This window comes from Leptonotus elevatus, chromosome 13 (genome assembly GCF_054856555.1).
Source record: "Leptonotus elevatus isolate MCC_2025b chromosome 13, RoL_Lele_1.0, whole genome shotgun sequence".
Lineage (NCBI taxonomy): Eukaryota > Metazoa > Chordata > Actinopteri > Syngnathiformes > Syngnathidae > Leptonotus > Leptonotus elevatus.
The window spans coordinates 7,724,404-7,826,750 of NC_141251.1; the positions used below are offsets into that span (position 1 = coordinate 7,724,404).

The 102,347-nt window shown below is 38.2% G+C and overlaps 4 protein-coding genes across 8 annotated transcripts; 2 read left to right on the top strand and 2 right to left on the bottom strand.

Annotated features, from left to right (window-relative positions):
* Positions 1-553: 553 nt before the first annotated feature.
* LOC147163684 (uncharacterized) lies at positions 554-9,504 on the bottom strand. The gene is made up of 4 exons (XM_086092144.1): positions 9,436-9,504; positions 2,475-2,594; positions 2,294-2,399; positions 554-1,285 (listed from the first exon to the last, which is right to left on the bottom strand). The coding sequence occupies exons 2-4, from the start codon at positions 2,478-2,480 to the stop codon at positions 1,071-1,073; spliced, it is 327 nt and encodes a 108-aa protein (XP_085948270.1). The 5' UTR covers positions 2,481-2,594; positions 9,436-9,504; the 3' UTR covers positions 554-1,070.
* Positions 9,505-9,515: 11 nt separating this feature from the next.
* On the top strand, positions 9,516-16,146 carry macroh2a2 (macroH2A.2 histone). Of its 2 annotated transcripts, none has more exons than XM_086092149.1 (9): positions 9,516-9,784; positions 11,197-11,374; positions 11,613-11,719; positions 12,481-12,687; positions 13,159-13,263; positions 13,355-13,454; positions 13,541-13,630; positions 13,727-13,901; positions 15,069-16,146. In XM_086092149.1, exons 2-9 carry the CDS (start codon positions 11,203-11,205, stop codon positions 15,232-15,234), a joined length of 1,122 nt encoding a protein of 373 aa, XP_085948275.1. In that variant the 5' UTR covers positions 9,516-9,784; positions 11,197-11,202; the 3' UTR covers positions 15,235-16,146. The 2 variants fall into 2 exon arrangements, with proteins under 2 accessions (XP_085948275.1, XP_085948276.1); XM_086092150.1 differs by lacking the exon at positions 9,516-9,784 and adding an exon at positions 10,344-10,470.
* Positions 16,147-16,895: 749 nt separating this feature from the next.
* Positions 16,896-70,109, bottom strand: gbf1 (golgi brefeldin A resistant guanine nucleotide exchange factor 1). Of its 4 annotated transcripts, none has more exons than XM_086092146.1 (41): positions 69,811-70,109; positions 67,508-67,611; positions 64,846-64,912; positions 48,062-48,193; positions 46,892-47,010; positions 46,465-46,573; positions 46,294-46,354; positions 44,496-44,550; positions 40,597-40,632; positions 38,970-39,117; positions 38,636-38,841; positions 38,390-38,549; positions 37,409-37,620; positions 36,870-36,968; positions 36,570-36,764; positions 36,297-36,489; positions 35,629-35,766; positions 35,459-35,547; positions 35,165-35,367; positions 34,879-35,002; positions 33,618-33,743; positions 31,464-31,546; positions 30,729-30,965; positions 30,193-30,286; positions 29,505-29,681; positions 29,054-29,118; positions 28,764-28,887; positions 27,851-27,922; positions 27,634-27,728; positions 27,401-27,554; positions 26,322-26,547; positions 24,856-25,013; positions 24,535-24,784; positions 23,599-23,807; positions 22,629-22,779; positions 21,251-21,381; positions 21,063-21,164; positions 20,732-20,845; positions 20,475-20,652; positions 19,030-19,212; positions 16,896-18,952 (listed from the first exon to the last, which is right to left on the bottom strand). In XM_086092146.1, the coding sequence occupies exons 2-41, from the start codon at positions 67,601-67,603 to the stop codon at positions 18,705-18,707; spliced, it is 5,619 nt and encodes a 1,872-aa protein (XP_085948272.1). In that variant the 5' UTR covers positions 67,604-67,611; positions 69,811-70,109; the 3' UTR covers positions 16,896-18,704. The 4 variants fall into 4 exon arrangements, with proteins under 4 accessions (XP_085948272.1, XP_085948271.1, XP_085948274.1 ...); XM_086092145.1 differs by having other exon boundaries at positions 23,587-23,807; XM_086092148.1 differs by lacking the exon at positions 40,597-40,632.
* A 4,113-nt stretch (positions 70,110-74,222) lies between these two features.
* On the top strand, positions 74,223-92,803 carry pitx3 (paired-like homeodomain 3). Its single transcript, XM_086092856.1, has 4 exons — positions 74,223-74,504; positions 80,653-80,770; positions 86,016-86,221; positions 91,106-92,803. Exons 2-4 carry the CDS (start codon positions 80,662-80,664, stop codon positions 91,664-91,666), a joined length of 876 nt encoding a protein of 291 aa, XP_085948982.1. The 5' UTR covers positions 74,223-74,504; positions 80,653-80,661; the 3' UTR covers positions 91,667-92,803.
* The last annotated feature ends 9,544 nt before the right edge of the window (positions 92,804-102,347 follow it).

The following is a 102,347-nucleotide window of genomic DNA, read 5'->3' on the forward strand; positions in this document are numbered from 1 at the left end:
TAGCCCTGTGTTTCCTTTCATCCTCACAGCAATGAAACCTCCTTGTAGCTGATCCTCATATCTCTCAAAATGCGCTTGTGAGCTTTGTGTGAAGTATAATTAGGAAAAAAAAAAAAGCATACTAACTCAAAAAGTGCATTGCCAGTATTATTGTAAATTGTATACTATGAATTATGTTTTACATTTTGTGCTCCAGTAGCAACATTTATTATTTAAGGCACAGAGGTGGAAAAGGCTTTAAAAAAAGAAGAAGATAATAATAATAATAAAATGACAGTACTGTAAAGGATCTGCAAGACTAATGGCAGATAAACGCCATGTCTGACGTTAAAGACTGTTTTGATTTCAAAGGTGCCTCTCCCTTAGGTCAGTACTGGGAAAAAAAAAAAAAGGTGATAGGCAACCACAGTGGGCATTCACCAAAATATGTTTATAGACCAACATAAAATCTGTCATGAACTTTTGAGGAGGAAAAAAGGCAACTCTAATCAAAGTAAGAGATGTTTTTTTAATATCTTCAATCTGACTACCAATCCATGTATATCCACGGCAATATCACACTTTGATAGTACTGTATATAAAATCGTTTTAAAGTGCAAGGCAGATATATATACGATGATCGTGTGCATATAGACTGCACACGATCATCTCGCAGTGATTACTATTTTGGGTTAAACCTTTTTTGAGATATGATTTTAAAATGATATAGGAAAGACATTCCATTCTACTGCAGCTGTTACTATCCTTAAATTATCTGTGCAGATGCGACACATCTGCACAGTATCTTTGACTGCTGTAGCTTTGCGTTCAACTTAAAATAAGTCCTAAATGACTTCCTGAAATGCGCGAGGAGTTTAAGTTATGCGTCAAGTCAGTTATCTCTCGCTTAAAATGGCGCTTTGATAATTCTCTGGAGTAATTCCCGACACGATTAAATGGCGACAGCCGCGACCATGAAGACAAGCGCTATAGAAAATATCTCAAACTGAATACAGTTGAATGTACTTTGCATACATGAGAACGTGGACGGAGGATATAGTAAACGGTCTGATCGATATCCCAGCTGCTACTTAATGGTGCCACCTGAGTGTGGCTTGGAAGATGACTTTTCCACTGCTGGGAAACAAGTCTCCTCTTGTCCCACATGCTGCTGCTGCTGCTGCTGCTGCTGCTGCTGCTGCTGCTGCTGCTGATGATGTACTTGTCACACGGGCCGGGTTAACCCGTGCTGGACTATAAATGAGCGTCATCTGCCTGCAATTGTGGCAAGTGTTGTAAAAAACCACTGGATGTTGGGAAGATCAAAACACAGAAAAATCTTATGGGGTTGGGGACATACTTGAATTATGCCAATAAATCATATAACAGCCTGAAATGCAAGGGTTTGGTGATAATTGTAGTTTTGGCTCATTTTTTTTTTTTTTCAAAGATAGTAACGTGTATTAGTAATTACAGGCAGTTGTGATCTCTGGAGGATTTAACTTTCCCTGAAGGGATGTTAGTCCGCTTTCCGAGCACTGCCAAGATGCCGTACGGCAGCAAATTCTTTTTTTTTTTTACGACAAGTCTACTAAATATGGTTTTCTGGTTAACATGTGTTAAGCAGCAAAATCCAGCCGTTTCGATCCATCTCAGGGGGCGGCCATTTTGCCACTTGGTGTAGACTAAAGATGACATCAATATTGCTCAGGTCTCAGGTAACAACAACCAGAAAACAGGTGAGCTGTGATTGGTTGTTGCCTGAGCTTTGAGCAACATTGATGTCATCTTCAGTTGACAGCAAGTGACAAAATTGCCGCCCTGTGAGATGGATAACATTTTTTTAATTGCTTGGGAATGCTGGAAGCTGAATGCTAATAGCTGAATGCTAAGATGAATGCTTATGAAGGAAATTGAAATAAAAATTATGTGAAAATTACAAAATGTGAATTGCGGTTAAATGGCAAATGAATAAAAAGAAAACTTGAACTGCAATCTGTCTAAGGTGGGATTTAATCATTTCAGTGAAATTATAACCAATTTCCTGATATGATAGTCAGTTGTTATCGAACCATGGAATGTACTCAAATGTGGTTTGAACCCACCAGCCAATGAGCTAAATAGGCTTCTTAAAAATTTGGACTAATGGCGTATTCATATTTAAAATATTTGTACAAAGTTGGCATTAAGAAAGTGTAATTTAAAAATAAAAATTTGTCGTTCGACAAAATGTGAAGCCCAGAGGTCAAAGTTGAGCTACAAATGCGCTTATATCTGAGCAGGAAATAACAAGCATCGGAATGTTATACGTCACCATTGCTCACTCTAATCTGGGATAAGTGGTCATTGTTGTGCAAAGTGTCGAGATCCTCCAACGACCGAACCTCCCGTAGGATGAACTCCATCACCTTCTCCCTGTCCTGCAGATCACAGGTCACTCAACAAAGCACAAAGACCCTAAAATAAACCACCGTGACCTGGAAAGCTGTCATTACCTCCATCCATAAACAGCAAAGAGGAAAGGCTGGGTTTCCCTCTTCAACTTGTGTAACTGAGATAGGCTGGGCAGAAGGATGGTCGGAAATTGAACCTGGCTGACGAGCAAGGTCATTTTCCTAGGATGAAATAAACAACGTTGTGGGGAAGAGGATCAGACAAACTAGAATTTATAATTGAGACCAATTAACCAATATGTTGATATGATGTTTTGGATTTTTGCAAAGATTTTTGTTACTCAATAGTGGGTGTGGTTTATCAGAAATCTATTGATTCTATTGGCTGATTTCTACCGTCAGTTACCGGTAAATGAATTTAGACAGAAGATCATTTGATGCCACTTCTGAGACACGTGCGGATGTTGTAGAGTACATTTTACTCTAAAAAGAGTCTATTTGGTCCCACTCTAGATAGAGTAAAATTTACACTTGGAAAAGAGAGTAAAATATTCAGAGTACATCTTACTCAAAGTATTTTTACTATGTACGAGAGAATTGGCTTAATTTTGAGAACATGTTACTAGTTTATAAATAAATAAATAAACTCACAACCTTCAGCTTGGGAGATGACCACTCTACCACCTGAGCTATGCCACTCGTACAGTTTGCTAATATCCGAAAAGGAGACCAAAAACAAAGTTTCTGGTCTCTTGGAGGTACAAAGAATCCAGCTGACACGAGCGGCATACTAGTAAACAGTAGCAGCGGCATGGCTCAGGTTGTAGATTGGCTGTGTCTCCCAAGCTGAAGTTGTGGGTTTGTTCCTCAACCCTTTAGAAATAAATAAATAAATAAAATGTAGCCAAAATCTCTCTTTACAAAATATACTTTAATCTTAAAAATACAAATAAAAATTCGCTGGATAGGCAAATTCTAAAATTTGCTCTGAATATTTTACTCTGTTCTAAGTGTAAATTTTACTGTTTAGAGTGGGTCCAAATAGACTCTTTTTTAAATTATTTTTTTTACAGTAAAATTTACTCATTTACTGGACTTGACCAGCAAATTGTTTGATTTCACTCCCTAAATCTACACCTTGATTGTAGGGCTAGGAATCTTTGACTGTCTCTCGATTTGATTCCGATTTTTGGGCCTGCGATTCGATTCCGAATCGATTATAGATTCAGAACGATTTTAGAAAGAAAAACTATTTGATTGACAATGATTTCTGCTTCAATTTATAGATATGCAAAGAATCGTCATGATCTACTCCAGTCTGACTCGCTAATGCTAATTAGCGCGCTACTCGTTGCACTTTTATTACTCAAAAGAACGACTATTCATACAAAACGCTTCAGGAATGTATACAGAGAAGCATCTTAACATCCTACACTGCAAAAAAAAAAAAAACTTTTATTGGAATAACGTGATCATGACTTTTTGCATCTATGTGGCTACAACTTAACAGTGTATCAGAACGAGCGGAACCACACTACCCCATAAGTGGCCAAATCGTGTACAAGATGAACAGTGCTCCCAATAAAGGCACACACAAACAAGGGCAAGATAGTATAAAATAATTGAAATAAAATCGATTTCGGGACATTTTAAATCAATTCTGAATCATACTAAACGAGAATCGCCATTCTTATGAGAATAGATTTTTTGGGCACACCCCTACTTGATTGGTCTAAGTTGTACCAGGTAAACTTCCATATTTACATCACAGAAGCTATTCCACTTTTATGCATATGGCTCATTTTCCGAGGTTATGCCATGATAAGGTTTAAACTTAAACCACATGCATGCTTACCAAGAGCAAAAGCAATGATTTATCCCTGGTACCCTGCTTCATTTAACTTTTAGTGATATGAATATGGTTTTTGTGTTATGAATGAAAAGTATTTTATTATTACTCCGATATATATTGTGACTGAGCACGATTTGATCGTTAGACTTTGCACTTGTTTGACATTTAGTGGGGACACGACTTGACTTTTTGGGTTTTTGTGGCAGTGACTTGGGACTTGCTTGAAACTTGAAGGTTCGGACTTGAGACTTCCTTGATGATTTGCACATATGTGATTCACTCCCACCTCTGCCCTGTGCTAACTGTTGCCAAAGAAATTGCTCATGCGGTGATCTGTAGGCTTCCTTTAATGTAAAATGAGTGTGGTCCTATCTATCTATTTTAAAAATTGGCCCTATTTATTTTGAAACGGGTGTTTTAAATCATTCAAGAAACAGTTGTTTGTACTACTTTTGGTTGTCCAGGTGTTTTCTCCATTCAAAAGCTAATGCTGACTATGGGTGTCTATGCCCATTTAGCTATATGGCTTCAGGCTGGAAAAGCCATCTGCTGGGCCACTTTGAAGCATCCAGCATCTGCTCGAGTACTAACTTCAGCTGTCCTACCCAAGATCAACACGAGACTACGATCACATTCTGGAAGTTACACTTATTAAAGTGGATTCCGCATTCTTTCGTGATACTTTTTTGATATGCCTCTCACTGCCTTATTCACGGTTTAACATGTTCTCACCAAGAACGTTACAGCATGCATGTCTATCTATCCTTGTCTTACTTGAAGGAAAGTAATAAAATAAAAAAATTAAAGAGCAGTTCTTGATTGGTGCATAAAAGTGTCTGCAATATTTTGGACATTTCAACACATGCTGTATAGCTTTTGTATTTGAAAGTAGAAACAGACCCCAAAATTGAATTGAATTGAAGCTGAGTGGTAAATTATGCTCGTCACAAGTCATTTCCCATGAAATTGAACAGCCTTCCCGCTAATGAATGCTGTACAGCAAACCTGAGCAAATAACGACGCGCGGGCGACGTCCGGCCCGTCCGCTGTAATTGACCGGCTTCTGTTTTGAAAGTAGATCTATTATTTTGCACGGATGTTGGCAGCTCCAGCAAGAAGGGACATCATGTAACTTCAGTATTACCAATTAAGCGAAAATACTTTGTTGCTAAATTAGTCGTTTGAGGACTTTTTTCCCCCTCAAGTGAATACTGACAGTTACAAGCTAGCACTACAGTAGCAAAATAAAATAATAAAATAAATTGATTGATAATTTGTGCTCATAATGTAAGCAGACTTTAAAAAATATAGGAAGAAAACCACACACTGTAGACATTTTTGGGTGAATTAAATCATGATGTTAATCTATCTACAAAAGTAGTATCTTATTTAAACAATAGAGCTTAATTTCTTTATACATTAAATTGATACGGAACGCAATTGATTAGCATGCTGGTGTGGCCCTTGACAACCTTTTCCGTTTCTTACGCGTCCCAAGGAAAATGAATTCCTCTCCACTACATTCTACTCCAGCTGTAGTGTTGACACATGTGGATAACTTCAGTCAACACTGTACTGACCTCTTCTGGTAAAGGAAAATATGGCAACTGTGCAGTATCGAATTGTGATTCAAAACACACACTATTACACTACACACACACACGATAGAGTGGCACCACGTGACACTTGCTCCTGATGACGTATACTGCAGCAGCACTCATGCTGCCAAAGGATGCTCGTTCGTGAGCCTGAAGCATGTTTTGGACACAATCGGCTCGCGGCAGAAACAAGCAAGCAGGCGTCATTCCACAATTGGAGGACGTTTTGCATCTAACCTATCACATTTGTAATGATCCACATAGAAAATATTAAAGCATGCAGTTTCTGTGGAAATGTACATGTCCTGAAACCAAATCTAAAAAAAGAAAGAAAGAAAAAAGAAAAGAATGCTTGTACGGAAGGGTATTTCATTCGCTTGAAAAAAAAAGGCCTGTTTTTCTGACTAATTTTTGGGGGGAGCTTTGTTTTTTTGAGTATTTTTCTTTTCTGTTTTATTTAATATTTGTTCCCTGTTTTTTTGAGTACTTTTTTTCTGTTTAAAAAAAATATTTCCCTGTTTTTCAGAATATTTTCGCCTGTTTTATATATTTTAAAAAAAGTTTTTCTGAATATTTTTTTCCTGTTTTTCTGAATATTTCAGAGATTAGAGCACAAACCACAATACAGTATACACATTGATTCCTTTATTGAGAGCCAGTATGTAAACATGACCATCTAATTGCATATAGAGGTATGCGGGAAAGACTCTATTCTGCTGTTATCAAGTCTGAAACAAGTCACTTGGAGTTCAGAGGTAAAAAAAATATATACTTTTTTCCCCTGATTTTTTAAATATTTTTTTTCAGTTTTTTAAAATATTTTTTAAATATTCAGAAAAAAACAGAAAAATTAAAAAATACTCAAAAAAACAAAGCTCCCCCCAAAATTAGTCAGAAAAACAGGAATTGTTTTTTTTTTTCAAGTGAATGCAATACGCTTCCGTATGCTTGAAAATAGTTTAAAAAAACAAAACAAGTCTGGACAACCTGCTAAAATGCAATTTTTCTCTTGTCCCACCCTCATACTGACCAAATTGAATCTCATATAAGGCAGTTAAAATGAGATAGAAATTTATTTTCTTTTTCTGTATTATTTGTTTCATTGCTGTCTCTTGTAACTGTGGGAACATTTGTTTTAATAAACATAATATTTCAAATGATAATTATTCATGGAACGTGTGTCCCACAACATGCACGCAAACCTGTTACCATGACCTTTTTTAGCATGGTAGAAGAAATCTGTTAATCTGATGATATGATGCATTTCATCAGAAGGTTCATACTTTTATAAAAATTAGCCTTTATTGAATGCCTCACTACCTCATGCAACCCTGTTATGCATATGATTAGAATGAGTCTTTTTTTTTCTTTCTTTACTTAGTTACATAAGCAAATTTCTCCTCTTGGTCTTCGTCCAGATTTGCAAACCTGTGTGTTACACTGTGAATAGAGTGACATGGTTGCACTACATTAACTAGGTTGTAATAAAAATTTTACTATTTATCTGTAAGCTGAGCTAATGAAGCCTCTGATAGTTTATTACTCATTATAGAGGAATATGTAGCAGGAAAAACAGGTTTATTTTTCAAGAATGTCAAAGCCCAAATGTCCTCCAATTCTGGAATGACCCTATTGTCTGTCATCCAAACACGCATGTAAATGCCTGGCAATGACACGTGGTGAGGTTCACGACTGACTGGTGAGGTACTGACGCCTCTGATATCGGATACAAAAATAGGAACCCAAAATAGAAGACTACACTATATTTAAATTTAACCTTCATTCAAATGGTCAGAATAGAATTTTTGAATACCAGTATTTGTTTTCAAAGCTTATAATCCAGGTCTAGAAAGTAAAAACCCTGCCACAGTCTGTCTTTAGCCCCTGGTGTTAGCTAGATAGCTAGCTCCCGAGCAGGTAAACGAGCACCATGGGAGCTAGCTTGGTGGCTAGATTTTTCTAAAATCTCCCCAATGTTTCTAGAGGGAAAAAAATGTGCTGCTCAGCATAAATACAATTTTAAGTATAAAAAGAAAAAGTTATTATGTTTTTGGGGGGGGAGAAAGTTAGCCATTCATTATTAAAAGTGTGTTAGCTAGCTAGCTAGCTCCCTAGCAGGTAAACGAGCACCATGGGAGCTAGCTTGGTGGCTAGATTTGTCTAAAATATCACCAATGTTTCTAGAGGAAAATATTGTGCTGCTCAGCACAGATAACATTTTAAGTAAAAAAAGAAAAAGTTAATTATGTATTTTTTTTTTTAGAAAGTTAGCCATTCATTATTAACTCATTCACTGCCATTGACGGCTATAGACGTCAAAAATTCATATGAACTATTTTTATTAGTTTCAAAATTTTTCCCCACTTTTTTAACAAGAGTATGAAAACCTAGAAAAAAATTATTGTATGTTTAGAACAGATATAAAATTTGTATATAAAAGTAATGCGATTAATTACAATTAAAAAATGTAATCGTCTGACGCCCCTATTTTTTAAATTATATTTTCTTTTTTGTTTAATTACTTAATTATTTAAACTCAAGATCAAAATTTTTATGTCTGTTCTATATGTACAATAAAAAAATGTCTAGGTTTTCATACTCTTGTTAACAAAAGTGGGGAAAAAATGTGAAACTAATAGAAATAGTTCAAATGAATTTTTGACGTCTATAGCCGTCAATGGCAGTGAATGAGTTAAAAGTGTGTTGTGGAATTTGTCCCTTTTTAATGCGTGTCTGCCACCTCTGGCCTAAAGCGTAACAACATCCTCTGTGTCAAACACGCTCGAATAAATAAAGTATTTGTTTTTCTAGTCTCAGATGGAGTTTCCGAAATACCAACATATTTGATAGCTGCCAGCAGCCCCTACTATGATGTGTGTTTGTGTGTTTTTTGAATGAAAATTTTATTTGAATGCCACTCACTGAAGTTAACGCAAATGGTGAATGGAGATTTTTGGTCCAAGTCCTTTTTTTTTTTTTTTTTTACAATGGATGGCATGATAAACAATACCTTCTCAGCCATGTTGTTTGCTTGCAGTGCATGGTTTGGAAATAATGAATATAAAATAATTTTAAAGAATCAAATCTTCTACTCTAAAGACATATTCTTATAAAACTTCAAACATGGCTCCTGATGCGCTACCTCACATATAGCTCTGCCACTGATGTTGATTGGCTCAGTTTGCTGTCAATATTATACTGTAAATAGATTAATGGGCTGCTCCCTCTAAATTGTGAGCTGGTATGTTGGGGTAAAATAGAGGGGGAAAAAAATAATACTTAAATAGAAACACGTCAGCTCCAAAAGATGACCAGATGACCATTCCAGCCCTGAATAGTCTGATGGAGCCTCATTACGGCGTTGCAAAACACACACACGTTCGCATATATACAGTATATTGACATTATGTCGCCTGTGTATAAAAATTCACGTCATTGAAAAATATCAGGTAACAAACTTTAAATGTATATTATTTACCGACGTACATATGTTTTTTAAAACTATGCCTGGTTACCGTCGTTATAACATTAGTTGATAGTTGTGATATATTACTAGGCTCAAATAAGTGGATATATATATATATTTTTTTTTTCTCCATTTTAAATAATTTACCTGACTTTCAAGTCAAATCGCCATTCTTTCAAACATTTCTTTTGGAGTCTCGTTCCGGGGGGGGGGGGGGGGGGGGCGTTATCATCGACTTTTTCCTGGTATTGAATTTTTCCCCTTTCCAGCATCAGTAGCACAGAGCCAGCCTCCATACAGCCTGCGCTTGTCCTTCTTGCTGTGTTTTTAAGAGGGGTTGAAGAAGAAAAAAAAACAACCTAAGGTAGTAGACACGATCGGCGAATTCAAATTGAGACAGCTTGGGCACGAGTGTTGTTGAGGATTCATCTGGCGTGTTCTCTTCACGAGCGGCGAGGGCGCGCTTGTCTCGCGTGACAGGAGGACAGAAAAACAGGTAGAAAACTTGGGAGCGTTTGTCTTATTTACACGCATCGGCGCCTTATGTTTGGCAGGCGGGGACACTGCTTCTTCCTAGTCTCCATGTCTGGCGCTGTACATGACAAAATAAGTGGGCGGGAAGGGCCATGTTGAAGTGTGTTATTGAGGAAAATGTATCCGAATAACAGTAGAAGCTCGCGAGATGTGCGGAGTAATTTGACACGACCGACTCGCTAGTTTTAGTGCACAATTATAGGCACTATATTACGTTGATTGCTTAGTGTTTGCAGGTTTTGCACGAGTCGCTTAAGCTATTGGTGCTGAGGATAGCATTTGTACAACGCGAATGGCAGAAATGTTCAATACTAGCGGTCTGCGTAGCTACGTTGAGTTGTGCTTAGCCCCGTCTTTTCCGGTGCTTGTATCCCTCCACCGAAATGCCAACCCAGAGAATCCCCGCGAGTTAGTGCGGACACGAACATTATAATGATCCAATGGCGTCCACATACTTCGTAATGTTACTAAGTAAGGCAATGCCGAGGTCCAATAACCTTTTATGCACTGCAAACGCCATTAATTGGTCCCTAAAAACACATGGGGAAAAAAAACTAGATCCAATATTAATGCTTCCTAGTCGCGGTGGACGTGACGTTTTGGGACACAAATATTGTGTCACCTGACCATATACGTGCCACCCTGAAGGTACGGAAATGCAAAAATATTGATCATTTCCTTCTTCCTTTGCAGATGGACAGCTGACCGTTATTATGACAATGCTTTCCAAGACAGTTAATTTTTAATTTTTTTTAAAACAAGTTAATTTTTCCGGTGTTTGACAGGCTTAGGTAAGGTCACAAAACAGACCTTACCCAAATTGCCCCTGCAAAAGTTTAACTCTGATTAGTTAATTAACTGATTAAGACATATGTTACAAGTAGTATTTATGGTTTCACAGTTGAAACGCCTTTCATTTTTAAGAAGCGTGTACGTCATGCGTCCGAATCAACATTTTACATGTCGACAAAGACGACAACAAATAATTGAGGGACATTACATGTTGGTATCCCCTTGTACTGTACTAGAAAAATAGCATTGTTGCGGGTGAGCTGTGAGTGCATAAACAAAATAAATGAAATCACAATTAACTGTTATCCCCACACGCTCATACACTCAAAAAATATACGGTACAAACTGAAAGCTTAAAAACCTTTAAAGCCACATACACTACACTACACGTAAATTATTATTATTTGCCTGCTCAAAATAAATAAACTAGAAACACCTCTCTCAGTGCAGTTGTCCGCCCACAATAATAAATGCAGTGTTACCTGACTGTCCAATATCTCTGTAAAGGCTGAATTAACGGATACAGTTTATGTCCTTTGGCTTTCTCTTAACTCTTGTCTCTTACCAAATTTGGTACTCCAGAAGAAGATGTCTGCCAGAGGGGGGAAAAAGAAGGTCACCAAGATGTCCCGCTCAGCCCGGGCAGGGGTCATCTTCCCTGTTGGCCGAATGATGAGGTATCTGCGCACTGGCACGCATAAATACCGCATCAGCATGGGGGCACCCGTCTACATGGCAGCAGTCATCGAATACTTGGCAGGTAGGATGACGGCACAAATTCTCTGGTAATGTGTTTCTCCAGTTCCCATTTATGCGTTACTACCAAAATCCGATTTTTTTGTCTTTACGTTTTCGTCTGATGTTGCTGTTTATAGCCCCTAAACACATGAAAGCAGAGTCCAACATTTACAGTGGCTTGATCACGAAGTGAAGCGCACATGAATGAAAATCAAAACGAACGACATATTGTATGTCTGTCTCTGTCTTCTCCCTTGCAGCTGAGATTTTGGAGTTGGCCGGAAACGCTGCGCGCGACAACAAGAAGGGCAGAATCACTCCGAGACATATTAAGTTGGCCGTGGCTAATGATGAGGAGCTTAACCAGGTAGCTCCAACATCATATGAGCAGCTGCTAGTTCTAGTTACTTCGCAATATGGATGATGTTTGAGTCAAATTAACATATTATTTTAAACTCAAAAATACTTTGTTGTATTGAGACTGGGGGGGGGGTGAATTGCCTGGTTCCTGGCGATTCGATTCGTATCACGATTCATAGGTCCCGATTCGATTCGATACCGATTAATCCCGATTTGAATCTATAAATTGATTATTGCGATTTTTTTTAAACTCAAATTTGGAAATTACTTATCAGTAAACTTGTACATGTACACTGTAAGATTTGTAAGAGCATTTATTTATTTATCTGAAAATTCAGGCTTATAAGTGAGCCACTGCATTTAGCAAACGGGTTGCAATCCGTTTCATGTTTGAACCGCACTGAAATCAAATATGAAGGCTTAATGTTCCATTAATATAACATTCTTCCATGCTTAATGTGTGAATCCTAACCCTAAGTAATCCGTTTTGTTGAATATTCCCATAAAAAAATTGATGTTTAAAAATCGATTCGGCCGCATATCGAATTGATTCGAGAATATCGCGATATATTGCCGAATCGATTTTTTCTAACACCCCTAATTGAAATGCAGTCATTTCCATGTGCAAGAAGTGTACGTATGTAAACTCAAGTGCAAGTGGCTTCTCTGCCCATCATTACAAAGAGGGCTGTTTCTAACAGAATGCACAACTCCAACCTCAGAAATACCTTTCAGTATCAGCGGATTCTCAAAGTTCATGTTTTCCAGCTTCTTCGCGGTGTGACCATATCAAACGGAGGAGTTCTGCCTCGCATTCACCCGGAGCTTCTCTCCAAGAAGAGAGGAAGCCGGGTCAAAGCGGACAGCCAGCCGCCCGTCGTCGTCCCTGACAAGCAGGAATTACGCTCCAAAAGCGCCAAACCCGTCAAACCCTCCAAAAAGGTTAAAGGCAAGCGAGGGCGAAAGCCAAAGGTGGTGAGTGTGTACCTTTTCAACGAGTGCACCAGATACAGCAGACGTACCTCGGATAAGTTTGACTTCATTCGTAGCGCTCTGTAAGGACTGAACAAAATAATTAAATTCAAATTGACATCGCATTGTAGTAGAAAGCAATTTTGTAATCTGGAGAAAAAAAAAAGCTTTACTTTGGTCGTCTTTTAGGCTTAATTTTTTTTATTTTTATGAATGTATATTTTATAGATTTATTTATGTAGTGACTAAATAGATTCAGTTCCACATTAGTGTCCACTGGAGTGGCATAAAGATTCATTTATATAGGAGAAAACAACGTTTTAATTGCTGTCCACTGTAGCAACCACTATCCGTGAAAGGGTTCAATTGAAATCACAATATTGAGGGGGGGAAAAAAATCGGATAATTTTTCAAAATGTTGTGCATTTCGCTTTGAGTTTCATAGTCCCATTCTTGTTTGTCCATGTGGTAAAGAGAACAGACAACGACAAAGAATCTGTACCAAACTCCACAGCGGAAGACGGTCCAGGAGATGGATTTACCGTCCTCTCAGCCAAGAGCCTGTTCCTTGGTCAAAAGGTAATTTTGTATAATAACGGCCAAATATATATATATATTTTTTTCACTAAGTTGTACTCACATATGCTGGCGATGGCGCGGGCAATCGCAGCTTTCTCTCACAGTGACTGAAATTGGCAAGATTGGAACAATCAAGGTGGATGCCATAATTAACCCCACAAATGCAGAGATGGACCTCAAAGATGGCGTAGGTGAGAAAGAAGCGCTTTGGAGACACTTTTGGGCTTTTTTTCTTTTTTCTTTTTTTTTGCGCTCACCTGATCTGTGTTGTTTGCAGGCAACGCCTTGGAGAAAGCAGGAGGCCAAGAATTCCTGGAGGGAGTGAAGGAGCTACGGAAAGCACAGGGACCTTTGGAGGTGGCGTCAGGTACGTCTTTTCTTTTGCTCCCGAGCTCTGCCGACAATGAACAAAGTGCAACATCTGAACTTGAAATGACCCCCCCCCCCCCCCCCCCCCATGCAGTGGCAGTGAGCCAGGCCAGTGGAATGACAGCCCGCGTCGTCATCCACTGCAACGTTCCTCAGTGGGGCTCAGACAAGTGCGAGGAGCATCTCGAAAAGACGGTGGAGAACTGCCTCTCGGCTGCTGAGGAGAAGAAATTCAAGTCACTGGCTTTCCCGTCGCTCCCTGCTGGGCGGTGAGGACACACCCACTTTTATGCAAATAACTGACTTGTGCTTCAGCTATTTGAAGTAGGGCTGGGCGATTAATTTTTTTTTTCTGTCATTCAGGAAGATTTTAATACATTTTAATCTAACAACTCACATTTTTAAAATTAATTTATTCAAAAATAATTCCTGTGCAAAATGTTCAGACAATAATGTATACTGACTCCAAATCAGTTTCAACTAAGGTCAGGCGATTACATTTTTTAATCGTAATTAATCGCATGACTTCAATAATTAAATCATGATTAACCACAAATTTTATATCTGTTCTAAATATAGAATAAAATATTTTTTCTAAGTTATCATACTCTTGCATAAACATAAAAGTGGGGAAAAAAACGTTAAACTAATAGAAATATTGCTGCATCTTTTCGTCATTGATGCAGTAATTTCACAAAAATTCCTAAAAATTAGTTTAAAAAAAATACTGCATTGTAAAAAACGAGTGATATTGATTTGTGTCGGTCATTTTTCTGCCACTAGATGGCATAATTGCATTTGTAAGACGTCGGTGACAGCTCAGTGCATTTTTATTTTCATATTAAGAGCTGTCTAATGTTTAACATGAAGTAACTTATGAATTTCTGCACATGTTTAAACTTGCAAAATACAATTTAAACACAGTCTCCACAAATATATGCATTATTATTACATTTATGATTGCTCAATTTTGACGTGGACGTATCTGCTGCGTTGCAACTGGAATTCCCCCAGTACAGGCTTTCCAAGTAAGGGGCGGTCATTAATGAAGCGTAAAACAAATTAGTGGCGTTAAAGGAAATTTAAATTAACTCAAAATTAAATTTTGACATGCCTAGTTTTAACATAAACTTAACATTCAGTTTGTGCTTAATTGCGACAATTAAGTAGTCTTGTAAACCACCCATCCGGCATTCTGTATATAAAATAAAATAATAATAATAACAATAAATAAAATAATAAAGCAAACAGATTATAGTTAAATATCCTATCTTAAATGAACAAACCAAAGCGCTTAAAGTCACTTTTAAGAGATGGCTTCACATTCAGTCGCAAAATCAAATTGGTCGTGTTCATTGTGATCGATTGAATGCGAGAGTCTTCGTTGTTTGTCCTGACTTGAACCTCCTCCCCCCCCCCCCCCCCCCCCCCCACAGGAATGGCTTCCCAAAGCCAACGGCTGCCCAGCTCATCCTCAAGGCCATCTCCAACCACTTTGTGTCATCAACCAACTCCTCTCTGAAAAACATCTACTTTGTCGTGTTTGACAGCGAGAGCATCGGAATATACCTTCAGGAAATGGCCAAGTTGGACTCCAAGTGAGGAATCCGAGTTGGTGACTTTTGATCGGTTTGTCATGTTTCCTTCACATGTTCATTTTTGTGCGTGTGTTTTTTCCCATAGTTTCCCCACTTTAAGATCATCAAACAAATGTAAATATCAGACAAAGGGGGAACCAAGTAAACGTAACATATTTTTTATTTATTAAGGATATAAAAGTATTTAGCGCTACATTTCACAGAGAGCTAAGTAGCGTAGCTTTGAGTATTTTTTTCCCCTTTAATAAATGAAACGGGTGAGGCTGTCAAATATTTTGGTATTCGGCTATTCGATAAATAATTGAATAATTGAGTATTTGGATAAAAATTTAATATATATAATAACATTTATTTTGCTTGGTTAAAGAACATTTGTGAATACAGAAGAGAAAATAACACATTTCGCTTAATAAATGACCTACTAGTTTTTTTTAGATAATCATTTTTTCTTACATTTAAATTGTACATGGCAGCAACATAAAAAAAATATATATAATAACTTGAGGACTCATTTTACCATGAAATCACCATAACTGCATTTCATGTTTACTTCCCTCCGCTAATATTTACATTTGTTTGATGATGGGGTTGCTAAAAAAAAAAAAATAATAAATAAGAATTTGAGAAGAAAACATGCTTTTTCCACAGCACTGTAGCTGATAACAGTAGTGGATCTGAGTGAAATTAAGAAGGAAATGTGAGTGGAAAGCTGTTGACATACTGTATGTTGCTGTCCCGTAGAGATTAGATAATTTAAGGCCCTTAAGTTTGCCATTATGTTGCTGTGTCAGATGTTTTTACATTCCATGTACAAATTAGAAGTTATTTCTTGGCTTCTGTAGTTTGATACACTAGTTACAAAAAAAAAAAAAAAATGTGGTCCTCATTCTGCTCTGAAATAAAATGTTTTACATCATTTGGTTTTTTTGAGCGTCTTTACAGTTAGAGGTCCTAAACTAAGTCCTTAGTTGGAAGAATGGTCAACAATGCTCATTGGATGATGTCTTGCGCCAATTGCCACAATGCGTACCCTATTATTCAATTACAACTCTGTTTACGAAACAAGTACGCCAACAATGCTCAATGTTCAAATGCCCAGATTTTGTGAGTTCAAGTAAACCCCTTGAAGGCTAATTTTGAACACAGCCAAATGCCAATTACAGTTTTGAGGGTGGGCACATTTGTGTAACCACATGATTTCCCTATTTATTTATTTTTGACCTCCATTTAAAAAATGTTTAAATACTATTTTATTTTATTTTAAATTGAGATTTACAGGTTACAAGCCACATTAATGGTGGAAAATGTTTTTAGAATTTTTCTTGGTCTTATTTTTTTAAATACCACAAAAGCCTGACATTTGAACAGGCCCAGGGGTGTGTAGACTTTTAACATTCACTATAAAGTGAGTTAACAAAGAGTAATTGGCACTTTTGGTGGGCTTTCCCCTCAGTGGAAAACAATTACGGTACATGATCATCTACACTAAATTGATAATCCATAAACAAGTGTCTGACTTTTGATGCCATATAAATGAAAATATACTGCGTTATTGAAGATGTTCTGTTATATATATTTTTTTGCCCTATGAAAAAAAAAAAACCTCAGAAAAACGTGACAAATTTGATGTTGTGTAAAACTTGTGTATATGACTGACAACAAACCTTATTTACATTATATTTATTACATTGTAAAAAGTACATCACCTTTCATTTATATATTATGTACATTTTCATTTTTTTTTTTCCATTTCCTGTTTACGCAAAACATCAGCTCCAGATTCACAACAAAATAAACATACATTTTTTGTTTAAAAAAAATCTCTTAAGCTGTTGGTGGTACGAGACAAATTTTCCATGTCCGGATCAACTCAATAAATAACATAAAACATCACGAAGAGAACCTCAGTCGCCCAACGTGAAGGTGCCCCTGTCCTGTCTAAGTGACATAATTGGCATTCAAGTAGATCATTTTAGCCATAATGATGCAAAAACAAAATCATTTCAAATCCATTATGCGTCATGTGTCCGTTGCTCACCACAACGGAATATATATCAATTTGAATTGAATACGCTTGAGAAATGTCATTAAGAATATCATGAACTGACAGGATTCTCTATGCTGACATAAAACACATCAGTAAGCCAGCCATTGAAAGTCATGAGTGACTTTCTGAACAAATGTGATCTCTCCTTATTCATTCAGCGTTCGAGGCCTTTCTGAAAAGGAACGCTCCGGACAACTTTGCTTTTTGCCTTGAACCGCATTCGCTCAGATCCATGTTTGTCATTCATTGTGTGCAGGCCTCGGGTTTTAACCATGCGTGCTACATAGCACGCTGTGACGAGCTCTACAAAGCACGAGCGAAACACGACAAAATAATACTGCACTCTATAGAATTCATCGACACATTGGAATGTTCATCTGTTGATTATTATTTTTTTTTTTTGAAGGGCTGCACATGCACACTAACCCTTTAAAAAGTGTTTTTAAACTGTTAGTTTTTTTGTATGGGGTTTAAAAATATACATAAGGAGGGGTAGGGGGGAGCACGGAGCAGTATTAGTCCAATATAGTGTAAATGTTTTGTTTTTCTGCAGTCCGAGCTGATCCCTCATTTGAGTGATTACAAGGTTGCTAAGAACATGAAGCAACCCGATTGAGCTGACATGCGGAACTTATAATGCTTAACTCAACCCCCCCCCCTCCCCCTCCTGCAATCTCAGCATTTACATGCCCCAAAGAGGCACAAAGCAAAGCTGAAAGTATTTTATCTTTTCTCAGGAGGTTAAAAAAAAAAAAAATAAGTGGACTTTGCTCCGGTACGTACATGCGCTGTCACTCAGAATCGGACAAACTACGTGAGCTAAAGTTGAGTATTTAAGGAATATGTAAGCGCAACATCGCTTCTTGGAATTGTTATAATCACAACAGTGTCCAACAGAAGAGATGCCCCACCCCAAAAAATAATAAAAATAAATAAAAATGTCAGAAAGCTACGGAAGAAGATTAGGGCCAGTGAAGGGAGAAAAAAAAAAAGGTTGGGAGGATTCTGACTTTATTCTCACAATTCTGACTTAAAAGTCAAAAGTCAGAATTTGGAGAATAAAGTCAGAATGCTCACTTTAAAGTCAGAATTATGAGATTAAAGTCAATAGAATAAAGTGAGAATCATGCCATCTTTTTTTTTTTCCTCCACACTGACCCTAATCTGCTTCCATAGAAAGCAAACTATGACTTTTGAGTATAATTCAACTCGTCAATGAGCACTGAGTGAACCCAAGGTAACCCTGACCCTTCGCAGAAAATGTTCTAAAATGGGAATGTGATGACATAATTCTTCTCTCATATACTTTTATATCTCGACTATGAAATGAGTCAAAATAAACTTGAATCTGCCAGAATTATGATTAGTAACGACATCGTCCAGCAGAGCCGAAAGCGACTGGCTCCGACTTCCCGAGCGCACGTGTCCTACTGGACCTCGTTAGAGGGGCTTGTCGGTCTGGGAACAGGAAGCAGCGGTACCGGGGATGTGGCCTCAATGAGGGCGGGGTTGAGGATGATTGGCAGGGACATGGGCGGGACACCCACCTGCAGCGGAGAGGCAAGCGGTTGGATGATGAGAGGGGACTGGCTCAAGGGTGGGGACACTTGAACGTGGGGGGGTTGCGCTGCCACCGGCATCGGGGGCAACGCTGGGGAAGACGATCGCTCCGGTCCTGAAAGACACAACAGCAAAAAGGTTTGGGTTTTTTTCTCCCCGTGAGATCACACTTGAACCTTTTGAATGCGGTACCGTTGACCAAAGCTGCTTGAGCCTCCTGGGGCGATGCTGGCCTGCTTGGAGCGCGAGGCTCTGCGGGAGTTATGGGCACATACGCGGGGGAGGGCGCTTGTTGGAGTGCGGGAACCTGTGGCGAGGGAGGCTGGCCTGATGCGGATGGGGGCTGCCCCTCGGATGGCGGACTGGGTCCTGGTTCTGAAGGATGAGGTCATTTCAGTGGCTTGTTTTTAATGTGACAATTTGCACATAAAACAAACAAACATAAATCGCACTGGAGTAAAAGTCGCCTCACTCATTCAAACCATAAAACGTGTAAATACGTTTTTTTTAATACTTTGTCCTTCACTCCCAAAAACGTGTTTATACGCTTTTTGTTTTGTTTTTTATGCAAGAGGGTACAGTAGGCTATGATGCAGATTCTGACCTGAAGAGGTCGCTTAAAGTAATGGTAGCTATTAAAAAAAATGCCCAGAAGAGTATAAGAGATCAGCCAGGGCCATGTTGCAACAAGCTCTTTTTGCCAGTGTTTTCAACAGGTTTTTTGAATAATGATGAAACTTAGCTATATTCTAATGCTATTTGCAGCAATACGGAAACAGATACAAATTACTGTATACTTTTTTTTCCTGATGAAAGAAGAGACTCTAATCCATGTTTTTATAGCAATAGAACACAATATTCTGTGGGACTTGCAAAATCTGTCAAAATCTAGTAAAACAGCTGGGAGCAAAGGGGGTTGCTTCAGTGAAAATGGCTGGGAGTGAATGAGTTAAGTGTATATAGTATATTATAGTACAGTGGTACCTCGGAGTTTGAAACATAATTCGTTCCTGTGAAGTGTTTAAAGTTCGATTTGTTCAACTTTTGAAAAAAAAAAAATTCCCCATAGGAAATAATGTAAATGCAATGAATCCGTCCCCAAGCTCCAAAAACTAAAAAAATTATATTTTATTTATTTCAAATTTAATTGAATTTCTATTTATGTAAAACGGAAAATAAAATAGAAAATAAATAAATAGAAAATAAATAAATAGAAAATAAAATGTTAATGCTTGCTTTAGTTCAGTGCTGAGTTTGTGTATTTTACATTGGGCATATTGCTAGACTACGAATGGGTCCTTGCGTGTAGTCGCGATAGATACAACAGCACGATCATCTCCTTCCTTAAATCCACTCTGGTTCCTTCTGTTTTTCTTTACTGCCACCGGCACTGCTGTCTTTTTTTGTCCCATGGCAAAAAACGAGTTCCGAGACATTTGAACTCAGAGGTTCCATTGTATACGTCTGGAGTGCTCTCTTGTGGCTGACTGTGAAATTACATTCCCCCCCTCAATTTTTTTTCATGTATAAATCGCAGAAACAGCCAAACCATTAAAAAAAAGTGTGACTTATCGTCCAGAAAATGCGGTAATTGAGTCGAGCAAAGTTGTGTGAAAGCACATGAGATAAACATGCACCTGGTAAAACAGTCTGTTTAAAGAGCTCCTCTCTCAGGTGAGGCAGGAAACAGTCGATCCGTTCCCACGTTATTTCCCATAAATCGGAGTATCTTGTCGTGGAATCTGGGCTGCGGAAGATTTCTGCTGTGTCCATCACCAGCAGCATGTTCTTCAGAGACTCCGGGATGGCCTCCAACTAGAAACAACCAACACATTGACATCTGTTGAGTCCCACATTTACTCGTTGACATCACTTTTGCTGACAAAGCGCTTACCAATAAGTCACTTGATCCCGCATGCATGTACTTGTCCATGAAATCCAGAATGGTGAGCCACAGGGCAGCAAAGGTAGGCAGGGATAAAAGCGGGAGGAGGTGCTGCAGAAACACCTGCCGTACATTGCAGAATAAAAAATATAAATAAATATTAAAAAATAATAATAATAATAATTACCCACTAATTTATAAATCTTCCCACAAGCCTAAAAGTCAAATCAGCTCAGCTCACTTCAACATAGTTCCTGGGTACCAAGATGACATTATGAAACACCAATGCCAATAAAAAGTCATGTTAAATGTATCCACTGCTTGTGTGCGAAGTGCAAACCTTTGATAAAATAGTGCAGGCTCTCATTCTCGTCTCCTCCATTCCACCAACATCAGCTGGACTGACGTTACTAAGCAGCTTGGTCAGTAATGGAAATAGCACCTGCAAAGGAGATTATTGGTTGTCCATGTTAATGTTGTTGTTGTTGTTGTTGTTGTTTACAAAGTCTGGAGCAAATGAAGAATCACCTTATTGAAGCAAGACTCCCACTCTGTAGCTTTGAGCGTCTGCAGATCGTGGACAAGCAGAGCCCGCTGGAGGTAGTTCAGAGCCTGCATGCGCACTTGACGTCTGGCGTCACAGCACAGCCAAGCGATGCCTTGAGACGGAAACGGCGCAGAAACAAAAGAGGTGATGCAATTGCGTTGATAAAAATAGGTTTTGGTTAGAGCTTAGAACAAAGGTCAACGATTGATGGTAAATTAATGTATTTATGTAAAGCTATAAATTGTACATATTTAATTAGGGGTGTTCTATACCACTTTTTTTAGACCGATACCATTAGTACTTATGATACATAAAATAAAAAAACAATGACAGATGAAAAAAATTTAAATGGTGCCAAGTTCCCAAAAATAGAATTTTATAGGGCTTCAAGTAATTTAGTAATATCGACCATGTTAAGGATTCGTCAAGCTGTTTAGTGTGTGATGTTTAATTATATCTTGTTTTGAAATCCATGCTTTTAATTTGGAAGGCTGCTCTGTATTTCCGTTTCCTGTTTCACATTGTCTGTTCATTACAAATATAATGTGGTATGCATAAGAGCTACAATTAGCGTCTGCGGGGGCCGTAAATGGCACACACGCTCCAAGATGTTAACGAGGCCATTAACTCATTCACTGCCATTGACGGCTATAGACGTCAAAAATTCATTTGAACTATTTCTATTCGTTTTCCCACTTTTGTTAACAAGAGTATGAAAACCTAGAATTTTTTTTTATTGTACATTTAGAACAATGTAATCGTCTGACGCCCCTACTTTTTAATCATCTTTTATTCTTTCTTTTTTTAATTAGAGGCATCAGGCGATTAATTTTTTTAATTGTAATTAATCGCATGACTTCAATAGTTAACTCGATTAATCACGAATTTTATATCTGTTCTAAATGTACACAAAAAAAAATCCAGGTTTTCACACTCTTGTTAACAAAAGTGGAAAAAATGTAAAACTAATAGAAATAGTTCAAATGAACAAGTGTTACCTCATAAGGAGACACACAGGAAACGAACGAGACGCAACAAAACTTTCGTCCCCCCAGTCTTTCTGACAGTTCCTGACCGAAAAATGACCACAAGAGCGGGGGCCGATACCAGTATACATGTTATAATTTGGAAATAGACACGTTAGGCAATGTCAAATTACATGCAAATAACATATTGTAAAAAAAAAATAAAAAAAACAGTCACAAAAATGAGTGACATATTTTAAGGGACTAAAAATGAAAAGTAACGTTCAGCCCTCCTTTATCATAACCTAATACTGTATATCTAGCACAGCACATCCTCTAAAAAGAAAACATGATGTGAGATGATTCTAATGTGTACATTGTGATAAAAGCAGACCTTGCAGCAGTGGGCACCAGCAGCTGCTCCACAGTGTCTGCGAGTCCGCTTCAATCTTTTTACCAGCAGCCTCCAGATGGCGCTGTTCTTCTGCCCAAGAGCTGTAGATGCTGGCAGCCCGAGTGTGCAGCGTGTGCATCAAATCTAAAAGCTGAACCATCAAAGACACACCGACATCAGTAAGAATTTTTATTATTATTATTATTATTATTATTTTTACAAATGAGTGACGAATCTAAAGCGTTGAAAATGGCTTGCTCTCTTTTGATGATGCAATGTTAATGGTTGACCAAACATGACATTTTTGGGTTCTCTTAAAACGTGATGATTTTGGAGATACACGGTTTTGGCTGAACGGCAGCGAAGGGCCCGTTTCCAATGTAATGCGTACAGCGCTTACTCAAAAGGATTCACAGTGTTTCTCTTGCACCCCGAACTGGTCGCCAGCCAATCGCACGGCCCAAATACCCAAATAGACATCCACACACACATTCACACCTAAAGACAACTTAAAATGTCCAATTCACCTACCCGTGCATATTTTTGGAACATATTTTCAACAAAACTTTAACAAAAAGATTTGTTCTGCCACGTACTTTTGAATTAAATACTCACAGCCCAACAAACAAACACTTTAAAGGAGGGGTGTAAAAGCCTTTTTTTATTCTAGGCGACATTGTGCTCAACATGACGGCTTTAAGGAGCAGCATTGCTATTAATAGACTAGCTATTACGTGAAATTACACCCATCCTTTGGGAACAAAAGTTTTGGTTCCCTTCTGTTAATTTTTTTTTACTGAAACAACTGAAAATTGACAAAAGTAATGAATAAAAATGTACTGCACATAAGTGAATCAAAACCAGGCATTACTTTATTTCAGTGGCCAAACCGAAAAATTTAAATTAAAATGAGAGCGAAACCATTTGAGAGAATGAAAAAGAAAGCTCCTGTACTTACATCCCGACTAACCTGTAATGACACCGTATGGTAACCTGCAGGAACACCCTCGTCCTCCTCATCGTCACTATGGGAACGCGACGGACGTTGGCTGGAAGCCCGGCTTCCGCCTCGTCTTGTGCCGTTCCCATTCTCTTTCTCCTTTCCCCCAGCCTTCTTCCTCAAACGGGACTTGGCAGAATCATACTTATGACTCCTTCTCTTGTCATGGTTGCGGTAACCTGAGGAATGGATCATGCCGAAACATCTTTGCAGTACGACTTGTAACATTTTGTTAATTTGGAGGGGGGGAAAAAGTTCCTTGCTACATCTTGAATGATTTATTTTGTTCAAATGCTTTGTTGCCTTTGTTTTTAAACTAAGCGTCAATTAGCGTCATTCGCTCCCAAAAACATTCTATTTTAAATATTGCCAGTGTCCCAAAAACATAGTTTTTTTAAATGCAGCCTCTGACCTGAAGAGGTGGCTTAAAGCAATGGTAGTTATTACCAAAAAACGGCCAGCAGGTGGCAGCAGAGTATAAGAGATCAGCTAGGGCCGTGTTGCAACAAGCTCTTTTTGCCAGTGTTTTCAACAGGTTTGTGAATAATGATGAAACTTAGATATATTATAATGCTAATTGCTGCAAACGGAAACAGATACAAATATACTTTTTTTTCCTGATGAAAAAAGAGATTCTAATCTTTCTTTTGGTAGGTTCCATGTTTTTATAGCACTCTGTGGGCCTTGCAAAAGTCAAATTCCAGTAAAGGGGGTTGCTTCAGTGAAAATGGCTCGGAGCGAATAAGGTCATAACATCGCAGGGACTACAAACCGATATATTAACATTATATTGAAGTAAGTGAAATGTGCTATATACTCTCCTTAATACCTTCAGAGATTCTGCCCATTTGCTCGGAATCATCTACCAATGTGAAAATCTCATTTCTGTTCATTTGAGTAACTAACCTCCATTGAGACTCGCCTCCACGAATACCCGGATGGCTCGAACACACAACTCGAAGTTGTCCGGTGTGACGTGGGCAGCGTCGCGGACAATGAATGACAATGTTTCGACACACTTGATGAGAGACTTTGTGTCGTGCTGGCCGAGGTCCTGACCCAGTGTCAGACTGTACTGGTTGACCAAAGGGTGATTGAGTTGAGATTTGGAGCTCAATGCTGGGTTTTTATTGGTCTCCAAATCCTCTTTTCCGACCTAAAACACACAAAGTAGTGGTTAAATTGGTGATTTACAGAAAAAGAATGAAATCATGTGTGAGAACTGACCACCAGCCATCCGCTGCCTGCTACGTCCACATCTGTTGTGGAGCGAGGGATTCGGGCCTTGCTGTGTTCAGTGTAGACCTCCGAGTCAGACGTGTAGCCGCGATCTAAACTCACGTCACTCGGATGATGGGATGGCAACTCACTATCTGACTGAGCACCTGGAAACGCATAGATAACAGACTGAATGCTTAATGTCAAAAGACGAATATGAGACAAGAGATCAACGGTTCTGCATTTATTTGCCACATCTGGGTCTGATAAACAAATTTGGACGATAGCATTATTTAAACAAACAACCGCATTTTAAGTGTGCAAAAGTATTGGAACAGAATTAGACTCAAAATAGATTCCGCTCACGGGGAGTAAGAAATATAACGCTAACTGTACTGCCCCCTGGTGGAGACAGTGGTGTTTGCGCCTTTGTATGTTTTTTTTTTTTTACCCTCAAGTGCTACCGTAGCACATTGTACTCCAAGCAATGCTCCTACACGGCTACACACTAGCTAATCCAGAGTTTTAAAGCCTAGAGTGTAATTTTGGCTCCAGAAATATCTGTCTGTAAGTATATTATTTTGAGGAGTGCTGGCTTGCACTCGGTTATTGAATCGGATGTTTAAATTCCAATGTGACATAAGTTACTAGGCTCTACTTAGCGTAGCATTTCGATGATAGCGCCCACGTAAACCAGCATTATGCTAACGGCTAATTTTATAGGGTTTGCAGCTAATTTTGGTAAATTGACAAAACAGCAAGAGGCTTCCTGGTTGTTATTGGAGAAGCTGTTAGCTATCTGTATAGCTAGTTCCTAGTTCCGCTAGCTGACAGAAAAAAAAAATCCCACATTAACCAATCAGTGAATTCACCACGCCTTCCTGACCTTGTATTTGGAGGCTGACGGCAAACGGTTGCACGAATAGCAAGTTGAAAAATATAAAAATATACACGATGCCATGAATTAGTCAACGTCAATTCGATTATCATCACCTTAGCGTTGATGGCAAAGAATCTGGAATCGTTCAATCTGTATTCTCAGCCCAACAGTATTTCAAAAGCACCTGTTAGATTTGTCAGTCACGTTCCAGTACTTTGGTCACATGAAAAATGCTTGCTATCTTCTAATTTCTGTATCAAATCCAGATCAGTTACCAGTTACATACCTGGTAATGAGAGAGAAATGTAAATTTCTTGTCTCATGTTTATTGGAATTCCTTATTAATTTTATTATTTTCTACATTTTTAATTTAATTGATTTGTTAAATAAATATCCATACTTCGTTCTAACCTAAATATTTTCAGTTTCAGCAAAATGATCGCTTTTGATCAGTTAGGAAGTTAGGAGGTACAGTGCAAAGTAGGACAAATCTAAAAATGTATTGAATCAAAATAGCAGACATTTATTAACAGTTAATAGCCATAAAATGTGTGCCCTACATCTGTGGAAATCTGAAGTAAAAGAAATATTGCACCTGTTTCAATGTCCGCGCTGGGAGAGGTAAACTGAAAGGAGGCAGGAGGTTTGACTCCAGCACCGACGCATTCAAGCAGCGAGAAGAGTGTGTACCAATGGTCTGTGCTGTGGATGTTAGCCGCATTGGTCTTGAGCAGCTCATGAAGGCCAAAAGCCACCTCTCTGCTTACCCGGGACAAAACATGTGGTTTCATCATAAGCAGGAGACGCAGGGAAAGAAGCACCTGTACGGAAAAAAAAAACACAACAGAAAAACAAAGATCAGAGGTATTGAGATCTCGTGATTGCACAATGATTATACTGTACATGCAGCTCGTGTTAGCTACATTCACTCCCAGCCATTTTCATAGAAGCAACCCCCTTCGCTCACGGCTGTTTTCCTGGATTTTGACTGATTGTGCAAAGCCCACAGAATATTGTGTTCTATTGCGATAAAAACACAGAACCTACCAAAAGAAAGATTAGAGTATTTTTTTTCATCAGGAAAAAAATATATTTGTATCAGTTTCCGTTTTGTAGTTTCATCATTATTCACAAACCTGTTGAAAACACTGGCAAAAAGAGCTTGTTGCAACATGGCCCTGGCTGATCGCATACTCTGCTGCCACCTGCTGGTCATTGCTTTAAGCTACCTCTTCATGTCAGAAGCTACATCAAAGCCTACAGTATGCTTTTGCATATAAAAACATAAAAACGTATAAATACGTTTTTTGGGAAGTGAATGACAGCGTATTTAAAAAACTGTGTTCACACGTTTTTGGGTTTGAATGAGTTAATAGGTTTTTCATGGCAAAGGCAAATTCTTTTGTAAAAAATACTCGGAGCAAAATTTACTCTGAATATTTTACTCTCTTCCAAGTTCAAATTTTACTCTGTTTAGAGTGGGACCAAATAGACGACTCTGCTTAGAGTGAAATTTACTGTACAGAATTTACTGTGTAGCCAACAAGAAAATGGCCATAACCAATATATGTTAATTCATCAATAAAAAGAGAGAGGGAAAAAGGTAGCTCTGAAATTCTGGTGACATACTGCATGTGTGATACGTGAACATATCGAAGAAAGTGACTGCTATACCTGGGAACTAATATCTTCTCGTCGTAGCAGGCGAATGGCAAGTCGAATGAGTCCCACGACGCCCCTCTCAACCAAAAAGCAGCTCTCGTTAGCGTGGACGCAGAGCTGACAGAGGTGGTCACGCACGGTTTGCCACACACACGACACGCGGTCTCTGAAGGCAGAAACTTATTTTTAGTGTATGAAAACGTCAAAACAAGTGTGGTACCACTTTGCTCTGCGTCAGCACCTACCGATTTTCCATTACAATACGCAGTAACATCTCTAAGCAGAAGGCGGCATCCTCTTCATCATAAGTCTCTTCATCGGGGGTTACTGATATCAACGCCTGTGGAACGTAAAATGGTTATTCTTTAAATTGTAAGCAAATAAGTTCATGAGACTAAAGAGCAACAACACAAAAAAAGATAACTGATTAACATTTACAGCTAAATGTAATGTAACAATTACCTTCATTAGTTCCTGTAAAGACTCAAGCTGGAGGAACTTGCTCTCTGTGATCATCTTCTCTGGATCACATTGCTGAAGATAAAGACATAAATACATTCCAGTATACAGTGGACCCGCACGTATTTGCAGTTCGGCATTTGTATTTGTGAACACTGAAATGTATTAAAAGATAAAATGGTCAACACTTTGTTCAAGCACTATTTTTTTTAATCACCTGAGTCTGCTGTTATTCTGGAGCTCAACTCATCCATCTTGTTGTCAAGAGACTGGACGTTAAGTAGCAAAGGGCTATTTAGAAATGGTTATGTACCTGTATTAATCGATGGGCTTTAGCTTAGCATTTAAGCTACCTCTCTTGCTGCATTTCCATTGCCGTTTTTTTTTCTTCTTCTTCCTTTCGGACATGTTTATTAGAATAGACTTCACCAACCACATCTCATTTGCAACATCAACAACATCCGAAAAGGAAAAAAGGTTGACTGGTTGAAGCCATGGCTTATTAAAACCCCGTTTTTTATATTTTATTTGATTATGTCGCCCAACGTCTACTTTGTCTACTCAGGTTCAGTTCTTGAGTAGCCTGCCGGATAATCCTCAGAAGCGCTGATCAAGATAAGGTTATGTTTGCATGTTTGTCAAAAGAAACTGAAAGTAACTGGGTTACAGTAGAAAGCTACAGTCCGGTAGGTCCATTTCATAACCACAGTTTATCTACTGTTTATGTTTAATAATATAGGCTATTAAAATAAATTTTAGAGCATCATTTATTTGCAGAAATTTGCTATTTATAGTCAGGCGAATAGCAGGAGTCCATTGTATAACACATCCTGATGCATAATGGCTATTAGGCGGTTATATTTTAGATGGATATATTGATATCAGAGTTATGTATTGTAAATTCTATAATGAGCACCTTTATGCAGAGGATGGCGGCCTGTTTGGCTTCCTGATTTTCCATAGATGGCCCTCTAAGTCCAGACTGCTCAGCGCCACTCAGGGTCAGCCAGTTGACAAAGCTCAACACTGCTGACTCACCACTGAAATGATATTGCAAAAGAAAAAGAAAAATGCCGTTTTGTTTTATCGCTCTTTGTGTCATTAAAAGCTCTCATTGCAGTTAGAGAAACCTTTTTACATTGTACAAAATAGTGCAAGTGACAACATTAAAAATACATTATTCACAGTACCAAACAATGTACATACCGATTAGAAGGAGTTTCCTCTCTTTGAAGAGAGATTTTTCCATTTGGTTCAAGAAAATCCTCCACCTGATTTAAAACAAAACAACAAAAAACAATAATGAAGAACTATCAGTAGGTGGCAGCAGAGAGCTCTAAAAAAAATCAGCTCTGCGCTAACACAAACAAGGAATAACTGAAATTGTAATACAGTAATAAATGCAGTTTAAGTCTCGACTTTCAGCTGCAATTCAAAAAGGTTCCTCAAAACAATTATACTAACATTTTAGAAAATAAAAATAACATGATGACTTTCATCATTACCTCATTGGAATGCATGAGTAGCTCTATTGAAAATCAACTATATACTGTCAAAAAATATATTAAATTAATAATTGTTTTAAATAAAATGATACAAATTTAAGTCCCAGCCTTAATACAGACTAAAAAGTACTATTTAAGCACTTTAAACTGACCTCAACCATGGCTTTGGGTAGAAGCTCAGCCCTGAACAGTTGTAGCATAGAGTCCATGATGTTTTTCCAACCCTCTCTCAGGATGTTGCCATGCTGATGGGCGAGATCAAACACTGTCTTGGCGGCTGTTTGCGCCTTTGCGTTGCTCCCGAACACAGATGGAAGGTTTTCCACTGACTATAAGGATGGATAGAAGGGAGAACAACCACTCAGTGACCAATACCAACTTTTCCGTTGTCTGTCCATCTGTCAATGCAGCATCGTTTTGCAAATTTAATTAGTCTGAAGTTAAGATTTAGCTAAAAAAAACATAAAAGTTGTCTGATGCCGCCTCATAATCACAGAATGTCTTTTAAAATGCCCTTTCATCTAAATTTTGTTAAAGGAACATCCAAAAACAATATATTTACATTATACAGAGTTTCATAACAAATTGTATTGTGAAAAAGTATTAAATAACTAAAACATAACTGCCATGTGTATCTACCTTGTTTGGTGTACTATAGTGTACTGTAAATATATTACAGATATGGGCTGATGTCAAACCACAAATTCCAAAAAATATGTGCCCTCTTCAAGCACCCTGTTTTTGTATTTCATGAGTAAAATTATTAGGATAGTATCAAATAAAACATCTTGGCATATCATTGTGAACAATTAATAAGAGACAAATACAAAGTGTCCTCACCTCACTGCTCAGAGTTGTAAACTTGCACAGCGAGATGATCAAATTGTCAAAAACATCGTTAAATCCATAGTGAGCTGCTATTTTGGCACATTTCCTGCACAGAGGCAAACGCGCGCACATTAGTACACAATTTCAGAGTGACCACAACTTTTCACATTGCTGTACTTGCAAAGTTGCATAATCTACAATAATATTATCCTTACAACTATAATGTATACAAACCCGGCAGAAGATTAGTCATGCTACATTTCAAAAGCCACAATGAAAATGTTCGGGAAAGCCTTTATTTAAAAAAAATAAAAATAAAAAAAAGGGGGGGGGGTTAACATTTGTAAAAGCATATATTGCTGAATCTCTATATTTGTATGTTTTTATATGCTTTATGCTGTATCCAGTTTGTCTGTGCCTTGACCTCAAGTCTGTAAATAAAGTTAATTGAGTTCATGATCATTTTCATATTGTGGGGAATTTGTCTTCAAAACATATCTCACTAAGCATCTTCCAGTTTAACCAAATTGTCAACATACGTACAGTACCTAAAGCCAGTAATGGCCTTTTGGAGTATGTTGTCATCCAGACTCTTGTCAAAGACATAGGAGAGAGCTGCAATAGTAGGACCCCAGGTCATGGTGAATAAGTCATGGTCATAGCTGCCAGGTGGCAGGTGAAGAAAAATCCCCTCTGGTGTAGCACCGCGGTGTAGCAGGACACTCCACACATAGTTCTCCTTCACTAAACCAGTCTGCTCATCTGGCATCACAATCTCGTCAGTCCTGCAAAAGGAAGATGAATGTTCCAATATTAGATGGGAACACATATAGTGAAATCACTATGACTATTAATGATGCAAAATAAAGTGTTTGACACAATTCTGTCTCCAGAACTGTTTCCTGCTTAATGCATAGTGCAGTGTTGGTCAAGTAAGGCTTCTGCAGATCCATTTCCATCAGTCCTGTTGAAGTATACTCAAGCAATATACAGACTCTAGAATAGCTCATGATTCTGCAACACTGGTTGGTAAATACAATTTCCCTTTAATGGCAGCATATACCATTTTGTGATTGAAAGATATAAGTGTGCCATGTTGCTATTTACATATACCACGAGGCCATAAAATATCAACTATCCCACAAAACCAGTTTTCTCTAATAAACTGGGCTTGCTTTACATCATAATCTGAAAAGCCACACAACTGCCAGAGGTGTGCTAGATTTTTTTTTTTTTTTTTTTAAAGGTTAGAATTTTTTTTAAACTGGTGTACTCAATCTTACTTGATGGCATTGTAGATATCCTCTAGCATGTCCTGGTTAAAGTCTTGGTTTCCATTAACTCCCTTCAGATTCTTCTTGAATTGCTGTTGAAAACAAAAACAAGTTGGGCATCTTATTAAACAAAACGTCCTTTAGGACTTCCTCTTCTACAGCAAAAACTTTTATCAATTAAAGTTAAGTCCTTGTCTTTAAATTTCAGATAATGTTACAAACTCTCATGCTTTTACTTGAACTGAGCATCCACCGAACAATTAAAAGGGTTCCGGATGGGACGCTCATTATGTGTCACTTAATATGGTTAAGGCTCCTAAACAGGGATTAGGGCAAAGAGCCTCCTGTAAATAAACACAAGCAGTGAGTGATAACTGACAGCCTCAAGTCTCAGCTTGGTAGGATTTGCTAAATGGTCAATGCATCAATTAATACTCTACGGCATCAATAGCTACTCCACAATATTACTAGGGGTGGGAATCTTTGTCTGTCTCACAATTCAATTCGATTCAGATTTTTAGGTCTGCGATTCGATTCAGAATCGATTTTAGATTCAAACTGATTTCTGCTTCAATTTATAGATGAGCAAATAATCGACATGATCTACTTTAGTCTGTCTCGCTAATACTAATTAGCGCGCTACTCGCGGCACTTTTATCACTCAAAAGAACGGCTATTCATACAAACGCTTCAGGAATGTATACAGATAAGCATCTTAACATTACTCACTGGCATATGCTCTTCCTACGCTGCAAAAAAAAAAACTTTTATTGGCAAAACTTGACCGTGACTTTTTCCTTCTACTCTCTAATGTGACTACAACTCAACTGAGTATCAGAACACGTGGAACCACACTGCCCCTAAGAGGCCAAATTGAGTCCAACATGTACAACGTTCCCAGTAAAGGCACACACAAACAAGGGCAAAATTGGGGACATTTATAATCGATTGTGAATAGTACTAAATGAGAATTGTGAATCTTATGGAGAATTTATTTTTTGGCACACTCCTAAATACTTTTTTCTTTTTTCGCCACAGCTCTTGGACTAAAGTTTGCCTAAGTGTTCATATGCTGGACAAGAGAGACAGAATTAGTTGCAGTCATGAAGGACCGCAGTCCTCAAACTGTGAGTTGACAAAAAAAACATACATGTTGAAACAAGTTCTGCATGATGCATGCACATTTACACTAATCAACACTAATCTTCCCCATGACTCTTTATAAATATGCGGTCCTGCTGTCAAATCCTTCACAAAAGGCTCTGATTTACACACTGGTGTTCTGCATAGTTTTCTCACGTTAAAAATAACCACAGTGCCAACATATGCCGTGTTGAATACTACACATTGCAAGCTGCTAAGTAACTGAAGTGCTCGGCGCCACTTTTATTGGGCCTCTTTAAATTATTGTTTGGTAGCCCCTTCCTGTTGTCTGAGCCAAGAGGTCAAATGCCTTCCAACCCTAAACTACAAACGCCCTCTTGGAAGTGTGATTATCAAAACGAACCGGAGCCTCATGGAAGAAGATCATTCAAAGCACATGAAAGAATGAAGCAGCGACAGCTAGAAAACGAGTAATAACTTGCTATTTAATCAAGACATGTGGCCCACCCACGATCTATTCACAAAACCTCGAGCCTGTTTAGTCTTCAGAATCTGCCATCGAAGCTGCCAAAAACATAGGCAGAGACAACAGATGAAGTGAGTCTGCCTTCCCTCAACCCTTGGTCGCCCTGTTTGGAACGAGTTCACTTCTCAGACAGACCACCACTGGTTACAGCTGTTGACTGAGGGCTTTCTGAGCCGCCGAGCTGCACTAGTGCAAATGCTACAACTCCCAGAGGAATGTCATACCATCAGACACTGGCATGTACCGCAGAGACAACAAAGAGAATGACAATTGATGTATGAATACTCGGACGCTTTAGATTAATTAGTGTGGTATTTAATTTTAAATTATCAAAATATTTTTTACTTGGGTTAGTTATATTGACAATAAAAAAAACGATCGAAGAAATAAAGGAAATATATTCAAGAGTAAACACATGATACAGAGAGCTACAAATTAGTAGCAAACTAATGTCGTAATTTTGCTTTTGTGGAATCTCAAAAGTTGGGCAGAAAAAAAAAACTGAGTGAGTGAGTGAGTGAGTGAGCACTAACCTCTACAGTCATAGGGATATTCTGCTTTCGGACATTGTGGTTATGCTGGTCAGTGTTCAACATTATAACAGCGTAGGCCAAGGCAAATCCTGCGTCATTAGTGAGGAAGGGAGAGCCATTTACTTTCTGCAAAAACACAAAAGAAGTAAAGAGAGTATAGATTATATGTCATGGTTTAAATCCAAATGATAAATGTAAACAGACTTGTGATAAATGTCGTGCAAAGTTTTAACTAAAAGTTGTCTGATATAATTATATCCAATAGCGTGAAAAACCCATTGACGCTGAGTCATTACCTATAATTACTCATTGACGCTTTTAAGATGACTATTTTTGTATTAAGTATTCAATCCAAGAAAAGGTCACTACTAGGAATAGTTTCCAGGTCACATGGTTTCTCTGGCTATTTTGGGAAGACAAATGTTCTAGCAATAGAGTGGGTCTTTTTCCCTTGTGCGTCCCAGGGACACACTGTCTTTAAAACTGATGTCATCCAACAGTATATTATGCAAGGGTTAACCATATGAGGGGTGGCGGCAGCATTGTGTCCGATTGTGCCACGGCCCTTGCACCTCTATTCCTGAGGTGGGCGATCAGAACTGTGGCTGCAACTTGTTGGTTTGAGGTTTGAAAACGGCCAGGATGCTTGCCGGTGAATAACATTTCAGTTTTTATACAGGAATGTCTTTAAAGTTTTATAATGCACATCCAGGTATCGACCTTTTTTGTTTTGATGCAGTATTGGTAAATATATAATTGTACACAATACATGTCCTCTATTACCATTTCTGAATGTGTGTTTTATGCAAATTATGAGAGCAGAGCATTTTTATTTATTCATGTTTAATTCTATTTATATATTATTTTTGTATTAATTTGCACATTTATTTGTGTCCTTATTTCTATTTTTTTTAATCTAGTTTATTTTTGTATTTATTTTTACATTTATTTATTATATATATTTTGTTGTTTTTCTATTAATTTTTTGGTATTTAATTTTTGAATAATATTTTTTACATCTGCTTCTAATTATCCATCCATTCATTATTTATCTATGTATTCATTTTAGCATTTTTGGTCCTCCATATTACTAAACATGAACAGACCTCTGGAATGTTCAGCGTGGTAAAGTAGCTCACAGAAGATACAATGTTGGAGACATGTGCTGTAACTGATGCAAAGTTACACACGGCCTTTACATATAATTCTAAATATTTCTGTATACATAAAATGATTTTCCAAAGGTGACAGACAATCTTACATGCCAGTTGTCTGTAAATGTTTCCAGAAGTCTTTGGATGACAGGAGCCTCTCCAGGTAATCTGAAGGCCTCGAGGTAAAGCCTCAAGGCCTCATCAATACGAAGCCCCTGGAAGCCGAACGTGCTGCAACACAGTTCATATTTATTTAGTATATAAAAAAAAAAAAAAAAAGAGGGTACATCCAAGATTTTTTTTTAAGTTACCACCAAATCCCAACAAAATTTACGATGGCAAATCAACAATAAACAAAATTGCAAACTGTTTAATGTTTTTTGAACATCTTACTTGACAAAACTGTCTAGGAGCTCCATATTATTGCGATCACTGACAAATTCCCCTATCATCTTTTTGTCCAATCGGGGATTTTCTCGAAGCCACTGGGCCACTTGGTTGTTATCCATTGGATTACTGAGAAGCCCTTTCTCCTGAAGGAACTGAATTCCCTTCTTTGGTTTCAGATTAAATTGCTCTGTTCCTGTTATCAGAAGCTATGAACAAGACAAAATAAGTGTCTTAATTACATATACACTCTGTGTCCAAACAACAGTGAGCAATTGTGAATGTGTGTGTATATTACACCTTTTTCTTTGCTCTTATTTCAAGCAACTCTTGCGACTCAGGTAGATTTGAAGAGAAACGCTGAGGTGTTTTCAAGATTTTCTTGTCAGCTGGAAGAAACAATGACAAATAAAGTACATTTTAATTCACATATATTGCTTTTTATATCATTAAGACCATGCAGGTCTTACTAGGGTCACTCTCTCTTTGTTCCTGTCTGGACAGTTTCATCTTTTCTGCCATTAAATTTCCACTGGTTGGTGGGCATCCTGGACCATGATCCACTAGTGGAAAACTCAAACCATTGGTACTGCCTTCTTGAATAAGATCTGAGACAAACAAAGTTGAAAATTATTAATCAATCAATGTGTACACATAAAAAAAAAGAAGTCACACACAAAAAATTTGAATAATAATGTTCAATGCACCACAGCTATTTTAAACATGGTATTCTGATTAATAATGCATATGTGGAATAAAAACTATAAGCAAAATCCACACGTTTTTATCTATAGTGGCCATTTTACCACTTCCTGTCAACTGAAAATGACATCAATGGCTAAAAGTATCAGCTTGTGAATGTCACATGAACAAAACCTAAAAAACAGGTGAGCTGTTATGATTGCTACTTGAGGCACTGTGATGTCAATTTCAGTGGCCACCTGTATGTGTGTGAAAGACAGTCCCGTGCCACCCAGGGCATATTACTGTATTGTAAAGGGAAAAAAATGATTTGACTTCCCTTGTAGGTAAGAACTTTACCAAATATTATATATATATAAAATCATGAGGCAAACAAAAACAAAACAATTTATTGTAATACAATATGGAGAATAATGTAAATATCATTATAGTTTACCAGTTGTAGCGTCTATTCCATTTTTCATTAAAGTTTCTTCCTCCAGTGGCAGTTTTTCTGACTGGTCTTGGTGAGCGCTGTTGTCTAGCACTTTAGCTTGGCAGTGGGCCTCAGTGCTGTCAATTACAGTTAGTAGAGCTTCGAGTGACAGAAGGTGAGTGGTGTAGAGCTGCCCTGATACAGGGAATGCATTCTGTAGGATAAAGAAAAAATATGTACATATAATTCAAATGAATTCATCATTAAATGTGTCTCCTACAAAAGGGAGGGTACCTTCGACAACAGCTTGGTGAGGTCTTCAAATAAATTTGAGCAGTAGAAGTCACAATCATAGTTGATGTACAGCTCCGTAACAAAGCTGGGGATCCTCCACAGCTGAACCAGTGCCTCCAGAGCCATTTCCTTCATTTCATATGGCATCTTGATATTCTCTGATGTGATTATGTCCATCAATTTCTTAAGATACATCTGTCAGGTTTACCATATTTTGTGACAGTTAAGTATCGCATTGTTCTGTTTCCATTAGGAATACATTACATTACAAATAAAGAATACTGAGAAATTAAACATTACCTCCAGTTGAAATTTAAGATGCACTCTCATGCTTTCAAATAGCAAGAAGCACACTCGTAATGATAAAGCATAGAGGTTCATACGGTCCATGCTCAGCAGCTACAACAAAGCAGAAACGAGATATTTTATTCACCCTGCTCTGCACCACTTTCCAAAGCTTAACATTTAACTTTCGTTCAAATTCAGTATTTTTTCTTAGATTTTATATTCTGAATTTTGTGCACAGGAGTTGTCTTTGTAATCTTTATCAATAGATTTACAGCGTATTTGCAAAGGTGGGCAAATATTGCCACATCAAGATGTGCTACACTGATAGAACAATCAGCTTATTTCTCTTTATTGTTTTCACGTTCATTTTTTTTTTCCTCTTAAGAAGTTTGTTTTTAGTTGAGTTGTATACGTGCCAAGTTTTGAAATTATTCATCTTGGAATCAGGTATTTTTTTAAATTCTTATGATAAGAACCTGGCATTTAAACAATGGTGAGTTGACATTATATATTAACATTACTGTCAAATGAATTATACTCATATACTTTACCTGGAAAAGATGCCTACAAAGCTCATCTTTGATCAGTCCTAGCAGAGATTGATAGTTGACAAAGTGCGCAGACTCCAGGGCTACATTTAGCAGATGCAGGCCCATGTGCATCATCGCATCAGTGTTGTGGCGATCATGAGGGTTGGTCAATGAGATTAGAAACCGGAAGAGCTCCCTTAGACATGGCAGACCATAGGGGATGAGGGATGCACCTATGGGGGGGGGGGGGGGGGGGGGGTGGAGTGAGTATATACACACATATATGCAGTGGTTCCTCACTACTTCGCGGTTACGGATTCACTCTATTGCAGATTTTTGTCCTTTTTTGTAATATTTAAGTAAATAAAAACAGCTCTTTCTTTCATTTAACCCAATCGATTAAAATTTTAAACAAAATATAGAACATTTGGTAAACCATATATATATATATAATTATTATAATATTTTTTTAACTGAGTTTTAAAGCATCCGTACTAAAAACTAAAGAAACTAGAGCATTTAACATATGAAGTGCTGTAATTAAAAAAATATATTTAAAAAAGGAAAAAAAGAACGTTTTTAAACATTATATATTAGAATAATATTTATAAAAATGTGGACAATGCAAAAATAAAATAAATTAATGAAAATATAAAATCTACAAGTAAAAAAATGTGTAATGTGTTGCAATATCCAACTTCAACCAGCAGAGTACAGCGTTTACAGACTTAATAGAGGCTGATATTCTAAAAGAAGAAGCGCCATAAAATGTGTTGAAACTACAGTGCGACAGCAAATGTGATTTTTTTTGTGTCTTACAGATAAAATAGACAGACTGAAAAAGTGGAGCAGGAAAAGGTTGAAGCGCACATTTTTGCTATGTTTGATCGAGTAAATCTCCTTATATCTGATCAAGTGATCGACCTAAAACGTATCGTGATCACTAATCACGTTCACATAAGCGCTAAGTAAAAATGTTGCACAATTTGTGAATATTCTTACCATCTCTTTGCATGGACTGTGTAAATCGGACACCTCTGGGATTGACGTAGTCCATGTCATGGACAGTGGTGCTATTTGACTGTTCTGCGATAGAGTCTTTTTCCTCAAGAACCTCTGGGATCGACTCTACTGATGCTGATTGAGTTGGTTTACCCTCAGACTTGATTAACATGGAAAGGACATAATTTACATCTTCAGCATAGTAGTCATGTAATAGCCATAAATAGAATATGACTGCAGGCTCACCTGTGCATCTGTGTCTAAGAGTATGTTAGCATTGTCAGGTGTAGTTGCAACCAAGCTACACTGATCCAGGTCAGAGAGGTCTTCCCGAGAAGTGGCTTTAGAGCTGAAGTCTAGGCCACTGTCTGTCGCTGTGGGACTGGAGATTGAAGAGCCAGCACTGTCCGAGGCTGGTAGTGAACACCTTTGCTCCATTAAGACAACTCCACCTAAACAAAGCACGAGAACAGCTCAAAGGAAAGGTAAAATGCTCAGGAAGAGTGGCTGAAATTAATTTGGAGGTGCAGTAATATTAGGTAACAGTCGTTGGGAAGTGAAGCACATTTTCTTCGCTTACCAGATAGGTTGGTATTATTGAGGTTGGTAGACTGAGTAGAGTCCATCTGTCCAGAGGCACTTCGCACCATGTGGTGAGCTGGCTTTGGTGAACGTTTCTGCTTTTTCCATTTGGATGACTCGTTCATCCCGCCTGTGCGCATCTTCAACTGAAAAGAAAAATCAACCTTATTCAGTGAGGCTTCGCCCCAAAAATTTGAATGATGGACAAACACCAGTTCAGCTGGAGAAAATTGCCGCTGATGATTCCCTTCTTCTGAGAGGCGACAAATATTCACTTGGGAAATGGCCTGGGTGTGTGTGACTTGGGAGAAAAGCACACTTGATTTGAATCTCGGCAGTGTTTTGCTATTAGATCTCCTTGCTTATCACGGGTCCATGACAAACACGCTGTACAAGCTTAAGAGTGTCCATATGTGCACGACCACACCCTAATCAACGATCAACTTTGTGGTTATGTCATCGGACTTGAAGCAACATCTTGGGACACTGGGATGAAGATAGTGGTAACATTTTCAACTGACCACCATCTGGTAGTGTGTTTGCTCTAATAATGGGGGACAAAGCCAGTGAGGCATGGGATGGACGGATGGATGGACGGACGGATGGATGGATAAACCAATATATTAACTACTAGACCATTTATGAATCTAGTCATGTTATGCACTTCAACTTTGTCTGTCTTGTGGAAAATCTTTGTTCTATTATTACTATTAATATGATAAATAATAGTCAGGATTTATTTGCATCAAGCCAAAGCGTTTCATCTGTGGATAATCCAAACTGTATAATCGCACAGCTCATGCGCAATCAAGTAACGTGTAAATGTGTGCACTTAAGAGCTCATGTTGTTTTTGGAAAGAGTTGCATGCACTTTTGTAATAACTAATCCTGTCCAAATTTCCTTCCACGCTTTATAAAACTTTGACAGCTGCAGCAGATGATAACACAGTGATTTGGTAATATGCATGATAAAATACAATTTGAAAGTTAAGTGCATGTTTGCAGACACATTCCAGTCAATGGGCCATAAATACCAGGACATTGGCACAATTCTCATCTTTTTGGCTGTGAACATCACCATATTGGACTTGAAATGAAACGCGTATAATGTGCTCTAACTGCATACTTGGAGGGTATTTACATCCAAATCAGGTGAACGGTATGCGAATTACAACAGTTTGTATATGTGCCTCACACTTTTTAAGGGACCAAAAGTAATGGAACAATTGATTGCTCATCTATTCCATGTTATTCCCTCATTATTGCATTTACAATGAGTAGATAAAAAGGTCTAGAGTACATTTCAAGTGTTCTAGTTGCAAAAGAGATCAACCAGGGCCATGTTGAAAAAAAGCTAATTTACTCGCAGTTTTAAATAGCTATGTGAATAAACTTAGCTATACATATTCTAATGCTAATTGCTGCAAAATTGAAACGGATAGAAATGTGCATCTTGATGGTTTTATTTCAACCCCATTGTGGTTGTTTTTAAAGCAAAAAAAAAAGAAGAGAATTGTGTTGATGTCACAATATTTATAGATCTGGAGGTATGTTCAGTCATTGTTAATATAAGTAACATACATTTTTGTAGTTTTCTCCCACATAACTCAAGTCATCTTTCTTACCTGCACTCGTTTGTTTTTCCATAAGATATTGTAAGCCTCAGAAGAAAAGGGGAGTAGGCAGGTGCCCGTGATTAGTGATTGGAAACATGTCAGCATTGGGGCGAACACAAAACAAGTGCAGGCACATTTATTCAAGTACAGTCCATCTGGAAAGTATTCTGTGCATCATTTATTTTTTTTACTTGATAGTTATGTTATAGCCTTATTCCAAATTTGAAGGATTTTTTTCCCTCAAAATTCTACAACACAAGCATGAACTCAAAGGGATTGTCCGTAGACCAAGACGGTATGTGTCTTCGAGGCATAGATCTAAGGCTACAAAAACATTGCTGCTGCTTTGCATGTCCCTATGAGTACACTGGCCTCCATCATCATAAAATAAAATAAATGTCTTCGTAGTACTGGCCGCCCATCTAATCTGAGCGATCAAGGTCGAAGGTGTTGTTCTGTGGAAAGAGGCAACTTTGCAGAAGGACAACCATTTCAACAGCAATCTACCAGTCATGCCTATTTGGACTCTCAGAAAATGTGAGTTATTTTCTGAAGAAAAAGACTCTGTAATTCGGTAATTTTACAGATTTGACATGTCATCATCATTGCTCTCTTCATCATCATTGTTTAATTTTTTTATTATTTTTTATTTTGTATGTGGGTGAGAATGTGTATGTGCGTGTGAGTGTGTATTCATTAGTTCACCTAAAACCTATTAAAAATCCCATACCGTTCACCTAAACCGAATACTTCAGAATCCAGCTAGAGTCGTGAGGTTGTCAGGAGACCCGAGGAAGGATCAAAGAAAAGAAAGGAAAGTTAAATCCAGCACCGACCAGACATTACCTACTACCCACCAGGTTACCAACCAGAGTCTTTCACCAACCCCAGAAACATCTAAATTCCAACAAATTAGGGAGACCTCAAGAGACAAAAGGAGAGACTGAGGAAAGGAAGGAAGGACAGATGAAGCAGAGCTAGATCCACAGACACCAGCCTCCACCGATTCAACGACCAGAGGAAGAAGCAGATTGTGTTTGAGTTTCGATAGATGTGGTGGATCTGGCATGCATTTTTTTTTAAACTATTTTGGAATAAGGCTGTTTACACAACAATAACAAAAATAAATAAATAAATAAATACAGAAGAGCTGAGAATACTTTCCAGATACACCTATGGTGACAATGGCGGGGGTTCTAAATGCAACACTGTTTGGGAACAAACACCATATATAGTCTGAAACCACTATGAAATGTGCAAATCAGCAGGGTAGGTTGACTAGACAGACAGGCAGGCCATGCAAACCAAACCCACTCTTTCTGTGGTTTCTGCAGGATTCACCGAAACTACTTACTTACTTATTCGGATTTTCTTCAAATCCGGCCTGGGTCACTTTCATTACAATTTTCTTTGTATTGTACTATGGATATTTGAATTACTCAGCACTTTCAGTTACATTTTAATGTATGAAAGGTGCTATATAAATAAAGTTTGATTTGTATTTGATTGTGTGTGTGTGTGTTTTGAGATCTTGTACTTCACTCTGCCTGACGGGAAATAAAGCTTGCGTGTGGCACGTGGATTTAAACTCAAGTTTCCAAGAACGATTAATCACAGAAAATGTCTTATCATAGGGAAGTAATTATATTTGTCTACATAGCACCAGACGCATTTTTTGTTTAACTGGTGTTATGATGATATACTGAAACTGGTGTGATGATCCAAAACATTTGAGTGATTAAAAAGAAAGTGAGGTGGGGCAAACACATTTTCACAGTACTGTATATATTCATTCATTTATTGATTCATTCATTCTCCAAACCGCTTGTCCTCACTAGGATTGTGGGCATTTGCCGGGCCAATTGCAGGCATACTGTATAGACCAATTTTCACATTACCACCTAGGGGCAATTTAGAGACTTCCGTTAACCTACCACCATGTGTTTTTTTGTGGGAGGAAACCAGAGTACCCGGAGAAAGCCCACACAGGCATAGGGAGAACATGCATACTCCACACAAGAAGGCCGCAGCCCGGCTTCGAACCCACAATCTGCACTGTAAAGCAGAGTGCTAACCAATATAATATTATGTATCTATCTACTCCAGAAATTATGGGATGCATTATATTTATAAAATATATATTATATCAATTTATTCATGAATATATATGTATTATGTACCGTATATTCATTTATAAAATAAGTCAAATTGTAAATAAAATGGTGAGTCACAAATAAAGAGATGGATCAAATCTCAATTTTGGCATATTGTTACAGTCCTAATTTCAACCTCATGGAAAGCAGCAAACAGTAGATCACTAAAATAACATATGGACAAAATAACAGGTTAGAACACTTATTGTAATTGGTGCCACGCATAACCCCTTAATACAAACTGAACATCACGTAAATAAAATAACCAAATTGAGTGCTACCTTATATATCAATCTTGTGATGGGTATTTCTAGCAGGATAACATGTCATCTCACAAACTTAAATTATCTCACAAATCTAAATGATGTTTACTTCTTTGAACATAAGAATTTTTTCACACTACAGTCAAATGGTATCTACAGTAGAATTAAGGTACTAGCAAGGCAGATTTGTTCAAGTAAACCTATGCAATTTTCTACAAATTTAGCACGTGTATATTCTGCCCTCCCTGATCAGACTGAGCACAGTTCAGCAGACAACAACAGTCCCTCAAAAAGCGTCCAATGTTGCTGGTATCGAGCCGTTTATTACACGCCATTTGAGGTTAACGGTAACATTTTGCTTAGCTTGTTTCCCGAACGTAGCTAGCTCAAGCCTAATGGACAATGGAAAGTGTCATTGACTCGCTTATTAGCATTAGCAAGCTACTCATGGTACTTTTATCACTCAGAAGAATGGCTATGAAAAAATAAATAAATAAAATCTATTTTGCGACATTTTATATCAATTCTGAATCATAGTAAATGAGAATCCCGATTCCTATATGAATCGATTTTCTTGCCACACCCCTGGTAAGCATGCAGTAGCATATTTAACTTTCACAATAAAGATAAAAGTAATGTTACTTGGCCAAATGAACAATATACAGCAACATTTGTTCAATGCATTTAAGTATTCCGGAGGACCAGTGGGCAGCAATCTTGCATGCAAGAACTTGCATCTGCACCATATGCGGTGGAAGGAACTAGTTGACTGTCATTTATGTTCATTTACAAGACACAATTAGCCAACAATCAATTGCACACAATCTTAATAAATTGATTAAATCGTTATTACCATGTCTACAGAGGCATCTACTGGTTATTCAAATGAGGGGAAGCTCATCCTTTTTGCCTCAGACAGATCATCCAATCATCATGCAGTAGCCGTACGTGTGGGCCAGCCCACTGCCCCATTAATGGGCGGGATCAAATCCAGCATTTGCAGCAAACCACTCTACGATGCGGTTGACGCTCAGCGGCCGACTGTGAAATAAAGCACTGTGCCGCTTCAGGGATGAATGAGAAGGAAGTCACGTCAGTGACTTGGGTTAAGTAGCTGATTCTACAGATGAAGGTATTCTAGCGCCCTGTTTCTCAACCCTGGTCCATGCACACTATCAAGCCTGTTTTCAATTTTCATTAGCAATTCAACTCATCTTTATATAGCGCAATCACAACAGTTGCTGCTGTAACAAAGTGCTTTACAGTGGCAAAACGATTTCACGACTTGTATAGGAAGTTAAGATATATACACATAGACTTGCACTGTAGCACTACTCCTACATATACAAAAACTGAGAAACACCAAATGTATTCTAAATCATCACGATAGGCAATCAAGGAAATGAAAATGTGCAAAAATAACAACCACAACAACATAAAAAAAGTTAATCAAATAACAAGCATATCAGATACTCAGTCAAAATATAATTACCTTCTTCATGCTGGCACCAGCATAACTTTTGGCCTCCTCCTTAAATTGGGGAAGTCTGTGTGGAAAAAAACAACAGAAATTTGGTCAGGGATCAGGGCGATACCTTGCCAAATAAGTTTTGACACTTTCTTTTTTAAATTGATCAAATTAGAGAGAATCATGTTTTTAGTGTTTATGCTGCATGATATATTTATTTTATAGGCACTAGATTTTGAAACAATCAATCAACAACTAAGCAATATAAATGATAATTGCGATTCACTCAAGGGAGTTCTCCACAATATCAATCTGGGACTGCTCCACTGTTATTTGCTTGTCGCTTTTGTCGTCGTCATAATAAAAAAAAAAAAAAGGGATTTGCGAATAATGCCAATTGCTGCAAAACGGAAACAGATACAAATATACTTTTTTTCCTAATGAAAGAAGAGACTCTAATCGTTATTTTGGTAGGTTCCATAGCAATGAAACACAATATTCTGTGTGCCTTGCAAAATCAGTCAAAATAAAGTAAAACAGAAATAAACACTTCTTAAACACTTGATGTATACACATATAATCCTTCTCAATCAACACCTCTGGGCTTCTGTTAATGTGTGGTGGTGATTTTTGTCATCTTCCACCACCATCCGAGCCTGTATTTTGCCATTTTGTTGTGTTTTGCCATGAGAGGGACGTTTGTGGGCGGAAAGTCTATGTTTAACCCTCCACTCCACAATGCATCTTTATTTAAGTAGTGGTATAACTACAAAACATTATCAGACAAATGACTGATTAGGAGTAAGGAAAAATAAAACAAAACACAGGTAAAAACAGACTGAAGAAACATGTGCATGGATGTCCCTATCCTGAAAATAAATTCATACGATTAATTCTGGAGGAACGTAGAATATGCTCCAAGCCACTTAAAAGCCAATAACATGGTGGGAATTTTAACATTCCTTGCCTAAGTCTCAAGCAAACTACATTACTCTAAAGATGGTGAGCAATGTTATATAAAAAGAGAGAGAGTGTGTGTGTGTGTGTGTGTGTGCGCGCGCGCGAGAGTGCGTGCGTGCCTGCAGTTTTGTGGACTTTAAGGCTTTACTGGAAAATGAGATGTCACCAGCAATCACACACACAAATACAAAGAAAAGAAAGAAAAAAACCACAAGGAACCAGCCCCCGCTGACATTAACTGTGATAATAGAGAGTTGTCTCACAAGCATGATTATTGGATGATCTGTGGGTCTAACAGATTAACATGCTAATACTTTTATAATCCAAGAGTCCAGTGAAACAGACGAGCGGCACTGTTCATTAAGGGCTCCGATTCACTCACATCTCTATTATCCACCATCTGTGGATTGGAGGCTGGTGGAGGTTGAACAATGATAAGTAATATCCGTGTGTGTGCGTGCAAATTTGATTTTCACCTTGTCGCCCTGCTTCCATTGGAAATGAATTGAGAGCTAGCGACGTCGCCTCCCATTTGTGGCACCCATTAGTTTGTGTCCATATATGGTGCCTTATATATTTTACTATTAACTTATTCACTCCCAGCCCTTTTCACTGAAGCAACCCTCTTCACTCCCAGCTGTTTTACTGGATTTTGACAGATTTTGCAAGGCCCACAGAATATTGTGTGTTGTGTTAAGAGTTATCTGAAAATCTGAATTTTAAGATGGAAAAAAAACTCTACAACATTGAATGAAACTGTATTTAAATTTGATACTAAAATACAAAATATCTCACAACAAATTTAAAGGGCCACAATCGCAGACAAATGTATGTCACGTTATTCACAATTTTATCAATTTACCTTGAAAACAGTAGCTGCACCATATCGACAAGGGTGTGTTCAGCTGATTTTCTGAGGAGCTCTGTGTAGATAGGAAAACAAAACAAAACAGTAAGTTAAATGTAAAAATAAAATTCAAAACTGAATAAAGGATGCAAGTGAAAGAAACAAAAAGGAAGTTTGGTGACTAACCACTTAACCGCATCTCAAAGCAGATTCGGAAGCAGGACTGCATGATCTCACAAACAGATTCATTGGTCAGGTGGGCTCCGACTGGCGTCAGCAGCAGTGTCCTCAAGACCTGAAAGAAGATCATAAGCTTGGGCTTGGGCTTGACTTGACGTTGTCTATTATGTGGATTTTTTAAATCAATGTCATGAAAATGCATAGCTAAAATAAAATCAAACAAGTCACTCACACACTCAACAAAATAAATTTATGAACACATAATTAAATACAACTATACATTCTTACAGCATCAAACAGACTGTAAGACAATGTACTTATTTATAAAATAAAATAAAACAAAACAAAATGAAACAAAATAAAATAAAATAAAAAATATGTAAAATCATCATGCTCTCAGTTCTAAGAGAAATGTCCAGCAAAGGTATAGTACCTGTAGAATTTTCATAAGGACCACTTCATCACTGGCAGGGTCCGTTCCGACAAATCTGGCGTGTGTTACAGCATCTGCCATGTTCTCTATGGCCTCGGCTGCACCTTCATGGTTAGCATCTGCAAATACAAAATTACAATGTTCTCAATATGTTGTTCATTAAATATATCCAATTTTATTCATAGAAAAAATTTAATAATGACAATAGACATGTCAACGTAAGGTTAGTGTAACTTTAGCAAGTTGAGGGGAATAAAATTGCACTGAATTTCAATTCATTGTTTGTATTGTCCATTAAGTGTTTCAGTGACAATGATGAAAATGTTCACTGAGACACCAACCAAAATCACAAAAAATGTGTATGAATTTTTTTTTTATGTTTGGAAGCCTCAAAATTATTTTTTTCCCCCTATGTAATCGTTTGATGCTATTGAGCAAAACAACACATTTTGACATTCAATTACATTGCATTTGCTCTAAAGACCTACCAAACAAAGTAGTACATATCTCCTAACCTACCCACAAATACTTTAAATATCACACAGTAAATTGTACAACTCATGAAATTCAGTATATTTTCAGTCAGCAAGACACTACGTCATGATCATAGCAAGCAATGGTGGCTGTCTGATGCCTACAATTTAACAGTTACATGTAACAGTGAAAGTCAGGCTCATCCATGTCCAGGCAAAAGCTAGTTTTAGTTCATGTATTTTGTTCTTCACAGCATGGGACCAGATGTGGCCTTTTGTGAGGGGGAGACCTGGACAAATTGGCTGGCGGAGCAACAGGATCTTCTGTTTTGGAAATCTGAGTGGCTAGCAAGATCTCTGCCAGCCTGTTTTTCATTACCATCCCCCCTTGAAAGCAGCAATTCATTAACTAATAAGCATGGGTGGAGAGATGAGTGTATGGGAAGTACTCAGTGTACAGCTAAAATAACTGTGTAAATTTAGTGTTGTATTTATTGTTCCCTAAGAATAACTCAAAATACAGTCATTAATAGCTAAACCTCCAACAAAAGTGAGTACACCCCTAAGTGAAAATGTCCGAATTAAGCACAGCAATTTTCCCTCCCCGGTGTCATGTGACGCGCCGTGATAGTGCCAGTTACACAATGTGAATGCTGTCTCATCAAAGTTGCAAAAAGGGGGATGGCTAAGATCTTACCTATTAATCCATATGACAAGAATTTGTTGACAGAGGTAAGGGCAAGGCCTGTGATTGGTCCAGTGGTATCCTCCGAGCGGACCACCTCAAGGAATGGTCGTAGAAATACATTGGGTTCAACATCTGACAGCTCTGTAAATAAGGAATAGACATCAGACATGTAATAATTAATTTGCAATCAAGTTCAAACAAACAACTATGCGTTGTATAGTTTAACATACTGTATTTATCTACGGTCTGGATGGGCACATACCACTCTCCTCAAACCCTTGTATACAGTACACCATATCCACTGAAACTTGATTTCCTTTAGGAATAAACAAAATGACCTTGCTACCCTTGGTCAGATGATCCACGCAAACATGGCACCTCGTATAGCTCGGAGAGAGGCTGCTTTGCAGCTGCTAGAAGTTAGCAACTGATGACCAGTAAGGCGGCGACATATCTAATCACACATAGGCTTAATCACATTTCTTTATTTGCAAGCTCCTCCTCGTCACCCCTCTGTTTACATGTTAGCGCCTCCCACCAGCGCTCCCCTCAAAGTCTTCCTCTGTTAACATGTTAGTGCCTGACACTAGAGCTCCCATTGAAAAGGTTAGTTTGAGTAACGAGGGACAAATGTTTGGAGAAATGAGACATCACATCTTTGATTGGTGTAACAAATCAATCATCTTTGTGCCTATATTATTACTATAATAACAATGATGCATTAGCTTTCAAGTGGAATTTAACTCAAATTTGACTAAAACTGTTACTGTTCACAACTCTGCATACCTAGAGAGGGGCGATAGTATAGATAATATAGAAATGAGTATGTCATTGCCAAAAATTAGCATTTTGTGCACACATCATGTCGAAATCTTAGCCACAATTAATCCCCACGAGGCCAAATGTCATGCCTGGGGTGCAAACATCATCTTCTGTGCCAGCATCAGGCAGAGAAAGAACACACTAGTCTCGCACATGTCATTTCAGCTATAGTCTTATAGTAAATTACAAAAATGGACAAAATTATTGGTACATCTCTGTTAATTAAAAGGGAGAGAAAAAACAGTGGTCAGAGAAAAACTTGTATCTGACAAAAGTAGCAATGAATGAAAAGTTAATGAAAATCAAGCAATTGAATCAAACACTGCGTTTGAATAATTTTTTTAAAAAACAAAACCATGAAACAGTTCTGGAAAAAGTGATCGAACTCTTAACTGAATTATTTTGTAGCACAACCTTTTGAGACAATCACTAAACGTGTTGTAACTTTTACTGAGACTTCTACACTTATCAGCGGCTATTTTGTCACACTCTTCATGAGCAAACTGTTTCAGTTTTCCCACGTTTAAAGCGTGCTTTCTCTAGACTGCGCATTTCAGGTCCTTCCACAGATATTCAATAGACCAGGACTCATAATGGACCACATCATAATAATCCAAATGTTTTGCTCTTAGTCATTCTTGTTGGTGGTGGCAGTGTTTTTAGCTGTGTGTTTTGGGTAATTATCCTGTAGCTATGACCTGTGACCGAGACCAAGTTGTCTGAAATAGGCAGCACATTTCTCATGAGAGTGCCTTGACAGTCTTGATCTTTTATTGTACTCTTCAAAGATTCAAGACACCGGTCAACTTGGCCATCTCATCTCCCATGACGTCCACTTTGGCTCAAACAAGGACGGATGGTGCAATCTGACACTGATGTATCTTGACCTTAGAGTAGACCTTTGATTTCATTGAGATTGTTCTGGGCTCTTTTGGTAGCATTCATATTACGCACCCTTCAATTTTTCATAATTTTCCTCCTGCGGCCACATCCAGGGAGGTTGGTTACAGTCTTGTAGATCTTTAGGTTCTAAATAATATGTGCAGCTGTAGACATAGGAACATCAACTTAGCAATGTTGCTGATGGTCTTACAGTGTACACATTCTTGTCTACAACTTTCTAATTTCCTGAGACAACTGGCTCCTTCGCTTCCTCTGGTCCATGCTTAGTGTGGTACACACCATGTCACCTACTTCTCACCCTTTAAATAGACCAACTGTGAATACAAGATTGAAGAGACCTGTGATGCAAGTTAGAGGACACTCCTTGGTTAGAACATGACCCTATGGACAAATTATCTGTAATCTTTTCTATGGGTACCAGAATTTTTGTCCAGGCCTATTTCATGAGTTGAAGTACAATTCAAGAGGAATTTCTGATTTTATTGGTTCATTTTCATTAAATGTGTTTTTATTATTACTTTGTCAGATTCAAGTTATTTCAGTGACCAGTGTGGGTTTTTCTTTAATTAGCAAAGTGGCACCAACCTTCTGCCCGCGTGTATGCATCTGTGACATGTTTTGATCTATTTTTCCATGTGCACACTCTTAACTTTACGCACATGAAAGGTGCTCCAAGACCAAAGGCCTGTGAAAGTCCCAGGAGAAAAATATGTATAAACTACCGATACTATGAAAAATAAACAACAATGCTAATGTTAAGACATCACTAGGTGAAACCTAAGATTGCACATCGTCACATAATCCCTTCCTATGGCAGCTCCTTTTGCTGGGTATTCCATTCTGGGAACCCACCTTCAAAAATCTATCACATGAACATTCCAAGAGAGAGTGGGATCATGGGGATACAGGCAAAAAATAAAAAAAACTGTTAAAAACAACAACAGGCAAAGTTAGTTGAGTCATGCACGCCACAGTGAAACATTGAGTGCAATACCGTGTAGATCATGGCTCTACTCCAGACATAGAAAAACAACTTGGGCGTAAGAGCTGCAGTGAGAGCCCAACTAATTTCTAAAACTGCACATGTGACCACTATGCATTAGAGTCTGATATCCAATAGCCCTATGGCTTTGTTTAGAAATAAAATATGGAATAATTTGGAAATTCAAAGAGACTTTATCTGCCGCCAAGGTCACTTTAAGGCTTCCATACTTTCAAAGGGAAATCTATTACTTTCTGCTTTGTTGAATATTTTTTCACCTGGTGTTTTATTTTGGGTTAAATCTGAGAGCTTTGAGCAGGTATAGTTTTAGGAGGGAGAGGGTCAACCAAGTGCAAATTTAGAACCAAGCAAGAAAAAAAAGTGACATTCATTTTAAGCATTTGCATATTGCTGCAACCAAACTAATATACAATTTTTTTGTATTGACATATCTTCTAAATCTACTAAGGTCAATAAACATATAAGTTATCTTACATTAAACAATAATAAGTGTTCACTGAGGCTATTACTCGTAAAAAAAAAAAGGGAGGGGGGTAGTATCCCCATTATGTTTCATTGTGGAGAAAAAAAACATGTAGTATTGATGGAAGCCGGGCGCCTAAATGAATCTGTCAATAGCTCCTGATGAAGACTTCTTCAGAGGTGATCACCCAATAAGTGCTATAGCTTCTTTCCCCAAAGACCAGATTGGAAAACTAAATTGTGCTGTATTGATCTGGATGGCCATCAGTGCACACGGTAGTGACTGAAGCCATGTGTCAATGGTCATCACCAACCTTAAATAAAGCCCAAATAGAGACTCAGTATTTCAACTCACTCTGTGGTCATGGTGAAGCAACCACCCAAAAGCCAGATGACCTCTACTTGGAATTGACAACAACTAACAACAAAATAAGCAACTGAGGAGAAAAGTAGGTAGAAATGTGCTGCACATGCTGTCCTCATCCGAGTTTGCCCATTTAAGCCAAGCCAAACATGAGCTGAATTTCTTATAAAATGAAAGCTGTAAAATATGGTTTGTGTACAGACTCTGATTGACCATGAGCCTAATCTTCTCAAGCTCTCACAATGCTAGAGCCCTATCGCTCTGATCTGAGTATCCAGCCATGTGTGGATTACTACTCCAAATGACCCTAGCAAAAAGAAAGGGTGCGGGGGTGAATCTCAAACCCCCAGGAGAGCACCTCGGGATGAAGCTGGCTTACTGCAGAAACAGAAGCTCTCTTTAACACATGCACATCTATTGGCACTGGAGCAGAAAAGGCTTAGAACACAGGGAGAAAAACAGGAGATGAAACTGAGCTGCAGACACACATTATTGTCCAGACAATGACGAAAAGAACTGAACATCAAAAATGAAATACAAACAATACCCACAATGTACCAAACCTTCTGACTATAAAGCATAATTATTTCCATGTGGAGCCTCAACAGATTATTGTAAGGCTATCTAAGCAGAGTCAAGAGTTATACAAACAGGGCAGTCCTAGGCACAATCACAGTATTGAAGAGTGGAGTAAGTACATCAAAAGCAGAGTAGGATTACTTGGTAACTCTCAGAGACGTGAAAATGACTAATATCGTCATCTCACAAGTTCAATTTAAGGTGTGTTTAGATTTGTCTTTAGCTATTTAGGCTGGAGTCAGTGCAAGGGCTATATTTTAGTGCTTTATTTTAGACTTTAAATAAAAATTTTGATTTTTCTTTTTGTATACACATTTGAAGTAACCAGTTTTTCTTTTCATTAACTGAAAGTTTCTGAAACTCAATGACAGCGTCTTACACTAGCAATGCGTCAAGATTTCCCAAAAATTATCATCTGTCAAAATGCAAAGTCGGGTTTTTAATGTCACTTCAACCACAATAAAACACACAAAAAATGTTGAAAATCAGATTACGGATAATGGAAAAATTTAGCTTTTTGATCGTGTAAAAATTTGTGTGGGGAACGCTGTGATATCCCCTATAGAAAATCTGGTGGAAAAAAATACCTTCAGGATAACTTTACACATTTACGTAATTGGTTAGGCTGAATTGAATTTGAACGTCTTTTTTTTTTTTATGAGAAATTTACCGGACCCAATTACCATAAAAATGCGCATTAATTTCCTCATTGACGACCAACTACTAGTAATGGCTGGATGTATCTTTGAACATCACCATCTGAATGATATCTTTAGCATCAAAGATTGTATAAACACTTAATATGTGCGAAAGTGCTGCTTCTGGACGTGACAATTAGGAAATAATTAGCATAGAAAAAGCAAGCATGTATAAGATCTGCAAAAGACCAGAAAAACGAACCAACAGTACAGCAATCCAGTGCGTGTGTGCGTGCTTGTCTATGATCCTTGTTTGTTTCACCTGCTGCACTCCTTCAATTCTCTACTAATGGCATTCCCATGGGGGAGGGGATTCCAGAAACCACACACTGTAAAGGCAAACTACACTGTGCACTCATCACACACAATATCTCAACACTGATGCAACTACAATCACTTGTGTTTTTGTTGTAAAATTGTCACCGCAAAGCATTAATAGTAGCAATTCCATTTATCATTGCTTTATAAAGAATTCTATAACATTGGAAATATGTAACAAAAAATCGGAATATCAAAGATCTGAAAGCTGTGGATATTCTTAAAATTCAAACAATTGTTAACAGTAAATAAATATTACAGATTTAGCTATCTATCATTTTAGTATGCGGGTACCATACTGAAAACTATCAAACGATAGATTATTCTGCAAAAAAGTACAAAAGAACAATTACAAATACACAAGAGAAAACAAGATATTCCATTAATAATGAATGGTCAATTGATTTCCTTTTATAGATAATCCACTTTTTTTTCATGAATTGAAATTGTGCACCACAGCAAACTGTATGGAAACATTAGTAGGTGAGTTATAAGGGCCCATTTGAGTGAGCATAGTTTGTTAAAAATGTTTCACTCGGAACTGCAACTGTGTCAAGTTGTTAGCATCGAAGAGTGCGGAGTCATTTTCGCCTATTAAACTGCCTACTACTTCAACAGCTGTCGGCAGCCTATATAGGGCAGTCGCTGCTAGCAAATAGTAGCTAGCCACTAATGCTGGCAACTGGTGTTGTATTATAGAATGAATTTTTGGATGATGTTATGTTGATGTTGGTAACAGAATGTGATGGCAAAAAAAAATTGGTCTCAGGACAGCCTCCAGTCTGGAAGACAAGTTAAGCAAGCTGCTATGCCACTATGAGCTGCAAAGACCAAATTCAAAATAAAAAACCTACCAAGGCATTGATGGAAGCGGTTTCCATGTCTTTCAATTTAGATTTAAAAACATTTAAGGACAACAGATCATTCAGCTTTAAGTCGTTCTGCAGCGGATTCCAGGCTGAGAGTGCAGAGTACCCAAAAGTCTTTCGAGCAATTTCTGTCCTGGCGGTTGGGACAGCGCTCCCGGCTCTAGTGGTCGAAACGCGGTAATGTGCTCCCGGCCTTAATGAGTTAATAGAGCAAACATTGATTTAGCGGGAAATGGCCTCAATTTGTGGGACGGATGAATTGAGCTTCAAACGCTATACGTGCGGGCCGATAACCAGACTTTTTCCAAGGTATCATCACTCACGACAGCAATTCAAAATTTGAAGAATATAACATTGCCTTTAATTTCATACAATTTTAAGTGGGGAAAAAGGCAATATTTTGATATTGATATGTTATTCTTAAAATTATCTGTCACAGTTTTTTGTTTTTGTTTTGAGGGGGGGGGGCTCTTACTCAAGGACACTTTGACATAGTCACACGTGCTGAGGATCAAACGCACAACCTCATGGTTGAGAGATGACTGACCACTCTACCACTGAGCCATGCCTCCCCTATTAACAACAAACAAACTAATAGGAATACATTTATGGGGGGGCGGATTGGGTGATTATTCATTGGAATAATTGATTTGAAAAAGATTTGATAGTGACAGGTCTTGTTTGCACATTTCATTCATGACCGTCCCTGTGTGCTCTTTAATACAGTCTTGTTGCTTTTAGGTCCCCTAAAGCTGATCCAAGCATGCCAGACATGTGGATCCACAAGGGAATAATTTATGACAGTTGTCGCCTTGGTCTGCTAAGCCAGTTCAGGACAACTCCAAAGACTAAGAAAAGGGCAATTCAGTGCCCCAGTGGGGTTAAACCAGATGAGCTTTAATGTTTCCCCTCCATGGAGCCAGTGTGGCATCAGTGGTTTGAAATACCCCTTGTAAGTAACTCTCTGTTGTTGTCTCTAGCTGTTGCCATGGGGAGTATAACCTTCTGCAAATCAAGAGCTCATATGGCACAAAGGTAAGCCGTGATGCATAATGACATACCTTTACATAAACAATTCACAAACGACCCTGTCCATCAATAAATTTCAATCTGAATATGGTGCACTTTAACAAAAAATACAAAATTGTTCTAAACACTACTAGGTTTAAAGTGAAAAACAACTCTGACAACTATAATTAATTTATAATACTGAGAGACTTTTACAGTTTAGGAACTTCCTGTTAATATTACGTGAGCCCTTTGAAAACATGTAGACAAATTCTTTCCCATGAAGTTCATTTCTGCAGTGTAATGTGTCTCCCTAACACCAAGCATGCTTTGCGCACGCAAGGCTGCGCCTATCCAATCTGACTGGCATCACGGCCATGGAATGCTGAAGTCCACATTTTTCCCATTCAGCAAGGAAAAGCGGCCTTTCAAAGCCAATCAGCTAGAAATGTTGCTTTGTTTTTATTTTCGACTGAACTTCCTGGAACCTATTATGGAGCTGTCAGGGATGTATATTTAGCTATGGCTACACAGGGCCTCCTCATCCCCTTGCGCCACTGGTCATGTCACCTCTGATAAATAGAAAAACAATTGGTTATTGCTTTTGTCACCTTTAAAGAAAATGGCACTGATAATGTGGGCAAAGGGTGGAGCTGGCAGATACAACCGAAACAAATTCTCTGAAATCAAAAGCTGTTGGACAATGTGACAATCTCATATTTGGCCTAAGGAGAAACAAATTATAGTCAGTGTTAGGGTGTCATAATATAAACAAACTTCAAATTTTGGAGACGAGGGTGTTTTCCAGCAAGCAGGTTCAACATGCTCTAATCTAAACCAGAGTTCTGATTTGACTTGCCCTTAATTTGAAAACTAGGATCACTCAGGTTCAGAACAGCTGATCTGAATTAGTTCAATCAAGTCTACGGTCTCTTAGGCCCTGTTTACACGTAAACGGGGTTTTTGCAAACGGGAGATATTTTTTTGCAGTTTGCCCCATGATCCACACGTCCGAGGATTTTTTTTATTTAAAATGAAGGTTTCCAAAAACTCCGGCCAAAGTGGAGATTTGTGGAGTTCTCTAGATCCGCCATTGCGTGTGACCGTCGTAAACTAAGTTTTACGTCAACGCTCTACACACATACCTCAAGATGATTAAAAAAAAAAAGACAAGTGAAGCTTTTTTTTACATTTTGTATTTATCCTCTTTGTTTGCTTCTATGCTCCGCTTATGATGCACACACTTTGATTGTGGATGGATTTTTTCTACACAGGGAGGGGAGAGATATTCGGTTTTAAAAATACTGAGCTACGTGTGGACAAGGCCTCACTTTCAGCTAAGCTCTTAGCTCGCATCAAAAAAAGATCATTAATGAAGCTCCAGTATGTAGGTTCACCATAGACATGAAAACATATCAAGTTACTTACCTCTTCTCCCTTGAGGTCCTAATGTTGGTATATTGTGATATGAAAACATATTTTATAAAACGAACATGAAGTTGCACTGCTGCATCAGCGAAGGAAAAAAGAAGAAAGTGATGTTGGAGTAAATATGGCAGTTTCAATGCATTACACCCTCCTCAAAATCTCTCTTAACTCAAATATTGCATCACATATCGCTGCTATAAGTCTGAAACCGCCTCGGTTTCAATTTATTACATTTCTTATTTTTGTCACAGATCTCTACTATTGGTCAGTCCACATGTGTGGATGTTATTTATACAAATTATTTACCAATCTTAATTGTTGATTGCTTTTAGGTAGTTTTTGGAATCTCCTGAAAAGTGATGAATGTGGAGGTACAAGGATTCCTCCCAACGCCAGTGATATGCTTCTCCTTGAGATCAACTTAGTGAATGAATACATTCATAACATTCTTTTTTGTTTTGATTTAGATGCTCCTACAATGGAACCTCAACATGGGTTCTGCTCCCAATCAGTCACAGTTAGTGCCTTTTTCCACAAAAAACGCATGTGGACCACAACTACTACTGTGTGTTGCTAACGACAAATTTTATAGCTTTGATAGTACCGTATTTTCTGAACTATGAAGCGCATCGGGTTATAAGTCGCACCGCTGAGAAGGATCGCTACTGGAGAGCGGCTGGAGGCCCGCCGGGACAAAAGCGGCGGTGGTGGGACAGGCGATCCCGTCCGCCAACATGCCACCCCTTCCATCGCCCCCCGCAAACAGATCTAAACTCTTGGTCTAGGCCAGGGTGCGGCCAATATAGGGAACCCTCCCGCTTTCCCGCCGGTGCCAAGCCTCGTTACCCGTTTGTTGCGCACATTGGCCGCAGGGGTCAGAGCGCATGGAAAAAGTAGCAGCTTATAGTCCGGAAAATACAGTATATATTCTGCCTTCCCTGAGCAGACTGAGTTTGGCAGATAGCAAATAGTCTCTCAAAAGGAGTCCAATGTTGCTGGTTTCAAGCCGTTTATTACACTCCAGTTGAGGTTAACTGTAAAACTAAACACACAAAATGAAGAGAATAACACAAAGTGCACACTTAAATGCAAACACACTTTGTTTAGCTTGTTTTTCCGAACATAACTTGCTCAAGGCTAATGCACAATGGAAAGCACCATTGACTCGCTAACGGTAATTAGCGCTCTACTCGCAGCACTTTTACCACGCAAAAGAACTGCTAATTATACAAAATACTTCAGGAATGTAAAAAGAGAAGCATCTTAACATTACTCACGCATATGCTCTATGCTGCTGCAAAAAAATAAAAATAAAATAAAAAAAATACAAAGTAATATAAGAAATTCAATTCTTAAGTGAAATCATTTTTGCCACACCTCTAATAAAGAGGGTTTGAGAGTGTGGCAAGTGGCTTTGCAACGTTTTACACTGAAGGAAGCCTACCAAAAAAGCACTACTCGCTCACTACGTGCGCGCACTCTCGCCAGCCGGCGCCGTGAGACACCGACTTAGGTTGTGTAGACTTAGACTTGACTTTATTGATCCCTTTGGGATGATTCCCTCTGGGAAATTTACGTTTCCAGCAGCAATAATAACAGATATGCATGCAGACAGAAGAGCAAAAAATAAATAAATAATTAACACATTGAATTATATTGCACATTGAATAGAGTAAAGTGGCATTTCTGTGCAGTGTGCACTCTACGCACCCCCCACGACCCCCCGCCTTCTCAGAAATCATCTCTCTTATTCTCTAAAATTATCTGTCATTGGTTTCATTGAAATTGTATACATCAAAAATACTAGTGGTATTAGTTATTTAGAATTGGTGAGTGCTGAAGAGTTGAAAAAAATGGTATTAAACATCCCCTCACTGTCTGTCAGTAAACCCATTCATTTGTAAATTTGTAAGCCGTCAGTGGTGTTGAGTTCAGGGGAATGTATGCTTTGAGTGCTCATTTATAGTTTGACCCTTTACTTGACAGTGAAGTCCACTTGTTCTCAAGTCCATACTCCTTTGACCCCTGAGGGTGAACTCGCTCCAAGTCTGTGCAACCAAACGAGCCAGGTGACAGCCTCGATCTACACTGTGCAAATCCTTTAGTTTGTAAAGCTTCAGGACTTCACCATTCATGTGCTTCGAACTGTTATTTTTACAATTTTAAAGGCATACACTAAACATACAAAAGTACATTAATCAATCAGTTGTTGACCTACACTCTCTTTATTTATGGAATCAAATTCTATATTGTACCAGGACCTTTTGGACAGCATGTTTCCAACGTGGCCAGGGGTTCAGTGTCTTAAAATTAAGTTTCAGTGTTACAATTCAGAACCAAAAATTAGGGCCGGGCAATATGGCCTGAAAATGAAATTGCCTTTTTTTTTTACCCCTAAAATATCAGATTTCCGATTTGATTCGATTTCCCTTCAATAAAAGGTAAACGCAAACTACAATTGGTCATTCATGAGCAATGAAGATATCGAGAGTAGCATTGTTAGCCGCAAGCTAATGGCTTGATGCCAACTTAACCCTAGTGACGGCTATTCATATCATAACGCAGAAAAGAAAGAAAGTGAGGCGTTATGAGTGAGATCGAGTGTGACCCACAGCGACCGCAAATTTTATTCCACTAACAGAGTGACATAGCAAATAGAAGGGGAGGGCTTACTTACTGTACCACACTTTGAAATCTCCTCTCCAAGACCATATCTTTATACCACAGATGTGAAATCCAAAACTGTGAATGATGGTTTGAGAGAAGGGAGTGAACATGTTTGTACATATCAGCAGATCTATTTTGCATTCAAAGCAATCAACACCTTGTTGTCTCTGGTATTGAGCACGCCTCCTTGTCAGCTGCACTGGCCTATACGGACGGTCTTGCTTAGTTAGCCCCTCCAATGTCAGCAGGTTGGCTTTCATCAAAATGTTTTCAGCCATAGTGATCACATTCTATTTAAGATGTGGGAGTGTTGTCAGGTTTAAAAACACTCCTTGTTGCATGCCTTTTTTTGCAGCTCAAAAATTGTGGGATGTTAAGTTGGCACCAGCATGACTGCTCTCCTTCACCCACATCTATCTGGCCAAACCAAAACATCGAAAGAAATAATTCAAATTTTTAGTACTTAGCATTTATTTCTACAACTGTGTACTTACCTAACTAAAGTGATGGCAAATGCATGAAGTAATATTAATGCTTCAACAAGAAATCAATACCAAAATTATGTAAATATTTATTTAGTACTGACATTCTAAGAAAGCACAATATAAATTATAAATAAAATGTGTTGCTAGGTCCCGCTCATGAATAGCCTACAGTCCTTTAACTGACTGGCCTCTTACTGGCTGTTGAAAATGTTTAAAATGAAATGTTCTTTAAAACTTTAAAATTGAAGATATAATACACATTTTTCATAGAAACGTATGCAAAACGGAGTCACTTGCTGGACAGATAAATGTCTTACACAAGTAAAAGTAAGCTTCTACACCTGAAGACACCGTACATTTCCCCGCCACTCTTATGAGGCGCTTCCCTAGCGGCCCGCCAAAAAATTGATCAATAAGTAATGAACAATGGAGCCGTTATAGCGACTGTATATGAACTACAAATATCGATACTTGGCGTAGGCATATCGATAATCGATTGGGAGAAAAAGTATCACGATTTATCAAGATATCTTCACACAACTTCCTGTTTGAAAGCGCTACATAAATAAAGATGACTTGACAAACAGGTTACCACAGATTTTCATTCAGAATGATTTCAATTTGAACAACTAAAAAGTCTTGATGTAAACCCGGCTAATGACTCCGGATGCCATTTAAATCAGGTCCAACTTATAATGATCCAAATCACTGACGGGAGGAGATTTTTTTTTAAAAGAGAGAGAGGGAGAGAGATGGATATGTTTAGCAAAAAATTGGTGTCAATACACATGGAAAACAAAAATCAGCTATCAAAATTTTGCACTCTCCTACGGCTTTAAAGGCTTCATGGTTACAGTCTGCCCTCAGGGGGATGGATAAAAGACTGTTTTTTACATGAAAATCCAAGTTCAAGTTGCTGAAATCGCCTTTCTTTTGGGTAAAGATGTACTGGTAGGTTTCGCTGCAATTCTGCCTTCTTTTTTTGTCAACACATCAAGATCAAATAAAGGACCCTCCACAACCTGTCCTTACTCTAAACCTTTTACCCTTCGACCCCCACCCCAATCCTGTAGACATCTCGGTGTGCATGATTAATAGCGCTCTGCTGGGACACTCCTTCCACTCAGCACATTGTAGGGAGCTTCTGATACAGGACAACAGTTGCATCCTTTTTTCACACTGGACCTAAGCCCTGCCTGTCATTCCCCAGTTAGGGCACCGTTATCTGTTGACATTTACAGCTACTAACCAGAACTAAATGGCAACCTGTCTGTGGTGAGAGAGACTCTCTGATTAATCACTGCTCTTTTGATGGGGAGTTATAATAAGTATAAGACAAAGTATAATCCACAACTGTAGAATCAGTCATAAAACCTACATGAAGAAGACAATACAGATAGCTCAGTAGATTTATTTTATTTTTTGGTATCTTGAGATTTTGTTTCTTTGCAGAAATGATCTATACATTGCCACATGCAGTTATTGTAGATAGAAAACATCATTGAGTTGACTGGTGTTATTCGCCAGGGTGAGGGTTCAGCATGATTGATGGATGTTTTTACACAGTTAGGCAAACTATAAATTAAAACATTTTCCAAATCAAACTCATTTCATATAATCTCCGCTTTCATGCAGTCTACAAATGTATGTAATTAAAATACTAGTAATTGTTTTTGTTGATGTCTACCTAAATAATTTGAACAGCAAATATTAAATAGATTTGTATAAAACTATGGTCTAAGGCACAGATGATCACAGCAACTGAGCCTGATCCAGTGTGTTGTCTTTTGACCAGGTCACAAAAATAACACTAACAGCAAACTGAGAGTCTCTTCCATGACCTCATACTTAAAGCTCCATGACCCAAAGGTCAGGCGGCAGACATGTAAAAAATTTCCATGATGTGGATTCTCTTTGCGCCGAATGCCATCGCGAGTAAACATATTTGCATAAGTGGGTGAGCGATATGAAATATGGTTCCTCCTCATTGGCATTTACCAGCTGCCTTCTGCTGGTTCAATTGGTAGTGATATATGCGCAAGGATCAGATGGCATGTGAGGGGGAGGGGTGTAAGGCCACAGTCAGTTCTAGTGTGCTCAGACTATGACCCCAGAGACGCCCACCAGCGCCTGGCTGACCACAGCTGAGGTCTGAGAAACACACGTACACACGACCTTGAAAGGAGACAAAGATCGGTCGGCATCATGTGTGCATTCTCTAACGATGACTGACATGGCAGTAAAATGCAACAAATTAGGGAAGTTGTCTTCAACACGAGGACTTCTATGTGAAAACATAGGGTGAATAAGTGGCATACATAAAGTGAAGACATGCCTGTTAAAAAAAAAAAAAAGTCTGGTTGGGCCACTGAGTCCATGATTATGACTCACAATATAACTATCTGAAAAGCGAGTAAAGAAGCAACGAGCTATTGCCAGACTTCACAAATGGAGGAGCAACTGAATGTGCCGTGTGTTTATATACAGTAATATGTCAAGTGATTCACCACTAGAGTTGTGTCACGCGCGATGAACGCATTAAATGAAATTCAGAAATGGTTCGCTTGAATTTATCTTATCGAACTTCTGTCCAGATATAAATTATATCTCCAAATACGAAGGCTGATAATGTGCAAACTGAGCAAAATTGTAAAGGCTTTCCATCACTTACTGTTTTATCTGTATCTATTGTCACTTCCTGTTCTTGCCCCGTACGCCGATTTGCTAGCTAAAAACTTTCCGACGCCGATTCAACATGTTGAATCTGCCGAAAATGGCCAAGTTGCTCTCCAATGGCTCCCACGTTGCAACGATGATTTTATACATTAATCAGATGGTGCATACCAACGCCCGGACACTTGGCGACATCGGATTGGTCTATCGAGGCCTCAAAACTGAAGAAATTCACCAGCACACATCTAATTGACTAGAATTGGCACCATAGGGTACCATCAGGATTTACCCAACAGCATTTCATTTAATTATAAATTACATCCCTAGAGAATACTGTAAAAGAACTTGGGATTGACAAAATCATTCCATAACTTGACTTCTTTAATTACTATTTTCTGACTGTTAGAATCAGGTTAAACAGCTTGTTCAGACATGGACAAACACATAGGATAAACCAATGGGATGCTGTCACCGTGGCCGTGAACAGAATAAGTGGTAAAGAAAACTGATGGCTGGAATAACAAACACGGATTTTCCTAAGGCTACCTTGTACGTGAAAACTTGGCAGTAAACCGTATCAAGAGGAGTAAACTGTGCGATCAAGGAATTGTTAAATGCAAGATAAAAAGCTTAGACATTTGGTTCTCTTTCAACTTAACTGGTTGAGGCCAATGAACAGCCACAATGCCTCCCCTACTCATGATGGCCCTGTTGCCTTGGACAGAGTGAGTGTAGTGTAGAGCTGACGGATCACACCACATGTTCAATCAGTGACGAGCTGCTCCAGTGGTGCTCTCATTGTTTCAGTCCAGAGAGAGTTTTTGAGATGATGGAAACTTTTTTTCCTCCGTTTAAAAAGAGGGCAACACTTCCTTTCCCAGAACAATTTATCTCTCTTCTTGACAAGACAACCTGCTATATTTACCCAACTAAAATCACAGATGATATACTTCCAGCTGCACAGCTCTCGAGCTCTGTGGCACATGGTCCTGTCAATCATGCTAGGTCGAACAGAACAGCCGTTAGTCAGACCCAGAGCAAGAGAAAAGAAACAACAAATCGCAGACCTGGCCTGGCAGAGAAATCTTGAGGGAACCAATTCATATTTCCCTCCCTGTTTGCCTTTTGGTGTTAGTAAGAGCAGACACACACGCTTGAGTGAATGGAATTACAGAGCTTTCATAATGCAGGCAGCTGGGACAATGCGAAAGCCTCGGAGCAGCCGCCTAAAAGCGCACGACTACATTTTCTAACGAAGATTGTGTGCTTCTGAATGACAAAATGAAAGCAAGACGTACAATGTTATGCTGGTGAAGAAGAAAAAACTCAAATCAGTATGTGAGGCACAGATCACATCTCAGTTGGGGATATTTGACCTTCCTTTGTCTTTCAACGGGGTATGAATGTAACATTTGAGGCAAACTGCACATGGGAATTGGGTTTAAGGTGTCTTGACATGGAATCATTATTTAAAACATCTCCCTCTTGTCAAGTAAGTTAGTTTAGTTATGACTTTAAAAAAAAAATAGGTTCAAATATAATAGAAGGTATGCTTTTATTTTTTGCTAATACTGGTAGGAGCTAATGGGATAAGAAAAAAAAGGGGTTAACCAACATGCTAAATTTCTCAGCCAGCAGTGCCTGTCCATCTCACAATGGCAGAGGCATTCCCCGGAGACAGACAACAGCAGCGTGGGTTAAAGCCTCACAGAATCGTGTATTGACTGTCCAATGGCCTTCCACTGTTGCAATTGGAGATGAAGGGCTACGAAAGCTGCCAGGTCTCATTGCAAAGGCATGACAACATGTAATATTGTCCAAGCCAGCTCAAGTCTGTCAGAAAGCGCTGCACAGCATATAAAAAAAACTAAACTCATTAAATCATGTCACTTTAGGTGGTACAAAAGAAAACCCGTAAAGTTTCCTGCCAGACAATTTGCAGAAAACATAACGTGTCATTGCGGGGAAACCTGACTGAACTCTCGTGCAGTATACGGGATTCGGCAACTACTTTTCAGGTGTGGCTAAGACTCAGCGAATGGTTCTGTGGCGATTTTAAATTGTATTCGCAGTTACGTAATGTGGCAACTTTAGAAATTACAGCCAATCAAGAAGTCTATATCTCAACTCATTCCATGCGCAAGAGTGAGCCACAGCTGTCATTTTTTTTGTGATGGTGATGGTACGGTCCAAGTCAGGTTTTGGAAGTGCAGCGGGCCTCAGGTACATGCAGACCAATCAGGATACACAAGTACTGCAATTCTTGTGAAATGTAATGGACAGAGACACGGCAGTGACTGTCACGTAGTTAGGATTGCACTTGCAATTGACAACTGAAAGAAAACGTCCACATTTATTTGACAGGTAACATTTTTTAATCGAGGTTCGCAAACCCTGAAAATTAATATATATTTATTTAGCACCTGGCATGCATATCAAAACATCTGTGTGAATGCAACACTTTATTAAAGATAGACAGTAGCAGAGAAAAAAAAAGTCAAATAAAGTACTAACCTTTTATGTGGCTGAGTATTTCCTTCAGGTGGCTAAAGCTATTCAACAATGGATCCTGCTCTTCATCCTGGGAAAAAAAGAAGCAGCGGGTGGCAAAATCTCAATCTTTCATTTGGATTTTTTTTATCTACAAAATTTTTTGGGAATTGAAGCAATAAAATAAAAAACTTTTGAATGCAACAAATGTGATACTGCTGAGATTGCCATTTTTGTTGAATATACTGAAACGGGGTTCAAATTTTATTAACTTGTTAAGGCCATATATTAGCCACATCTCGATTGGTTAAAAGTTGTCAAAGTATAAGATGAGAGGGAAAAGTAGGAAATTGGTTCCGCTTTGTGGAAGCTTGGCTCCCACGAAATTAAAACCAGGTTTCAAACGGTTAAATGCCTCAACATATACTATTATTGCAGAAAACAACCAAAACCTGATAGGTTTGGATCAAATACCGTATTTTTCTGACTGTAAGTCGCACTTTTTTGACTGGTTCTGCTACTTATACACAGGTGTGACTGCTATATATTAAAATTAGAGCTTTTGCTGGTATCCAAAATCCCCATTCACTAAGGTTTGTTCGGAGACTCACTCTTACCACCAACACCACTTTGAGAGTGGGTGCATTCTGAAATACGTTCTAAGTGTGCACTGCTTTATTCCAACTTTGCAGCGCTTTTCAAATGTGCCGTTGGGTTATTCAGAGTGCCCCAAAAAGGAGTGCCAGAACCCTGTGCGTCAGGCAGTACATATAGCGTTTATTTCAAGCACGAGCTGCTTATTGCTTTATTACATAGGCTGTGTTAGGAAATTAATAGGAGGGGCGCTCGCTCAGCACTCAGGGAGAGTGACGATTACTTTTATTGCAATGAAGAATAAAAAGAAAGCTAATCATGGACTAAAAGCAAGATGGCCACAGCTGGAAGAACAAGTTCATAGATGGGTGCTTGAGCAATGTGCTAAAGCCCGGTGCACACGAGGCGCCATCGGCTTCCGGCGCGGATGGCTCTCGAGCACCGACGGCGCTGTTCCGCACACATTAGGCAGCGTTGGCATAGCAGCTTAAAATAACGTTGATTGCGTTTGGAATCATGTGACCATTCACGATGGCGACCTCCAGGCCGAAGAGATGGTTGCTGTATGATTTGCTATTATGCTGAAAAAGAAGACGACTGAGGGCTGCTTGTCATGAAATATGGTGTAAGCCCTACACTAGAGCTTCCGAAATTTACTCACTTGGGCGCTGCTATATTTGGTGTATGAAGAGCACACACGCCATGGATATTAGCAGTATGCCATTGGCTCCTCCCGTAAACAAGGCATGGATGGCGAAATACCGAGCATGGATGGCACCTCGTGAACAGTGCGACTACGATTCCATGCCCAGGTAGTTGCCATGGCGATGAATATCAATGACTTTGCGGAAGACCCTTCTTGGTGTTACTGCTTCATGCAACACAACCGCCTCGCTATCAGAGCATGGCCAAACACCGCAGCAAAAAGAGCCAGCAAACTTCCAAGCCAAGGTTTCCGTGACTTCGTTGAAAAGCAAGTAATTGAGCACAATGTGACACCGGATCGTATTACCAACATAGACGTGGTCCCCCTCACGTTTGACATCCCCATGGGCCAAAGTTTCGCAGAGCAATGGCAAAGAAGTGTGAATATAGTGACAACTGGTCATGAGTAATCACACTTCACAGTAGAGCTGGCATGTTGGGGAGATGGACCGAAATTGTGCTACACTAAGCGACCCGATGCAGGGTGAGTGCTCCCACCTAGTCAATGACGGGGAGTGGTGAGGTAAATAGTTCCCACGTTTGCCACTTTGGCACAAAATTACACTGTGGGAACCTGGCTACCAAACATAAATGTCCATATGCAAGCAAAAAATATAAAAATGTCTGTATGCAAATTGCACACAGTAATCCCACAATCCTACATGAGGCCAGTGACGTACATTATTGATTACAGTATAAACACAACATCGCTTTAAGCCAATGACAGCATGCTAGCGAGTTAGCACTTCTGTTGAGATACTAAAAATGGAAGAAATCGCAAATATTTTGCCAGTTAAAAACAAAAAAAGCACCAAAAAACATATTGCACCCGGCGTTGCATAAAATAAATTTAAATTATCTCCCACCCGGGTTGAAAAAAAAACAAGGATGGCACGGTGGAAATCCAAACCCTCATGTCAACTTCCCTTGGTTTCGGAACAATGGTTACATTACGTTTCTCCTGAAAGCTGTTCAATGCAGGAAATTTTGTTTTGAATCTCTACTGCCACGTGTGGCCGAAAATTTGAACTGCACACTCCCTTCTTCACGTACACACTACGCGCATGATATCACATCTACTGACAGAGGGTGGGAAATTTGAACTTGAATCCAGTCTGAATAGGTCAGAGGCTTGCAGGAGTACCCAGTGTGAACAGGAAAGGAGTTAATCTACTAAATAGAAGATGCTTGAGGCATAAATGGTCAAATAAAAAGGCTATTGTAAAGATATTTTGGGGCAAATTGTTATATAGACTCCTCTATCTGAGATGAAGGTGAGACTTACTTTATACAAGTGTACTTCTTAAGAGTGGAAAGTGAACAGGTTGATGTTTAATATCACCACTTTGCTATATAGCTATGATAAGAAAAAAAGGTGTTCACTTACCAAGGGAGTGTGGGTGTTCCATCTTGAGTTCCTCTTGATAGACCCGACAACAGCAGTAATTTCACCCTGGACAATATAGATATTTTTGTCCACCATGCTGAGTTCTGATGGAAAAATGAAAGTATGAATTACTGATTTTGAACAACAATCCAGGTCAACATAACCAGACAATCTAAATGGGCCTCATTCACTAACAAATGCATAGGAATGTTCGTAGTCTGTGCACAAATTGGCATATGCACAAAATCACCGTTGGATTCCCGACACGTGCGTACCAGCCCGTTTTGTTTGCATGACGGTGCGTATGTTGCTGCGCCCTAATTTGCATAACCCATTTAGCCCCCAAAACATTTAGCAACCATTTGGCAGATCTCAGCCAATACGCAGAGGTTTAAAAAACACACACACATTTGCGAGAGTCGTTCATTCTCAGTTTCCTATTTTCAAAAGATTTGTGCCAAAAGGAGCGTATCATTGGAAAATTTGCTGAAACACCTGACAACATACAATAATGAAATCAAGCATTTTTATATGCTGTAATTTTGAACGCAAAGCAGTGTTTAAAATTGTCAAAAATTAAGAGATTTTTGTGTCATTTTGCTTTATAGATATGATTTGTATGAATGAGCCACTTCCCTTGTTAGTTTTTTTTCTGTTGAATTGTTACAGGAAGTGTTGGAAAATATATTTGGAATAAAGATTTAACTTTTGAACACGTATTTAACTTTTTGTCTGCGTTTGATATTTTGTAGCTATATAAAATTAAAATGAATTATGAGATGTAAATGAGTCGAGCACAGGCATGCACAATAATGGATGCACAAATTCTAAGACATCCCTATTCAGAGAAAAATGGGTCAGATTAAATAAGTCTTCCTCGTCAACACCTAAAACCAATATGGATTACAGGAAACACAATCCACATCTTGGGCTGTTCATATTTGAAGAGTAAATCTAAAAAAATTGCTGGATTAACCTTTTACTTGTGTCACAGAAGTCATTTCAGATAATACTCCTACACATCTTGGTGCTGAGTAGGTGACACTACATACTTTTACATTAATGATAAGCAGTCATAAAACATAAAAGGATGAAGTTATGACACAGGAACGGTGACAATGATGATCGGCCTGCGGTAAATTCTGAGAATAACATCCAACACAGCCCACATCAAGTTTCTGTTTGCCTCCATTGTCTGCACTTGAATTTCAATACCAGGTGATGCGGCTCATAAAAGGCAGGAATGAAGTCGAAGATAATAGGTAGTACAATTCACTGGCGCGGAATTTGTACTAGTAGTTCTGACACGATTCACAGCAAAAGCGCTAAGGAGCGAGTTGCCGGTCACGAAAAAAATATCCACCAATAGTCCACAGCATCCTGTTCAGGTCAAAGGGCACAGCATTCCAAAGACACTAATCTAACAATAGCTTGATTAATCAGTTAACATCAATTACCATATTGCTGGCATTGGTCCGAAACCTTGTAGCTCGAAAACAGTCACTTTTCAGGAGACCACCCCATGTGTGGACTGACCAACAGTATAGATTTTTGAAAGAATATTTAACATTTACCAAATTCGTATGAGATTTCGACTCGACGCCAGCGATATGTTGACAATTCAGAGCTCACGTCACAAGTCAGAATGGCAGTCTTACTCGGTGAATTGACCCTCTCAATCCATTGAAAAGCATTGTACTTTGGATCATTGTAATTTGATTTGTGAGGATTATTTTAATATCAAAATGTCATGACACATCGTTTGACTATTACAACAATCTTGACTGGTTTGTAAGCTAGTACAGACTAAGGCAATGCAATACGCCGTTTGTTGTCACTGCGTGTAAGGGAAGCATTTGCATTGCATTGCGAAAAATATCAGAAATGCCTGGATGTTCGGAATTGTCAATAGGTTAAAATTAAAATAAGCCATCCATGCAATTCATTAAGCACATTCACGTTCCAATTACTGTATACCAAGAATAAATGCGGTCAGCATCTTCTATAGCTAGTTACGTCGTGCATGTCAGCAGTGACAAGCTGGCTATCACAGTAAGTGATGGCCAGTGACCATAACTCGGGTAAAATTTAAGGCTACCTGTAAGCAAAACAGCCACACACACACAAAAAAACACTGACAGGTACAGCTAGCAACCTAGCTCAACTCAACTAGCATGTCAAATCGCAGAGATCGGCTATGTATTCAGCATGCAAACAATACGTGTATATATAATAAGTATAATGGTCGCGACAAAGTGGTCTGTCCTGTCTGAAAGGTTCGCCGTAAAGTATATAAGTATTACCTCTGTGAGTGTGTGTGTGTGACTTTTCCTTCGAAGATGGAGATCCGTAGAAGCTACTGAAGAACTAGCTGTGAAAGCTAGCAGCTAGCCGGCCAGCAATGAGTGGAGAAGCCCAGTTGTAGTTCAATTCACAGCATATAGACAAACTACAATTTTGAGACATTCTACAGCATGATGGAATCGATTTTCTACGCACCGCTGATTCATTCGATCGACAGTAAATGACGAACAATTAGGAAAGTAAAAATACCCTGCAGTAGCTGTCAGTCTGGTCTTGGTAAACACACTGACGTGACGTGGAAAAAGCAATGCGCTCTCAACCGCGCTTGATAACAACATTTTGATTGACAGTCTTTCAGTAAAGTTTAGATGCAGCACGATAAGGGTGATTATAAGGCTACTTTTAATTGAGAATGTGGATTTAGTTTTTATATGTATATACTACAAGATATGTTAAATTGCCTAAACAAAAAATAAAGAATGTAAACAGCATTTGAGTAAAATAGGGGTGGGACAAGGACAGCAGTAAGCTTGTCTGAGTTGGTAAACGGAAATTACGTCTTCTCAGCGATTACGTTTGACAGGATTTCCCCCAGAGGAAAATTCATCTGAGAATTTACAATGAGACCATATAAATTGGCGCAAAACATGGTTATAAGCCCCTTCCAGTTCTGCATTTAGAGTAATGTAAGATCATGTAAATCCAAATAGTACACTATATTTGCCATTGCAATTATATAATTTCCAGGTTCAATGATTTGAATGAGTTACAGATCTTTTGTATTTGCCCTGTGACATCCACGTTTAGGAGGGATTTTGAAAAATATAAATGCATCTAAAAAATAATAAATTTTAAAAAATCGACATACCATGCACCTGAAAGATATTGTAATCAATCTAATCTGTTTGTATCATTTTACTTATACAAAATACAATTCTCCAAATTTTTTACACATTTTCAAATATTTCTCGTATAATTTAGTTTGTACACAAATGCTTGGAAACTAACAAATAATGAGAGAAGTATTTATATGCTACAATACCTTCCATCCGTTAGCTAAACCACTTACCTTCACGATGGTCGCAGGCATGCTGGAGCCTGTCCCAGATGCCATACCATGGTAACTTATCATTAATAGACTTTGAATGAATTTCATATCATTTAAATATTTACTGTGTTAGCAAAGGTTCAGACTCATCCTCATACCCAAGTTCCTACAAATTCGCATTATTACTGTAGCTCTGTAGGAACAGAATTCGCCGTAAACCGACCCCATATTTAAAGTACCCACTGCCCTCACTTCACTTACCAGATAAACGTACGAACGTACAAATATAGTAATTGCAATTCATAAGTGGTATCACTCAATCTTAAACTATTTATGTAAATATTTGCTGTATAGTGCGTGGGTCTTAAACTGTTATCGCTCTGTGCAATCAGAAGTCAAACATTTGGACTGTTTCAGTTTAAAGGATAGTGTCATGAATCAGACCTCTATTTACTTTATAGAAAATGTTTGATCACCTGTGGGATTTGTAATTTTTTTATCGTCAAACATATGCATGATCTTTTTCCATCATTAGATCAGACGGCTCTTTTTCAATAAGAACTTTCTAGTCTGCATGAGGACAATAGATGTGCATCATGGGTTGATTATTACTCTTTAATTCTGCTCTTTCTATAGCCTATAGATGACCAATTAATTCCCTTTAATTATGTCCAATTTTCCTTAGCTCTTAAAGAAATGCATTTCACGTCATTATGTCAACTCATCTTTATTTATTCCCAAGAAAAGCATCAGTGCCCAGTTAAATGATTAAGGCAATACAGATTGCTCACGCCAACAAATATATTAGTTTGTGTTAGTAAACTATTGAAACTAATGTGCTATGATGTCAAATTGCATTTTTAGAATGTTTTGTATGTTGGACCATGTTATGCTAGAAGTCCCAGAATCACAATAGCGGAATTTTCTCGGTCTTGGTCAACTCATCTTCCGGTTTAGAAATCATTATCGTATAGTACAAGTCAGAAAGCCTTTCTTAGTCCTTGTGAATGAACGGTAAATGGGTACGATACAGTCAGAAACCTATTTTGAAATTGTGCCTTTGAGTAAACAACATACTTGAGGTAAAACATGAAACATTTTATAGGTTACAAATGAAATACGAATGAGTCCCATCCATTATTGTTATTTTATTTTTGTTTTATTTTCCCAGCTGCATGCATTATCCACGCCGCTCTAATCACAAATGTGTTCACTTCAGTTTATCAGTATGCCGGCATGCAGCTGCGCTCCATTTAACAAACCAGGTGTTACAGAAACAAATACACCTGCAAATATTGTTTGCATCGCTTTTCTAACCAACTCTGGCAGGTGATTTTGCAAGCCCTTCTGCTCCAGCAACATTAGTAAAAGGTCAAGGAAAGATCACAAACATTGACATTGTGTACAGTGTCATATCTCAAGGCTCACAGCTGTGTTAAGAATCTGTTAATGCTCTGACAAAGATGTATGATTCATTGCTTTCTTTCCCCCCCGAACGCAGAGGTACTTTAACACCATTCTCACCCATCCTGAAATACGCAATATAGGCTCCCTATTTTTACTGAACGTTTGGTGTTTTTCAATGGCAAGATACCACAACATTCCCGTACACTTCTCAACATTAACAGTGAGCATCACAACACAAGCTGCCTTGACCCAAAGCGCTGCATGCTAATAATAGCATGACTATGTAGTAGTTATTGTCTGTAATGTAATGGAAAAAAAAGTGTGAGCGTCAAGTGCCAATGTGCCGCCCATTTTGTTGCAACTGTATGATGTAAACTCCTGTTTTTATTTCAGAGGCTCAAATCGATAGAGACTCGACCGTCTGATCTGTATTGCGAGTTCTTGTCAATACGTTTGCCGCAGCGATCTTGACCAGCTCGTCTTGGCGCACTTGTAAAATGAACTAAGAAATAAGATGCCTGAAAGATAATAATAATAGTTATAATAATGCTTCAGACACATTCAGACAAAAATAATGTGGCTTTATAATAGTCAAATAGGACTTCTTCTTTTTTTTGGGTGGGGGGGGGGGGTAAACATTTTTGTACTTCATTGTCCCTCAATATCATACAGTTGATTTCATAAAACTCATATCTAGTTTCCTACCGTAAAAAAAAAAGAAGAAAAAAAAGTGAATGTTATCCAGAGCAGTCAATATTGAACCAAGGACAGAACAATTTGTCGAATACACATATTTTTTTAGACATAAAAGACTTTGTGATTTGATCCATGAATGCGATGAAATTAGGGCAGACTCACCCACACACAAAAAAAAAAAATGGCCCTGACATTTTGACTTAGGGGCAGCGGTCTGGCCCAACTCCTGACCGCTCCTGGCGACCACGTAGCTCTGCCACTGATGTTGATTGGAATCAGTTTGCTGTCTATATTGTAAAGGGATTAATGGGCTGTTCTCTGGGGATAAAATGGATGAAAAATAATTGTTAAATAGCACCGCAGCAGCCCCAAAAGACGCCAGCGCACCGGGCATCTGCCCTGTATGCCACATAGCCAGTCCAGACAAACATTACCTTTCAAGTTTTCACCTATCAATACTTACACCATCAAAGTTTACTCAAAAACTTTTTTTTTTCTGGACCAAGGTGTCATGTGAGGTACGGAATTTGGACCCGGTTAATGTGTGCATAATGTTTTGTGATCAACGTGATATCGCCAACTACTGGCCTGGCATGGCTATTGCAGTGTTTTCTGTCCTTTTTGCAGGTTTGGATGAATATAAGAATTGTTTTTGATAATGTTGTCATCGTGCTAAGACAAGGCAGTCTTCAGTGGTGAAATGTGAACAAGCAAAAGGAAATACGACTAGAGACATCACTATGTGTGAAATTAGTGAAGGCGTTTAAGGAGACAACATCCAACATTTTGTACCGGTGAACCATTCTGGTTTCCCACATGAGTAGCTGATTCACTGCTTCACTCTTCCTTTTGTTTTGTTGGATCGTAGTGGATTTCTTCTGGTGTGTTCATCTGACTGTTTTTTATCCTGTGCGATGCTCCGGAAGACAACAACAGCCTTTCTCTTCTCCTGATAAGCTCAATATGCATGGTCATGTTGCCGTTGAATCCAAATCCTGCATGAGCCGTGATTTGGATGGCTTCGTGCTATATAGGTGCATGCCTGTCTTGTTCTGGTGAGTCCAAACCATGCCATTTCCCCCAGAACAATTATTGCAGCAAATAGCCGATCAGCAATACTGGTCTATGGGAGCTTCATGGGAGACTGTTAAGGGAATGTGTGTGTGCTGTGTGAACGTGCGTCTGAGTGAGTGAGTGAGAGCGAGAGAGTACGGGGCATATGTGGGCCGTCCTTTTGGTGGACCTGGCTGTCACACACACAATATTTAGCATGAAAGCAGCCCCCACCCTCTCTCCCCAGCCCTACATTGTGTGTGGGGATCAAACCCGCACTCTTCTTGCAGTCTACATGACAGCACAGAGGGGAGACCAACGGCGAGGAAAGCGACTCATCGCCGGCTCTGCATGCTTTTGAGACTTTTTTGACAAACCGATGAACTTTTTGTCCATGTCACCGTCACACCTGAAGCCAGGACACCCAGCGGCTCGCAGCAAAGAATTTTGCCTTCTCAGCGGATTAATATAACCAGACCGGGATTGGATGTAAGTATGCCAGCCCGTTTTCGTCTCAGATCACTAAAAGTAGACATGATATACTTTATACATCATTTATCAAACTCCCAAAAAAAGAAAAGCCACAATAAAAGCAAACTATAGGTGGATGTTATTCACGTTTTCATTTTTTTTTTACCAAACTTCACATTGAGTTGTTGTGTTGCACTTGAAAATTAACTGCTTGCAAATCACAAAATAATAGCAAGAATTTCATTAGGCTACTGTAAAAAAAAAAAAAAAATGAGACTGACTTCGCAGAGGCAGACAAGTATGTGAAACATATTTTGAGGTCCAAAATTGATAGGTAGCAGGTGGTTGCAGGGCCACAAGAGACACTGCTCCATAAACCCTCTCCAGCCCCGCCCCTCCCTGCACACACACACAGCCGCGCGGAGTAATAAACAAGTAGAAGTTCACTGTCAATTTACGAGAACCATTCCGTAAGTGTAAATATATATTTTTTTAAATACATCATTGCTGTAGGGTATCTTGATTTCGAGACTTATAAAGTCAAACGTATGCATATAATTATTATTATTTCTATAGGCTAGACCTATATGTGAAATAATATTCATCGGTTACAAATGGGAATAAAACGCTTAAAAAAAAAAAATACTTTTCGCAATGATCTTGCCGAATAGAAACGAACGTTTCGATATTAATTCATTATAGACTACTGCCCAAATATGATCATCGAGTTTGTTCCAATCCATGTTCAATTTAACACGCTGGGGAAAAAAAAAAGAAATAGTTAAGAGAAAAGAAAAATATAGTTTCTAATCGGCTATTGCGTCCGCCACTGCACAGCAACGACAGCGGCAATGTTTCTTGTTTTTTTGTTTGTTAAACGTGTGACGGCGGTGAAATCTTCCTTTCTGTGGTTTAAGACGGCTTGCTGAAGAGAGAGAGAGACAAGTGCACAATACATGTAAAAATATAAAAATAATTTATTCTTAGTATTTTTCATCAATATATTTTATTCACGTATTTGCTTTAAAATCACATGCATGTCATAAAAAAGGCATACTTTTAATTTAGATTCAGATTGTAAAAAATATTTTTGCCAGTTATTCCATCAATAACAATAATAGATTTATAATTCAAAACCTGAGGCTAATTGAATAGGAATTGTGTGCCGTACACAAGCAGACAAAAATGACAAAGTAATTAAATGTTTAGAACGACGTTTCCCATATAAGTCGTTCTTATAGGGATGTCCACAAGTAAAAAAAAAAATACATTTATTTTTGTGACAACAATAATGAATAAATAGCGTACGTACGTGCAAGTCAGTTATTTTGGAGGCAGTGTTTAATTTTGCAGGTCTCGGCCTCATCCCTCAATCATATGCAAATGACTGTTATAGGAGGGCACGAATTAACATCTACAAACATTGGACCGAAATTCCATCTGCCGCCTCTTCAAGGAGGCCCTTAATAAGTTCTCAGACAGCAAAGTGACACACATCTTAATCAACTCTTAATCCCTAGAATTAATTCTCAACGCGTTTATGAATAATTCCCTCGCTGATAGCTGCCGGCCGTGCAAATGCGAACAGTCTGCACAACGGGCCGCCAGATGGACCCGGCAATCCCTCGGAAAAATGAGAGGATTCTGACATCCTTTATTATTATTATTATTATTATTATTATTATTATTATTATTATTATTATTATTATTATTATTATTATGCTACCAGGATATAGGCCTATTTGCTTGCTAATCAAAATAGACGCTGCGAATCGAATATTCATCCAGACAAACATTCCCACAGCAGCAAGGAAAAAAAGTCTCTCACATGCTTGCAATATCTTTTATTTATTTATTTTAATTTTTATTTTTTACGTTAGGTGTACACATGTACTTTCATTAACCTTGCACGTGAAGAGCACGTTTGATTTCTTGTCACTCAGGTGGCACACCTTGTTAGACCCATGTGGCAGTTTGTTGGGTGTAGAAGGATCTCGATTTTGGAAATATTAAAAGTGGCACCCGTAGTGCGTGTAGGCAGGAAAGGGCAAGCAGGAATGGGGAGAGGGGGCGTCAGGGTGCTGACACCTTGTTCTGGACAAAATGACTGGCTTGCAGCACCCAAAGGGGCCCTCGCTGCCAAGCTGGTGGGCCTCTCAGCACCACATTGACACCCTCTGTCTGGTCATCCATCACTGTCAGATATATATCACCATCTGGATTGTCTTACAATCTTGCCCCCCCCCCTCCCTAAAAAAAAAGACCTAGCAGTAAAGACTTGCCTTAACAGTCAGTGCTGCAATTCTGTCTTGCAAATTGCTGACTGAATTCTACCAAAATGACTCGAAAACGGACTGATTTTATTTGAGTTGAGGACATACTCAACCCAAGGAAGTTCAATCAAGGACTCAATTCTACAATTCAAACAATGTCATTAAAATTATGAGTGTTTGTATTTGATATGGAGGTTTGGTTCATGAGATGGAAACCAGCTGCCATGTTTGGTTCCACAAGCTACAAAGTTCTGCATGAATCTTCCATTTAATTTTTATTTATTTTTATTTTTTTATTTGATATCAAATCTGCTTCTGTTAAAGACTCAGCATCGTGGTGCCCTCGGGCACTAGATTGCCTCTGATGACACCTTAATAGTGTTCCCAAAAATAGCTCACCAGTGTTGGAGCATTGTGATTTTCTAGGAATAAAGTAACGGCGGTCACTTCATAATGTAAACAATGGAAGAGACAGAAATAAAATGTTGCATATTACTTATCTGCTTCCTAATCAGTGACATACATATATAAATGAATATAAATTATAACTAGGGATGTCACAATTAAAAATAGCTAGAATTGATTATCCAATCGATTACATTGATTACCTGACTAATTGCCCCAATCAAGGAATTTTTGTCAACCAATTTTGATGGTTGATTTAGCCGATTTTTTTCCACCCAGCCCTAATAATAGCATATGATTAAACGTAATTGGTCATTTCAGACGTGTGTATCAAACAAAATCAGTAGCCAATGAGTAGGCCTGTACTTGGAAAAGGTTGGTGACCCCTGCTCTCTCTTGTAGAGTGTTGTAGTTCAAAGAAAAAAAGGGAATTATTTATGTATGTTAAGAAAGGACAAGAGGGTCATTCCAACACACTATTTACACGCATGTGAACAATTAAGGCAGAGTGGAGCTTCCCAACAACCCCAAAAATCAACTTTAAAGCCAATTCTGTATCAGAGGCCCGATAATCCAAAGCCATCACACCGAGGCAGCTTGCTTACAAAGCTAATCTCTCTACTGGGAGTTTATGACCTTATACAGCCTCAAATGTTCTTTCCCAAGAAAGGACTTATGCAGCCCACGGCTTTGAAAAGCAATTTTTGAGTCGTCTAATCTTTCGTGGAAGGCGATGATGATAATTCTCACGGATGCTGAATGGAAAACAGATGCAATTTCCTCGCATTAAAAAATCTCCACAAATGTTTGCAATGTTGCGGCTCACATCTCAGCCTGCTCACATACTTGTACAGTTTTCTGTTGTCATTGTTTAACAAACTCTTCGCGAGCATGCGCGTGAAGAGCGGCTACGAGTATGTATTATGGTTGCTCTGAAATAATATATGTTGTTCATATTCTTCAATTCTCATTTAAGCCTTTATGGAGACAATCCATCATTGGTCACATCAAAAATAATTTAAGCCAATATGTAAATATTTTTTCGCTTCGGGAAAAATACTTTGAACTTAAATTGAGTGTGAACGCATCTGATTTGGGAAATATGCATTATGTCATTAAATCTGCTTGACATCTTTAAAGATTACAAGGCTTGATATGCTGTGCTGCAAAAGGTCATACCTTAATTCTTAAAATGTTCCATATGGTTCAATAACTTTTCATATATGCATCAATAAGGATGCAAGATGTAGGAAAAAAAAAAAGGAGATGTAATTCTATTCAAGTGTCTCCAACAAGGGATTATTGTCGTTTCGACATTAATGTAGTTGAATCGTCATGGCAAAATTAACTTAGTCGCATCAAACCACATGTAAAAAAAAAAGGTAAAGCTTCATTGGAGGCTGCTATTCTGAAGGCAGCAAGAACTCGACGAAATATTGCACTTTTGTCCCCAAATGACATCCCTTCATGAGAAGTAAAGGCACTGGAATCTGTTCATTTCCAAACATAGAACTGTCTTTTTTGTCATGCAAAGTACATATTGTGGAAATGATGTTCAAAGGGCGGTGAGTGTGAATCAAACCATCTATTATCTATTTCACGGATCCTGGAGCCTATTCCAGCTGACATTGAGTAAGATGAGAGGTGGGGTCACCCTGCAAAGACGGCAGACTCAGCTACGACAAGTAGATGGACACAATTATTGCGAACAGGGCTGGACTGGCACAAAAAAAAAAATCGGCCCTGGCAATTTGACATTTCCACCGGCCCGGCCCGGCCCGGCCCGGCCCGGCTCCTGACCATATCTGTCTAAAAACATTGTTCTGCCACTGATATTTTGACTGATGTTGGTTCAGTTTGCTGTCTATGTTCAAAATGGTTCCTCTAAATTGTGGGCCAGTCTCTTGGGGTAAAATAAAACTAAAAAGCACTGCATTGGCCCCAAAAGACGTATGCCAGATGGCCAGTCCAGATCTGATTGGGAAACACCTCGTCAACAGTGGACTACTAGACCCATTCATTCCCCCTGAAACTTCCAATTGGTGGAACATTATCACGTGACTGTGCCACAGTGCTCAAAAGAAGAGCAGATGAGTCTCATGTGGGGAAAAACCTGATATCAATTTGATGGCAGACTTGACGGGGGTCCGATAAGATCCTAAGTCTTCCAAGAAGAATGGAAGCTTGTTGTAGGTCCAAATAGGGTGATACTTGCTTCCATTTTTTTTACATCATGGGATACTTATGGCCAAAATACCCCAATCATTTTGTCCAATTAATTCAAAGGAATTTTGGATAAAAGCATAATTTTGCTCTGGGTCAAAGGTCAAAACGAGGGTTAAACATGTGTATTATAAGTTGACAGTGCAATGAACTTTAAATTACCCCCCCACAGAGCTATGCCAGTGTGTGTGCGTGGCCTGGAATCACATTGGTGCATAGCGCATTCTCCAGCGGGGCAGGATGGGCGCAGGCAGAGCCAAATACAGTACGGCTTTTCCTGAAAATCTAAATGTGCTACTTCCAAGTATAACAGCTAGAACCACAACACTACTGCCGCACAGAGACTGCTCGCATCCAAATATCTAGTAGAGGATTAAATGCGATCTCAAAATATGCAAGGGTGGAAAAGGATGGATTATCACCTTTTAAAATCTTTCACAACATGACTTAATTGATCATGTCTTGGGAAAGGGGTTGATTTTAGGTACCCTCACCCAGTCCACGCGTCACTGTCAGGATTGAGTGTCTTTAAAAAAAAATGGAACAGCATTTCATATTTTGCACTCCAGGGATCATACGAAAGGCTATACACTACACCTCAGATTTCAACCTATTTTCTATCCAACCTTTACCATCCCCAAGCCCATATTCAAGGTGTTAACGGCTCTGCGGTAAATAAAATAAACTATTAGCTATTTTGGGGGCTCTGTGGAAGAAGACGTCTCATCAGCTTGCCATTTGGCTTGGAAATGCAACAGCAATAACTCTTCCTTTCCACGTGTAGCCTAAAAATAGAGTCACTTTTTTTTTTTTTTTTTTTTTTATTTATTTATTTTTTTTTTTTAAATAGAGTCAGTTTATGGCAAGTCTCGATCTGCTCATGACGTCACCACATGGAGTGGGAGTGGAAATATTGAAGTGGGAAAGTAGACTGAACGTCGTCAGTTTATTTGTAAATTGAACAACAACTACATAATAATAATAATAATAATGATGATAATAATAATAATAATTTCTGCGTTGATCTTTGTCATCTTTTTTAACATGTTTTTGCGCGTTTGAATAAAAATGTGTATTTTCACGCGTTTTACAACGAAGGTTGTTAATCAGCAATTTGTTTTAAAGATGCATGAAAATATAGAAAATATTATTAGATCGTGAACCTTACCAAGTGATCACGAGAGGTGCTTAAGGTGATTCAAATCAACTGCTGACTGTGCACTTGACAGTGTGTATTAAAGTGTATTTTGCGTGTCCGTGTGCAGAGCCTGGTTATGGATTTTAACCTCCTGACGGATAGTGACGCCCGCAGCCCGGCGCTGTCGCTCTCCGACTCTGGAACTCCGCAGCACGACCAGGGATGTAAAGGGCAAGAGAGCAGCGGTAAGTGCCTCGCCACTGCTCAACGGAATCAGGTTGCAATTAGTAGTAGTAATAATAATAATAATAATAATCATCATCATAATAATAGTTGAGTAACAAAGCGCTATTCTTGCATCAATATTTAAGCAGGCCCATCATTTCATCAGCATTATGAATTCAAATATGAGGTTATTATTGGGGGTGGTGGTGGTGGTGGGGGGGGGGGGCTACATGTAAAGCGCTCATTTAAATCCTAAATTTCAATACCTTTTTTTTTTTTTGCAGTATAGTTTTAGTACATGCGTTGGTTGGATACAGTATGTGGTCCATTGGCAAAATGTCGACATTTTGACTAATTGTCCTTATCAATTCAGTTTAGTTTTGTGCGGCCAACCATTGTCTTTCTTCACACGACTGCTCGGAATTGATGGCATTGAATTATTCAGGTATGCTATTATTCAGCGGGACAGCGCAGACATTTTATTTTTTTTTAATCATTGTTATTCTCCGTATTCTTATTATTTAAAAAACCCTTTCACTGATCATTCGAACGCATCACTGTATAGTGTAATGAAAGCTCAGAATAAAAAGGCCTGTACGTGCTGCTTGTGAATGCATAGAAAATAATTAAACGCACCCGGGCAGCATGATCCAAGCACATATCCTCTAATCCTCAATAATTGGACACTCTGTCAATTGTTTGTGGGGTGCAGCATGGTCTCTCTCATGCTCGGGTAGATGTCTAATAAAGCACAAGCAATTTTCAGCTACTCCTGAATATGCAATTGAGTCGCTAAAGAGCCCGCGAGAGCACCGCGCGTGCACACTCACGCCGTTCCGTGCGAACCAATGTTTTATTTAAAATGAAAATAAAATATTCGATGACGACTCAGATAATAATAACGTTTATTGCACCTGCGGTTTACTTCCAATTACACCATGTATTTTAATACGATTTTTTTTTTTTTTTCGCACGTCGGAAAGAAAGAAGCGAATCATTCTTGTCTGTGATACGACAAGCAAGTAGATGGCCACGTCAAGACGAATTATTTGTCAACAGTTCCGCGGGAATACACGGTCAATTTCTATACGAAAGTCACGTTCAGTCGGTTTAACCAACTCAACTACAACCACGGATAACAAGTTAACAGCGTTGTTAAAACGGCCATGTTTCAATAAAAAATTAGCTTTATTATCTTTTAGGCTTATTTCTTCTTTTGAACCTCCTTAACTTTTGCAACAATTGCCTGATGTCTGCATGACTTAAATGAACGTAGCGTTCAGTGCTGACGTATATCTTTCGACACCTTAACTAAACGTCAAAGTCAAACTATTCTGGGCTGAAGTGCACTGCCGCACATTTGACATTACTTTGACATTACTGTCGCACCATTCCTTTTTCCATCATTCGTTTTCAAAAGTCACACACGATACAGGCCGCAAAAGAAAATAGATGGAAGCTACATTTTTATCACCATAATTAGACAACAAAAAATTAAGTTATGTATTCATTTGAATACTGCATATGCATCTTAAACAAATATTAAAATAATCATATAGGCATTTTCTTAACTATGAAATGCGAACTGTATTATTTATTATACCATATATCAGACACATGAAATGAAAATGAGAGCTGAAAATAAATCATCATTTTTTTTGTTGCCATCATACTGCAATTTTAATGAAAGTTCTTGCAAACCCTTCAAAATAAATGTTCATCATCTTATTAGAATGATTCCTGCAGGCGGACACCAAAGGCTGTCTTTTTTTTTTTTTTTTTTTTAATGAATGAGTGTCAAATGACTGTTAAAAATATATTTTTATACGTCTACACATATTGTGAACATGCATTTTCATCCAGTAGATTACATGAGGTGGGTTATTTATTTAAAAGCCTTGCATAATAAGCTGCTCTGGAGCTGACCTGGAAAAAGTCTGGTTTGTCAGCACATTATCAGTCAGATTGCTCCCATTGTTAGGAAGCGCGTTGCTCTAAAAGGGCTGCCCTTTCCTCTGTATTGTGTTTTAGACTTTGGCCTTAAGTGACAGCTTAGCCAGTGTCAGTTTACTGCCAGATAACAGCCTCAGCTTGGCTCTTTATTGGTTTTGCCGGTGGCCCCGCGGAGTCTCTTTTTAAACCCCGCTGATGATTTCGAACCACTCCCAGAGAGTTAAACCCTCACCAAACAGAGCCCAACCTGCCCCAGTCACAAAAGCCTGATCCACGGGATTAGCTGGCCAGCTAATTTCACTTCTTTCTGTGAGGTCCTCATAACAGCGGCGGCCAAATCTGGTAGAGTCCCGGCAGACATAATAACATGGATGTGTGGTCCTCCTATATAACTCGCTATGATGGAGGACGTATTACCGACGCTCAGTAATTTGGCACATTTATGAACTTAATGGGACAAATTATTGACAGGAATAGTCTCAAGAGTAGATACTGTATTTATTTGGAGCTGAAATGACCAAGAGCACCAGATTTAGTGATGCTTTACATCGCCTTAGGGCTCTATTTTTGTGCTCTTTATAAGAATGGCGCGAGGCACGGTCGAAATCTCCGCAGGGGTGGGCGTGAACAAGTTTGGTCCCGTTGCAGTGTGGCAAATAAAAAAAAAACAAGACATACAGTATATGCGCCCTTTTGAGTGTGTGAACACAGCTGATTTGATTTACGGCTCCTCTCATTATATCATGTTAACGATCTGTCATTGAAGGAATGATGGCAGTATTACTTTTGTTTCCTGGTTTGCTTTTTTTCCACATCTGGTTGTCGCCCAATGTCCGAAAACCATGACCAATTGTCACCAAAATTCATATGCACAGCTCTACTCATGTTTATTAAACAGGTGAAAACAGAAAAGTTAGGTTTTTTTTTATTGACATTAGATGTGAGCTCTTTTGAGGAAAAGCCATTAACACCTCCACAAAATCGAAAATGTTTGTAGATTTTTTTTTTTATAGACATTTTTACAGGTTTAAGTAGACACGAGAAGGGATGTGCATATCAATTTTAGTGTCGATTGGTCATCGCCGCTCAGGCAGCGAGAACAAGTTGGCCTGATGTTCGATATTTGCTGAATAGTGACTTTCCGCAAGTTACATAGTCCAGGGAAAAATCACCGTAATCAAATAAAAGTGGTTGTTTTTTCTCCATTCTGACTGAAGTAGCAGCTGTAAATGGTAGATCATTGCATGCTACACATCAAACTTTTTTTCTGATACATCTCATTATAGAGGAACTGGATGAAATAAAGTGTCAGGATTAGTCATCATAAGGCGATGTAAACACATTTTCTCATTTAGAGTACTTACTTCATCAACCAGAATAAGAGAATGCGTTTTTATTGATTTTGGGTGAATATTTTTGTCACTTAAATGTCTTCTAATGAGAGTTATTGTGAAATTTTGAACTGTAGTCATTAATGACCTATCATTGGTAACTACGACAGCAATCAGATTGAAAAAGGACATAACACTGTATTTCAGACAGTTTATCCACAATGAGAGATATCAGCATTTTTTTATGCGTATTGTGCAAATGTCTACCATATACAGCTACAACAGCAGTTAGAATGGGGGGGGGGGGGGAAAAGAAAACATTTTTGATTATGGTGATTTGTCCTATATGTCTCCTTGGATTATGTAATTTCTGGACAGTCGCTAACACAGACAGTAAGAGAAATACATCCATCATATTTTTCATTTTTGCATATAAATTAACAACAAATGCAGCCCCAATTTTGAGATCTTCTCAGAGCTCTCACTTTATGTCTCGCGACGTCCTCATGACCGTGGCTGTCCAAGAATCAGTCTGGAGTATGTGTGTGTGAGTGTGTGTGGAATGTCCCCATGACTGTGGCTGCAGTCATGAAGAAGCAGTGTGTATTGTGCATCCTACCAGTTGGAATGTAACATTTTCTGGTGATGTTTTGACCAAAAAGCAGCAAGTATGTAGTGGTTTGCATTTGGGTTCCTCCGACTAGAGCATTTATCGTTTTTCGATGCTTAAGCATCCTTGGGTGACTTTTTGTTTGAGGGCCACATCCAGAAAAATACAAGGATGAATGAATGAATGAACAAATGAATTTATTTCGAACATGTATATAAAGGATGCGAGGCTACTTTAAATTCATTGATTTTAATTTATTAAACATTCTAAAATCAATCAAATAAGCAATTACAGCTTCCTATTAACTAATTTGAACCCCAAAACTTACAAATACGTTTTTTTAATACTTTGTCATTCACTCCCAAAAACGTATATTTATATGTGTTTTATGTTTTTTTTTATGCTTGAGCATACAGAAGGCTTTGATGCAGCCTCTGACCCAAATAAGTAGCTTAAAGCAATGGTAGTTATTACAAAAAAATGGCCAGCAGGTGGGAGCATAGTATAAGAGATCAGCCAGGGCCATGTTGCAATAAGCACTTTTTCACCATGTTTTCAACAGGTTTCTGAAATAATGAAACTTAGCTACATTCTAATATTAATTGCTGCAAAACGGAAACAGATACAAAAATACTTTTTTTTTCTGATGAAAGAAGAGACTCTAGTCTTTCTTTTGGTAAATTTCCATGTTTTTATAGCGAGAGAACACAATATTCTGTGGGCCTTGCAAAATCAGTCAATCCAGTAAAACAGCCGGGAGCAAAGGGGGTTGCTTCAGTGAAAATGGCTGGGAGTGAATGAGTCAAAGGTGTTCAGGATTTTTCCGAATTTTGGGGGTGGCAAACGGCCCTCGACTAGATCCTGCACTGAACAGCAGCCAAATCCCATCTCAGCATTTTACCAAAACAAAAGAAAACTGTCGTATGCTTCTCAAATTATATTTATTCACAACAATGTATTGAAGGGCCATGGAGAGGCTGATTGTTGTGATGTTTTTGGGGTTGAAATAGTCATAAGTAGAGATGTCCATTTTTGGACTTTAAAAGCAATGTACGTACAATGGTTTTGAATTGATAAATTGATCGTGTCCGGATGCTGTGCTGACTCCCACCAAGATATGGTGGCGGGGTGCTGAGCAGAAAGAGCAGTTACAAGAGTTAGTTATTTACTGATTTCTCCCCCAAAAAATGCTTAAAGGCAGTTTTTGATCGAAAAATGGGCCATCCGAGATATAAACAAAAAATAGTTCACTGCATCCTGTTAGTATACGGTAGGAAGTAGGCATGTGTTCTATAAAGTCATGAATTTTTACGTGCTAATGCAATGACTGATCTTCCACTAATGGGCACACTCTCCTGTCTATGACTGCAGACACAGAGAAATCCCACCAGAACCAGCTGGATGAATCCAGTACGGATGACGGCTCACTGAAGAAGAAGCAGCGGAGGCAGAGAACTCACTTCACCAGCCAGCAGCTCCAGGAGCTGGAGGCCACCTTTCAGAGGAACCGCTACCCTGACATGAGCACCAGAGAGGAGATTGCAGTATGGACCAATCTCACAGAGGCACGGGTCAGGGTGGGTATGCATGCGATCATTTGTCTGGATATGGCAGCTGATTTTAACAGCCAATGTGATTTTTCTTTTATTAAAGTAAAACATTTTTTTTTATAAAAGAAGTAATCTGCAAAAAAAGAACAAAAGCAGAATTTTACTTTGCAATATTCCTGACACTGAGTAACTCATTTAAGTCGATTCGGAAATCGTTCGTTATGTAAACACGAATAGCAAATGGGGATTTTGGGTGCGAGTCCGAGCTCTACTAGGCATAGAACAAAACAATACATTCTGGTGTGGATCTGGATCAAAGGTTACGACAAGATGTTACACTCGTGCTTGTAAGTTTACATACGCAATGGCAGTGACTTATAAGCTAGGTTTGATCGAACCCCAAGGGCTTGGCGGAGGTCAAATTTGCCCATCACTGGCTACAGATGATCACGGTGATGCTATGACGTGTGATTTCTTTATTATTTTAATATGGCAAAAAAAAAAAAAAAGTGGTCAGATGAATATGTGCAATATGAATTCACAGCTATAACGGAATGGTGTTCCACAGGTGTCAATTCTGGGGCCTCTGCTGTTTCCATTGTCGGCTAGCAGTTGCCTCTGGGTTCCATCTTAACCCCTTCAGACCCATAGATGGTCCCAGTGGACATGACATATTCTAAACCAATCAAACGCATAATTTGGATGATGTCAACATCGCTAGTTCATGATTGGATCTTACATAACCAATCACAATCGCAAGTTGATTTGAATGATGTTAAACATTTTCCATATAAGCTTATAGGTTTACAACACGTTACAGACATATTATCCTGGCGTCCACTATAACAACTAAAAACATGAGATAAACCCCCAAAAACATTTTCATGTTGTTCATCAAAATCAGCCCTATACATGTCTTGAATTTGATTTAAAAAAAAATAAAATAAAGATAGGTTTGGGTGAATACGCAAAAACTGGTGAGGTTCATTACGTCCAAAAAGGTTAAGAACCACTGCTGCACGCAAAAGCTTTGCACCACTTACATCATGATGCAATGCAGGACTAATGTGGTGCTTTTTTAAATTTTATTTGATGCTGTTTGAACTTTCTGATATTCTGAACTTTGGTGGAACAGTGAGTTCTGAAAAATATGTTTGAATCTTACTTTGAGCACTTCTGTGCACTTTGCATGTTCTCATTGTGCTTGTAAGGTTTCTCTCTGAGTACTCAGACTTCCGACTGAGTTCCAAGGCGTGTACAGCGTATGTAAAAAGTTCACACACTCTTATGCAAATGTCACTTTGACAGTAAATATCAGTTAAAAACGTTTTTTTCCACTATTAATTTGACCTACGACGTGTACAACTCAATTGAAAAAGTTGAGTTGAACAGGCTACAGGTCGTGGGTCATGTGTGTACGGTATTTATCTCAGTTGTTTATTTTGACTTCACTCTCTAAAATGTTTCAGTTTTTTTTTTTTATATTACAAAACATGGCATTTGAACAGGGGTGTATAGATATTTTTTTTAATACTATATCCCATGTGCGTTAAGTGCATTGAAAACTCTTAATTGCCCTTTGGAGTGAATGTTCACTCTTGCTGTGTTCACTTACAGCAAGATGAAAATGCAGTGATATTTAAATATAGAAAGTGCTTCGTGTACATTATTATAGAATTTAATCAACATTTTACAGGTAATTGGGTGGCAAAGTTTAAATACACAAGTATAGTTGATTTGAAATGAATGTACTGCATAACCATGAATTCAATGCAGACAGAGAAAATAAGCCACGACAAAAAGACACACAATGTGACAATTGTCACTCAAAATGAACGATACAATGATCATTGATCAATCAATTAATTGAGGGGATTTTTACATCAAAAACAAAAAGATGAGATTACATAAAATAGATTTCCCCCCTCAACAATTAGCATCTGTCTTTGTGTTGTATGCATTTCACTTGCAAGCATAATCACCGGGGAACACAATTTTTGTTGAGTTATGCCTGACAGCTGTTTTGAACTCATTTTTGGGTGTGGAATCCAAAAACTGATCTCATGGGATATTGATAGTACTGACCTAATGGGAGTTGCGCACACTTCTCAATTGTGACTGCGCAAACAAATTGGCCATGTAACTGTCGATGACTCCAATCGTAATAAGCTCTTCTTGCGCAAGTGGAATTTTGCTTATTAGGAGGGTAAGACGGGGAGAAAAAAAAAACTTGATGCGCTAGAAAAAAAAACTGAATGCAGTTTTGGAATCAACATGCCAATTTTAATTTTTATCAACATAAAAATCTAACTCAACATTTTTTTGTTTTTTCAAATTGTTCCCCAGTATTATTTAACAGAATGTGTTTTAGCATAAAGCTGTTTATAAACAGTTTTTTATTGAGCAAGGGAATAAAATAATTGAATTCCATGTCATTTTCTGTTGTGCCGTTTGTAAAAACTTCCAACATTTGAACAAGAGATTTTAAAGTTAAGGCCGAAAGAATATACTAGATTATTTTGATGAATCTACCCACATTTGTCATCCTCAAATGTGGACCCTGAGAAGGCCTCTCACTCCTAATGGGGATGAGGCAGCTGTTGCTGAATATCTACAAAGGTGGCCCATGACTCAAGTTAAATTCCAGCCCGCATAGACTTGGACAGTCGAATGTATGAGGGAGTCAGATCGCCATTATGGCAGAATGAAATCGTTCAACAGTCCATTCATCTCTATTGTTAATTTGAATAGACGTGACCTTTCAAGTTAGAGTTAGTGATGGGCATAAAAAAATCCTTCCAAGTTCTAATTATTGGCAACGTGATCCTCAATCTCCTTTATTTATGATCCAAATATTTGTAATAATCCAATTATTGATCCTAAAATTTTCCACATGACAAAAGGAAATGTGGTCAAAAGCCCCTCCCCCAGTTTGTACTGACATGACCTCAACTGAATGTGCAATGACCTTTGCTGTTTAAAACTAAGATTAGCATGAACTTTCTCCACCACATAATGTATGAGCTGGATAAACATGTCTACAGTGACGCAACCATATAACTTTGACATTTAGCCCTTTCCATAAACCTTCAAACGGCATAGCCTTGAAGTCACTGTAAAGATTGAGTGGCTTCTGTCCTCTCGCGGGGTTCCCCCCGAAGCCCCCCCCCCCCCCCACTGTCACTGAGTGAGATGGAAAAGTCATAAGCTTTATGTTCGTATTGACGGTCAGCAGTATTCTGTTACTACAATAACAGATGGCTGGATGATAAAAAAGAATTGGATTGCAAAAGGAGCTGAGAGATAAAGGTGGTAGAGCAGGGAAATTATTATTATTATTATTTTTTCCTCCCATAAGCAATATTGTTAAGTGAATACATGCAAGTGTCGTTATGAAATTAATGTTGCTTACTTTTTATGCCTTTGATTAACTCGGGTCATGTTTTATGAAAAATAATGAAAATAAATCCTGTCCTTCCACGCAGTGAAATATTGCACAGTACGAGTAAGCAAAATGATAACCTCCAATGTTCGACGCTTAAACATTTATACATATTGCAGCACTCCGGACTGTCCACTGTATATTCAGGATGCAACCAACGAGGTTCGTCTTTATAAAGTAATTTGTCAGAGCAAATTTTGCTCTGATTGAAATATAAATAAATAAATATAGTATGACGATTGCCCTTCTTTAATATCGCTAAACCATGTCTAATAACTCACCATGCACTCCATCTTACTTGATAATCATTGTGCCTCTGAAGATGAGGGACATATTTGTAAGATCCAATCATGAACCAGAAGTGTTGACATCATCCAAATGATGCGTTTTATTGGTTAAGACGCGCAAATCCAGTGTGTGTGCTTTAGAATCATGCATTTTTTTAATTTTATTTAACCTGACGTTTTTTGAGAAGTACAATGCCAAATGAAAACTTACAGATGAGGAAAAATACTTTAATTTGGTGGCTAATTCAGACAGAAATTTGAGTAAACTGAGAACACAAAGCAACATTGCCCATATTGTCAATCCGATTGTGTTCTCTTGTGTTGTCCAGCAATATGAGATTCCCGTAGGTACATTTGATAATAAAAGGTGGTATGGGAGACTAAGAGGATTTCCCTAGAATGGATCATGGAAAATGTTTAAAATAATGCGCTTTTTGAAATGACTACACCGGTACCTGAAGTTACGAACTGTATTAGACTTGCCCTGGCAGGAAAATGAAGATGCGGCCGTTTTTACACAGGTGGCTTATTTGGAAATATAGAGCTCATTGTGTTTTGGTGGACTGTAATTTAAAAAGGCTTTTGTTTTGTCCCTTTTTGTAGTGCTGTATTTCATGACACCTAACTTCAGAAGGTTACGGTTGAGTAAATTGCTTTCCCATTGAAAACTGTACATTTCAGAAAGATATATACAATTCCTACAAGCAAAATCCACTTAAAATATTTTGTCCTTCACTCCCAAAAACGTTTTTTTAATTTTAAATTATATTTTTGTAATGCTAGTTTCTGACATGAAGAGGTAGCTTAAAGCAATGGTATTTATTACAAAGGTGGCAGCAGAGTATAAGAGATCAGCGAGGGCCAGGTTGCAACAAGCTCTTTTTGACAGTGTTTTCAACAAGAATGTGAATAATGTTGAAATTTAGCTATATTCTAATGCTAATTGATGCAAAACGGAAACAGATAGAGATACAAAAACTTTTTTTTCCTGATGAAGGAAGACACTCTAATCTTTTTTTTTGGTAGGTTCCACATTTTTTATAAAAATAAAACACAATATTCTGTGGGCCTTGCAAAATCTGTCAAAATCCAGTAAAACAGCCAGGAGCGAAGGGGGTTGCTTCAGTGAAAATGGCTGGGAGTGAATGAGTTAACATTTTTTTCTCATTTTGGCTTCTACAGGTATGGTTCAAGAACCGGCGCGCCAAGTGGAGAAAGCGGGAGCGAAACCAGCAGGCCGAATTGTGCAAGAATGGTTTTGGTGCCCAGTTTAACGGACTCATGCAACCTTATGATGACATGTACACGGGTTACTCATACAACAACTGGGCCACCAAGAGTTTAGCGAGCAGCCAACTCTCCGCCAAGAGCTTCCCATTCTTTAACTCGATGAATGTAAGCCCCCTGTCGTCCCAACCTATGTTCTCTCCCGCGAGCTCCATCCCCTCTATGAACATGGCCTCAAGCATGGTGCCCTCGGCGGTGGCCGGAGTTCCCGGCACAGGCCTCAACAACTTGGGAAACCTTAACAATCTCAACAGCCCCGCAGCACTCAACTCTGCGGCAGCCACTTGCCCGTATGCTAGCACGGCTAGCCCGTACATGTACAGAGACACCTGCAACTCCAGTCTGGCTAGTCTGCGACTTAAGGCCAAGCAACACACCAACTTCACTTATCCAGCTGTGCAGAATCCCGTGTCCAACCTGAGCCCCTGCCAGTATGCTGTCGACCGGCCAGTATGAAAAGGAGGTCTTTCTACTGTCCCACTTCATATCTCTTCAAAACTGGCAGATGCGTTGCAGACTGACAGACTAAAAGCCTATGGGGGCAGACAATTTCTCCAAAATGATGCAAGAAATGGACATGCCCGCGATGGACCACCCCGGCGCAAAGGAATACTCACTTTTGTTTGTGAGACTTTGCCGACTGACCAACTGCAAACATTTCTAAAAACGAAAACAAAAAACAAATTAACACAACTCCTCCCTCCCAAAATGTAATATTCTAAACTGCATGATTACAGTAACCGAGGGGAAACGAGACAGGAAGGCTTCAACTGGACTCATCAAGATCTCGTAAATGCTACTAATGCAGAATAAGGAACCTGTGGTTTTAATGTTGAAAAAAAAAATCAAGGATGTATATAACAGACTCTTTTCAGTTGTGTATGTGACAAAATAGGATATGAAAACATAGTTCTTTAAGAATGAGAAAAGCATGTTCCTCAAATGCAAAGCCCCGGGGTTTATGTACAAAGAGACATCCTTTGGGGAAATGAATACTTCTGTTGTGAATTCCGTTCCCCTCGGGAAGGTCAAAGGTCAAAGGACAATTTAGACAAGCAAGAGGAGGGCAGCGCTGGATTACGAAAATATCCAGTTTGATGCAACAAATAGGAATATCGTCAACCTTTTTGAACAAGAAAAAGCCATTGGTTATATTGATTTGTGTGGTGTTATACAAAGGGAGTATGTGACAGTAAAATATATGTAAGAGTGCAGTTGTTATAAAAAAAAAAGAAGAAAAACAGTTTTTTTTTTCCTGATGTAGCCTGCTTTGTCTCATTAAAGAACAAATTAAAAGAATTGTTTTTAATATAAATGACAATTCACTCAAATGTAAATGCTCTCATCGAACTGCAATGCAAAGGAAATAAAATGAATCTTTTTTTTTTAGATTGATGCTTACGGCATAACAGCATATGGGAGCAATCCTAAATTCTACTCACTGGGGTATGTGCTATGGTCTACAAGTTCATGTTTTATAGATTGACATTGTGTTAATACAGCTGACCGCGTTCTTCGTCAAGTCTCTACATCTGGATGAACATATTCTTGAACGTGAGTAAGTACAGATTGAAGATTGCTATAGTACAGTAAAATGCGACATTTAGGTGGAACTATAAATACATTTGCTGGTTAACCTCCTATGACATTTATTTATAGTTATTAATGGAAATTTAAATAATTTGAGCTACTGTTAATGACATTCTATTACCATTATTAACTATAAAAGTGTATTTTTCTTTTTTACTGTTAAGTAAAAAAAAAATTTTTTATACTCAAGTGAGAAAATCAACATACGCAGTAAACAACACAGACTGAACTTCACTTATTGGTGAAATGAAGAAAGTGATTACAAAGGTGAGTTTGTTGCAGCAACACTGTTTTCATGTTTGTTGGCTTATTTTTTATTTTATTTTTAAATCCAACCATCAATTATCTATTCTGGTTGCCCTGTTCTATATCATGACACAAAAGCCAAAAAATGAGGACTAAATTATCAGTCACATATGGGAAATATGCTCTAGGGTTTTGATCTGTACTTGAATGACATCCGAGCAATCTGATTAGATGATGAATACATTTCTGCTATGGTAACGATAAATAATTCCGTGTGCTTACTTCACGTATATGAGTTTTTTTGAATCAGTTGAGAAATTAAAGATAGGTTGGCATTCAAATGAGAATAACAAATAATTATTCATTTCTCTTTGAACGCTCCATATTTCGATCCCTCGATTACAGCCAATCGCAGTTGTTGACCGCAAGTGACACTGTCACAGAAACGATGCCAACGTCATCATGCATGTAAACCTCGTCTGACATCCATGGCAATGGTGGCAGACAGTCATTAGCTGTAGAGATTAAGAGACATGGAGAGATATAGACCTTCCAGATTCTGTTTCTCTGATATGGTTGACCTACACTCCAGGAGGGAACCACAGGCTATCCACTAACAAAGCAGGAATTCACAGAAGCCCCTGCTATGTTCGTGCCGGTGTTGCATAAGGTTCTCAAGGAGTAAGTGAGGTGTTCCAGTCGAGCGACAAATGAGGGTGGTTAGCAGCTCATCAATCCCCATCAGCTCCTGCAGCTGTTTATTGCTCTGGCATTTCACCAGTTCAATCTGATTTCGATGTAAACGACAATGTCATGTTTACAACTTCACACGACGGCTCTCCTACTCGAAAGGAGAATGGAACTCTATCTATCTATCTATCTATCTATCTAGCTAGCTATTTAGCTATTTAGCTATCTATCTATCTTTCTATCTAGCTATTTAGCTATCTATCTATCTATCTAGCTATTTAGCTATTTAGCTATCTAGCTATCTATCTAGCTAGTGTTAGAGTAGACAATATTTGTATTCTACTCTTTGCGTGTTCAATTAACTGAATGGTGAGATTCTGGTGAAGAAGTCCCTTTGCAAAGGTATCATTATAACAGAAGCTTCTGGTCACACAAATGAAGACACTCAAACCGTGTTCTGTTCAGATTGTGTGCCCCTTCTCCTCCTGCACATCATTATTTATTTAAAAGTGGGTGAATACGAAAAGTCTCCTCCCATCAGCAAGTTCAGCAAGTTCCCATAGGTATAAATCAGATTAGAGAAAAACAATAATACATCAGCCTGTCCCTCCCCTCTTCCGACTGAGACCGGTACCAGACTACACTCCCTTCTTTTCTCAGGAGAGTGAGACAGATAAGAATACAATAGACCATACTATTCATTGAGCTACACAGCTATAACTAAATGACTCCAAAAACGGCTAAAATATAAATTGAAACTGAAAAACAATGTTAATAACTCAACACTAGCTAGCTACCTCCACATGAACATTATAAATAGATAAATGTTTGCGTTATACTTATAGTGTCTCAAGACCAAATTGTAATCAGGTGTTTTATGCTGTGAGACTTGTTTTTTTGCTTTGTTGTTGTTTTTTTGGTCAACACCTATAATAACTCTCAAGACCAAAAGAGATGAGGACAGTAGTCACAGTATCTTATTCGAACAAAAACATTTGTTCTTTTAAACAAGCTACTGAACTAGCGGTAGAATTTTTCTGTAACTGTAGTGCACACTGTACAATAAAGTTAGATTAAAAGATACAATACTTATGCTGCGAAGGGGAAAATATAAGGAGCTAGCGACAGGATGAGAAAGAAAAGCCAACACCCCCAAATGACAAACATTTGCCAACAAATGCTATTGATTACCCTAGATGCATTAAGTAATATGACACACAGGGTCAAACCCAAATGCATATAAATAATAACCAATATTAATAACAAAAATACCAAATCGAAAATCATGAAGGGTTTATAGCAATACGTCTGGTCACTATAACCACATACGGTATAGATTATACACTGTATAATATTCTGGTAATAAAAACAGGGTAATTTAAATATTGTATATATGAATTTGAATTAGACAGAAAGGTCAAATAAGTTGTAAAAAAACCCAAATATTTTATATGGCATATGAACAAGCCCCCATGGATGAAAAAATACCTCAGAAGTGGTATTTGTTTTGATGAAAGGAGCAATAAAACATAATACACAAATAAATAAATAAATAAATAATAATAGTATTATACAAATACTAATAGTAATAAATACATCACCCAGAATGGCTCGACATTCATCTATATTAAATTTTCACTCAGTACTGTATACTGCACTGTCAAAGTGACCGTCTTCACATCATATTTCATCAAATGGGATCTGTTTTGAAGCATTTGATCATACTTATTTTTCACACATTTGACGAGACACTCACTGCAGATGTTTTATTGTATCAGACTGAAATACTGGCAGTGAGTGGTTTTCTGAATGTTGATCTGTGGTCAAGATAGTCCCAGTGGCCCATAAACAAACCCGTTTTGTGGAGTGAGGTGTGGCCGTCACACTATGTGCTCCGAGCTGTTACATGCCACACTCTGGGATCAATATTCCACCGGAGGGAATGCGTTTGGTGCTATCTCCTTGTAAAAAGTCAATACAAGAAGACAGACAGTTGAGGGGAAAAAATACAGAAGTTCTAATGATTCCCTTAGAGGAAAGAGGATGGAGTTAGGAATGAATTGAGTGGAAATTTGAAGACCTGGACACCCTCATATGTTCTTTGAGATGTGCAACAGAACTGCAATTGTTTATTCAACATAAAGTGTGCACTATTAACTCATTCACTGCCATTGACGGCTATAGACGTCAAAAATTCATTTGAACTATTTCTATTAGTTTCACATTTTTTCCCCCACTTTTGTTAACAAGAGTATGAAAACCTAGAATTTTTTTTATTGTACATTTAGAACAGATATCAAACTTGTGATTAATCGTGAGTTAACTATTGAAGTTATGCGATTAATTACAATTACAAATTTTAATCGTCTGATGCCCCTAAATTTTAATAATCTTTTCTTCTTTTTTACATTAGGGGCATCGGGCGATTAAATTTTTTAATTGTAATTAATCACATGATTTCATTAGTTAACTCACGATTAATCAAAATTTTTTATATCTGTTCTAAAACTACAGTAAAAAAAAAAATTCTTGAGTTCATTTAAAGTTCCTTTGATGCCACAAACTTTTTTAATGACCGCCCCTTACTTGAAAAGCCTGTACTGGGGAGAATTCCAGTCGCAACGCAGCAGATACGTCCGCGTCAAAATTTAGCAGTAATAAATGTAATAATAATGCATATATTTGTGGAGGCTGGGGTCAAGTTGTATTTTACAATTTAAAAAATTTGCAGAATTTTTTTCATGCTAAAGATAGATAGCTCTCAACTCATTCACTGCCAATGACGCCTATAGACGTAAAAAATTCATTTGAACTATTTCTATTAGTTTAACATTTTTTTCCCACTTTTGTCTAGTGTATGAAAACCTAGAATTTTTTATTGTACATTTAAAACTGATAACATTTGTGATTAATCGTGAGTTAACTACTGAAGTCATGCGATTAATTACAATTACAAATTTTAATCGCCTGATGCCCCAAATTTTTGATAATTTTTTCTTTTGTTTTTTTAAATCGCGTCAGGTGATTAAAATTGTTAATATTAATTAATCGCTTGACTTCAATAGCTAACTCACGATTAATCACAAATGTTATATCTGTTCTAAATGTACAATAAAACAATCTAGGTGTTCATACTTTTGTTAATAAAAGTGTGTGGGGGGGGGGAATTTAAACTAATAGAAATAGTTCAAATTAATTTTTGACGTTTATAGCCGTCAATGGTAGTGAATGAGTAAATATGAAAAGAAAAATGCACTGAGCTGTCCCCATTGTCTTACAAATGCAATTATGCCATCTAGTGGCAGAAAAAAATGACCTCAACACAAATCGATATCACACTCTTACAGTATAGTACAAATTTTCTATTTTATGAATTATTATGAAATTACTGCGTCAATGACTAAAAGATGCGGCCATTTTCTATCAGTTTAACATTTTTTCCACTTTTAAGTTAACAAAAATATAAATTTTATTGTACATTTAGAACAGATATCAAACTTGTGATTAATCGCGAGTTAACTATTGAAGTCATGCGATTAATTATGATTAAAAAATGCAATCGCCTGAATTATAAATAAATGTAAAATAAACCACGTTGATCCTAAAAATGTACACGACATATTCCACCGCCACCACTTTGAATATGAGCCAGACAACATCATGTCAGCACCAAGGTGACGACTTATAACTGAGATGTTTTACTGCAACTGGATCTGATGTAAGTCTCTTGGGGGCATATCAAGGACAAGATCGTTTTTCACAAGTCACACCAGGCTGCTTTAACATTTGCTTCTGCAACTTTGCTACAGCACAGCTGACTTTCAAATGATAGAAAAACATACCGAGAGTGGCATTTATAGAACTCTACGGGCGGCGAACGCAGTTTTCTGACACGTTAGTCTGCTTTACAAGTATACACACACTCTGTCAATTCATGTCATTATAAAGATAATGGACCTGACACATACAGTAAGTTACTAATAAAAAAAATATGAATCTGATTCAATGGTTTGTTTTATTAAACTCTCGTTGTTTAGTGTCCCCCCCCCCCTTCTGATCTACTGTATACCCTTGAGTTGGTTTATTATAATTTGGGGGAGTATTTGCATTTCATAATCCCTCATCATTCTTCATACGGCAGATTATTGTCTCGGGGGAGCTGGACTGTTACAACATAATTAGGATTCAAGCTGAGAACACCTTCACAGTAATTACTGTTGGAAATAAAGTGTGACAAAGTCATTCTCTTCTTACCGTTTGTTCCTGCTCGGGGATGACAAAAAAATTGATACATGCTTTTCAGAGTTATTAACTAAACAAAGTGACTTTTGATGATACTTTTTATGAGCTGTTTGTTCAACTCATTGAGTCGTAATAATTTTTCAGGAGCTGATGGGGAGTTACAGTCAGTAGAAGAAAGTTTAATTGCTTTGGACAAGACTAACATTGTCATAAAGTCCTCTCATTTATTACGCTTATGGCAATGGTAATATCGGTATATTCTTTTCAATATTAGTAATAAATATGGCCTGAAAAGATATTGGAGGCAGGCTCGATAACAAAAAGGTTCACGTTTAACATGTCTGTGAGTCTTGTTTATTTTTGGAATGTTTGTCAATAATTTGCAACTGTTGAAGTTGTTTTTTATAACAGCTATATTTAATAAAATAAAATCAATTAAATGAACAAATTGCTTTGATTCATATTTACATTTAAAAGGCGTTGAAAAGTCCCAACAGAAAAATTGGTATGTTTTATTTTGAGTGTAAGCAACCAAAACGTACAAATGTATGTTGAGTAACAAGATTTTTTTTTCTTTTTTTTTTCTTCTTTTTTTTTTTTTTTTGCATTATAGATGTGTAAGTGTGTGTGGAAATACTTCTCTCTCACGTGCTCTTTTTCCAAAAGTCTACACATATTAGTCAAAAAGTTTTCTTAAAATATTCGCCATCATTTTTTGGGGGGATTTTCCTGGAAACACAAAAAAATCGAACCATTTGCATCACGAGGAGATTTAGATTTAGATTTAGGCAAAAACAAAATAAAAATACGGACTTTTGGCAATTATGAGGGTGACGACATGTAAACAAATCTCCACTCATAGTGCTTGCTGTCTCCTCTCCCCATCTCAGCTTTGTCTTCCATTTCCTTCCTCCCCCACATGAGCAGCTCCATTCCGAACCCAACGCAGCCTGCGGTTGTACTCACCCTCCAACTGTATTGCATTTGGAGGATTAAAATTCCTACAGTAAGCCCTCGGCAGCACAGACCTGAACATACCAAGCTTTTCTGCGCTCACTCTCATTTCGGACGCTTCGCCGTGTGTTTTCTAGCATGTCATTTCCAGTTTTCTTTAAAACATCCCAAACATTCTTAACAAAACTGTATGTATGCACAGTGTATGGTCAACAAATCCTGAAAATATTTTTTGCCTTTGATTTTAATATTTGTTTGGCTAATCCCGTTTGTAATTTAATCAAATCCTGTCAAAAACAAAGACCATTCCAAAGACCGCAAATATTTTGTTTCACTAATTACCCATTATCATTTACAACACACTTTTGGATGCTGTGCAAATTAGGTAATGTGAAATAAAAACAAGCATGTTTATTACAAGCTTTTGCAAGGGAATCACACACACACACACACAGTCTCACGCACACACACACACACACACGTTTGTTTTACTATCTTTGTGGGGCCATCTCATTGACATAATGCATTTCCTAGCTCCTTCCCCTAACCCCAACCATCAAAAATGATTGCCTACCCCCATTCCTTACCCTAACCTCAACCATAACCCAATTCAAACCTAAACTCTAAAACCAAGTCTTGACCCTCAAAAAGAGGTCTAAACTTGTGGGGCCCAGCAAAATGGCCCCACAACTCTGTGAAATCCCGATATATTGGCCCCAATATATAATAAAAACAAGACCACGCACACACGTTTGTTTTACTATCTTTGTGGGGCCATCTCATTGACATAATTCATTTCCTAGCCCCTTCCCCAAACACCAACCATCAAAAATGATTGCCTACCCCCATTCCTTACCCTAACCTCAACCATAATCCAATTCCAACCTAAACTCTAAAACCAAGTCTTGACCCTCAAAAAGAGGTCTAAACTTGTGGGGCCCAGCAAAATGACCCCACAAGGACGGGTGGGCCCCACAACTCTGTGAAATCCTGATATATTGGCCCCAATATGTAACAAAAACAAGACCACACACACACACACACACACACACACACACACACACTTACTCACAGAACTCGTCTCTAACCGAAGTCTGACACTCCTAATTGGCAGATATTTATCCAGGAGCCAAGGGACGCCAGGCTGTTTTCACATGGGATTAACCCCGGTCCACATTTTAGCTCACTTCGTTGAGAACACCGCAACACTCCGAAAGCATCATTTGGCAAAGATTGGCCCCTGCTGGCCTGTTTACCCAACATGACTCCAAAGCTGCTGCTCGTCCTGCAAGCACAGCATTCATTGTCTCAAACACACACACACACACAAAATACACACCAAAATGTGAAATTCATGGGTTTATTTTTTTGTATGTGATGCCACGGAGCATTGATCGTGAAACAGCTGGAAATATATACGTAGTCATTTTCATATAATTTGAGCAATACTTTTTTAGGCATTGCCTTTTATTTTATATAGTCATACTGTAATGACAGTAAAGACATGCAATTGTTTCACTTTCACCAAATCATACATACTGCATCTGAGACATATTTTGTTTTCAGTTGTGTCACTGCAAAATGGCTGCTTCATCTTGGCACTTTGTCTCACAGATCTATCGGGTGCATGGCGACATCAAAATGAAGATTTTAGTGGTAGAAAAACAGGAAGTCGTAAGACACCAAGGTGCGTTTGTTTGCATTAGACAAAAAAAAAGCAACCGGAGAAAAATGCTATACATGCAAAATGGTAAATGGACTGAACTTATATTGCGCTTTCTTTGCTCTTTAGAAAACCTGCAGCAAATCATGAGACTTTAAATTTGCCATTCAAAATGTGATATTTTTTTCTTAGAAACTATTATTGCAATTTCAATGATCACAACTGCCAATAATTATCAGTAAATTGTTTTCCAAACGGACATTCAGAGGGCTTTGTCTTTACCATGCATTATTAGTAAAAATTATATGAAAATGACCAATATATTATATTTACGAGGCTGCAAATCATCCAAATCTGCTCATTTGTCTGGGCACTTTTCGGAAAATAACACATGCCTGAGGCTGCAGAAAATCATTCAGTAGCGTCCTAAAAAGACTAAAATCCCCACTAAGTATCAATATCAATTACAAAATGCATCAGATATTTGCTCCAGTCCAAACATATTGTTTCATCCATTCATTCTCTGCACCGAGTGCGTTGGAGTCTTTTCCCAGCCAACTTTGACCCCTAACCTGAAATTTTAGGAGCATGCACAATAAATTAACTTGCAAAAGCAAATATTCATCCTGCTCATTTTGACTCTATTGCTGATAAATGGGCTGAAGTAAAAATTATTCAAAATTGTAATTGTTTAAAAAAAAAAAAAAAAATCTGTCAATTTATTGGATGAAAAATGTGATACCTTATTAAACTAAATTGTGAATCCAATCTAGATAGATATAAATACTATTATTACACTATTATACTACTGTTGACCTCATCTTTATATTTTTATGTCAAATCCAAATGTTTGGAATTGCTCTCATTGTTCCACTACATTTGGAGGAAAGAGGAAAGTATGTATGTACAGTGTACTAACTACCCTTTGTCACCTGATTAGAAGCCACTTAATGATAACCTAATGAGGTAAAAAATACTAGTTGTAACAAAAAATACTGCTTAACAATTTATTTTGGATGCACTGTATGTATTCGTTTTGGAAAATGCTCTTTTTGTTACTGGCTACACGTTACTGTTACTCTCTCATTGCGTGTGTAAATATACACGCGCCTCATTGTGAGCATAATTTAAGATTAATCAGTCAAGTACTGCTTTTAGTTTTACAATTGAACTTAAAATAAAATGTGAATTATTTGATACATAGTGATATACTTTCTCCTATAATACAGGAGGTGATGTACCACATTTAGTGGCACTGGAATGCCATCTATTGGGCATATGTGGAATGTACAAAAATTCTGAAATCCCAAGGTGTTGATGCATTTATTCACCAAGCTTGTTCTGTGGTGGAAAGAGTATCAGATGAACATGTGTATTACTGCCAATGTGAAATAAGTAGCTTCCGGGACATGCTTTGAGGCCCGCGGCCCCCTTATCGTGCATATTCGAATGTATTTAATCGGCTAAGAAACCAAGAATTGGTCAAAACACAACAAAATGACATATCCGCTCTCCCCGGGTTTAAAGGGAGAAGCGCGGTCACGCGCTCCCGGCTTTAACGGTAGACGCGCGGTCACGCGCCCCCCCGGCCTTAATGGGTTAAAAGACGTGCTTTCATTTCTATCCTTTTTTAAAACAAAACAAAAACAAAAACAGGACATGGTATGAAATTGACAGTGCAGAAAATGAACAAACAAATTGATTGTGATTTAAATAGTCCGTAAATATAAAATGTGCTGGTATTTCGATTCC

Excerpts from the sequence above, each read along its gene's own strand:
- LOC147163684 (XM_086092144.1), bottom strand. Across the intron at positions 1,286-2,293 it reads CCAGATTAGAGTGAGCAATG|TGGTTTTTTACAACACTTGC; the intron begins GTGACGTATAAC and ends CCCAACATCCAG.
- macroh2a2 (XM_086092149.1), top strand. The coding sequence starts at position 11,203 with ATGTCTGCCAGAGGGGGGAAAAAGAAGGTCACCAAGATGTCCCGCTCA. Across the intron at positions 11,375-11,612 it reads AGTCATCGAATACTTGGCAG|CTGAGATTTTGGAGTTGGCC; the intron begins GTAGGATGACGG and ends TCTCCCTTGCAG. Across the intron at positions 13,631-13,726 it reads ACCTTTGGAGGTGGCGTCAG|TGGCAGTGAGCCAGGCCAGT; the intron begins GTACGTCTTTTC and ends CCCCCCATGCAG.
- gbf1 (XM_086092145.1), bottom strand. The coding sequence starts at position 67,603 with ATGGTGGACAAAAATATCTATATTGTCCAGGGTGAAATTACTGCTGTT. Across the intron at positions 46,355-46,464 it reads CTTTGAGATGCGGTTAAGTG|AGCTCCTCAGAAAATCAGCT; the intron begins GTTAGTCACCAA and ends CTATCTACACAG. Across the intron at positions 40,633-44,495 it reads CTGGTGCCAGCATGAAGAAG|GCTTACAATATCTTATGGAA; the intron begins GTAATTATATTT and ends TTTTCTTCTGAG.
- pitx3 (XM_086092856.1), top strand. The coding sequence starts at position 80,662 with ATGGATTTTAACCTCCTGACGGATAGTGACGCCCGCAGCCCGGCGCTG. Across the intron at positions 80,771-86,015 it reads TAAAGGGCAAGAGAGCAGCG|ACACAGAGAAATCCCACCAG; the intron begins GTAAGTGCCTCG and ends CTATGACTGCAG. Across the intron at positions 86,222-91,105 it reads TCACAGAGGCACGGGTCAGG|GTATGGTTCAAGAACCGGCG; the intron begins GTGGGTATGCAT and ends TGGCTTCTACAG.